At 42.6% G+C, this 121,409-nt stretch overlaps 6 protein-coding genes and 1 long non-coding RNA gene across 12 annotated transcripts; 5 read left to right on the plus strand and 2 right to left on the minus strand.

The window, feature by feature from the left end:
- The first annotated feature begins 5,745 nt into the window (after positions 1 to 5,745).
- On the plus strand, positions 5,746 to 23,913 carry LOC135501353 (uncharacterized). Of its 3 annotated transcripts, none has more exons than XM_064793421.1 (10): positions 5,746 to 5,861; positions 11,805 to 11,847; positions 12,188 to 12,362; positions 13,028 to 13,188; positions 13,605 to 13,716; positions 15,047 to 15,174; positions 16,910 to 17,066; positions 17,384 to 17,547; positions 17,861 to 17,996; positions 21,079 to 23,913. In XM_064793421.1, exons 2-10 carry the CDS (start codon positions 11,817 to 11,819, stop codon positions 21,305 to 21,307), a joined length of 1,293 nt encoding a protein of 430 aa, XP_064649491.1. In that variant the 5' UTR covers positions 5,746 to 5,861; positions 11,805 to 11,816; the 3' UTR covers positions 21,308 to 23,913. The 3 variants fall into 3 exon arrangements, with proteins under 3 accessions (XP_064649491.1, XP_064649492.1, XP_064649493.1); XM_064793422.1 differs by lacking the exon at positions 5,746 to 5,861 and adding an exon at positions 5,939 to 5,957; XM_064793423.1 differs by lacking the exon at positions 5,746 to 5,861 and adding an exon at positions 6,328 to 6,346.
- Positions 23,914 to 25,043: 1,130 nt separating this feature from the next.
- Positions 25,044 to 37,785, plus strand: LOC135501574 (uncharacterized). 2 transcript variants are annotated; one of them, XM_064793743.1, is made up of 10 exons: positions 25,044 to 25,173; positions 31,278 to 31,333; positions 31,497 to 31,653; positions 31,911 to 32,062; positions 32,399 to 32,531; positions 32,882 to 33,009; positions 33,267 to 33,423; positions 33,566 to 33,720; positions 33,999 to 34,125; positions 34,564 to 37,785. In XM_064793743.1, exons 1-10 carry the CDS (start codon positions 25,145 to 25,147, stop codon positions 34,787 to 34,789), a joined length of 1,320 nt encoding a protein of 439 aa, XP_064649813.1. In that variant the 5' UTR covers positions 25,044 to 25,144; the 3' UTR covers positions 34,790 to 37,785. The 2 variants fall into 2 exon arrangements, with proteins under 2 accessions (XP_064649813.1, XP_064649814.1); XM_064793744.1 differs by lacking the exon at positions 25,044 to 25,173 and adding an exon at positions 25,806 to 25,865.
- A 658-nt stretch (positions 37,786 to 38,443) lies between these two features.
- LOC135501467 (uncharacterized) lies at positions 38,444 to 56,218 on the plus strand. The gene is made up of 7 exons (XM_064793598.1): positions 38,444 to 38,584; positions 50,743 to 50,867; positions 51,155 to 51,269; positions 52,674 to 52,884; positions 53,106 to 54,071; positions 54,795 to 55,000; positions 55,495 to 56,218. Exons 2-7 carry the CDS (start codon positions 50,818 to 50,820, stop codon positions 55,831 to 55,833), a joined length of 1,887 nt encoding a protein of 628 aa, XP_064649668.1. The 5' UTR covers positions 38,444 to 38,584; positions 50,743 to 50,817; the 3' UTR covers positions 55,834 to 56,218.
- On the minus strand, positions 41,971 to 48,384 carry LOC135501044 (uncharacterized). The gene has a single exon (XM_064792764.1). The coding sequence runs from the start codon at positions 48,382 to 48,384 to the stop codon at positions 41,971 to 41,973; it is 6,414 nt and encodes a 2,137-aa protein (XP_064648834.1).
- Positions 56,219 to 56,237: 19 nt separating the features above from the next.
- On the minus strand, positions 56,238 to 60,196 carry LOC135501468 (uncharacterized). Its single transcript, XM_064793599.1, has 5 exons — positions 60,020 to 60,196; positions 59,378 to 59,580; positions 58,764 to 58,891; positions 58,363 to 58,472; positions 56,238 to 57,001 (listed from the first exon to the last, which is right to left on the minus strand). The coding sequence occupies exons 1-5, from the start codon at positions 60,078 to 60,080 to the stop codon at positions 56,775 to 56,777; spliced, it is 729 nt and encodes a 242-aa protein (XP_064649669.1). The 5' UTR covers positions 60,081 to 60,196; the 3' UTR covers positions 56,238 to 56,774.
- Positions 60,197 to 60,831: 635 nt separating this feature from the next.
- LOC135501659 (uncharacterized) lies at positions 60,832 to 66,339 on the plus strand. 3 transcript variants are annotated; one of them, XM_064793895.1, is made up of 8 exons: positions 60,832 to 60,921; positions 61,695 to 61,768; positions 62,195 to 62,283; positions 62,586 to 62,871; positions 63,137 to 63,261; positions 63,519 to 63,569; positions 64,123 to 64,344; positions 64,475 to 66,337. In XM_064793895.1, exons 3-8 carry the CDS (start codon positions 62,247 to 62,249, stop codon positions 64,549 to 64,551), a joined length of 798 nt encoding a protein of 265 aa, XP_064649965.1. In that variant the 5' UTR covers positions 60,832 to 60,921; positions 61,695 to 61,768; positions 62,195 to 62,246; the 3' UTR covers positions 64,552 to 66,337. The 3 variants fall into 3 exon arrangements, with proteins under 3 accessions (XP_064649965.1, XP_064649966.1, XP_064649964.1); XM_064793896.1 differs by lacking the exon at positions 60,832 to 60,921 and adding an exon at positions 60,984 to 61,157 and having other exon boundaries at positions 62,242 to 62,283; positions 64,475 to 66,339; XM_064793894.1 differs by lacking the exon at positions 60,832 to 60,921 and adding an exon at positions 60,988 to 61,157.
- A 5,543-nt stretch (positions 66,340 to 71,882) lies between these two features.
- On the plus strand, positions 71,883 to 115,324 carry LOC135501349 (uncharacterized). The gene is made up of 2 exons (XR_010449583.1): positions 71,883 to 72,118; positions 113,889 to 115,324. It is a non-coding gene; the product is annotated as an uncharacterized LOC135501349 (long non-coding RNA).
- Positions 115,325 to 121,409: the final 6,085 nt, after the last annotated feature.

Genomic DNA, 121,409 nt, shown 5'->3' on the forward strand with positions numbered 1-121,409 from the left:
ACTAGTCCAGGAGCGTGGCAGATTTGAGGAGATGGAGCATTTTTATCATAATGTTACTGGACTCAAACCTTTGACCCGCCATTCTGCTGGGTCCGAGGTTCAATACTGTGTTTTCCCTCTGTCTCAGCGGGCGGAGCTGGTCATAGCGTATTACCCAGAAGTCACTGTCGGCTCGCTCAAAAACTCCTCTGTCTACATCCAGGTGTCTGACGTGAAGCATATCCAGGGAATCATAAAAATCAGTGCGGACCATTGGCACATCAATGACCCAGAAGGGAACAAGGTCGTACTTTTCATGCCTCTGAAATAAGAGAGCATTTTCGTACTTGTCAATGTGTCCCTTATTGATTGCTATCAATTTTGGAAATCTTAACTTTTAGTAGTTACAGTGGGGTGGTGGTGAAATGTGACTAACATTAAGAATCGAAAGGATCACATGTTTTGTGCTAATGTTATTGCTGTCTCAAGTGCTAAGTCATGTAGGTGGCAACCTACACAGGTCGGGCTTCGTCCTCTCCTTAATGTGTAATTATCAGGGTATGCTAATACACCGGACCTGTGCTAAAGTGAGATGAGATCATTGGCAAGACACTGTTTGTGTATCATGACTTCGCTTCCAAGTGTCAGTAGATGAGAAGCATGTGTAGAACTTGTGAATCAAATGCTGAAGATTTCCTCTTGAACTTTGGTTAAAGTATTATTTTAAAGAGCCAGTAAATAGCATTTTTAATTGTTCAAATACCGTTTACCTGCATATTGAGCTTGAATTTCGGTAAATTGAACGTGGAAACCTCTATGGCGCCCCTCTTGACGGGGTCAGGAAATGTTAGTAAGCGTTGGAAGAACCAGAAATGAGAGTTTTTCTCTTGGTGAGCTGTGGAGGTTGATCGTGTCATAACCTAGCCATGATTTTATCATTCATCATCTAATTGTTGTTGATTTTGTTACTGAAGAACAGTTGTAACCCGTTAAGACTTTTGTTAATGGTACTTGGTTTAGTTCTGTTCCTTGCTACTTTTAAAACTTGATGACAAGGTATTTGAGGACCAACTGAATGTATTTATTCAAGAATGTTTGAAAAATGTTCAATAAGGCTATATATATTGACAAGCCAAGAATGTACCTTTGTATTTCCTGCCTACTCTTTGCAAAACCATTTGACCTGATGCCACAAATTGGCGTGCTTCTCAAGAAGGCTACTGAACAATTGGTCTTCTCAAAGCTACATGCACATAACCAACAAAATGGTGATGAAAACGAAAAATGTTTTCAGCGTCAGCCCCCACTTGTCAGACAGGGACTAAATCATGTGCCAAAGTAGCTGAAAACAAACTGAACATTTGGAAAATAGTGGAAAATACGCCTGAGAGTGGCTCTAGAGTAATATACCGTCTTACTTCTTTGCTTATGAAGACCTATTGTTGAGGGCTACTACACCATTTGTGGCACAGGACATATTGAATTTGTCTTTGCTTCATACATGTACTGTTCAGTGATGTTCTTACCTCCAACCAAGGCATACATGTAGTTCATTGTGTATCAAAACCAACTATTCAAGCACATACTGTGTCACAAAAACAAGATTATCTACTTATGAGTTTGAATAACTCACATCAATTAAGGTGAAACAGTGCTTTTTGTTTCCTGTTTGTTTACACTTATAACAGGCAGTTCACTCAAGTATATGTTAGTGGACAACATGGTGGTAGTGTACATTTCATTATTCAACCAAGGCTATGGAATCGCCTATTGAAATCGATTCATTGTGGTTATAATTTGTATCATTTTCCCCAGCAGCAATGCTCTTGTAACACAGTCGTAATACATTTCAGTTGACTTTAAACCAAAAATAGATAATCTTTTCTTACTAAATGTATCATTGTGTTCGTGTTCTTTTCTCCGTGGAATTCTGATGCAGAAAGAGAGTGCCGAAGACTAGCAAAAAAGTAGGAGGTGAACTTGAGCCCCCCTCAGTTACACAGGGATGGCCCCCCAAAGTTACCTTAGTCTGGCCCCCCAAAGTTGCACAGATCCGACCCCTTATGTAATATAACTCAGACGAGAGTGAGGAGACAGTCACAACCAGATCCAATCAAACCTGCTCACACCTTGCGATGCCATCTTGAAATACCAGGGTCTGTTGCATGTTCCTCCAATCGGACACAGCATAAGCTTGGTAAGTGCCGAGTGAAGGGGCCTGAAGGTCGGCACTGAATGGGACCCTTGAGCACAACCATGCACAATCTGACAGTCACAGTCAACTAATCTGACAGCTCCATGCCCTTCGCCAGGTTTCCTTATCCTCTTCTGATACACCCTGTATATAGCAAGAAAGACAAGTATGGTCATTTGGATCGACATTATACAGGGTGTGACGATGTCTCAACGACCTTGAGGTTTTACAGATCCTCTTCTGAACCATCCTGCGTAGATAACACAAATGATTGCAATAGCATGGGCATTTGGAGCAACTGATACAGGTTGTGACAATGTCTTCATGCCCTTAAGTCTGGTTGTGAGAATCGCATCTCTCTCACTGTATTGGCAAGACAGCGGAGAAGCCAGGCCGATTCGTCATGGTCTCTCACTGTGTTAGCCCCACGGAGGAGCTGTCTCTCCCCACTCACTATGTGAGCAAGACAGCGGAGAAGCCAGGCCGATTCGTCGTGGTCTCTCACTGTGTTAGCCCCACGGAGGAGCTGTATCTCCCCACTCACTATGTGCGCAAGACGGCGGAGAAGCCAGGCCGATTCGTCGTGGTCTCTCACTGTGTTAGCCCCACGGAGGTGCTGTCTCTCCCCACTCACTATGTGAGCAAGACGGTGGAGAAGCCAGGTCGATTCGTCATGGTCTCTCACTGTGTTAGCCACACGGTGGAGCTGTCTCTCCCCACTCACTATATGAGCAAGACAGCGGAGAAGCCAGGTCGATTCGTCGTGGTCTCTCACTGTGTTAGCCCCACGGAGGAGCTGTCTCTCCCCACTCACTATGTGCGCAAGACGGTGGAGAAGCCAGGCCGATTCGTCATGGTCTCTCACTGTGATAGCCCCACGGAGGAGCTGTCTCTCCCCACTCACTATGTGCGCAAGACGGTGGAGAAGCCAGGTCGATTCGTCATGGTCTCTCACTGTGATAGCCCCACGGAGGAGCTGTCTCTCCCCACTCACTATGTGCGCAAGACAGCGGAGAAGCCAGGTCGATTCGTCGTGGTCTCTTACTGTGTTGCCACACGGTAGAGCTGGTATATTATGTCTGATTCGGTCTGGTGGTGACTGTCACAACTCACTATACGGGTTAGACGGTGGAGCAGTCAGATCGATTCGTCATGGTCTCTCACTGTGATGGCCACACGGTAGAGCTGGTATACTATGTCTGATTCGGTCTGGTGGTGACTGTCACAACTCACTATACGGGTGAGACGGTGGAGGAGCCAGGCCGACTCGTCATGGTCTCTCACTGTGATGGCCACACGGTAGAGCTGGTATACTCGGTCTTGACTGTCACAACTCACTATACGGGCTAGACGGTGGAGCAGCCAGGCCGACTGGGTATGGTCTCTCACTCTGTGAGCAACAGATCAATGGAGCTGGTATACTACGTCTTATTCATGCCGATTCCGTCTAATTTTGTCTGTATCATCTTGATTTGTCGCCGCGATGGCGGCACGATCGGGACAAAGACGACGACCACAAGCCAGACTGAATCGGACCTGGATGCCGCATAGTTCATGACAACATGGTCTGGTTGTGACCGTCTCAGGTTTACGACATGGCTTACTTATTGGTCAGACAGCGCGACCGTCTTCACGGTGATAGAGAGATAGGAGAGTGACAACTAGACCGAATGGGACCTGGCGGCCTCAACGCGTTGCCAACATGTTGAGGGAGTCGAGACTACAATAGAGACCTCTCATGCAAGCGGCTTGATAGCACAACCGCTTACAAACACGGTGAGATAGTTGAGAGAGTCACACCCAGACCGAATTGGACGTGGCTGCTCCGCCGTCTCACGATGCGCCGAGATAGTTCACAACGTTGCAACCAGACTGAATTTAAACATGGCTACATCCCCGTATTGCCATCTCGGTTGAGACAATCACAATCAGACCGAGTCAACTTGCAGCTCCACCGTGTTGGAGTTAATATTGTCATAAACAAACCGAACGGACCCAGCGCTAAAACGGCGAGAGAGTTGAGACAGTCACAACGAGACCAAATCGGACCTGACAGAACCACCGTCTCACCCAAACCGTCGGTCTCTCTCACCTCTCTCACACAGTGTTTGCAAGACGGTGGAGCAGCCAAGTCTGATTCGGACACGTTGTGACTGTCACAACTGTATGTCCACCGTATGGGAAAGACGGCGGAGCTGCCAGCTTTGACTCGGGTTAGGTAAGCCATTCGAACTGTTGTTGTGACTGTCACATCTTTTTCAACGTATCATGTCCCATTCGATTTGCTCGTTGCTGTCCCATCTGCATCACCGTGTCGCTGTTGAGTCGAGATATAGGACGGCCACATCTTTACCTCATGACTTGGTCTGGCTGTCTCGTCTTTCCCATCGTCCCAACACGGTGAGACAGCCAATTCGGTCTGATTGTGACTACATGTCTCATCTCTCCAAATTGTTACTCTCACAGCCTGAGCCAGACAGAAGCGTAGAGGAAACAGAGACAGTCGCAACCAGGCCGAATTGCACCTGTCTCCACTTTGTTACCATTGCAGCCTGTGCTCATAATGATATCTAAGATTCAGCATATGAAAAGAGAAATACATGTTCATGAAAATATAATTTGATACTATACAGCAATCTGAGCTGCATCTTAAAGCAGTACGAAGTTCTGGGTTTGAGATCTCCATGCAAACATCTCTCACAACATTTTCATTCCTAAACCATGACAAGAATGCATGTCTTTTCATATGTGTTGTCATTCCCAGCTGTATCGTTTCATGTCTTCACTGCTCAGCGTAGTTGCTACGAGTCAGTTGACACTGAATGAGATGGTTCCGCCGACATGACCAAGTTGGAACGTCTCTGCTCCTCAGGAGGCAAGCCGTCGCTATGCCAGGTGATACGTTGGTCAAATAGGGGCGAGTGTGTACGCACTAAGCGATGTGGTCCATTGGCTTCATTAAATACACACTGTTCAGATAAGACCTCTATTAATCCAGCGACACGGAACGTTTGAATATATAGGTCCTTCTCAAAACTGATTTCGTAGAAGTGTATCTCCACTGTCGCATGCAGAAAGCCGGGTCGGCTCCTGACCGATTAACAGTATTCGTACAGTAGCAGTAGCTTCGTACTCCAATCAATGCAAAACGACTTTAACCTGCGTGGTGATGTCTTTAATTAACATTAAAGACATCAATAGGTAAATACCGGTCATGGGCCGATCATGAGGTGTCGTTCGTCCTGTTGTTTGAGATAGTCCCATGGTCATCGAGGCGGATGATTATCACTGACGGCGGGCGAGGTATCAAATGTTGCGAATCAAGTCATGTGGTTCTTCCCAAAACGTCTGTAATAACAGCAACACGCAGCTGATGTTGAGATACAGTCTATGAATTCTGTTATCACATACGTTTCAGTGTCCATGCTGAAATAAGTCTTGAAAAATGATCCCATCAGCAGTCGATCGTGGTTGAGAGGCTCCGTACAACAAGAATCGTGATGTGAGAATACGATCATCGTAGTAATGCTACAAGGTTTCAAGGTGGAGACATCTGGCTGTTGTGTTTGGAACTACCCATGACGCCCAGCAGCCCTGGGCGCGGCAAGGTTGTTGATGTTGTCATCACTGTCTCCGCCTGGATAACCATCAGGATTCACTTGGATATAGCATCTCTTTGGAGACCTGAGTAAGTTGTTTTGTCTTTATATCGGCATGATATCAGCTGCATGTAGTAAGCATTATCGGGAAAATACTGAGGTAGACTTGGTTTTGGATGTGCAAGGTTTGTCCTGACCGCGATCCTACCAATGGCATTCACATTCTCTCAATGTTCTTTTATGCTCGTCCATTATATCACATTGCATTGCTTCTTTTTTGATGACCACTCAAACAGGGTCGATCTGCTCCGTGTTATTACTTCCCACATCTTCATTGGTGCGATTACGGGAGCAAATGTTCCATCTATTCTTTCATAGGATACTTGATATGCAGTGTAGAAACTTCTCATCACTGCAAGTAATCACTCTTCGTGGTCGTCGTTGGCCATTGCTGGTTGCTTTGGGTGACCTTGGAGGCAGTAACAGGGAGTAGTATGCCATGTAAAAACTTAATATATATGTGTTATAGCGCTTTATATCGGATAATAATCTGAATTCTCAGCAAGATTCTCAGGTAAGGTCGTTAGTTACGATATTAGATAATAAGAATCTTACAAGAATCCTCCAAGAATCTTATAAAGATTCTACGTGTACCTAAACTTGCACTAGATCTGGGTAAGTTCCCGAATATCGGCCTTAACATACCCTTGGATTGGGCAGATGTCGCTGGAATTGGCAACCTTTCTATTCGTGGTTGACGGTGAAGGCTCTCGTGGAACCAATAAGAAGTTATATCAGTATATAACAACAGTCGGTTGACCTCTTCAAAAATCACCACCAGGTCACCTTGGATGTTGCAGTATGCTGTGGTTTGAAGTGTGGGTATATCGGAGGAGGAATTTCTCATTAACGGTATGGCTGATCTCTCAAGTAAAACCTCAGGTCATGAAGTGTTTGTAAACACTGCCACTCATTCGTCATCTGAAGCTCGAATGAAAGAGATAACATCGGAAACATTTCTTTCCATTAACCTCGGATGACGGCTGACAATGCGAGTTACAAATTGATATGTAGTGCGCTGGTGTCAGTAATTCTATTAGCATATTTATCTGACCCGGGTGGCAAGCAATATTGCGTGGTATTGTGATTGACCACGCCAGAGTTGCAGCTCATCATACTAAAAGTGGTGTTATATGCATTTTTCAAATATGTTTGCTGAAGGAGGGAAATACGAATGCAACAGCGTGGATAGATGAAGGTGAAGTCTGCCTCAGTGATAGGTACCCCTGGTCACTCATCCACCAGTGGCCGACTAACCGCTCGCAGCGTCGCAACCATCTTTGGAGATGGGGCTGTGCACGTCAACCATAAGTCCATAAAAGCTATTCCATCGTCTGGTTGAATTACGATACTGTGACAAAATACCAAAGAACCTGTGAATGCAGAAAGGAATAGGCGCCTCGCCGAAAAATTGCCACCTCTATCAGTTGCGTATGCGTATTGAATGTGCATCATTCTAGCTCACTGTATCCTCCGGCCGAATCCCCCAAGAGCGAACGTGCATCATTCTAGCTCACTGTATCCTCCGGCCGAATCCCCCAAGAGCGAACGTGCATCATTCTAGCTCACTGACTCCTCCGGCCGAATCCCCCAAGAGCAAACGTGCATCATTCTAGCTCACTGACTCCTCCGGCCGAATCCCCCAAGAGCGAACGTGCATCATTCTAGCTCACTGTATCCTCCGGCCGAATCCCCCAAGAGCGAACGTGCATCATTCTAGCTCACTGACTCCTCCGGCCGAATCCCCCAAGAGCAAACGTGCATCATTCTAGCTCACTGACTCCTCCGGCCGAATCCCCCAAGAGCGAACGTGCATCATTCTAGCTCACTGTATCCTCCGGCCGAATCCCCCAAGAGCGAACGTGCATCATTCTAGCTCACTGACTCCTCCGGCCGAATCCCCCAAGAGCAAACGTGCATCATTCTAGCTCACTGTATCCTCCGGCCGAATCCCCCAAGAGCGAACGTGCATCATTCTAGCTCACTGACTCCTCCGGCCGAATCCCCCAAGAGCGAACGTGCATCATTCTAGCTCACTGTATCCTCGGCCCGAATCCCCCAAGAGCGAACGTGCATCATTCTAGCTCACTGACTCCTCCGGCCGAATCCCCCAAGAGCAAACGTGCATCATTCTAGCTCACTGTATCCTCCGGCCGAATCCCCCAAGAGCGAACGTGCATCATTCTAGCTCACTGACTCCTCCGGCCGAATCCCCCAAGAGCGAACGTGCATCATTCTAGCTCACTGACTCCTCCGGCCGAATCCCCCAAGAGCAAACGTGCATCATTCTAGCTCACTGACTCCTCCGGCCGAATCCCCCAAGAGCGAACGTGCATCATTCTAGCTCACTGACTCCTCCGGCCGAATCCCCCAAGAGCGAACGTGCATCATTCTAGCTCACTGACTCCTCCGGCCGAATCCCCCAAGAGCAAACGTGCATCATTCTAGCTCACTGTATCCTCCGGCCGGATCCCCCAAGAGCGAACGTGCATCATTCTAGCTCACTGTATCCTCCGGACGAATCCCCCAAGAGCGAACGTGCATTATTCTAGCTCACTGTATCCTCCGGCCGAATCCACCAAGAGCGAACGTGCATCATTTTAGCTCACATGACTCCTCCGGCCGGATCCCCCAAGAGCGACAGACATAGCAAAATAAGCCATGAAGGTTTATTTCACAAAATATCATTAGTATTCGAGGTCTTTCGCCATCGATTTTTCAACGTCGTAATCTGAAACATCCACTAGTGCTAGCAACGACATGCAGCACGATGATAGAGAAGTCAGTGGGTCTTGAGAGATTTCCAGCGATTTTAAGATGACTAGGTTGATGGTCTACAAACACTGCACTCTGTGGATGCCGCATAAACTCTAGCTGTGTCACAGCCATTCAAAACCTTAGATCTCACAGCGGCCTTATGCCCCGATTTGTGACATGAATATCAAAATATCCACGGCAGTGCAGTGTGTACGGCGGCCATGAAAATGTCTAAATTGTGACACGGCGGCCGTAAATCATCTTGATAGTATCACGGTAGCCATGAAATACTACGTTCCTTGTCACGGTAACCATAGAAATGTCTAAAATGCCCGGCCAGGCAACGCCATAGAATGTCTGCTTTTGTCACGCGCGCGGTTGCCATGAAATGTCCTAGGTGTGGCCGACAAAGCGATACAGGATAAAGCGGAGGGTGGCGTTGGTGGCAACATGCTGGCGTATTTCTATACTCCTTCAGTTACCCGTTGGTCCACGACCACGACTAGCTTTTTTGAATAGCCAGCCCTGGATAGCATTTGTCAACGACAATGCCATTAACGAATGTAAACACTGAAATACGAATGGTAATTACGAAAATACGAATGTAATTAAACATGCATGACATGTCATGTTAACTGCTCAAACCTGCAAGAGACGAAAGAAAGCGATCAAAGCCAATGTGAACTGAGTAGTTAGAAGTCTATTTCTGTGGCTGACCTGGATATGTGTTATTATACTTAACTGATTATGATATAACACTGAATGATAGAGACTCAACATAGACTATTAATCATCATTACGGGAGCAAATGACACATATAAATCGAATACCATTACAAGGTATTAAGCCGAAATGATAAATGTGATCTGCAATGGGGATGGTTTTTTAGATTTGACGATGATTTGAGTGTTATCGACACCTCATTATTACCAAATCATGTTATCGCTGTGATGGGAACTGGTCATGGGCGAAATTGGTTGCTGTATGGTGCTGTTCGTGCATTTCACACAAATACATGTATCGTTGTGTCAACGCATGTGAGGAAAGCAGGGGCAGTGCAGCATAGAAAGTTAGTGCTTTGTTCAACCTAATGTTTACATTTTTCTGTCGGTATTTCACGCGGCTAAAGCAGTGACGCTGCATCATTTCCATGGCCCTGCCCTACACTAGGCAGTGATTTTAAACCATCAGAAGAATACTTCAAACAAGACCTTGATTTCGCAAAGCAATATCGTGACAAGCCTCCGGAAATGTTCTAATGTTTTTATGTTTAGTGTATGGTAGATACAAAATGAGAAATATCGACAGTAATAAAGCAAGTTGAAAGAAGCTGGAAGATCAGCGTCAACATTTATACGCATCATCTCCACGCAACATCACTATTTTGAAGTACTCTCAATAAAAATCCAACGGAAACGCACTTATTTCGCTACTTGTTCAAGCTACTTCACATCAAAGAGTCCTACTTTTGATGACAGAGTAATGTTACATTAAACATGGAATCTTGATAGCTGAATTTGCATAAAAGCTTACATATTTTGAAAGTTATGAATTTTTGAATGAATCATGTTAGCACCTGGTACAGGCCCTTTATTTTGTTTACGTTAAAATGTATATCACATGTACATATAAATGTCATATTGTATTCCTCGTTATACATTATTCATCAAATCTTGCTTGTAACGTAACAAAGGCCAGGTGTGTCTCTTTTTAAAGAAATTAAAAAAAGTTGAATTTTGACTGTGAAAATTACAAGCATGAAGCGGATATCACTAAATAGACATGCATACTCCATTTCATTTTACCAGATTTGCTGTGAAATCTTTATGGACACTTCAATAAAAACCGGGGGTTTCTTTGGCCGTTTAACGACGAACTTCTTCTATCTGAGCCAACACACGGAGAAAGCCGTCACAGTAAAACCTTCCAAAAGAGGCCATGGAATCGAGCACATGTGCTTACAATGGGGTGATACTTCTCCATCTGTATCACGAACTGTATCAAATGAACGGCTTTGCCAATATCAATGACTAGATAGCCGCGGCCTTAGCCAGGGAATATTGTGATTAATGTGAATATACAATGTAGTTATAATGTAGGGGAAAAAAAGGAATTAAACAGTAGAGAGTGATGCCAATGAATATTGCATACAAATGAACATCCTTGCTGAAATCTATTAAGGCAATTAGTACTTGTACGCTTCGTAGATGGAAGTCATTACTCCAGTTGCGTACCTCGATCAGCAGCAATATGGGTCACGCCACCCCGAATTAACCAGTCATTAATGAGAATAGGAGGGCTCCGTTTAATGTTGACTCCAGTTTTCATCTATCATAGCTTGGGCTATAGTTGGACAGCTGTATCAAGGCCACCTACATTTGTATTTGATTGGTGTTACCAGAGACAGCTTGAAACAGAGGGATATAGATGATTCCACCGAGTAGATAATCTGTACTTGGTACTATGTTCTCGGAGCATTTACATGGTGTCGACGCTAGCCTCCTGATTTCATAGCTCAAGTAGCCTACAGATGCCACTGTACAATGCATCAAAACTGCGGCGAACAGTTTGCATCCAGGTTTTTCCTTAATGTCAAATCAGCATGGCCACAAAACGGTTGCCCCATTACTGGAAACGTCACCATCATACTTATTATTGTTTCAGAAGGAATGGAGTGATATTTCAGGACTGCTGTTCAGTTTTTGCGTTATTAGCGTGTACATCTGGGAGTGTGCCTGCCAGTATCTGACGGCTTTTATCCATTAACTGGATGCCGAGGCTGCTAAGCCATCAGATATAAATGTTTAAGGGGCGAGCCCCAGGGGAGTCTGTTGTTGAGATGGCCCGGACAATTACACATGGCCTGTATGTCACTTTAGAATGTACCAGACTAACGTATTACTGATAACTCCCTCATTAATACAGATCAAGTGACCAAAAAAGCATGGTTTTTGAGGTTTTTTTGGTAAATTACTGGTGAAGTTGTTCAGTAATGACAAATAATGCCATTATTCGGGTCAGACGTGTTTATTAGCATTTAATTGTAAATGCCTATCATACTTGTTCCAAAATGGAATAATTATTCATACATTTATACGTTTTGCCCATCAGGTAGGCATTTGCCTCTTCCAAATCTTGCAGGGCCTACTTCTGAAAATATCTGATCAGAAGCCTTACTTCTTGATAAATGACATGTTGTTTTTCCCTATTTTCAGTAGTTGAGCAAAATGTGGTCCATCACATTAGCAGCAGTGTTAGGTAAGCGAAGCTATGACATCTCTCCTTTTTTTATTGAAAGTGCTGAATTTAAGTCTACTATCATGTATTCAGTAGGGAAACTGTTCTACATGCTAAGTGCAATGACTTGTCCTACTATCATGTCAAAAATATCTGTAAATGTCTTTGTCACTGGTGATCAAATGACGACCAACTTGAATTACCGCTCCTCCTAGTGTGTTGCCAGTAGCGTAGCTAAGCTGGCGAGGTGAATGAATACCCCTCATCCTGGCCAACCCGTGGCCGTCAATGAATAACCCAGGCAGATACCCAACCAGCCATCTTTGTCATTTATACACCCCCATTCCATCTTATCCAACAGTGTTGTGTGTTCCTGGAAGCAAAGCTGCCGAGGAGACTGAATGCCCCTTCCTGGCGGGCCCGTGGCAGAATGAGATAGCCCAGGCAGAGGAAAACCTCGGCATCTCGATCACTGACCTGGCCGATGGGAACATATTCGAGACCCTCAATGCCTCCACCATTGTGGAGAAATGCAAGTACGTTTCAACATACCAATTTGTGCATAGCAGACAGAGGTAGAAGAAGTCGAAGGTCCATGAGAAGGCACATAAAAAAGAAAATACGATATTCAACAACACAATAATCCTGAGACTGAGCTTATTGCATTGCCAGAAATGGTTTCAAATGCAGAATGAATAATGGCAAGATGAAGGGCTGGATCAGCCACGGGATGCCTTTCCTAATCCTTGTCGTCAGCTAACGCGGGTACGCCAGCCAGTCGTAAATCCGGTATTCTCATCTAAGATTCAGCAGATGGGTGGACTTGTCTCGTTTGAATTAATTCTGTTTTGGCATAAGGCATATGTAGGATAAGAATCTCTCTGTAGAATGTATTGATGGTCGTGCTAGGATACACTTGGTCCACTGGTTTATCTACATGTGCGAGCTGAAATGCATGGACCTAGACTCCCCGGGCAGCGCATCGCGTCATTCTAATTTGGTCTCCTTATGAACTGCCGCAAATCGACTAGCGGGAATTAGTGGGGCTGGACGATTAGCCAATGGGCATTGCTGTAACGAAACTGTAAGATACATTTCTTGTCATCGCGGTATATTCATGCACTCGGCAGACCAGATTAGTTTCCATGATGCCTGGCCTGTCCCCGACCCTGAGGCTATTTCATTCCTTTCTTCCTTTCAGACAGGAGAACAACGCCGACATCTTCAAATGGCTACAGATCATCGGCGAACACATCAACCGTTGTCGCTATGACGACACGAAACCGAGGCTGGACGCTTTCAACATCAAAGGCTTGAAGAAGGCTTTTGAGTTTATTTGCAAGAACGCGACCAACCTCAAGGGTAGGTGCAAGTGAGAAGTGTGTTTGGTCGACATCTGGAACCTAACGCGAGGGGCACTCTTCAACAACATCCTGTCTATTGGTAGACATTACTTACCTTCGCCATTGACGTCTAACAGGCCGAGTTCGGCAGTCAAGAGCGTAAGCATTGGCGGATTATTCTGCCATCGCGAGCTCACCTTCCAACAACATAATTCGCGCGAATTGCGTTTTCTTAAAACAAACACAGAATTTAAAAGAGCCTTTCTGACAGTCATGTAAGCATACTGCAAAAGGTATTTGTGGCCAATTCTCACCAATTCGCCTCGTTCCTGACAGTGCCCCCTGTGTTGGAGCAATGTTGGGAGGAAACGGAATGGCCAACTTGGAAAAAGGAAAAAGGATCAAGGTTTTGATTGATTAATGCCACCGTTTCAGTTATTGAAGACAAGAGCACGTGCGTAGAGGAGAACAGGGACGCCATCATGAAATGCCACAAGGATGGTATGGCGAAGGCCACAGACAAGGACATAATGTATCAGAAATGCAGGTAAGAGGCTCTTGGACTTGATTTCGCGCTTGGACTGTATTGTTACGTATAGTCACATTGCAAAAGGAGAACGTACATCTATATACTATATAAACCTAGTCATGTACTCATTTTGTATCATCTTTCAGGTCACCTCATCTTCCAATGAATTAAAGCAACAATATTCGTAATGAAATTTGAACACTTTGCCTTCATGAAAGTGTGATAGATTGTACTCGGGGGTTGGCAAGGCTGTTTGTTAAGTACCTCAACGCACCCAGTTGTATTTGATTCAATAAGTTTGTATTTCCCTGGGCGAATTCGGCGGCAGATGCAACACATCATGTTCGCCTATTTGAAAATGCGTTAACTATACAGCAACGTATGGGAAAATGCTGAATATGGTTCAAGCTTTTAGTATAACCACGAGATTTCTCTATCTGATTGTTTTAATAACCTCATCAGCTGACACGAAAATGAATAGGAATGCACTGTTTTTTCGGGGATGTAAATTAGCTAAAGAATAGATATTTGGTTGTATTGGGTCCAGGTATTGTGTTGAGAAACATTTTCTATTGTCCTGGCCCAGGTCCAACTGTTACCCCATTGATCATTTCCCTCGAATTCTGATTACCCGATGTTTACGAGCCTGTAGATGCAGCATAGGAACCTTGTAAACGCTCTTCATGCTATAAACCATCAACAAGTTGCCCCCAAGGTTGAAATCCAAACGTAGTTATCGCGATCATTTCTGCATTGTTTACATAACCTTATCAACTAATACCAATTCGCAATTACTTTTTGTAATTGACAGATACAGCATCGGTATTTTCTAACAAGAGACTGACCCAATAACTCAATTTCGCTCCATGATGTCAAAACATGGCCCTGTGAGGACGATCCTCAATATCTAATGGCAAACCTTATTAACCCGCCACAGCACAGCTCACTCAACTGTTCAGGCATTTCTTTTAGATCAGATTGACTGTGCAATGTTCTCTGAGTATCAATCTCGTCGTGTTAAGCAATCTAGAGCGTTTACTACCAGAAACGGGAAGCATAAACCACTATCACACATTTTTTCATTGGTCTGTTTTGTATATTTGCCTTGATCACGAAGCGTTGAACCGATTTAATCCACTTCAGGCATCTAAATATTGTCAATTTGATCCTCCCTCAGTGTACTGTCCGCCATCTTGGTTGCCTGGGTACATCTGGTAGAATTTAACAATAATGCGTACATTTTCCTGTACATCTCCGTGGACATCAGCCTCAACTGTTTCTATAAAGATTGGTGCTCAGTTTTCATGGTTGTGAAAAGAATGCTCACAATTCTTGCCTTCCATTGCAGTATCCACCGCATGCATGCCTACTGTGCCAAGAAGGTTCTCAAGGAAAAGTGTGGCAAGAAAATCGCATTCATCAAGGAAAAGGCAGCAAAGCTTGCGTTCCCTCCAACGTGCGACTGCAAATTTGACAGTAAGAACATATTTTCATCTATTTACGGTGAAAAAGCATTTTCACAATGCATTAGTCAATACATTTTTTAAATGAGGATATTCATCAACTTTTAGCTACGCGAAATGTCCATCGCGAGACAGTGATTGTGCAATGTTGATAACCAGACCGATAGATTTAGACTGGTCCTCCTTCAGACTGCCAATGAATGATTCAGGTATAACGTGCACGACCTATCCTGAGATCTCCTTCAACCACTTGTTTCTGTCAGCCATGTTTATTACCGATTTGTTAATGCCGTTTCGCAAAATATTCACGAGTGGTTCGTTATTGGATTCTTGCTACTTGGGTTAAATTCGTTGCCAATTAAATTAATTAGGTTGCCAATGTTCCACTCCTTACCATAACAGCAGAGTATGCGTAGCTACACGAGGGCGGAGTCCTGACAGTGTTAACCTTAACGTAGTCGTTAGACTCAACGTGAACATTTTTAATTGTGGAATTACTTAGATAACTTAAAGAGAAACAACTAACGCCGTTATGCTACCTAACGTCACCGTACATTCTGTGCTTATGAACAACATGGCCCAAGGACAAGACATGTATCCTTGGAGACACGGGATTCTATGCTGTCTATGTGATTTCAGGCATTTGAATATACCATCCTCTCCTGTTTCCCAGCAGATACAGCTCCTTTGCATTATTGATCCTTCTAATTACAGGCAGTCAATAGTAGTCAATGAAGTACATATTCCGAACAACTAATATGCTTCATTGTGGTGGTACATTTCAGTTAAACTACCACCAAAATATGCTGCTCATGCCCCATCCTTATGCACTATCAGCTGAGAGACATCCTGCGGGATTTGAGGAAGGGAAGGGGCAGAAATGAGGTTGGCCTACGCGGAGTTTAAAGGTCGCACGAGCTCGCCTCAAACAAGACATGACTGCCAATACAGGCCGCTATTAACCATGTCGACTTAAAGCAATTCCTGTCAGTCAAACAAACTCTTCTCGTTTCTAACAGTCATGTTGAATGCGGTTTATAAATCAATTTCTCCTTCCTTCCGCCGTCCCGAACCACAACATCCCAGTTCACTCAACATAAACGAGACAGTCTACTGGCCGTGTAGCAGTATATAACCATGGCAACGATCAATAACAATGTCCAGAGACGAGGCTTATGAGATTGCTAATCACAACCCTGCCAAATGGCAGCTGAATCCATCGTCGTACCATTCCATGGAGCGATAATCCCAGTACCATATTTCACTCCCTTTATGAAAGGATTTACATCGTCATGGCTTGCAGTTGAGTTAACCCTTCAAAGTGAGATTCTATGTACATATTAGGGCAGGACGGGATATTAGGCTGAGGAAAGCAATCGTTCTAGGCGGGGAAAGCCACGCAGAAGAAAAAAAACAGCGGTAGTAGTGGCGCTAGTATTAAGAAGGCAAACTCCCTCACTCGCTTTCTGACGAAGTGCTATCTCCCCACCCCAAAGTTATCCAATCATGTTACAGAAGCGACTAAAGGATTCATCCTGTTTGCTGTAACCTTTTACGTCCTCAGGCGGTTTCAGTCAGCTTCTCTCCCCCCCCCACGCCCGCAACCTATTTTGGCCATCATTCTCCTATGTGTTAGCTACAAAGTACATGTTGTTGCTTCATATTCTGACCATCTAGAACATGTGATTTGCAAAAAAGCAAGGTTTTGCAGAGACAAGGCATCCATTGTTTACCTTTTCCTCTTGCAGCCAAGCGCAAGACCTTTACAGTCGCCCGTGACAAGGACTGTGTGAAGGACAAGGACTGCTGGTCTCACCCCGTGGAAGGCCGTCTCCTCGAGTCACAGATGCAAAATGATATCTTGTTCGGAGCCAGAAACATCAAAATGTTGGAGGATTTATGCGCGTGAGTATCCCACAATGGGAGGACTTGTTCTCATTTACTGTGGGGCAGTCGCGATTCAAACCAAGCATTGGTTCTATACACGCACCAATAGCAGATGTTTGTGCCACTTTGCACTTGCTGTTTCAAGGCCGATAAACATGACTCCTGACTCGCCGCCAAGTTCTCTGTACATTTCTACATGCATGTTTCAATCACGATTCTTCCTGATCGATTTAAAGTTATTCCTAACAGAACGATCATCTCGAGTTTGAATTTCAAGCTTGATGTCAAGTCAGGTGAAGAAATCCCTAAAGTTAAAACTTCCTTTCTCTTTGTAGGAAAGGTGAATCACAAGATGCCAAGCCCAAAATTGTCGGCCTCCTCGGCACATGCTTCGATAGGGGGAGCCTCTGTACTTACCCAGTCCAGAAGTACAAATTGATGCTCATCAACTTTGAAGGATTGAAAACGGCAGCTGGAATGATGTGTGAAAAAATCGATGGTAAGGATCTGAACAGGGTCGTTCTACATAAAATTATTCTTTTTTCATAAAAGTTCTGAAAAATGTTCAAAGTCAAAATATGTTTGGGGCTGATGATGTTTCTTCAATCTGAGTGGAAAAAACAAGTGAAAAATTATTTGGACTTGAAAATGTGCGAGAACTTATAGCTTCGGTCCAGGAAAGAGGGAGTCTCATTATCCAAATGGCGAGTGGAAGTAAAAAAAACAAACTGGTTAGGCAAAGTTGCGGATGTTGATTAAAGAAATGAACCAAAACAATATTATGTTAAAACGATTCTCTCCATATCTTTCAGTCTTCAAGAACGACAAGGAGTGTGTGGAGAAAGAGATAGAGAAGACAAAGATTTGCATCGACAACGCGGTGAAAAACATCACAGCTGACTTGACGGCAGCTGGCGAGCAGGATAACATGAAACAAGTCATATGCAGGTATGTAAACGTTCAAATGGCGCCTGCGGTGACAGTCATGCAGTTACCCTATGTAGTAGCAGTAGGAAGATGAGCTCTTGAGGTTACAGTCAGATCGTCGAAATGCCTGAGAGTCAGCGCGGAAGAAGGCGCCTGCAGTGACAGTCATGCAGTTACCCTATGTAGTAGCAGTAGGAAGATGAGCTCTTGAGGTTACAGTCAGATCGTCGAAATGCCCGAGAGTCAACGCGGAAGAAGGCGCCTGCGGTGACAGTCATGCAGTTACCCTATGTAGTAGCAGTAGGAAGATGAGCTCTTGAGGTTACAGTCAGATCGTCGGAATGCCTGAGAGTCAACGCGGAAGAAGGCGCCTGCGATGACAGTCATGCAGTTACCCTATGTAGTAGCAGTAGGAAGATGAGCTCTTGAGGTTACAGTCAGATCGTCGGAATGCCTGAGAGTCAACGCGGAAGAAGGCGCCTGCGGTGACAGTCATGCAGTTACCCTATGTAGTAGCAGTAGGAAGATGAGCTCTTGAGGTTACAGTCAGATCGTCGGAATGCCTGAGAGTCAACGCGGAAGAAGGCGCCTGCGGTGACAGTCATGCAGTTACCCTATGTAGTAGCAGTAGGAAGATGAGCTCTTGAGGTTACAGTCAGATCGTCGAAATGCCTGAGAGTCAACGCGGAAGAAGGGGCCTGCGGTGACAGTCATGCAGTTACCCTATGTAGTAGCAGTAGGAAGATGAGCTCTTGAGGTTACAGTCAGATCGTCGAAATGCCTGAGAGTCAACGCGGAAGAAGGCGCCTGCGGTGACGGTCATACAGTTACCCTAAGTAGTAGCAGTAGGAAGATGAGCTCTTGAGGTTACAGTCAGATCGTCGAAATGCCTGAGAGTCAACGCGGAAGAAGGCGCCTGCGGTGACGGTCATGCAGTTACCCTATGTAGTAGCAGTAGGAAGATGAGCTCTTGAGGTTACAGTCAGATCGTCGAAATGCCTGAGAGTCAACGCGGAAGAAGGCGCCTGCGGTGACGGTCATACAGTTACCCTAAGTAGTAGCAGTAGGAAGATGAGCTCTTGAGGTTACAGTCAGATCGTCGAAATGCCTGAGAGTCAACACGGAAGAAGGCGCCTGCGGTGACAGTCATGCAGTTACCCTATGTAGTAGCAGTAGGAAGATGAGCCCTTGAGGTTACAGTCAGATCGTCGAAATGCTTGAGAGTCATCGCGGAAGAAGGCGCCTGCGGTGACGGTCATGCAGTTACCCTATGTAGTAGCAGTAGGAAGATGAGCTCTTGAGGTTACAGTCAGATCGTCGAAATGCCTGAGAGTCAACGCGGAAGAAGGCGCCTGTGGTGACGGTCATGCAGTTACCCTATGTAGTAGCAGTAGGAAGATGAGCTCTTGAGGTTAAAGTCAGATCTTCGAAATGCCCGAGAGTCAACGTGGAAGAAGGCGCCTGCGGTGACGGTCAAACAGTTACCCTAAGTAGTAGCAGTAGGAAGATGAGCTCTTGAGGTTACAGTCAGATCGTCGAAATGCTTGAGAGTCATTGCGGAAGAAGGCGCCTGCGGTGACGGTCATGCAGTTACCCTATGTAGTAGCAGTAGGAAGATGAGCTCTTGAGGTTACAGTCAGATCGTCGAAATGCCTGAGAGTCAACGCGGAAGAAGGCGCCTGCGGTGACGGTCATGCAGTTACCCTATGTAGTAGCAGTAGGAAGATGAGCTCTTGAGGTTACAGTCAGATCGTCGAAATGTCTGAGAGTCAACGCGGAAGAAGGCGCCTGCGGTGACGGTCATGCAGTTACCCTATGTAGTAGCAGTAGGAAGATGAGCTCTTGAGGTTACAGTCAGATCGTCGAAATGCCTGAGAGTCAACGCGGAAGAAGGCGCCTGCGGTGACGGTCATGCAGTTACCCTATGTAGTAGCAGTAGGAAGATGAGCTCTTGAGGTTACAGTCAGATCGTCGAAATGCCTGAGAGTCAACGCGGAAGAAGGCGCCTGCGGTGACGGTCATGCAGTTACCCTATGTAGTAGCAGTAGGAAGATGAGCTCTTGAGGTTACAGTCAGATCGTCGAAATGCCTGAGAGTCAACGCGGAAGAAGGCGCCTGCGGTGAGGGTCATGCAGTTACCATATGTAGTAGCAGTAGGAAGATGAACTCTTGAGGTTACAGTCAGATCGTCGAAATGCCTGAGAGTCAACGCGGAAGAAGGTGCCTGCGGTGACGGTCATGCAGTTACCCTATGTAGTAGCAGTAGGAAGATGAGCTCTTGAGGTTACAGTCAGATCGTCGAAATGCCTGAGAGTCAACGCGGAAGAAGGCGCCTGCGGTGACGGTCATGCAGTTACCCTATTTAGTAGCAGTAGGAAGATGAGCTCTTGAGGTTACAGTCAGATCGTCGAAATGTCTGAGAGTCAACGCGGAAGAAGGCGCCTGCAGTGACGGTCATGCAGTTACCCTATGTAGTAGCAGTAGGAAGATGAGCTCTTGAGGTTACAGTCAGATCGTCGAAATGTCTGAGAGTCAACGCGGAAGAAGGCGCCTGCAGTGACGGTCATGCAGTTACCCTATGTAGTAGCAGTAGGAAGATGAGCTCTTGAGGTTACAGTCAGATCGTCGAAATGTCTGAGAGTCAACGCGGAAGAAGGCGCCTGCAGTGACGGTCATGCAGTTACCCTATGTAGTAGCAGTAGGAAGATGAGCTCTTGAGGTTACAGTCAGATCGTCGAAATGTCTGAGAGTCAACGCGGAAGAAGGCGCCTGCGGTGACAGTCATGCAGTTACCCTATGTAGTAGCAGTAGGAAGATGAGCTCTTGAGGTTACAGTCAGATCGTCGAAATGCCTGAGAGTCAACGCGGAAGAAGAAGAAGTTGAAAACCCCACAAAATAATATATACATTTTGTAGTTTGAATGCTTGGGCACTTTTACAAAAGTGTCATTGCTGTATTTTAGAATTTATAACATGCCTTTGGCTTATTATGACACAATGATTGTAAATAAATCAGACGCTTTCTGATTATCTTACTGTCCGTTTGTTAAGTATTAGGACTTTTGCAGAATTACTTCATATTCCATTCGTCTACGTATTTCAGGAAACACAAGGAATTCGTTGACTGTGCCCAACAGCATTTCGGCAAGTGCTCCTCATCAGTTTTGGACATCGTCAAAAAGATTGTTGCCGAGCGAGAGCCCCGGATGTGTAACTGTGAGAATGTTGGTTACGACCCTGCAAGCGGCGGAAGCGACGTCATTAGATCTTCTTCTATCATGAGTGGAGTTTTGATAATACTCGGTTTCCTTCTGACCAAATATTTATCATAATGTGTGAATTTATGGAGAAAAAACGATGGTCCTGTTTCATTCGTCAAGTCAAAAAGTTTACTCGGCTTCGTGTACATTAAGCACATGTACACCCTTAACAGGATTCTTGTAAGTTTCTTAGTGATAACGAAGAATCTTCCAAGAATCTTTATAATATCTTTAAAATAACTAACATATTGTCCATGCACACTTGATATACCCTTAACTATGAATAATCTAAAGTCAATATCACAATTGTAACTATCTGGTTTGTGAGACTCGTAGCTATTGCGATATGTACAGAAGAGACCGCTAAGCAACACCGTCAGTAATGTTTTGGGTGATATAGAAATATATTGTATCGTCTTGACTATTATTACAAGTAATAACATTAACAGTTTTGAACCTCAGGTATTACCGATGTTTGATTTATACGATCATTCTGAGGGAAAGAGGCATCCTCTCATTACTTGTAGCATAGAACATCATGACCATACCTTACAAGTTAGCAGAAGGAGACATTACTGCTATTACAATCAGGGATATTTGAAGCTTGTGGTAAGTTGGAATATGTAACTAGCAGATTCATCTCTAGATGTGTGGCATTTGAGTTTTGGATTGTGAGACAGGAAAGGTACCCGTCACGATCGTTAATGGCCCCTCTGAATTTAAGAGTTCATGTATGCATCACATTTCATCGTGCATGCCTATTTTCAGGGTTGCCATTCGGCTGGTGAAACCGTTAGATGACTTAAGCCCGTGACGTTATATACGTATACAAAATCAGTTTTTCATGTTATCGTGACATTGATATCTAGGGATTAGGAGTCGTTAATAGCTTCGTATTAGAGTAAGAACGCTGATCCTACTGATCGATTAACTGCATGTTGTGTATTTCGTAGTCTTGTCATATGAGACTGATGAGGGCGCTAAAGAGTTTGAACCCTCGTCGTCAGTGACGCCTTTGGGGCATTTGTCATTGGCCCTTTCATTCCGCTACAGTCCCATAGGGAAGGTTAAAATCGATGTTGTTAGAAAACGAATATTGCTTGCAATGCAGGCTAATGTGAACACGAGCTGACAGGGAGATATACCCAGAAGATAGCTATGATCTATCATATTTGGAACATAAAAGTGGGTTGTGACGTCTCGAATGCACATAACCGGGTATTTTTTCTTTTATCATCCTTCTATATATATTGTCGTACGGACCTCATAGCGTCATATTGGCAAATTGAGCGCCGTTTTCCTATTTTGGATTTCTATATTGGTATAAACATTAGATATATGCACCATAAATATGTTGTCAGAATTTTAAAAAGTACTGTTATTAATTGTTCTATTATTGCTATGTTAATGAGTTGGTCAGGGACGCACCTTTGTTGTCATGAACTCAGGATGTTGATGATGAACAGTACTAGCAGTTAGAGTACATTCCGCTAAGTTATACTACAATGCTGGGCAAACTCCAAGCATCCACACTGAACACATGCAGTGGCTCCTGTCGGTACCTAGATAATGTTGAACGGGTGGAAAATGGAAGCTAGTTCACCCCGGAGACACTAGTAGGCCATCATAGGCAATTGGTCACAATGTACTTCTGTGTTGGGAAGGGTCTCTTAACACAGTATGAGCCACAGTGCCAGTAACACGCACGGCCCGGTTGTTCAAAACAAAACTTGACACTAACGCTGGGGTCAGCTTAACTTGGTGTTATATCCTTCCGTTAAGCCCGAGTTAAGTTAACGCCAGCGTTGGTGACAGAACTTGTAAGTTGAACAATCAGGCCCTAGTGGCAGGCAAAGTTTGTAACTCTCCGACGATCAAGCTGTGTCTCTGCGATGTAATTCAGCTGACGTACCACCACAACAAAGGTGTTCCTTGACCTACTCGGACAAAATCAATTTAAGTCTAAAGACAAATAAATGTCGTAAATTGTAACTGTGAGTATTAGTACACATATAGGACAGTTAGTAGTCAAAGTAGGCAAAGTTTGTAGTTCCTTCAAGAAGGAAGACACTTTTGGACTTAGAAATATTAAGTTTGCGTATAATTGACATGATTTGTTAACCAAGTTCCTTCGTGTTTACCGGAAGTGGACTACAGTGCCATGTGAATCTAGTGCCATAATTTATAGCGGGTATGTTCGTATAATCACATTGTCAGTTGTCCTAGCGCCCCTAGCAGGATCGTAGAGACGGTGGACATTCACTGGGTCGATGTGAAGTTCAACGGTAATGTAAATTGCTGCAATAAGAGCGACAATGATACTGAAAATGCTTTATATATCGTCTTCCAAGTGTCGACGGACATTTAACGAGAGCCTTAGGAAAATTTTACGCGGAATATCGCATACAAATATGTTCTAACTCACTATCTCCCAGGAAACGTAGCGATAGTATCGGCACGTCCCGCACGGTATCGCTGATATGCAGCGTTCGATCACCCCGAATAACCCATAGTTCTTCCATTGTTGACCCAGATCCATGGTCATCCCAGCGTTGTCTTTACCTTATTACCGTAAACTTTATAACCATTCGCTTCCTGTATCCATGGCAGCTGTGTAATATTTGCAAGTTACATTTCGAAATATATGTGTCGTCCATTAAAAGTATTTAGTTTTTAAATTGCGTGTTGAATTCTTTCATTTACCGTCTTGAAGAATCGACTTTGGTAACTGACACAAGCGGACGATCGCGTGGTGCTAATCTCAGAATAGTTGTATTATCCCTTCAACGACTCTGGATCAGCACGACTGACAGAAGTTAGAACCCTGGTGGTCACCCATAAGTTTACAGGATTCAATGTCAACAAGGACACTGTCATTTTTCTCCACTCAGCGCCTGATCATACTGTGCCTTCAGTTCTTTGATAAAATGGAATCACAACCTACGTCACCATGGATACGGCAATATTAAGAATATAAGGGTGTCCTCGGATACTTTGATGTTGTAATATTATACTAAGTAGTTCTGAATCACTTGTTAATGCGAAACGAAACAGCTTGTGATCGTTTAAAGAAACAGAAGGGTTTTGTCAAAGGAAGCCTTTCGGATGTAAGTACTAGGATGAGGAATGCCCAGACTGGGCCGAGATCTACTGCGCTCATGACGAATGGGGACAATTTATGTCAACTTTCTGCAAGAGATCATGTAATGCTTGCGGCAACTAAGTTAACCCGACTTGTTTTCGTTTTCAACATGTTGGATACAGCATCTTGATCTTTGCTGTTGACATACAGGAGGTAACTTTCTTCTTCTTCTTCAGCGTTCAACCTGCCAAGTAAAACTATAACCTCAGTCCTGTGGCGGAGATGAAGCGGCTTGTCGCCCGAAGGTCCGGCTGTGTTCCCCACAGCTTTTCTTCGACCTTCGTGTCATTAGGCCAGAATCTATCTCGTAAATCCTGGTACAGGAGGTAACTTTGAAATGCCTCACATTCGAGATCTACAATGCATGTGTACAATAATGCATTGTCCTTGCATACGCAACACAACGAATGTTTGAACAAGTTTCATTTAGTAAAAGAGTACACCACCTGACTGGCAGACTTTCTGTTGCCGGGTAGTTTAAACAGACTGTTTCCTGTGTGGTGCAAAGGATGGAAATGAACAACAAGTCTATCACTGAAAGAATTCACCAACGAAGAGCAACAAGTTTCGTTTCATTTGATTGCAACGCGTTCACCCAACCAACCTCGTGGAAACCAAGATCATTAATTATACATGATATCACCAGACCGCCAGCAGCGGTTACCGAGCGTTCAATAGCGTGGGGATGGTGCATATCACCTTGGCAACGGAGTAGACTAGTCTCGATAGCTAAGGCCTGCTACGTGCAGCTACCAGGTTCGTCCATAATGGCTACTATCCTGTACAATCTCAGAAGGTTGGTATGATTTCATCTTCGATGTTCTGTGGTAACTGTTTTTCTCTTCCTGTTGGGTTCACGCATGATCAGGTTCCTTTCACTCTACCGTTTATTGACACCAGCATATCGTGTGAATGCGGCTCATTCAGCATTGGGTTGGATCACCACTCCCAGTCCTTGACATTGCTTTCCGTCACCAGTATCAGCATTGCTACGTACAGTACAATCATGGCAGTACGTTCTAGCACTAGCTATCATAAAACATCAGCAGTGATGTTAATACGACATATAAAAGTGAAAGTTGGGTTGGGTACTGTCCATCAATACAAATTACCATATTACAGATACACATGTACACATTTCCCACTTGACCATTTTTGGTGAAAATCGCACATGCCTCTGACTCAGTCAACAATATCGTGATCGTAATAACGGGTAACTGCTGCAAAATTGATAGCAGTAAAAAACAACAGTTGAGTGCATATATAGTTATATTGTATGAGTCACTGGTGGAGAGCATGTGATGCAGCATGTTGCAAAACCGTGCCGCTTTACATTATTAATTCGTTTCAACTCTTATTTCCCGGAATAGCTAGTGTTTCTTTCTCATGTGGCGGCCAGTTTTACCACACGAGATATACAATCTACGCGAATATCACTTGAACACTTCTGAAGGGTATGATATGATAACGTACTCCCGTTACTTTCCGGTAGGTGTCTCATTCATTCCAGAGCCAGCCAACCGCCATTTTTAATGTAGATCGGAAAGTGGGTATTTGATAATTGATATGCTTCTTTTTTACATGTTTATGTTTTATGGGTTCCAAAGGCTCGAACAATACAATCGGAGATAACCGATACACTTCATTTCGAGAACTAATCGACTAATAGGTTTGTTACTAGGTTAATGACACAGTGATAACATGCAAAATCATGTTTTTGTCAAAAGGAAGTAATACGTTCTGCGATTGTTGGTATAATAAGTGTAACATCGCCACGAGATGCCAATTAGACGGGCTCATTACATGCTCGACATGCTGGCGGGAAAATAAAATGTAAGGCATGGTTATATCATGTGCCTGCCGGTGAACTTCCTATCTCTGTCATGTCAGCAGCATTGAATGATGTGTTATTGTGGGTAGATGCAGCTGCGATATATTGTCTCCCAGCTACTATAAAGATCAAAGAATTTCCTAAGTAATGAAGTGTGGGCCTGACTGGGCAGGAATTTGAAATACTGTATGACAAGAAGTGCGCGCCGTAAGTCACTGAGGTACGGTGAAAAGTTGCTCTGCAATGTCTCGACCGCCGTGATGGCATTAGATCATGAGATCACACTCTGATCATGGTACAGCATTATCGAAGCTGATTGATGTATACTAACGAATTCCAAGCCACAACATGGTAAAGTCATTTAGTCGTGGTCACTTGTAAATGAACAAAACGAGAGAGCTGAAAAAATTAAATGCCTCGAGAAACAAGAATGTTATTAGCATTCCGTAGCAATGACTAACAATGAGCCAGATATCTATGCACTGCACAACAAACATGTACCCGACTCAATTGCCCAGAGAGAATCTACAATTGTGTAGAATAATGAAGTATCTCCTATGGCCAACACAACAACAAGACACAGATCAATAGACTGAACCAAATGAAATGCGGATTCGCTTTCATCTTGGCTGCTATCTTTTAATGAAGTGACCTCAGCGACGAATGGGTAGCCGCGTTCTCTTGGCAGGAAAATCAATTTGATGATGATCCTTTCACGCTCATATGCTTACTTATAAACACCATATGAATAATGAACAACCGTAGTTGACAATAAGTACCCAGAAACAGGATCTAAACACAAATTGCGAACATCCGGGCCCTTTTTACATCTCTGCCTTGATTCCGAATGCCATGGAGCTCTGCCATGTCAGTGGCCATGCCACAAAGAAGGAATGTTTTCCATTGGTTGTCTCTTGCCTTGTCAATCGGGCCAACAATCAGTGGTTAGAACAGTGCATCTTGCACATCAGTCATACACTGATTTACACTGTCTACGAGAGATGTGTTAGGGTAGATTAATGCACATCAGTCATACACTGATTTACACTGTCTACGAGACATGTGTTAGGGTAGATTAATGCACATCAGTCATACACAGATTTACACTGTCTACGAGAGATGTGTTAGGGTAGATTAATGCACATCAGTCATGCACTGATTTACACTGTCTACGAGACATGTGTTAGGGTAGATTAATGCACATGAGTCATACACTGATTTACACTGTCTACGAGAGATGTGTTAGGGTAGATTAATGCATATAGATTTTACCCAAATTAGATTAATGTCAACCCAACAATCGAAAGCACTAGTTCTGTTAAACTGAAAATTGAGGATGAGCGAATTAATTTCTCCTGGTGCTGATAACTTGGGTGTTCTGATTCTTATCCTAGTGTCGACTTATTAATTTTGATGGAGAATCTGGACCATAGAAGTGATCTATCAGCAATAAATTCTGTGATTGATTACCAGTATTGTAGCTCGTGTCCCGGGAGGTCAATATCATAGCAGCCTCCTCTATCATGTCCGTATAGATCTTGGCAAGCAAGAATAACCAGATACCATGGTTTGTAAACAATGAATATCAGTGGACTTATTTTCAGTGTTTCTGTACGTTTGGCCATACACGCAGCCCGACTCGCAGCTCAGTCGGTAGAGCACCATACCAGTACTTCAACGCAGGGTGGTGGGTTTCACTGCTGGCTTAATCTTAACTTGCTGGAATTGAGTGTAAATGTTGTTGTTTGTTTGCAGTGGACTAGCAACTTCAGTAAGAGCCCATGTTGCTTAGGTTCTGATTATTGAAGTTGTACAAGTCTCAGTCAATGATCGGTAATTGAGTCATCATTACCCTGCTACTATTGTGCGGGAATAGTTAGACCAATTATGATCAAATTACGTCTATAATCCCAGTCGAACGGTGATCACTGGCCCGTCTCGAACCCGCTATTGTTAGGGTGAACACTAACAACTGCGCTGGACAAATCTGCTGATCTGATGTTTTGATGATGTTTCAGTTTATAGCCATTATTACCACTAGGGCAGATATTACCATAATTCGATAATTAGACGATGAGCTTGGAGATGCCGCTCGCAATTCAATTACATCATTCGACTATAACTAAATTTTCATCTGTGTGTGTCACCTGTGGTGTATGTGGTCCATCTGACATTGGTGCAGCGTTTGAGTAAGCCAACGAATGTTACCATTAGCATAGAGATAGAAAACGATTTGTGCTCACCATGCCTTGGCGGTCCTCAGTAGCTGTCCTCAGTGAACAACTAGTGTTATGGCAACACTGATTATACAAACCACTGGCGTCCAACTACCGACATCTTTTACATTAATTGCCTTTACCAAAATAGACGAGCAGTATAGAGCCACAGACTAGACAGTTAATCGATCAAGTATTTATTGCTCACAAGTATTTCATCTTCCTCCTCAGAGGAAAGCCTCTGACCTCAATATGTCCACGTCCTTCCTTAGGTTACTGAACAAAACAGCCATCAGCATGAAAGGCGTGTTTTGAGCATTTGGGGCATTCACTCTCTATAGCGATGATATTAGAAAGATGAGGACGAGTTGCTGATTCACCAGGAGGTACTTTGGCTATCAACATCCGAATCCCCGTGCTCTTCTTCCCTGAGGGCACTGAACCTGAAGAGATCGTCAAAGTAGGGAGCAGCGAGGAAGGTCGCTGTTTTCGGCATTCAGCTGAGGCATAACACCATTTGGTATGTCAAGGATACAGGAAATATTTTTACTGATGATTTTGGTATGAATGGCTGAACAATCCCCAGCCTTGAATGGCTAGACAATCAACTATCGGAAGAGAACATCAAATCTTTCAGTTCTTCAAGGAAGCTGTCACTTTCTCATCAGTAAATCACATGGGAACTGCCCTAATTCGTGGAACGAGACAAATATCTGGGCCGACAATGCCGCGAGGACTGTCATTCATGATGGAGTGAGAATAAGTTAGCCTATCGATCTCCTACACATCGATTGGATTCACAAGGCCACTGGCACCTTGAATGTTATTGACCAGGAACTTCCTATGGTCACTGCCTCCCAAGGTGCCCTTCAAACATATTAACAAGCGAAAGGACATAGCAAACGCCACTAAATAATAGTATTGGCCTTCTCGTGGCACAGGAAATAAGTTGATTACTACAACCATTCCTCATAGTGAAATAGATGGTCGAAAATGGGCGTAATCAAGACAGTCAACATGTACGTATCTACATGCTAGTAAGGGTAGATATCGTTAGAGCATTTTCAGTCGCAGATACTGATTGCCACCAGAATGATATATTGGAAAGATACCCCCAGGGACCCTTGCTGCTTTTCAGTCTAATTGCAGGGCTGTGGCATATCTATCACGAGCTGATCACAAGGTTGGCATAGAGTCAGGGCCAGTGATGATGATTTGAATACTGTACGATAATCATGCTAGATCGTATCAGGGGAGGGTGCGTGTTAGTCGAAGTACATGTAATTGCGGCCTTGACTCTACGATGGTGCTTCGAGTGACGAAGTTAATACTATTACCACAGCTCTGATATGTCTTCAAACACATAACTAGGATCATCTACACATGCATACAAAATGATTCTTTATAGTCACGTCTCTATAAAGAGAAGTTTGTCAGCACTCACTTCAAAGATGCACAGCTCATTTCTTTGGTGTGGGGTGGATTCTGGGGCGGGATTCTGCGGAAGGATTCTGGATGCTCGAACAGCGCATTTAAGATAGCAACGCCAGTGCCTGATTCAACTGAATCTACTGTATCCCAGTTTCATCTAGAATATTATGGTCTACATTTCCAACCGAATACTGAAGCACCAAGCGTATCCAGGGACGGCTGATAGAGTTGTCCGTTGATAATAGGCAACGTCAGAAGTAATCAATGGTTGCCTATCAACTCTTATTTCCCATGTTTACGACATAACATTTCTCACATGTACAGCATAGAGCAAATGATACGTGCCAATATATTTTTTACAGTAGTTTTGTGATGTTCTCCGACATCGTTTTTATTTGATGGAAGGAAGTGCTGACTTCTTGATGAACGAGCACTGGCTGGATATCTCCAGCAACCTGATTGTATGCCCGCCACTCGACCAATGCCCAATGAAAACCGAAATCCTCTACTATCTCGTCATTGGACTACGAACCTGATAGAAATGCCCAGACAATTCAGAATGTGGTAGTAAGAAGGCTTGACAAAACCCACACGGGCGATCCCAAAATCGCAAAACCAGCTGTGCTAAATATCGACGAACAGTTTTCAAACAACAGAGAATATCCAATGAGCCGTTACCCACACGTATCATAATAGTGTTGGGTGAATCGTGGGTACAGTTCCGTAGTAGAGTCACCACCAAGCCATCTCGCCTCTTCTCTCTGATGAGCATGATTAACGGAATCTCGACCATGAAAGCTACAGAGCTAATGCACTGGGTTTGCGCTGGGAGAGAATTGTCACTCATAATTACTTTCACATACGATGTACGATGTGGGAGTTAACAAGAGCAAACATTGGCAGTCATGTTCGCGTACGACGGACCGGCTAATGTTGTCGACTACACATCATGTTCATAACAACAGTTGGATGAATGTGCAATCCGTAGCGTTACCACTGCCAAGAAGAAACCAATCAACGAAATCAAAGTCCAAAGCTATGTGGTGCTCGCCATACATCAGTCGAAGCCTCAAGTGTATTGATCAGCACAATGATGTCGTTAAGCATCCATACACACCCTCGAGTAGATGCGCACCAAACAATCAATTTCTTTACAGAAATCATGGCAGCATTCGTCTTTTCCGGCGATTACGCCCTGTGGTCGGGTTAGAGCGGTGAATTTGGTCATTGGGGCCGCCCAATCCAGTGTTCGTGGTCTGGGTACCGGGGTGGTCGTGTTACTGGGGGCCTTGTTATGGTAATTAGAGAGGAAACCACTCGGGACCGGCGATTCTTGGTCGGTCGCGTTACCGGGTTGGTCGTTGACCGGCGTTCCACTGTATTGGTAAGTTGGTATCATGTGTTCTTATTCATGCATTACAGGTTCAAGATGGTGACCAATCAATTAGGCGTACTGCTACTCTCCTGTGGATTCCTCAGTAAGTACTCTTTAGATAGACGATTCGAAAATGGCATCCAACAAAAGCGACGGTTTGAATACTCCCAGTATCCCAGCACGTAGGGGCCTAAGTTCAGCCTGAATAAGGTCAGAGAGGTAGCGAAACAAGGTATTGTTAAAATTCTTGATTTTATCCTTTGCAGTGTTTGCTGCTGTCGAGGGTTACGGCCCCTGTCCGAAAACCGAGCCAGGTCGAAATCTAGCCAGGGGAGCGAAGAACCTTCTACATACACCAGAGGAGCTTTTCAATGGAAAACTGGTTGAGGGAAAGAAGTTTGAAGAATTAGATAAACTTTGCAAGTAAGTCAAACTGTAATATTTGATCTGCTGACATCAGCTCTCATTAAGTATTATGTAAACGTACTCGGGATACGTCCTAAACTGGTGAGCATTATACACTTCTTTTGCACTGATTACTGAATATCACCGCAATCTCGAGGCCATGTTTGTCAGGTCGTAGTCCTGTATCAGTGGCCCTGGTTCGGGTCCCCCTCAAACTACTCAACTCTTTGCTTTAATTGGAATCCTATTTGAAAACTGTCATCCTACTTTTTCAGTTCTACCGATAGTATTGAAGATGGCATGTCGAGAGTGGAGAATGCAGTGAAATATTGTATATACAAGGACCGACTTAAAGTACTCGATTCCTTTGACATTACTGGGCTGAATGAGACATTTTTATACATGTGCGACATGGAACGACGAAACGGTGAGTAGAGGGCCCAAGGTACGAAGCTTTGAGGAAGCAATTCTGCGATCTACGTGTTCCTGTTTGGGAACTACGATTTGACCGACGAAGGGATGTGACTGGTGCGATGGCTTCACTGCGGGGATCGGGAACTTCGAAGAGAATCTGAAATTTTCGACCGACGTCTGCACTTGCCCTTAGTACAAGTACATTTTTTAGGATGTTGAGTTTGGAAGTTTGGAAGGTCATTCTCTCAAAAGCCAAGAACTTGATATATGAATACTAGGAATGTTTATGAGAAAGTCGAGGTACATATTTTGTTGAACAACTATAATTTTGTTTTTGTTCTATTTATAGCTTTACAAAGTCTCACTGAATGTCTCAATTCGAAGGAAAATACAGATTCGATGGCCAAATGTCGAAAACAATACTACGACGATAGGGTGAAAAATGCTACTACTCCTAAAACAGAAGTGCAAAACAAATGCACGTGAGTATCAAAATGATTTTGTGTTGGAATTCTGCTTGCCACTCTGTCAGCAAGACAGAATTGGGATGAATTGAAAATATCCACATCGTCAGGTCGTTTCTATCCAAGTAGGAATGTTCCATGAATTGCCAGTATCGTGCCACAGTATCGACAGGAATTTGTTTCTTTGCAAGACTTCAGCCAAGGTTCAGGCGATATTCTGGGCCAACGTTTGGCCAAGATCGGGCCGTTTCGCTGCCGTAATCAGAAAATATTAGAAGCATTAAAAAAAAAAAAAATTCTAAAATTTCCGCCCCGATTGCACTGGACACTGCAAACCATTTTGATTATTAAATGAATTCATATTGCAGATGGTTCAGGGCCATTGTTTATTGTGCGGAAACGGCCGCGATGAATCCGAAGTGTGAAAAAGATGCGCTTGATCTGTATAAAGAAATGTCCAAACTACAACTTCCTGCATGTGACTGCAATGCTAATGGTAAGGTCCATCGTTATCATCATCGTCATGGCATTCGAATAACGGAACCGTTAACCTTTGGCCTGCTTGTCAAAGATAGATGCCAGATGCTAGGAATCTCATACTGTTTGCATCGTTTTGAGACACTAGCCAATACGGCTGTAGCAAGTGCACAAATGGATTCAACAATAAAGCGATACTGTTATTCCTGACACCTCAAAAATTCAGTGCTCAAAGTGGTATTCGGAACAAAAATGACTGAGTCTGTTTGCTTACAGTGAGACACCCTGATGACATGAAGGCCTGGAGCGGGTCCTACAAGTGTAAAGCGACTCGGTGCGTGAGCTTCATGGGGAAAGAAGTGAACGAAGCAACAGTACAGAGCAACCTACTCTTCGGAGCGGATCACATGGATCAGATAGAGTGGATGTGCAAGTAAGAACACTTTAGAGAGAGGATTGGCTTAGAGGTCAATTTTATGACACGGTTAAAATGCTCCTGCCTTAGCAAATTCATTTCGTAACAATTTAACTATCGTCAGAGATAGATTTACCAGAATCCTTTTTTTTCACTTTAGGCTAATACCGGGGAAGTCCTCCCATATTGCACATGAACTGACGAAGTGTATCGTCAAACCAGATTGCTTCTACCTCACCAAGCTTAACAAGTTCAAACTCATCAACGTAGATGGAATGATTAAGGCAGCAGAACGCATTTGCAATACTTCGGAATGTAAGTTCATTGCTTCGTCACCTACTCCGTTGTGATAATCAGTAAGCTTAGCTGGTAATGGTTTTAAGAAACAAGAATATGTCTTGCCTCGCCCATGACCAAAACTCTCGTTGCCACACAGCCGGTATATAATTGGAGAAGCTAAAGGTTCGTCAATACTTCTTCTAATTTAAAAAGTGATATTTGTAATGACCAATCTGAAGGTTTTAAATCGATGAAACACCTTTGGACAATCCTATCAGCAAACCTCCTTAATTGCCTTCCATTTCTATTTCAAGTAATCAAAAACGACACGGAGAACTTTATGGACAGCTTGAACGCTTTTACCATTTGCCAGGGTAAGATGCATGCCATCGTTGAGGACGAGTACCGCGTCAAGAAAGATATGAAGGACACCGTGTGCAGGTGAGGGCTGCTGGGCTCGGATAACGGTTACTCTGATTGGAGCAAACTTTAGGGCATTGGTTCGACAGTTTACACTATTGATCAGCACTTTTATGCAGATTCGAGAATGTTGTTTCGACGCCTCAGCCGTTTGGCTTTTAGATATTGCAGCTAAGAGCGTTAGGGTCTGATGTTAAATGTACTACAAAGATCGATCGCGTCAGATACGCTCCCGGATGCCGTTAGGATCCGTGTTGTTACACATTAAGCAATAGTCTGTGGGAATGATACGACGAACGAGACGGCGTTTCTCACATACTTGACCCTGTCAAGAGCCTGGCTGCTCCACAGCAACTTGGGTCATGAGATGATACGAGAGGCTACCATTTGACAATGTTTTGGGAGTTATGTGGTCGATCAAAATAATCAACAATTTGTAAATATATTTGTATCTTTTAGGAAACACGCAGCGAACACCGATTGTCTCAGGGAATCGTTCAACACGACGAGTAGGGCGATCTACAATGCTCTTGAAGATAGTCTGAAGATGCGACTCCCAGACATTTGTGACTGTAAGCCTTTAGGAATCGACCCCAGAGCAGTAGTCGGAGGAGCAGAACGATTCTACTTGTCTTCCATATTAGCAATATTGATACCATTCGCAGTCCATCGAATTATATTGTAATAAGCTACGAGATGATTCTACAGTTGGGTAGGGCTTGATACAACTAGAATGAGTTTTAAATGAGGTCCTAGTGACTTCCATATAATAGTTCTTCTTGATGGAATTATGAGGGCTGTATTTGGTTGGACTTAGAACCTTGAGGAGTCGTATTTGACAGTGTTTACGTAGATGACCTGGATCACAGCGAATCTTGTATGTCTTGGTACAAGCTGACTGAGCATCTTCAAAACCATGCAGCAGCACAGTTACTGTCATAACGAATCCTACCTCTGCAACCGTATGCAATAATCAGTGGGTCTACAGTGCAGGTTTTTGAGAATACTGTTCTTGGCACGTGGTTTTTGAGAGAAACTGTTCTTGGCCATTGGGTCAAAAGTGCAGATATTTGAGAGCACTGCCCTTTGCCAAACAAAAGTCCACACAGCTTTAAGATTCGACCTTGCTCAACTGAAGAACCATCATCTTGAGCTAGCACTAATGATGATAGATATAAGAAGACCAACGTCTGTTCTCCTACAGCAAGTGAAGACACAATTATTAAGCAAGGTCTTGGAGCCAGACGCAGTTTGCCTTAGCTTTGTTAACTTAAAGAAATGGTATTTGACCATCATGAATTCAATTTCGAATTCGATTTTGATATGATATGACGAGAGTGGGATCAGGAGAATGAACAAAAAGATGTCCATTCATTCCTAGAAGAGCCATGTCTTGGTAAATCTGGTACCGATGTCACATACGCAAAAGTGTAACATGAGGGAAAGAGGTACGAATAACAATGACCATGACTTATTTCTGGCAGCGTCATGCTCCAAATATGGCAGCGTCATGCTCCAAATATGGCAGCGTCATGCTCCAAATATGGCAGCGTCATGCTCCAAATATGGCAACGTCATGCTCCAAATATGGTAGCGTCATGCTCCAAATATGGCAGCGTCATGCTCCAAATATGGCAGCGTCATGCTCCAACCATGACATCTCTGTGCCATAAATATCATCAACTTTTATCATGCCGTGCTGTCCTCTATAGTGTTCATAGAGTTGGTGTTGTTCTTAGTTGGAGTAAATTGATAGAGGAGACTATTTGTAGTTTTACAGGAGATCAAATCCTATATCTTTATGTGAACCATATATAGGCTACTCAAGACAATGCTAAAGAATGTGCCATAATATGTTGTCCATGTTATTTCACAGTATCATTTCATAGCTGTTTTATATTGTCTGAGTGTACTGTCTGTATGCTCTCACGCTAAACAGAAGCTTCAACAAGATATCATGATTTTGTACACAACAACGAAAGCGTAAGAAGTAATGATTTGGTGGCAGTCGAAGATTAGATTTCATTTATTTATTTTGAGGCCACGCTTGGTGAATGATTGGCCTTCATGATACATGTACTAGTTTTTGTCATACCAACCCTATCAGTGTTCATGAAAACGAATTATGTCTTATTATATGACTGTGTTTGTGTATACATGTACTTATCGACTACTTGGAAGACAACTTCATTGTTTATACGATTGCACCACTGTACTAAGACTTGACAACATGACAGGTTCCTTTTTGCATGCACGGTAGTTGTGATCGGCTTTATTGTAAAAAATAGAATTATTCAGCAATGCGCAATGAGCAATGAGTCCTATTGTGGCAAAAACGACCACATCCTGTCTCATCAGACTCAACAACCGGTGTATTTTGGTGGAATATGTCATCAGTGATTGTTCTTGTTCCTACCTGTGCCTACATTGATGTTGTATGTGAATGTCTACCGTCCTGGGTGCACAATGTCTCAGGACAGTTCGAAATCAGGTCTTGTTATGCTATGTTGATTATGTGTCGACTTTCATGATAGTCATATGTGATAGTTGTTGTCATCTGTTTTGCGTTGGATGAGTTGTCACATCTATACCAAATGAGATGCCATTGACCTTGGGAAAATGATAGTCTATTAGGTTGTTAAATTGATGAAAACTGTCATACACTATGTTGTGGGTCTACAAAATGTATCAGGGCCCGGTTGGTCGAAACAGGTTTTGTCCCTAACGCTGGCGTTCACTTAACTTGACGTTACGTCTAAGGGCTTAAGTGAAGGAGATAACTAACGCCGACATTAGTGACAAAATCTGTTATGAAAAACCAGACACATGATGTTACTGATGAAGTTTTGGCAAAAGTTGATGAGAGATACCAGAAAGAGATGCAATATATAATTTTGTGATGTAACGATTAGTAGCTGATAATTTACAGTAGATGGCAGGTCTGCTACTCTGATACAGCGAGTAGTTTTGAAAGGATTCAAGTTGTGTGATGTACGGCGGAGAAAGACAGCAAGGAACAACAAGCACATAGACACATAGGCCTGTTACTCTGATACAGCCAGTAGTTTTGAATGGATTCAAGTTGTGTGATGTACGGCGGAGAAAGAAAGCAAGGAACAACGAGCACATAGACGGTTGGCACCCTTTAAAGAGATTGTGACGCACTGCTTATAGATCCACAGAGTCGATAGTCTAGTATTTACCATTTGAGATAAACAACATTGAAAAGGCACCCAGAGTAGATAGATAGATTCAGTGATACTTCGAATTCTCTGGTTGGAACGTTGCCTGATCGAGGGTGTTTGCCCCATACATTTACATGTAATACTGGCTAGGTAGTCAGAAAACAGTAAACAGTCATCGACGAAAGCTTCTTTCTTCAAACTTCGACAGTGTACGTGTATGACGGCTTAGTTTATGCCGTCTACCTTTTCGGTCTAGACTAGACTATCTATAGCAAAGGGGAAACCACGAAGATTTGAAAACTGTAAGTAGTAATCGATGTTACAGGGGGAATATCTCCACCTTGTAGTCGGCAATATTTGTACATATTTGAAGACTATCTCGTCCTCCTTAGTGAGTCAAATGTCAAAACAACCTATGATCCCCTGGCGCTATTCTTAATCAGTTGTATTCTCTACACTGTATTGAATGTTGTCTTCATTAAACCATCATATCTGTTTACTACCTTCACGTGTTGTTCAGATATTCTTGTACAAATAAGACGATGTCGTCATCACCTCCATGTTCACATTAGAGTATCAGTTACTTTCTACCGCGAGACATGTTTTAGCCTTTTTTGTCACATGATCACATACAGGACAGTTTGATGAGGACGATGTTGATGCTGTATTCAACGCCTCCAAGCGGTGCGAACCCGTAACATCCCTAAAGAAACAAAGTGACATTCGGAAGTTGGCTTATGAACAAGTAAAAAATGAACAATCTTTATGCGAATACTAAATTTTCCCTGGCAACTCATTCATCATCTCCAAAAATAAGGACCTCGTCTGATTGAATACATAATTTTTCAAAAGCTGACACTATAATAGGTGCATTGTGAGAGAATTCGGGAAGATTTTGCCCTGCCGGGAATGAACAAAATGCGAATGTTACTGAAAGAGATTTTGCTCCTCAAAGGACGATAATGTCCCCGCAGTCTCAGCTTTCACGATGTCAGTAATCTGGTAGAAACACCAATACTCCAAGTATTTTACCCTCTGTCCCGGCGTCTGGTAGGTGCCTTGTCTTACTCAGACGATAGATGGATATACTATTCTCAGGAAAGCTCCAAGCAGGTAATAACATTGATTGATTCACATCTCAAGACCCATGACATTCGATCTGCATGGAGATTGCCTGGTTGTAAATAAGCCATTCTGTTTGTTCGTGCAACTCGGGAGAAGAAATACTGCTGTCCTATTGATGTTTGTTGGCAAGTTGAAGGATAACCTACGTCTTTGGGTGATTATATTTGAAGGTTAGTCCAATTAGACTATTGCTTTGCAGATTCTCCGGCGCTCATCGCGAGAAAGGGTGACGGTGTCCAATGTTGGCACGCCTGAATTTGAAAGCAATCAGTGGCTTACACTGCTGGTTATTTATGTGTGATGACTACGCTAACATAAACCAAACACACCTTTTTTACAACTTAACCCCACGACTGTCACTCGCTCCCGGGCTCGACTGACAAATTGCCCATACTTTCGCATTAGGGGCGAAATTACATTGTAAGTTATCCAGCTATTGATCACCGAATTTGGACAGTTAGTATAAACCAAGATCACCAGCTCTTACCTCACAACAGACGCGATCGCGTCAGACCCTGCACAGTTCCGGCACGGACAGGCATTTCCTGAGAGACCCTCGCCATGGGTCGACAGGAAAATGCATGATTCTCACAGGTCCTCACTTCAAACATCAATCAAGTGACATAGGTTTGAAGATGAGTAGGAACTCTTCCCAACCGCGTGTAGTTGTCCTGCAGTTGTCCTGGTCGAACTTTGAACAAAATCTCATTAGTTTCGCGTCGTGTTCCCTCGAACTCCACACGCGCGCCAAAAACACCCACTTTGAGTAGAATTTCAGTAGTGGTTTTATATATTTTTAATTGTAGGCAGTCGTTGTTCATGTAAGCCTACTTGATTTCAAGGCTGTGATTGATGCGGATAATTGATGGCACGCGAGTTCGGGGAATTAGCTCCATCAAGGCAAATCAAGGCTTGATCGAGTTCGGGGAACTAGCTCCATCAAGACATATCAAGGCTTGTTTCAAGAACTCGGCCAGACGCATCCTCGTAGCCTGTAATATTATACAAGCAATCACTTTTATGAGCCTATTCACTTCCTTTCATTGCTGTTAGCAGTTGACCATGATAAATCTGAATATCAAAAAGCCTATTGACTCTAGCAGTCGAACCCTAACCCATTTCGTGATGGTCGGGGCAGCATAATTATCATTTAACAACAAATTATCAGCTCATTCGTCCACTGGAGTGGTAGTCGGTCGACACGTTTCGACATTGCAAAAGACGATTTTCGCTTTAAGATGAGCATCTGAACGTATGCAGATTGTTGACTTGGACGGTTATTGCAAATGCAAGCTTATTATTGTGTGTTTAGGGGTTAGTCGATATTGCACGAATATATCTAATGACAATGCCTATTCATGAGTGACCTAATTTTTTACAAAACGATTGTCAACAACATACTATTTTTAATAGAACGCGTGTATAGAAATGTTTCTCCATGTTGTTAGATGAAAATACAGCAAGGAAATGAGATTGTCGAGTGCCTGGAAATAGATGTTTTGTGGCTTAGAAGGATAAGAAATGTGGTTAAGTGGCAAGTTTCGGTCTGGTCGCGATATTTACAGGACAGCAAAGAGGCTTATGATTCAATCGATAGACCTTTCAACTAAAGTCTGTCTCCTCGAAGTCGGCAGTTAGCTTCAATGTGTCATCGGTTGATGAGGGCAAGATTGCATGGAGAGGTTGATGACATAAACGTTTGCCGCAGACCTTGGGACCAACCATTACAAGGCCCTCTTAAGGGTTATGATCCTCAGGTAGTGGACAAGTGTGCAGACGGAAAAATCATTTTTGATGTCAGCACCCCATGTTTAAGAATAGCAGTGTCATTTGAAGAACACCAGTGCTGTGTAGAGTCAGCAAATGCCGCCAGCCTAAAACAAAGGCTACCGGACATTGCCCATCCAAAAAAGCACGATTGCCAGCCAGGATGACCTTCCAATGTCTCCTGGCAATATTTCGAGAGTTCTGATCAGCAGGCCTATGCTTTCCATTTTTTCTCTTTCTTGATTGCTCCCACTATCTGACCTCAGCACAGGTCAAGGTCATGCCAATGCCAGGTAGACCAAATACCACGAAACGCTTAGTCTATTTAAAGATATGAAATCATGTCCCATGAATGTTGTAAATAATTTTTGCCACTGTCTCTTCGGCGCTGTGTCCCGGAACTGTGGCCCTCTTGGAACTGAGCCGTCTTGTCTCTTAACTTGAAAACAAGTTTAATTTCAGTCGCCTTATTGAAATATAGAGTTGCTCCTTGGGGCATGTAGATTCTGCCATGGACTCTGTACGGAATCAAGCCGCCCCAGGTGGTGGACCAATCGTTCTGATGAATAAACACTCTTTATATGATATACGGGCATCTTTATTGATAAATCTTTCTTCGTTCTCTGTCTTACAAATATTTCTAACTCCTTATGTATGTCGTTGATGCCGTAAAAGACTGAAAGAAGATGCAACACTTATTTTGAGTTCACAGATCAGAATGAAAGGAAAGAAATCCTAAAGCTAAAGCTAAACCTATCTCCAGAGACAAGGTATAAGAAACTAGCGTCCTAAAGATATAAAATCATCTATATAACACCAAAGGTGTGATATACTTGTATCAAGCTCAAGAATGGTCTTATAGTAACCAGTTAAGCCACTTGTCAAAGGTTATACTAATGAATTAAGATATGAAGTACATATGTGGTGGAGAACAAAGACTCCACATGGCTCATTTTGATGCTCACTTTACATGTCCAAAATATCTATCTATGAATAACCAGAAGACGGAAATATCACTTCCATGATATTAATAAAGGCATAGCTTATTACATACCGTGTTTGCCGCATTCTGGGGTCTAGGATTCCGCTGATATATGTTAGATTGAAATTGGCATAAATGTTTCTGATCTATCCAAGACAAGAGCATGTATGAGAAAGGATGGGAGGAAGTTGACTATCCCAAATCCTGGACATATAACCAAATAAATACTCCGTAAATCACAGCTAATAATCAAGGAATAAACGAAAGGAAACATCCTGAAATCTAACATGAAAACTATTTAAACCCAAACGATGATGTGTTAAACTTAAACCATCATGAAATATACTAAATCAAAAATTGGACTAAATCTTGAAAGGTGTAAGAATCAAGTATTTCTTAACAGGAAGTGAAGTGGTCCATAGTGCCTACAACCTTGGTGTACCACTCATGCCAGAGTTTGACCCGTCCAAAGTGCTTTCTAAGAGATGCTAACTGTGAGTCATCTTCAGCCACACAAAATAGAAAACATCTCACATTGCCTGCTGTCACACTCCCACCCAAATCACCTAAGTGATTTCCACAAAAAAACCTAAACTAATCAATCACCAAAGGTAATCCGAGGAATTCCATAACCTTATACTATGTACGTATCCAAAACTGTAATATCTACAAAAACATATAATTGTCGTATGAAAGAAAAAAAAACTTAAATCTAAACGCAATCTGGAAGGTAATGTGTAAAAGGACACAAAAAAATGAGAATGAGAAGAACTCCCACCCATTGAAGACCAGGAAGCTATAGGAAAATTAATCAGGCTGATCTGGGGACTTTTCCAGCAACATAATCAACTTGTGGATGGGTCTCTCCAGGAATCGGACCTTGCCCTTGCGCTTCCCGTCAGCCGTTAGCTCAGCACTAGCCATCCGGAGCTTCACTGTTCTTGTTAGATCATCCTTTCCTTTCTCAGTCGTCTCTACCATTGCCAGCTTCCAGTCGCATCTTGGTAGGTCTGCGTCATTTAGGATCACTATGTCTCCCACTTCAACGTTTCTTCTTTGCTTCTGCCATTTCTGGCGCTGTTGGAGATTCTGGAGATATTCTTTTCTCCATCTTTGCCAAAACTCATTGGCAAGATACTGAACCCTGCGCCATCTCTTCCGGGCATACAGATCCTCCTTGGGGAATACCCCAGGGGGTGGCATCAAGATGTCTGATTTCATCGTCAGCAACTGATTTGGAGTGATTGGCAGGGGTGCAGTAGGGTCGTTGAGGTTTTCTACAGTCAATGGACGGCTGTTGATTATCGCCATTACCTCATAGAACAATGTCCTGAGTGAGGAGGTGTCTAGACGGGAATGTGACAATCCTAGGACTACTCTCAGCACGCTGCGGATGGTTCGGATCTGTCGTTCCCATACGCCTCCTTTGTGGCTTGATTCTGGGGAGTTCATGACGAATTCGCAATCGCCCTGGAAGTGGGCTTGAATGGTTGCATCATCGATCTCTTTCATAGCCTCTTTCAGTTCTTGTCTTGCTCCTACAAAATTAGAACCCCGGTCACACCGGATTAGGCGTACTTTGCCCCTGAGGGCGACAAAGCATCGCAGGGCATTCAAAAAGACATCCGTTGTCATGTCATCCAATAACTCTATGTGTATGGCTCTGGAAGCCATACAGGTGAACAGAAGTCCATACCTTTTGATGGTCTTGCGCCTTTCTGTCACTTCAAATGGCCCAAAGACATCAATTCCGCAGTATGTGAATGGGGGAGAGGCGTCTAATCTATCTTTAGGTAGGTCAGCCATCTTCTGGACTTGAGTGGTACCCCTGAAACGTCTGCAAACAACACACTTGAAAATGTGTGAGGAGACCTGGGCAGAGCAACCTGGTATCCAAAATCCTCTGGCTCTCAACTCATTCATGGTCATTCCTCTGCCCTGATGTGCAGTCTTTTCATGATGATGCTTTATCAGCAGCTCAGCTACGGCAGTCTTCTTGGGGATGATAGCTGGATGTTTGGCTCTATAATTCAGGTTCGAATGTTTGAGCCTGCCTCCAACTCTCAGGATTCCATCTTCATCTGGGAAGGGGTCCAAGTTATAGAGCTGGTTGCCCTTCTTCAGATGTTCTCCTCTTTGCAGTTCGTCTATCTCGTCTGCAAAGGCTTCTCTTTGTATGCATAGGATGATGAACGTCTCTGAAGCTCTTCTTATCTCTGTCAAATCGGGTATACCTTTACCTAGCTTGCGTAAACAACGCTCACGAAGTGTAGATATGGCTGAGAGTAATCTTGACCAATCAGAAAACTTCTCAAACCTCTTCAGCATCGCTGTTCTCTCTGTGGCTTTAGTGGCTAGGGCTGTGACCTTCTTGACCTCGGGATCATCGTTTGAGATTTCATCATGATCAGGTGTTGAGTCGCTTACCTCAGGGAGTTGCTTTTCCCACAGGAATGCAGGCCCATTGAACCATCTGGAGGTTTCCAGTTCTTCTGCCTCCAGTCCTCTGGATGCATGGTCCGCTGGGTTGATATCTGTGGCTATGTGGCGCCACTGTCCTGGCTCTGACGACTCTCTTATTCTTTGAACTCTGTTGGCAACAAAGATTTTGAAGCGGCGTGCTTCATTTTGGATATACCCAAGAACAACCCTGGAGTCTGTCCAATAATAATTCTTCATTTCTTTGATCTTCAACTCTTTGTTGAGAAAGTCACTGATCTTTACAGACACTACAGCAGCCTGCAGCTCCAATCTGGGGACTGTTACAGGCTTCAGGGGGGCCACCCTTGCTTTAGACATTGCCAATGAGCAGTGAACCCTTTCAATCTCATCCACTAATCTCAGATAGCTGCATTGTCCGTACCCTGTGAGCGATGCGTCCGAGAAATGATGCAATTCCATCTGTTTGATGGGTCCAAAATCGGTCGGTTTGAAGCACCTAGGTATTTTTATGGTGGCCAGGCTTACCAGCCCCCGTCTCCATCCCTCCCACTTTGGGCGAAGCTCATTTGGAAGAGGCTGGTCCCAGTCTGTGCTCTCTCTACAAAGGTGTTGGAGTATCTGCTTACCAGTCAGCAGAAATGGTGCAAGGAAGCCAAGTGGGTCAAAAACCGAAGATACCATGGACAGGATGCCTCGTCGGGTGAGGGGTTGGTCTTGGATCGTCAGACGGAACTGGAAGACATCAGACTCAATACACCACTGAATGCCAAGGGCTCTCTCTATGGGGAGGTCATCAAGTGACAGATCAAGTTCCATGATATCCTTAGCTCTTTCGGACGGCGGGATGGACTCAAGCACTTCCCTGCTGTTTGACGCCAGTTTGTGGAGTCTCACGTTTCCTTTCTGGCAGATTGATCTCGCTCCTTTGATGACCTTGATTGCCTCTTCTACTTCGTCTGTGCTCCCTAAACCATCGTCCATGTAGAAGTTTTCAGCTATGAATGCGGAGGCTTCTGGGCTAAGGTCCTTGAACTGCTCCGCCATATGCCGTAGTCCATAGATGGCGCACCCTGGTGATGAAACTGCGCCAAAGAGGTGGACCTTCAGACGATAGCTCACTGGTTCTGTCTCAAGGTTTCCACCTTCCCACCACAGGAATCTTATGTAATCTTGATGGTCATCTCTGACTCGGAAGCGATGGAACATGCGCTCTATGTCACACATGAATGCGACCTTCCCAAGACGGAAGCGGCATAGTACACCCAGGAGCCCATTCAATTGATCTGGGCCCTGTAAGAGATGGTCATTTAGGCTTGTTCCCTGGAATTTAGCTCCACAATCAAAAACTACTCTGATCTTCTGTGGTTTTTTGGGATGATACACCCCATGGTGAGGAATATACCAGATTTGTCCCTTTCTATCGCTGTCCTCTGTCGCCCTTTCGGCATCTCCTTGCTTGATAATGTCTTCCATAAAGGCTGTGTAATCGGCAAAGTATTTGCTGTCTCTTCTAAATCTGCGCTTCAAGTGTTCCAGCCGGACCTTTGCCATGAAGATATTATAAGGGAGGGTTGGTTTCTTTTCTTTGAAAGGGAGTGGCATGTTGAAGAAGCCGTCCTTTTGCTGGTGGATGCCTTCACTCAGGATCCGAAGGAACTGGATGTCTTCTTGAGATACGGTGTTTTCTTGTGGTCCATCTTGTTTGAAATCAGCCTCTAATATCTCGGCTAGGTGGAGTGGTCTTAGTGTTGTTTCCTTGATGCTCGTCTTGAGCACAAACTTTACCGTATTTGGTGTTTCCGGTAGCTGGAGTGTCTCCGGGACCTTGGTTGATACAGCCATGCAAGATAGTCCTACACTGTCCCCCGAGGGCTGCAGGCAGTCCCCTCCAACAAGGCTCCAGCCAAGGGACGTCTCTATCGCAAAGGGTTCATTACCCTGCCCAAGGATGCTGGACCTCGGAGCCAGTGCCTGGGGGCAGTCAAAGCCAATCAGCAGCCCCACGTCGATGTCTTGGAGGGGTTGAAGCCTTGTGGCGACCTCTCTGAGGTGGGGCCACCTTTTGGCCACCTTTGGTGTGGGTATGTTGTCTTCATTCGCTGGTATAAACTCTCTTGAGTAAGCCACCGGGATGGGGATCTTTTCCTTGCTGTCAAAACCTCTGACCACGAGATGACGGTATTTCTGGCAATTTATTACTCTATCCTTCGTGGTCATCGTGGACAAACTCAACTGGGCTTGTGTGGAATGTGTCCCCAGCCGGCCTGCAGTGTGACTGAGTATGAAGGAAGTGTCTGATTGTGTGTCCAGTAGAGCATAAACCAATTGCTCTTTGTCAGGATTGTCTGAGCTGGACACCCAAACTGGCACTATCATGGCACAATTCTGTTTAGCAGTGGGACAGGCTGTCCTCTTGCAGGAAGCTTTCTCTCTCACTGTCTCTGTCGCTTCTTTTCCATCCTTCATAGGGTCGGGGTTCTTAATTGCTCTCTCTCCCCTTTCCTCATGGAGACTGGTCGGATGTTTCCCATTACAACGCTTGCAAGTGCCGCGTTTGGGGCACTCCTTCACCATGTGGCCCTTTTTCAGACACCCATAGCAAAAACCTCCGTTCTTGACAATCTCCTGCTTCTCTTGTCTTGATTTTGCGGCAAGTGAGCGACATTCTTGAATGTAATGTCCCTTTTTTCCGCAGAAGCTGCACACGCTGGTCTGTCCCTGAGCAGCGTAGGTAGTTGTAGTGTTCTTGTTGTCACCGGTCGTTTTAGTAAGAAGGGTCTTTGCTCCTGGTCCCTTGGTACCCTTCGCCGCGTCTTTGGGGTTAGGCTCCACCGCTGTCTCTGGGGACTTCAGCGATCCTATGGAAACAACTGGGTCACACGCGATCTCGGCCTCTTCCAGGAGAAAGGTCCTGAAATCTTTGAATGTAGGGTACTCTCTTCTGGTCTTTTTGATCTTGTTGACGGTGCGGCCCCACCTGGAAACTATCCAATCTGGAAGCTTTTGGAGTAATTTCCTATTCTCCCAGATATCATTCAACATGTTGAGGCCCTTCACCTCCTCCTGAGCAATTGCGCACTGCTCTAGGAAATCGGATAATTTCCTGAGTCCTTTGCTGTCTTTTCCAGACAGCTTGGGCCAGGAGTCCAACTTCTTTCTGAATGCATCAGATACGGCAAAGTCACTGCCGTACCTGTCTTCTAAGATCTCTTTTGCCTTCTCGTAGGCGTTCTCTGAACGAAGAAGAGAGCAGCCTGCAACCGCTTCTCTTGCCGGGCCTCCTAAATATTTTTTAAGATAGTGTATTCTCTCATGAGATGGTACACCTCGACTCTCTATCAGGCTCTTGAATGAGGCCATCCAGTCTGGGAAGAGGAGGGGGTCTCCACTGAAGATGGGCGGCTCTGGCACCGGAAGGCGTCCCAGGTTAATTGATGCTGCCAGGGTGTTAGCGATAAAGGCCAGATCGCTAACCGTCTCTTGCTTTGGGGCAGGTGTCTCCGGTTGGGGAGACCATACTGAGGCTTCAGGCCTCAGGGACGACCCAGGCAATCTCTTTGGGTTTTCTGTCTTCGGAGCTCTCCCGCTTGGAGGGTGGAACAAGACTTGAGCCGACTGTTGGACTTGTGCCTGTTTCCTCTGTGTCTCTGTTACTGTCACGTGTGGCAAAGGTGACTGCAGCGAGGGTGTTGTCCTTAACTCTCTGAGTGGCTCCATCCGGGTAGCAAGCATGGTCATGGGGTTGACTGGTAGCCTCTCTGGTTCCCGGGTTGGTTCCATCGGAGTCTGCTGTGCCGACATAGGAGGAACTTGAAACTGCCTGATCTCCGACACGGATGGGGCCTCTTCTTCTTCGTAGGCCTGAAGACGAGCTTCCTCCATCTTCAGCTCCTTTACCAACTTCTGGCGCTCAAGGGCTCTTTTCAACACGGCCTGCTGAGATTCAGCTTCCGCCTTTCTCTTTGTTTCATTTAGTTGTAGCTGGAGAATCTGATCCTCGATCATATCCTCCTCATCCTGGACCAACAAAGCCGCTCTTAACGATGCAGTCTTCGCTGCAGCCTCTCTCCTGGCAAGGGACGCGCTGGATACTGAGGAACTTGACCTCCTTGACCTGATGGACCTGCATGACCTTGATGATCTGGAGTGGGATGATGAGCGACCATCTTCGCTGTTCCGATGCTGAGGACTTTCGTTCAGGAATTGGATTAAACCCCTGGCATGTGAGGTGGCCTGATCAACCCCTCTGCGGATCTCTGAGGGAGGTGAGCTGAAAGTGGCCCGCACCTCATCGTAATCTCCGGCAATTCTGTCGGAAATTCTGTTTAAATCTGCTACCAGCGTGTCCCGGTAATCTGGGATCAAGCTGAAGTCATAATTGGAGCAGGTGTCATGCGCATACGCTCCAAATTTCTCTAGTTCTCTGAAGGTGTGCCAGAATTTCTGACACACCTCTTGCCTCTGATTTTCTCTGGCCTTCTCTGTAGGTCGCCGCGTGCGCAAGGATCTGCGCGGACCTTGCGTCGGTTCGCCGGTCCTCCTTTCTGGCTCTCTTTCTGGTGCTTGTTTCTCATCGGCGTCCTTCTCTACGTCAATCAGCGTGTCAGTGGGCTGTCGGCTCTGCTCTCTGTCAGCTTCATGCTTATGGAATAGGGCGGGCAAGTCAAAGCTATCTGACTGTTGCTCAAGAGGTCTCTCTTGGGTTCTCTCTTCTGAGGTTTGGGTCTGGGTTCGGTCTCCTTCCTGGGTACTAGTCTCTGTTGCTGGCAAAGTTTCCATATTGTAGCGCCCCAATTAACCTAAAGCTTCTGAAAGGGATAGATTTGACCAAGTTCACTTAACTCTGAAACTAAAAACCTTTTTTTTTGCAAAGGGGTAAAAAAACCAACTCTACTCTGTGTTTGTTTTCCCTTTTACCCAAAAATAAAGGCTTATAAACTCTACTCTGAGGTGAAAATGGATCCGACAAAATCAATAACTCCCAAAAGTAAATAGCTAAATGGCAAAAAGGTAACACGCAGGCAATATGAAAATACCAATGGACATCATAACACAATCAGGCATGAGTCAATGAAGTACCAAGATCGTAAACACTTACCCCAATCCGTCCTCAGTTCAGGTCACATGAGATGAGTTACATCAACATGGCAACAGAATGCAAATGACACATGGTAATGAAACGCCACTCCAAGAATAGGCCTGAGGTTAACTCTAGCATTGATCCTATAATCCTAAGATCCTGGAAGTCCATAATAGTCCGTGAATGTTGACAGTAGAGATTTATCCTCACAGTCCCAGTTCTTTTGGTTGGTTTGTTCTTGTTTGTTCTTGTTCCTTTATTTTTATTTACTAAATGCGATATCCAATTGATAGAAGTTATTCCATCTGTCCTCACTCACTGCACTGTAGGTCATGGGTTTAGTTGAGTTCAGCATATGAAAGTCAAATGTTTCTGTACAAGATCGTATGGCCATCAGAGTCAGCTGTGACACACTGACCTGTTGACAAACAAACAAAACAAACTGCCAGGAGATCCTGGAATAAAGTTTATGTCATCTGACATCGACTGCCTGACTTCTTGGAAGTTCTTGGAAGTTTCTCTGGAACTCTTTCTTTTTTTCCTAAGGAGTTGACTGGTGCACATGGGTATGCACACGTCTTTTACTGTAGATTCTGCCATGGACTCTGTACGGAATCAAGCCGCCCCAGGTGGTGGACCAATCGTTCTGATGAATAAACACTCTTTATATGATATACGGGCATCTTTATTGATAAATCTTTCTTCGTTCTCTGTCTTACAAATATTTCTAACTCCTTATGTATGTCGTTGATGCCGTAAAAGACTGAAAGAAGATGCAACACTTATCTTGAGTTCACAGATCAGAATGAAAGGAAAGAAATCCTAAAGCTAAAGCTAAACCTATCTCCAGAGACAAGGTATAAGAAACTAGCGTCCTAAAGATATAAAATCATCTATATAACACCAAAGGTGTGATATACTTGTATCAAGCTCAAGAATGGTCTTATAGTAACCAGTTAAGCCACTTGTCAAAGGTTATACTAATGAATTAAGATATGAAGTACATATGTGGTGGAGAACAAAGACTCCACATGGCTCATTTTGATGCTCACTTTACATGTCCAAAATATCTATCTATGAATAACCAGAAGACGGAAATATCACTTCCATGATATTAATAAAGGCATAGCTTATTACATACCGTGTTTGCCGCATTCTGGGGTCTAGGATTCCGCTGATATATGTTAGATTGAAATTGGCATAAATGTTTCTGATCTATCCAAGACAAGAGCATGTATGAGAAAGGATGGGAGGAAGTTGACTATCCCAAATCCTGGACATATAACCAAATAAATACTCCGTAAATCACAGCTAATAATCAAGGAATAAACGAAAGGAAACATCCTGAAATCTAACATGAAAACTATTTAAACCCAAACGATGATGTGTTAAACTTAAACCATCATGAAATATACTAAATCAAAAATTGGACTAAATCTTGAAAGGTGTAAGAATCAAGTATTTCTTAACAGGAAGTGAAGTGGTCCATAGTGCCTACAACCTTGGTGTACCACTCATGCCAGAGTTTGACCCGTCCAAAGTGCTTTCTAAGAGATGCTAACTGTGAGTCATCTTCAGCCACACAAAATAGAAAACATCTCACATTGCCTGCTGTCACAGGGCATCAAAGGGATGAATAGATGAATGACTGAGTGCCTGAATATGAATGACAGACCACCATACCATATATCAGGCGTGGTGAGGATTCATGCCTGCTGCTTCTGCTGATTCAGGATGAACAACTATCGGTGGATTTAAATAGCTCCTCTGTAATTCTGTATCAAATAGGCATTTGACAGCAGTACCGGGCCTACCGTATACCCCCAAAACTACTTCATTACCAAGACTTGATTTTCCCTTTGCCGTGGATCGAGTTTGTTTACAATATGCAGCGCCATCTTGGAAAAGCCGTGACGTCACCGCGGTATCCTCCTTGCTTCATTACTGTACAGCAGTAAAGGTTCTTTCAAATTAACCGCGGGACACATCCAAACACGAAAGACTCATGCCTTTAAATGGAAAGAACTCAATGAGGACCTCTATCTTATACTTGACAGAATGACCTCCGTAATGAAGTCCACCGAGACATAAGAACTACTGATTTAGTGAAACAAAAGGAAGAAGGACTGTGAATGCGGATGTCTCGCAGGATTTATGACACAAACAGGGATGTACCGTTCAGGTAAGTGTAGGGATTGCTACTTTAGTTGAACTGGTATGCCTTTCTGAAGTTGGTTTGGGCTACTTTATTTTCATTCCAATTGGTGCAATGATACTAGTATGACAACAATACACTACGGTCTCGTGTGTTTTGATATGACGAGTCGTAATGATCCAACCCTCTTCCCAGTAATATCAAACTTTTTAGCACAGTATAACCTTATAGAAATCAACCTTCTGCTATCAAAACTGAGGCGAAGTAAAGCTGTGCTTGAGCGAAGTGACCTGATCTTGTTATTTACCTTTCAGGTACCTTCCCAGGCCAACCTTCGACGAGTGTGCTCGCCTCCTCAATCCAAAAACCACCAAGTACAGTTGGCAGGAATTGGCGCAAAAACTAAAAGTCCCCCCAGAAGATATATCGGTAGGTAGAACGTCGGTCTACTCATGCTATCATGAGGATACTCTCCAGGTCGAAATGCCCGATAAGATTCTTAGAGATGCAGAATCTTGCAAAGATTCAACAGTTCATGTCTTCAAAACTGAATGAAATCCTAACCAAATAATCTTACAAAAATCTTCTTGTATTGCACGTAACATGTACTTATACGAAGCGAAGAAGATCTTCACCAAAGAATCAAGAAGATCTTCACTAAAGAATCCAACAATAATATTTTACGAAGAGAGCTGTCCATGGGTTAGGATGAGTATGACTTGGCCTAATGGGGCTAAAACTTGCACATTTATGAAAATTTTATCTCTTATCACTCCAACGCATGAAATTGTGGTCCAAGTGTATATATTTTTGATGACCATTGCAGTACATTATCTGTCATACAATAACGGCTTACACAAAATCACTCAAGACATATTTTTCTTTTGCAATGCCTACATGTGTTGAAATATGAAGGCATTCAAATATTCCATCTTGTTTACCGCTCAGCCACCTCAGTGTTAAAACTTGAGGTATGACCTGGCGAAGTTGACTTTGGGAGATTGCGGTGTTTGTTTGGGCGAAGGTTGGCCGGTACGATCATACACCATGCCCAACTGTACAGTGTGCACAAATAACAAATGACTAATCTATTGGCCATTATACTGTCATGACTTTGACACATGGCAGTTAATGAATGATCGATACTGGAATTAAAAAATCCTCTAAAACTCGCAAGTCATTCAATCATATACTAATTATCCAAGAGGGGGTAGGGGTGTAAGAAAAAACACTGAAACACCCAGAGATATGCTTTCCAGCTTGAATTCGTTTTAAAAATCGGCTACGAATCGCCACAATATGATGTTGAACCCCCCCCCCCCCCCGAAATCTTATCTATGTGGACATAAAGGCCGTAATTGGAAATTTGAGCTGTATTTCACAGGCCGACTCTGATCGTTATATTTTTTGTATCAATATACATATATATCACCGTATTTTGGGTCAATCGAGGAATGGCCTACATCGAATTCGGATCATGACGTTCATAACAAATAGACCGGTATGCCAATCTTTGAAAACAGATTGAATACCTTAAGGTGCGCCGGGCAAATTCTCAAAATTACACATCAATATTAGACCGACAGCCTTGGCAGAATATCTACAAATAATGTTCATTCGCTGTGGTAGAAATGTTCTTCCCGGTATTTCAAGTCCCAATATAAACACCGTTTCATAGAGTTATCATAGCGTCTCTTGAAGTTTATATCCACAACAATTAAGAGTACGTTTGGAATTAATTATCTACTTGATTTATATCGACACTATTTCAGTTATCACCCTCAATACATATTTTTAGTTGCGAAGCCCTTTTTACCAGTTTCTTAATTCCAGTTTATTGGATCCCCTGGCGTTACCAACGCGGATCTACCACCAGCTGCCCTCACTCTTCAGTGGTTCCAGTACGGTGGGTTCAGAGAAAATGGAAAGTTACCCAAGAACTACAAGGAGAAGGGTGGGACCCTGGCCATCATCATTGAGAAGCTCGGAGAATTCCCGAGAACTGATGTCATACAGTTGTTAGAGGATGAGACAATTCTCAGAGGTAATGAATACTGGTTGACACTTCAAGTGAATACATACGTGCGGCAAGTGTCACGTCTAATATTTTAATCATATGTTTGAATGGAGATTATCTCATCAAATTTCTTTCAAGCGCAAACACCTGCCACAGTCCATATCTCCTTCACCATCATACATGTCAAAGCCGTGGTCGCAACCCCTTCCTAGGTCTCGATAAACAAACCCGATAACCTTTTTTTTCAGTCATGCACGATGAGTTCAACAAGGATAAGGACAGGGACAGTGATGACAATGAACGAAAGGCACCGGTAGAAGACTCCGACCCTGTAGATGGGTTTCTCAGGGGAACTACGGCAAACACAGACGACAATCAAGGTGACTCGGACAATGTGAATATTACGATACACAGTGCTAATATTACCATCGATGGAACGGCACAATTAATAATTAATGTAAGCAATGAAAATGATAGTGTTAGAGGACTTGCAAATGACAATGGGGAAACATGGGAAAAATGGGCTCGCCGAACTCAAGAACAGAAGGTTGTTGCCAGCAGATTTGGTGGGAGCGACACCTCGGGTAGTGGGACCCCATCTCCAGGAGAGTCTCCACCCTCAAACGGCGCGAGGCCAAAGGACCGAAGAGGAGGCAAATCTAGGAGACCATCCTGTGGGTCACCTGGACAGAGTGGCCCCATTAACGGAAATAATCATGAATTGAGGCCATGTCGGCATATGTTAGATGCTTCGTCGCCAGACGCCTCACCGCCAAGAAACGGAGACACAAAAGATGGAGGAGAATTGGACTTGAAGAAAGGGTCTCTACGCCAGGATGGACAACAAAGATCGAACAGACATTCCAAGTCGTTCAACCGTCAGGTTAGCAACACTTCAGTCAGCAGTTGCGAAATGTTGCTCCCTGAATCGCTGCCTCTCAATGGCCCTATCACAGACACTGACAGTGAAGCGAGCTCTCTGAACAGTGTAGAGCTTTTGGCGCTCACCGAGCAGCTACAGCCGCACACGGTACGGACCCCTCCGTGGGGTATGAAGCAATGCTCCTGCGTGTCAGGCATGTGTAAACGTAAACATGGCCCGATGGTGGGTTCTAACCGACCTGTACAATTGCAGACCCAAAGGAGTGAGTATGGTACATCGGGAACGAGAGGCAGGAACAACTCGGAGCCGAATGTTCTCCAGAATATTGATGGTAAGATTCGTTTATGATGTCCGAAAGAGACCGAAAGGTCCCTCTAGCTACATGCAGGACTAGTGTAAAGAATAGTGGAACACCCAGATGACATAGCTTAGTAGCATGCATGAAGGATGACAGTGCAATAGAGGAATGCTACCTGTATGTGCTCATGGCAAGGGTTAACAGTTTTGAGGCGGCGACACCCGACTCGTCACTTAAACCAATCAAAAGGTTTTCAAGTCAAACGATTGTGAAACCCAAGGTCGCATCGATAGCAGTGCTGTCTAACGTCATTTCGTTGAATTATTGATAGCTTGCCATATAGTATGTGGATAGTTTAATGCAGATACATTGGAACCCCGGTATCACGACCACTCATTGGACCGAGGTTGAAGTTGAAAATCTGGTCATTGTGCCCGCCCAATCCAGTGGCCGTGGTCTGGGTACCAGGGTGGTCGTGTAACCAGGGGCCTTGTAATGGTAATTAGAGAGGAAACCATTCCGGACCGGTGATTCTTGGTCGTCATAGTGGGATGGTCGTGTTGTCGGGGTGTTCGCCGACCGGGGTTCCACTGTAGTAAATCATCCACTTCAAGCCCACTTGTGTGACACCAGTGTCATTCACAGCTGTAATGATACATGTATCTTAGGTTTTCCGACACCCCAACACAAATTGAGAGGTCAAATGAGTTAGGCTTTGATTCATGAAACCAATATATCTGCTTCGTCTCATTTTAGGCCCCGTCCTCCTCCTATGCGACACAACCTTGATGAAACAAGAAACCTCCCGAGCTGTCTTGACTACCATTGGCGGAGCTATACGCAACCGCTTCAAAACAACTGATGGCTCAGATCCGGTCCAGTTTAGCTTGTGGGGTGCGGCGCGATGCCGGTATTCTAAGGATGGGAATATTCGTCAGGAAATAGCCCTGTCATTAGAGAAGGTAATCCGTTTGCTGCAGTATGAAACATATTTTGACGACTTGTTGTATCATCCCGGAGCATATGGACAAGTGTAAAAAGTACCCACGACTTCATTATAAGAAAAAAGCCGACAAGACCATGATATTTTATAATCTTAAAACAGATGTGTCAGATGTGGGTTGACGGAGGAGCCACTGTCAAACAATATACCTTGCTGTGTTTATTCTCAATACACTAGCTCGCACAATGGCAATACAGATGGTGACGTCACCTTAATGTCTATCTAGTTTATGATCACTTGAGTGTACTTCGAATATTGTAATCTCTTGTAACCATTCCCAAAATGTGAACAATATTAAAGAATGAAATAGAATCGATAGAACTTTGTGCGCACCACATTGGCCCAATGGTCTGGGACAGTTTTCAGTTGCCACTTAAACTTTCTCTCAAACTTCACTACTTTTTAAATATTTTCGGTTGATTTCCAATCTACTTTTGGTTCTGTCTATTTCAGAGCGCCTTGATTGTGATATTCGCCAATAGGCAGTACCTGAAGGCAATCGCGGCAGTGGAAAACGACAACTTCGTCCCAAAAGTGGATGAAGAAAAGACGAAGTGTAACGTGCATTACATCTATCATCTGATGCGAACAAACCATCAGCAGCAGTTGAGTATGAATAAGATGGTTATATTTTGTCAAGGAGACCAGAAAAAGGCTCTGCCACCTTGGCTCATGAATTCCCACATTGTGGCGCCCTGGCCAGTAAGTATTGACGATGTAACGAACGTACTGCTTCAAGTCTTTCCTCCACAGGCCAGGCTGATATCAAGGGCGCTTTCATACTCTTCATAGACTCAATGCCCGAAAGACATGCGAGAAGACTGTCAGGATGCAGTTCAGCGCATAGGACCTACAATACGCAAACATCGCCAAATAAAATATAAGCTAGAGAAGAGAAGTGATTGCGTCCGTCATTGAACATTTCCGGAGCCATTGCTAAATCTCGGGTGTTCTTCTGGTACATTTAACCAAGAATTCTTAAAGACTTTATGAATTCTCATTTGGCATCTTTTGGCAAGCGACAATACTTCATTCTGACAACACTAAAAGTACACGTGCTATGTTGTATACAGATTACATGTAAATAATTATATATATGTATTTAGCATTCGGATGGAATGTGAAAGAAGTTCTAAAAACTGTAAAAATCACTATGTAAAGATGATTATACATAATAGAACATGTCTTCCCGAAATAAAAACAATCAACTTATCAGGAGCAAAGCGCGTTATTATTATTGTCAGTTTTGATGGAGACGATACTGATGAACACAGAAATATGATAGCCTCGTCCATGCTTTATGTTAGAACAGGAATAGCCTCAACTCCGTGTCTGTTTAATGACGATAGACAAACAAACAAATGCAGTAACTGGGATAAAAAATGATGCTCTATAAACGTAGAGACCTGTTTAGTGTGCATCTCAAACATTCAGGAAGCAGAAGTGGATGTCTATTTTTGCAGGATCAGACGGTGTTGATGATTACGGCACTGTTCATTCAGTTGCCTTGAAGGCGTATGTGTGTTTCGCGCCAAGTTCATACATCATTCAGGAGGTGACATGCCTATTTCACCTTCAAATTATGTTTGATATTATTTATCACAACCGAGATCAAATATCGTCAATCGGAGAAAGTCACACCGTGACAGGTTCATGCAACATTGATCGCTGGCTCTTTCCCCATTAATATGTTAGGCAAGTTCCATCACAACCATCGATCATGGTGTCTGTATTCAACTTGCATAAATATGACATATCCCAACTGTAGTCAGATGAATGATGTAATCACACTTTGCAAACGAAAGACACTCTTTACAGCACTTGAAGGTAGTTGTGGTCGTGAAGGTGTTGACCACCTTGAGTGTGAAAGGAATTGGTCCAAAGACGGGCTTCATTGTGTACGTTTTCACCCTGGCATCCGAGCCAGCAGTGCGAATGGCTTTTTTGACAACACCTCCTTCTGGAAGAAAAGGTATGCATGTTACAGCAGCACGTGCCAATGTCATCAAAGCGATAAAAACAAGTCTCATTAATTCCATGGCAAATAGGAGAAGAGGACACAATGGTCTTGCGTGATGTGGATGGGGATACCACCGGATTTCATTTGTATTATCGTGAATTGCCCAATAACAGTGTCAGGCAAACATAAACATGCCACCAACATAACGTGCAGCAACCACCATCTACTAAACATGCCGCAACCACCATCTACTAAACATGCCGCAACCACCATCTACTAAACATGCAGCAACCACTGACATTACATCAGAAATGAATAAGCGAGCCTTTGATAACATAAAGGTAGTGGTGTCGAATTCTGATGAGTGGTCGTGCCTGTTGTAGCCCTTCCCCTCCCCCCTCCCCAAGGCCTATACCTCTGTAACATCGGAGTCATACGAGGTCCTCAAAAAGGAGAGCCGTACAGAGAGAGGTGTAACTGCCGAGTGACTAGGCTATCACCTGAACCTACAAAGACAGCCGTACAGAGAGAGGTGTAACTGCCGAGTGACTAGGCTATCACCTGAACCTACAAAGACAGCCGTACAGAGAGAGGTGTAACTGCCGATTGACTAGGCTATCACCTGAACCTGAGAGAGGTGTAACTGCCGAGTGACTAGGCTATCACCTGAACCTACAAAGACAGCCGTACAGAGAGAGGTGTAACTGCCGAGTGACTAGGCTATCACCTGAACCTACAAAGACAGCCGTACAGAGAGAGGTGCAACTGTATGCCGAGTGACTAGGCTATCACCTGAACCTACAAAGACAGCGGTACAGAGAGAGGTGTAACTGCCGAGTGACTAGGCTATCACTTGAAACTACAAAGACAGCCTTACAGAGAGAGGTGTAACTGCCGAGTAACTAGGCTATCACCTGAACCTACAAAGACAGCCTTACAGAGAGAGGTGTAACTGCCGAGTGACTAGGCTATCACCTGAACCTACAAAGACAGCCGTACGGAGAGAGGTGTAACTGCCGAGTAACTAGGCTATCACCTGAACCTACAAAGACAGCCGTACAGAGAGAGGTGTAACTGCCGAATTACTAGGCTATCACCTGAACCTACAAAGACAGCCGTACAGAGAGAGGTGTAACTGCCGAGTTACTAGGCTATCACCTGAACCTACAAAGACAGCCGTACAGAGAGAGGTGTAACTGCCGAGTTACTAGGCTATCACCTGAACCTACAAAGACAGCCTTACAGAGAGAGGTGTAACTGCCGAGTTACTAGGCTATCACTGGAACCTACAAAGACAGCCGTACAGAGAGAGGTGTAACTGCCGAGTGACTATTACTGAAGACGAACGAATTAGGAATTACCTATACAGTGCAACTGGAGTCGACATCTGGCACATTTAGGTATTCTGCACCCCTGGAGGCCATCTGGCTGGAGAAAGGGAATCACCTTGCTTTTGTAGGACTCGCCCCAGCTGAAAGAAAGGGGTTGAAGATACAAGCATTGGTACATTCCAGTGTGGATCAGAGGAAACTGGTTCATTCATTAAGCAAAAAATGAATACAAGTGCAATGTTATGGCAACATGTGGATCGATATTTTGGTGATTGTCACTTCAGGTGGTCGCAGATCATACTCAAACAAAATTATCAACCGGCTGCCTTGAAGTATTTGCACTCTTGAGAACGATCTTGTTGGGGGTATAAGTTATGCTAGATCAACCCACCGCCACTGGAGGAAGCGAATACGTCTATGTGTATACTCACAAGCTGTGATCGTTGCATCCAAACATGTAATACCCTGCAGGACACACGAAGGAAGGATTTGCTGTGTATTTCTGGCTTGTCACCAGTTCCTTGACCACATTCTTCCCATACATGCACACGTTGACAGCCTGTAAAGTACTAAAGCTAAAGGAGCAGGGGCAAATGCTGTGTTTTTCAGGCTGTAAGGGGCCTGCGGGCATTTACATGGAAGACCAAAACTGAAATAGTGCTTTTCATTGACCTGGGTTGTTTAAAAGTGCTTTGCAGTAACTTTACTCCATCGAGGACTTTTAATCAATGGATCGCCACGAGTTCGAAACCAATTTCCAGGCTTTGCGTCCAGTTATGCATACGCTAGGATAAGTACACCTTGGTTACCTCCGGTAATTTTGTTTCGACTTCTGGCGATCGCGATGTTGATTCCAAGGCCCCCAATGAGTCTTACAGGTCTATACAGAGAAACTTCAAACATCACATTGATCGACTTGACCAATCTTTTATCTGAACTTGATGGGATGTACGTGGAACTTATAGCTAGGCCCATCATGCCTTTCGTATAGTCTTACAAGTTTTTGAAGGGTTTAAAAAGAGTTCTTAAAAAAGAGAATCCATACCTTAACTGAGCCAACGGTGCCTCTCGAGTATGCAGAGCACTCTTTCGAGGTCGAATTCCTGATTTTGGAACCATCGGCTCTGGCACGAATATCAACCTCACACCTAATCATGACATAATCAGCCGGACATGCAGCCGATGTTGATTCACCATCATCCACGCGTGGAGAAGAGGGGCCGTATTCAACAACAAACCCCCATGCACCTAAAAATGGAACAAATTGGATGATTACTGATTTGTCGGCTACACTTCTCCATGCTTTGACTTAATTATGTATACCGGTGTAACGTGTTTGTTGCTCTTCATCAGTTTTTCAATACAATAGACTGCTAGACTGACCAGGACTTTTCAGTGGGGGGAAAGACCAAAAAAAAACATTACATCAGCGCACCCAAACAATCCAAGAAACAAACAGAAGTGAAACTGTCAAAAACATTACACCATCCCTAGTCAAGGATAATCGTCAATCAATCGATAATCATTTGCAGGATTAATAATTGGATTATTACAATGAATATAATGAAATTGTGTCGACTTTTAGACTAAAAAGGCAGCAACCTCATATTTTACCGGAAGTGGAATAGAAAAAATAATTGTGAGATTTCAAAAAATCAAAACGCCCAATGTAAAAATTAGTACTTACACAAAATATGATAGAGTAGAACAAACAGGCAAGTCAAAATAGCTCCTCGTCCTCCCGCCATTGTTGTCCGAAAGTACGTAAATCTCTTCCAGGTCTGACTGCATGCATGTCCAATATTGACTACGACGCAGATACCCCCTCCCCAAACTCGTTAATATGTAATTCAGCAGCCACACTGGGAACTCATCGGCCCTATTGATCAGGATTGGTAAGTGGAATGTGGTAATATACATAGTGTGCGTCTAATATTTTATCAATTAACGAGCGTGAAATCTACACCCGCCATTCCGGACAAAATGGCCAGAACTACTGTAGTTCACTTTTGATACGAGTTCTGGCCATCTGAAACTGATCTGTATCAAGGTTCAGAAGGGAAGGCAAAAAGGGTGAATTATCGTAGTCGGCATAAGTGTGAAAGCAACAGCCATAAGGAAAGTGTCTTTACTGAACTAGAGGCCCAAGAGAGAAGTTCTCGCCATTCGTAATCTGTATCAAGGGCCTGATTTTGAGATGACCAAAACGAAGTGAGACAGGCGAAAGCATTCCTCACCACAGCAGGAGTCCATCTCGAATTCAGAAGAAGCAAAAGTAACATAATGTGTTGCCGAAAGCCATACGACTAAGTGAAATTCATTAGGCCCAAACAAACGATAACACCATGGAAATTTTGTCATCTTTTAGAGTTGATTTTTTTTTAATTGGGTCCTACGCGCTACGTCCATTGACTTTACCTGGTATTTTATTATCTTTATTGACATGATAACATTTTGATATCGGCCAATGATTGAATCAGGAAAAATAAGTTTACATGGAAAAAGTCAGATGACGACATTATACATGCTTGCCTTCATGCCATACATCATGTATACTAGGTGATGCACTGACAAGACTAGCTCTTGGGCGTAAGTTTTATATCGGGAATATATCACTCGTCAATGGATGCATTATTTGCATTTTTCGACGATACAAAGGCATACTGACGATTTGGCCCACTTCTGGTTATGAGCGCAAATATAAGAATACGTACCGCGATCTGAGTATCGGAGATATAAGCCTTATATGTAATACAGGATAATGTAGGCTGGGTGAAGCGTGCTGTGTATTCCAATTTTTTAGAGACTTTCACTTCAGGACGGGGGTAAGTTCCAGTACATTGTTGACAATGTCAGAACGAAAGTTTGAAGGAAGGACACCAGGACGTTATTGAACAATAGGAAATATGTTCTTCAGCAGTTCAATGTAGCTTCAAAAAAGTCAATGTTTTTTTTGATTTTTTTGGTGGTTTAATGTGGCAGAGAGAACATGCTTATATCCTGTCTGCTTCGGAGAATGACCACCCTTATGCCGTGTTACCACCTTTAAAGTATGTCAAATTCGATGCGGGTCTCAAATTTCGTATATTACAGTATATAGATACTGATAGAAGTGATAGTACGGAATGAGAACAAGGAGTGACCTCCAGGAAGTCAATACTTCCTTGTAGGGTCTCTGTGCATGAACACACGGGGAAATAACAACTCGAGACATAGCATTCTTTGGAGTGTTTCCCGTTTTTAGATCTGTATTTCCTATCCCGTGTTCTAGTATCAGGTTGTCTGACGTTGTTACATATAGCTTTGGTCGTCGATGCTCAGTTATGACAGTAGTAACGAATCCGTCGTGTTGTTTTCTTTAGTTCAAGCCACCAGAAATGCGGACAACCCTCGCGAGCACACCAAGGGCGACTTCAAGTAGCGTAAGCACTGGCATGTGAGTATGAATAAGAACACCATCAGCTAACAGTGGCAGCAAGTGACGTGACATTTCTGACACAGCCATAGTTGGGAGCCATTTTTTGAGACGACATGCTTCAAAAGGGCTATGATGGAAAAATGGGATTTAGTACACAAAATGGCCGTATAATTTGCGAGAGATCGAAATATTATTGAGAAATGTTCAAAGTCATAAAAGTTTTGGGACTGATGATATTGGTGATGTTAGTTCATTTTGAGCGAAAAGAGCACTCTCTTAAACAAAGAGCAGAGTTAATATCGTCAAATGTCATGCAAGTTGCAGCACTTACGAAAGTATTTTCAAACAATATCTTGTACAAAAGTGATCGGATGAAATAGTCCTCGGCAAGCTGTTGGTGATTTCTTATGATGACCTATATAATAGTACTCGTTTAATATCCAGATAACAGTAAAGTGACGAACACTTCTGCCTTTTTGACTCCTTGACAGAAAACATGGCTGCGATTACCCCGACCACCCAACCAACGACAGGTAAGGTCATAACTGAGATATGCAAGTTTGAAATAAATATCTTAATTTTCAAATCTTAACAAAGTGGAAATCCCATTAAAGGCTAGCTTGAAGTCAAGGGTGAGCGTTTAGTGACAACTTTGGTCTACCATAATATTGATCAACGTTTTGATGCCGAAAAAATCAAATAGACGTGTCCAAATACACGAGTTTAGAAAGAATGGTATGACGAGTAACCAGGACGTAATGTATACACCACTAGCAGCTGGTGTATAATTGATATTTGAAGACACCCATTATCCATGGCAGTGTTAATGTTTCAGCATACACATCAACATCAACTGTCCAGAGCAGCACCAGCACACCGAGCAGCAGTACCAGCACACCGAGCAGCAGCACCAGCACACCGAGCAGCACCACCAGCATACCGAGCAGCAGCACCAGCACACCGAGCAGCAGCCCCCACGCAGCCGAGACCATTCTTATCATTGCTGCTGCAGTGCCTTCATGTATTGCCTTTATACTGGCCATCGCTCTCATCACTGTCATAGCATGTTGGTGCCGCAGTCGTCGACGTGCTAAGTTGAAGAAGAAACGAAAGAAGAAAACGTAAATAGTACACTCTTATTTATTATGTTTAACCTCGATAACTTCCTGTAAAGTCAAGACATCAAACTATAAATGTCTCATGATACTTAAGTTGAAAATGACAGATACGCTACCTGATTTCCATCTGCCAATAACATAGAACTGGTCCTTAGGAGCTGATAATTGCTTACCTACAGTTCAATGTTGATTAAGGAAATATCAACATGTGACCACTGGTCGCAATCAACTGATCGATTACTAATACCGAGTACTTTCATTCCTTAAGGAGTGTTGCAGTCAGCCTTGAAACGTTAGAGGATGCACGGTCGAGAAGTTTGCGGGAAGCCCAAGCAAGTAGATTACAGATGCTACAAGATGGAGCAAAACAACTAGGATATACAAACCCTCTAGGTATGACAATGAAAGTCCCGGGTGACAATGAAAGAGCTAGTAAACACAATTTTGTTAAAGGTTACTCATTGGCATATCACATTCTGCTACAGTACCCAGACATATCCATCCATAAACAGATACAACATCTGATAAAATCATCACTAAGACAAGTCCAAAAAGATGTTTTGAATGTAATTTCACTAGGTTTAGAACAGTCAAAAGTTGATTGACAAACGGCCGAGACGAATAAGACGAAATCATATGATATTTTTCAGACATACAGAATGATGAGTTCTATCAAAACATCGCAGAAGACGAGGTTAAAGGTAAGAAAGAGAGCTGTCCTGATTGAGGCCAAAATAAATAACACTGACGCCTCTTGAATTTTTTAAACATGGTGTCTTCAATAGAGAGGGATTTGTCGACTAAGGGAGGTTCCAAAATCAAAAATGTGTCTGCCAAAAGAGAATATGCAAGAGTTAGGATGTACAAACACCCAAGGCATGTAGAATCAAACGAAAGGCCGGAACGAAAATGAAAGACCTAAAAGACAAGGCTGAGACTGAAACAGCCATAAATATAGGTAGCATAAACCCCCTAGGGAGTATCATGTTCTCCTTTTATGTGATAGCATATTAGACATTCTCTACACAGGCCAAGCGTTCCGTCATAGATGCTATGATGGCCCATGTTAGATTCTATGATGGGAATTCTGTCATATATCATGTTGCTGTCGACCCCCTCATAGAGCGCTTAACATTGAAGGATAAACCCAAACAACAGAAATTTGGAATTAAGAATAGTTCACGAATTCCAAATTTGTACAGTTTGTACCCCTCCGTTAGTCTGACTACTAACCGTATTTCACGTCGGTTTCAGCGAGATTCCACGAGATGGAACAAGATGCTGGGGGATATGTAAATGTTGAACGGAATGAATTATTACGTGGAGCAGTACCAGTACAAGATGATGGGGAGGACTACGAACATTTCGAAACTAAAGGACAGGTCTCTGCACCGATACAGGTCCCGGTACAGAACAAAAGTGAAAACTCAGATGACGAAAAAGATGAACATGACTATGTAAACGTGCCGAAAGGAGGTAAGTTGTTTACATTATTCACGGTTATCATTGGAAATGGCAATCCACTCCGGTGATGTTAAGATGCTCAGACACAAGATTTATATACGATATATGATTTATATACTTGATACGATTGTTTTTGTTTCAGTAAAACCAGGACAAAGCGTAGTAAAAAAACCTGTACTCGCCAGGGTGCTCCATATGCTGGCGGATAAGGCTGAATGAGATAGCCAGAGGAATCCACGACAGAAACGAGAGACTTTAAGGCCAAGATGTATCCGAAAATGTAGCCTTTTTAGTACCTGCAAAGCCATCTACTGAAGAAAAAAGCAACCAACATGGATATTTTCGCTATGATAGTTCATCTTCTACTTTTTAGCAAGCTCCTATCCCCTGGTATTATCTCGAGACGATTATGTTGAATCAAATGATAGGTGCACCTTTTCCAAAGGTGGTTCTTCGTGTGTAGCGGTATGTTTGGTTGGGGCACGCAGTTACTAGCTTTTGACAAAGCCACTTGACAAAAACATAACGCCCTAGAGGTTTTTCTAAGGTCGGTTGGGGCACGCATTTTCTAGTTTTCAACAAAGTCACTGAAAAACTATGACCCTCCAGAGCGTTTTCTAAGGTTGGCTTACCATGTATAGAGCGCCTTGGGATGGTTTGGGCTCGCAATCCTCGTACCAGACGTAACTTCGACACTACCCTACATGGGAACTGAAACCTGAATATTACTCCAGTCGACGCACAAGTCCAAACGGTGGAACGTGTGACATTTTGAATTCTTATGTTGTAGCATCCGTGGGGCCTGATGTTTATTATGTTTATTATTATTATATTATGCCCTGCAAAAACCCTGTGATATGAGAAATATCCATTTATTAATACTAGTATATTATTGCACATCCCACGAATCTCATAGTATTATCGCGTGAAGTGTGAAATATTCTAGACAAAGCGAACTACATGTATAACAATTTTCAAGCAAGTTTTTGTTTTCTTACATGTATTAACCTCGGGCAGATTCTGGAGACTGTATTGTACAGTATATCCTTTTCGACAAGATACCGCTCTGTTGAGAAGTGGTCTGGGGTTACACCAGGAGACATCTGTATTAGCACAACACTTGGCCACATGAAGAGGACATTTACCATCCACCAGGCTGACATACTGCCGGGACTTCCGTGATGCATTCCGAACAAAACTAGAACAGCCGACAACGGCAAGGCACTTTTTCCAATTTCAGCATCTATCTTTGCATGCACTGGTGCTTGATCAGACAGTTGGTAACTGCCGCTGCTCTCCCCGCATGCTGGCCACGGATTCGACTATTGTTAATCAGAACGAGCAAAAACATTCAAACTTTACCAGAAGATAGTGCACAGATTTGGTGACCGTAACATTATTCTTAGGAAATTGAAGTTCCTTATTGAGCCATGTGGAGATAACTAACCGGTAGCAAGCGACCCTTCGCTGCGGTTATCGTGACTTCAGGAGATAATGCGCCGCTTAAGGTGCGATATACGCGGTTGATGATGACGCTGTCTCCGGTACAAAACGTGGCGAGAATCAGTGATCTTCAGCCGGAGTCGCCGCGGTATCTCACACGCTAATCACGGCGTCTGTCCTCACAGCCCGTAGGATGATTGCGAGGAGGCTTTCTGATGTCTCGTCAGGCGCCATCTTCACGATTTCATCAGTCTATTTGGCATGCCTTTTTCGACCTTTTTCAGCGGAATTCATTAAAACAAGTAAAACCATATGCCAATGCATGGATGCTGATACGCTTCAAGATTGTTTGAAGTCATAAACTGGTATATGAGGATATCGATCATCTTAACTGTACACATTGCAAGGTGTATAGTACCATAAATACAGGATAATATAACGAGATATAGAATAAGGACACCCTTAAGATAAGAATACTTGGTGTAAATGAAAAAGTTGTCTATCGCATGACCTGTGACATACTGTAATCTTCGACAACTATCATACTAGAGTTTGATTCAGTATATATCACGAGATAATTCGTCTGGGTCAAAATGACCTGTCGTCTCCGTTTGTACCAAATTGTCCAAAATAACTGCGGTCAGTTCCAGCAACTCACGCGTTTAACCAGCTCAAACATACAATGCAATAGGCGGAACAAAGCTCCATCAATCGCATACGATTTCCCATTTAACCAGCAGACTTCAGCTTTGTTATTTCCCAAGCTTGATACGCTGTTCCTCTTTATTCTCATTCTTTCCAAGAATTGATTAACCGATGGGATTCAAACATGCTTCCTAGCGACCGCGGTTAGTAATTCGCAGTCGGGATAACAACCCGATTATAGTTCTGTGCTTTCAACGTCACTCGTGTCAATTGGGAAGGGATTGTGTCCGTGTTCGTCGTCAGCTAGGCCAGATTAGGAATCACTGACTTGCAAATGAGGTGTGGCTGAGTCGAGTTGTTCATTGTGCAATTTCCTTGTCACCTTCGACGTTGGAATAATTTTCAAATCGGAAGATTGAGTTTCAAATTCACAATATCGAGAGACAGAAACATAATTCTTAAAAAGAATCAGACCAGTTCGAAATAAACGGCGCCCCTCCTTCGCAATCTTGCCGTTTCTACATGCAGTTTCTGCACCAGTGTTTTTCCATATAGAGTAGTTATATCCCTTTTTAGTTCTGTTACAATGATGGTCTGCCATTCAAGGTGAAAGTTTCCCCGATTGATTTCGACTGATAAAGCACAACCAATCACAGTGAAACAAAAAACAGCAACATATTACCTTCCTGCTTGAACCGACCCCCCATACACCACAGCAAGCAAATGCTGACGACTTTTTCAGTTGGAATCATGCAAAAGCCACCAACTCGATGATTAGCCGCTGGTTATCCTTGATAGGATGCCAATCCCCCCTTAGAAGGTGCACGTTCGGCTCGTTCCTCACCCGGTGTCTTCCGCTAAGACTCTTGTTCGCGGTGGCAACCTTGTTAGAAGCCAATTGTTTTTTTCCGATCCGGTGTTTCCTAAAGCGATCGCAGGGACGTGACCAAGCAAAGGCGGAGTTCAGGTGCGCTGCAGTAAGCGACGATATAACAGGAAAAGTCACTTTTTTCAATTTGAATTTGATTTCAATTCTGACTGATTTGAAGACATTTTTCAAGTGATTTTCTCAAACATTTGTCTCTTTCTATTTGATACGCTATACTGCTCGTAGTCAAACACTAAAGTACTGGGCGCGATTAGCTGTCCGACTGTCACGGTTTACATTCAAATTATTGCTCGTAAACTGTTTTAAAATACCTCAATTTGATAAGGTGAGCTATGTGAGCAACACCGTAATTGGATGGTTCACGTACAACTTGTTTTCCCTTCAGTATCTTCAGTCAATAGATGAGTTTGCGGAGTCAACCTTGTTGTCAATCGTCAACTGTTTTCTTTCTTCGCATTTCCTATCATGATCACTTGGACGTGATTATTCAGAGGGAGGGTGACGGCACCCAGGAACAGGGTGTAGAACTCTTTGAATCCCTTTTATTAATTTGAATTCATAATCTGAAAAAATTGACATGTTTCCAGTGATTTCAGTATCAAATGTTTTGCAAACTTCTATAACACGTCAAACAACTGGCCCGATCTTGGTGTCCACAGAAGCGTTCCTGGATAAGCCTGGGGGAATAACGTTAAGCGCTTTGCTTGTTTCATTTATTGCTCTTTATCTCACAACTAAAACAGTGAAATATTTGGAAGGCACGGTCTTTCTATTAACGGAGTCTTTTAGGAAGGAATATCGCGTGTAGGCTAAATCTTCCTTGCCCTTTATAATGTGCGACACCTACTCAAACGAACTTTACGTTTTACTTTTTTTCACAATGACAAGACCAAGTCAGTGATGACTACACAAGTAACATAAAAACCACTATGAAAAATTCTTTTTACGGCGTGACGACGGGATTTTAATTTGGTATATCGGTTTTTGAAATGCTACCCATGCCTTCCGTTGGCACATGTAAAAGGTTAAGAAAGGCACTTCGTCAATATGCCAAATCCTAACCTTTGCTCTGATATTAAGGTTATTTAGGAAAGAGAAATGATGAAGCAGTAATAAGGCGGTTAAGGTGGTCTTGAACGGCAAGATACTGTGGTCAATTGCTGATGCTGGTGGAGTATTGACGTTGTTTTTTAGCTCGAACAGACCAAGAGGTTCAACAGTATTGATGGAGAAGTTGTGAAAAATACCAATTTTTTGTCAGGTCAAAGGTACTAGACGAAACAAACAATATTGATATATTAGCAAGAGGTGTTTGACCTTTACATCGTGTCAGCACATTGAATAGCTCACTGAAAATATATCATAGGTTTAACACCCCGGGCTTCACGACTATATATTTCCTGCCCGACTGGAAGTCGGTGGCTCCGATACCTTCCTGCTCCCGATCATCAAAGCTGCTTCTTCCAATACGAAACAAATGAGGCACTGAATCATCGATTCCTTTAGAGCACGATGTGGCAGCCTTTTCTTTAGATGAGATATGATAGCCTAAAGATATGTGTCATTTCGGGGCTGTTCTGTAGCTCAGCTAACTGGTGATATCAGGCTTCTAATGAGATGGTGAAGGAAACCCGCCATACACCAGGCCTCACTATCGTTCCCATCTAACTCAGGACAAGTCCGTGTCTGGCATTTAGAGAACAGCATCCTCACTGTTTCACTAACCCGCGAATGTGGTTTTGACCATCAGTCAGTCATGCAGGGAACGAGTTTCCCATTTCCATAAAGGAATTTAACTGGGTTCATTAGCTCCCCATCTGGATTACACAGTTGACCTTACTGGACACTCACTCCCCTGTTGGACCTTAGTGTCAACCATCAAGGACCGGATTACAGCAGGGTCGCCAACCCATAGTCTATCCGAAATGAACTTTTTGAATGGCATCAAACGTGTGTATATTGACCATCACGAACTGATCGAATCTAGGCCACATGTATGTATCTTAGCCTATTCCATTTTTTCTGAGTCCGGGGAACATAGTTTGATGGAATCAACAAGTACAAGGTAGTATAGTAAGGGAGAACAATAGTAGACCATAAATTCAGTTTGAGTCTGACCATTTGTGTCATGGAGGTCCTTCAGAAATGCTGCAGGCATTACATACTTAGTTTACGACAAACTTAACTCGTTTTGAGAGTTTTCATCCGAAAAAGTCTAATCCAATATGAATACGGTCGTTTAGAGGCGACCTAGTCGAACTGTCGGGATCGTTACTGAGCAGTAAAGATACGCCCTTGTATCATAAAACATGACCATAACACAGCACTGCAACCTGTCACTCCTGTTGGTAAGAAGCTCTCACGGGAATCTTGAACGCTGCACAATGTTTCCTTGATGGGATCTCTGATTGTCAATTAAGACAAATCACACGCAATATTATCCTGGTGATTAGTTGTCTGTCTAGCTGCTCATCATGTTGATAAAACACATTGTTGGTCAATCACGTGACACAGGAAAACATATTGTCTTCTCTTGGTGGTCCGGAAATATTTGCTTTGGTGTTCAGAGAACGCAAGAAAAACAGTTTTACTTATTAATCGTGTTTGTCCTACTTGATGTAGAATCCCCTCAACGCTATCATAGATTGGTTGCAAGTCGATATTTTTTCGGCGGTTTTGCCTTTTTTGGTTACCCGTCGCCATAATTTGTTTTCTGATTCTGAGTTCGAGGGCTGATATTAGCCACACTAACATTTCCAGTAACCTCGATCAGTGCTTCTGGTGCCAAATAGTACATATAACATGATTACCGGTGAATGTTCGTTTGTTACTGATATTTACGGGTGCCAAAAGTAACTCTTACCCCGAATTTGACTTGGCATGTAACCCCACTCTAATCCAAGTCCACGTGATCTGCCTCCTACACATTTCTTAACCACGAGCCAATAATAGTGACCTAAGATGCGTCAATGATTAGCCTTCTACGTGATGATACGAGTTCTGGACGTACCCGGAGCTGATCCAAGCATTTCTATTCAAATGTCCATAACCCCGGCAATCACTGGCAGCGTTCTGTTTACTGACCTCTCTCGCCGGGAAAAACTAAGCGGTTATGAGGTGATAAAGTTAAGACGAGATGTGCGGGAAATGGGTCAACGGCTGTCATATCTAAGAGTGAGCTGATGTTGGAGGGAGTCCGAGCTTACAGGTTCATGGACATTATCATAGATTTATAAACAAGCCAAGGGAAAGTGAGAAATTCTGAGGCAATGTGTCAAGGAACCCAAGAATAAAGCTTCCAATATTTCAATTCATTATCGCGATAAAGTGATTTTGATTGGGCTGGGCCGAATAGTCAATAGACATTTGTACTGTTTTATGCTAGTTGGGCAAGGACCACAGACACGCAATAACACATTAAGGCTGGACACTTAATGAAATATGCCAGTAAGCTACTCGGAGAAGAAAGGAGAAGGGTCATTTACAACGATGTGTTGTAAACGGATGGTCGCGATCCCTTTTACTGTGAGAAAGTGCCCCTTCTTTGAGTGCCATTTCTATGTACCCTTTCGTGCCGTAAGTAGACTTGCATGATACAGTGGCTTAACCTAATAGGACAGCAGTGTTGTCTGGAGCTTGAATTATAACTTAAGAAGCGCCTCTGATGACAGGAGGGTCAACATTCAAAATATCAATCACCGAACTCAAACCTGGTGTGGTCAATCACTGTCGATACCATCCGTTTTTTCTACTATTGACATATTGATGGGAATATCCTAGGTCAGGGTCCCTATCCGCTTCTTATGGCACCACAAGGCTGACCTCATATTACACCATACTAATTGATGCTGATAGAACCACTAATTAATCGTGACTTGCTATGTCACGTAACACCAGAGAACGATAAGAAGAAACACTTCGACCTCGTAAATAAGACGATAAAGCAAATAGTACTTTTCCTTAAACCACGTTCCTCTTTCACACGTAAAAATTTGGACTTCATTTTGAGGAGAAAAAAAAAAAGAAAAAAATTTTGGGACTCAGAAATTTTTTTTCATCTGCAGCATGACAAATTTGCCGCACTCAATTTCTTGACAGAAATCATGTCAGCATTCGTCTTTTCATGGCAATCACGCCCTTAGGTCAGGTTAGAGGGATGAATTTGATCATTGGGACCGCCCAATCCAGTGGTCGTGGTCTGGGTACCGGGGTGGTCGTGTTACCGGGGGCCTTGTAATCAGTGGCAATTAGAGAGGAAGCTATTCGGGACCGGCGAGTCTTGGTCGACATAGCTGTACGCAGATCATGTCCGAGTTCGTCATCTTCGATTCTATCTATTATTTCATTTACCATAGTTTAAGCAGTATTGACTTTGTCAGCAGTTGGCAAGTGAATTAGATAACAACACACCTAACTGATCCCGAAGAAACTTGATATCTAAAAAGTGTTCTTACTCGCTTACTTCCTGTGGTACTTTATGGTGCTAACCCACTCAGTAAAAACGTCGTCATTATAAATGTGCCGACGAACTACAGTGCCTCTGCTTAAAACGGCAAACAGCAGAACCAAACGAACTTATAAGATAAGCATCCTCAGCATCGCCGTTCTCTCCCGTTAGCGCGCAAGCTTCACTCGGCATAATTGCAAGCCAACCAATCACAGTATAAAAGAAGGCGCACGAGACAGTCACTTAGGAAGGTTATACAGATTTCGTTGCGATACACCAGCGAAAGGTCTTGACAACTGTTTCATAAGGACCCTAACACACAGCACCGGATACTTTCAGAAGAACACCAACGCCGAAAAAAGGTAGGGGAATTCAGATTGATATTTTTTATCACTAATGATTGATTGGCGTCTTACTTTTTTCTTTTAGTTTTTAACACATACTAAACAGCAAAAAAAGTTACCACAAGCAAAAACCATCAAAGACTCTTTTCCTTGATGTCTTCGGAGGGCAGTTGCTGAGAGTATAATTAATCAGTTAGAAAACTGTCACCAAAATATGTCCGAATAGATATCGATTTATTGAAAACTGAACTGTTATAATTTCTGTCTTATGTTACTTTGCCCCGTTTGACAGAACTACCGTCACTTTCTTTCGCTCCCAGTTTACTTTTTGTCACCAAATGGTCAGTTGGTAGCCCACATCGCATTTGTCGCTTTGGATGCTTCATTCTCTTGTCTCACCAGAAAAAAACAGTCTACGAAAGTTTCTCACAAACCAAAATTAATAAATTTAGAGTTTTGCTGATGTTTACGACCATGAGGCATTTACATCAGAGAATAGTTCAATTATTTTGTTGTTTTTTCTCTGGTTCTGGTGCATGTTACAAGATTCTTGTAAGATTCTAAATCCGAAGGAACTGTAAACCTTTATCAGTTAACAGTTTTTTGTGTATTTCTCCTTATCGTCTGTGACTGCGGTTAAACTGGCATGAACCTATTCGATCCCGTTTCATGTTACACTTGCCGAGAGTACAAAAGGCAAAAAGCAGATTCTATGATTGTTCGGTCGAGGGATATGCTTTACCTTTGTTAGCGGAACTTTGACAATGATAGTTCTGCGGCGCTGAAGCCATTCCTTAAAAAACGAAACGAAAAATCGTTTTGGTATTAAGCTTCGTTGCTTCATGCTCAAGAGGGAGTTTACAAAGCACCGGGCGCATCCGGTATCAAGTTTACCAATAGCGACGGCAGCAAATCCATTGGAGAAACTCGCTGTCGAGGAGAGCACAGACCACAGAACAGATTCATTATTTGTACAATACTTTTCATCGAACTGCCTTTCGAAAGGTACCATGTCTACCATTGAGGTAAAGTAACTCTCAAGTACCATCTAAAGGTAGCGAATGAATGAACGAACTCGCATCATGCATTGACCTATGAGACTGAGATTTGTTAAGACAAACGTAAGTTGTGAGATAGACACAACCGTGCCAATGATATGAGTTTCCTATCATTTGATGTGGCGGATTTCAGGAAGTTTTCAATCGTCATCAACATTTAAGAAATGGAAGGACAAAAGTGTCATTGGATAATGAAAAGCAATTAGTGGGCTTGTGTATTATTTTTTGCTTAGATTGGCCAGATTTTACTCTATGAAATAGATGATGGTCGCTCATGAGGGCGAATTGTCAAATAAAACAATCCGCTAATGTGTTTCCAACGCTGGACACACTTCCTGTGTGGTACTTTCTTCTTTTGCCCGGATGCTCACAAAACATAAATCACCTGGCGTTGTCTTCTGCTATGCTGGATGTTTTAACCTAATACACATGACCGTTTTACCATCTACTTAAAACCTCATTTTGAGCTACATTTCATCTCCCTGACCCTCAAATGAGTCAAAAACGCCATTTTCGATTTTTTTTAACAGCCAAATTCAAAAGTCGTTCTGTCGTATTGATTTACGACAGAAAAAAAAGTTTAATTTTCTAATCTGATGAATTCTACAAGGCGTTTCAAAATGGTAATGGTGAATACTAGCACGTGGGGTATGGGAAACTGGCAATATACTGGCCTAACAACGGGCATCATAAACCACGCGAAACTGTGAGGTCCGATAATATCAATAACATGACGATGATGCATGGCAATTGGGGGGCAATTTATCATTGACTGTAGTTGTAGTGATTTGGGTTGATTGCTTAATTACACAAGGGCCCAACTTCATTAGTTAATCCACCGCCACTGGCATTTGGGAATAAAGACGCCATGAAATTTCTTTTACCTGCGTTGCAGTCTAGAAATCCCATGGCAACATACACAATTCTAAGCTTTAAGTCTAAGTTCGAATGTGATCGGAGTAACAGAAAACACCTAGAGACCTGTCATCCCCGCTGATGCCTTTTTGTAAGAGCCTGTTTGCATCGTTTAATACCAATTAGGTTTCAAGTAACATATGCCATGAGGAATCCTATACCGTGATGCTGGCATAAAAACGCTACTTCCAACACGGTCTTGTCATGATCACGATCGCATCCCAATTGTTTCTGAATGTCAACCAAAGCCCATGAAGGGACCACCCGTCTTAGATTCCCATTCAATTATTACGCGATGAGCTTACAGTCTCGTATTAACCTTTCCCAACTTCTTCGCTCGTACTTAACGAAATGTTGTTGGATCCCTCGATAGTTAGCTAGTGTCAGTCGAAGGCGTAACATACTTCAACACGTCTCTGAAGGAACATAAAGTATTATATTCATGTGCCCAGGGATGAAGACCCGCATTATCACGCAACCAGACTTTCTTAGGAAATATTAAGATGAACTGAAGTCTCTTCCTGTTATCGCAAGGGGTTTTACGGAGGTGACAGCGTGACTTATATAACACTAGCTAAAGAAACAAAGTGACGCGTCATTTTACGCACTGGCACGAAGTAGAAATGGCTTGATTATGATTCAGAGCAAAATTTCATCAAATTTCAAAGTTCAATGATCCATTTATTAGCGTTGTCATGATGTTTCTGTGTCGTAATTTCAAAATTATGATTTGAAATTTCGTGTTTTTCCTTCTTCTGTTGATGTCCAAGCAAGCAATGGTTCGATGAAGTGATAATGATTTGAATGGACTATTCCAAAGGGGAAAATTGAAAGTAACTAATGCCAGAAATGTCGCTTGAGGTTGGATAAGGTTGGATTGAGATACCACGCTTAACTAAACTCTTGGTCGCATTCCACTGAAATAGACTCTGCTCGACCTGAAATATCATGGTGGAAGAAAACGATTCATATCGTTTGTGCCAACCGACGCATTCCAATGCGATTACGCCTGTTACATCATCGCATTAACAGTAACAAATCTAAAGCATGAATTGGAATCCACTGAGTTACGAAGCAATTCACCTCATCAGTGGATTTAAGGCATTTTAAAAAGAAAACCGCAGGAACTCGTGCGTTTGTCATCAATATAAGCAAAAAGCATTTTAATGTCGAGGAACTACACTAAACGGTTTATCTAATTGAATAGTAAATATCGAATCAAGTTTGTGGATAGTGTGATGGGTGTAATTTTCCTGTCACGGTGGTTTACCCGGGTGACATGATAGAGCATTTAGTCGAACTGCTTTTTTTCCCGACCTCGAATAGATGGTGACATCGCAAGGACGTATTTCGCGGAATACGCTGCTGTTAGTTGGATGAGTCCTTGGGTAGAGGGTCGGGGGGGGGGGATTTCATTATGCGTTCAAATGTGCTTTTATAACAAGATATTTAAGCTTCTCGCTAGATATTGGGCAAGAGAGAACGTTGGGTTCTAGAAGTCTAACGAATGAGCTATATTATATTGAAATACAATAAGCTATCACATGTACCCCGCCGTTACCATCCCAGCGTAACTGTGGTGGAAAATTCTTAATCGATGCGGCAAAGACAGATGATGGACCATCAGGTCGGGAGTGCGATCAAAGCTGACACCATTGTTAGAGAGGTCACTCCACTGTGAATAGGAGGTGAGTTGACCAAACGGGAGACTGGAGATGCCATTCAAGAATCGATCACCATGAACATTTAGTGGCGTAATAAGCAGAGAGCAGAAATTCATGGATCTCAAATGTTCTGTGCTGAGAAGTAGCCAAGAGTTGAGCCGATGATAAGTCAAAGCACATGAAGAAGCATGGGAGTTTAAATTCCGGTCACTTTGATTTTTAGAGACAAGAAATGACTGCTAGTTACGGAAAACAGACGTCTTGACTTCTGTTAGTGAAAGAATCCTATAGCCAATTTTAGACGACCATCACTCCCAATTTGTTGCAGAGACGTCGGCAACTGGTCGCCGGCGACAAACTTACAAATCTTCAGTTATGATCGCCCATCGGACACCGCTGATAGTCGCAATACAGAGTACAAAAGCTTTAACCCTGTTACTGCCAATAGAGAAATACCATTTGATCACATGTCAATGCTTTCCTTCAAGAATACAACATGCGCCCACGTTTACAAAGAATTACACGCTGATGATAAGCCATCCTGTGATGATACACCGGCCGAACAACAAGCGCAGATTCACAATTACCTTCATTGCGTCGATTGCATACTTGGTCTAACACTGATGGCACTGTAATGAAATGCACGATGGTCGCCTCTGAAGCGGTGCTAATTGGAGTATTGGTAAATGAATTGGCAAACAGAGGCATCGGTCATTGTATATAAGAAGGTGGACACATTTCCGCATTTCGCTGCACCTCAGAGAGGAACTAAAACTGGCATGCGTACACAATCTGGAAGCTAATAAACCTATAAACACGATAATAGAGAACTGCTTCAGTCTATCACATACGGCAATGTGGAAATGGTCCACAAAGGTTTATCAGAAAGAACGTCCTTCAACAATGTCTTTAACTCAACAAGATGTTAGGATGTTAGAAATGCGTTTAACAGGAAGAGAACAAGGTTATCTCCGGAATGGGCATGCGACGTCGCCAAGACAAGGCTATGACCAGAAGGCGGCCGTCGATTTCTTAAATCGCAATCACAACCGCCAATTGTCATGTAGTCATGGTCTGCCAAAACCAACTTCTCTGGTTTATGGAGAGCTTTGTACAGTCTTTATTTCAGTCAGAGGGGGTTTAAAGTCTCTCGCTCGAATTAATTGGTTGTTGGTTGATCAAAATTCATTAGATGATGGGTATGTTTCGACCGGACAGCAGAAATAACAGAGGCGTTTGATTGATCACCAAGACCTTTCAAATGACTATCGAGTTTTGGTTGGAGTGGTTATCACAGTAAAAGAGACTCTCGCGACCAGAAATGACCGGAGGTGTGATGAGTGTCGGGAGAATAGAAGTCCGAATTTTTAGTTTGACAAATCATAGTCTTCTAAAGTGCCACGGTGGAATTATTGATTGGACTTGTCCATGGTATATGAGTCTGATAAGTTCTGTGGAGGTAGAAATGAATTATGTATGAGACTGAGTAGCTGAGCTGACAACTGTCACTAGTAGAGATGATATGCTCGCCTTACCTGGATACGGAATGATGCATTTGAAGCCTATGTACTACAAGTAAACGTAAACCGATAAGGATCCGTAACTGCATATACACTGCTGGTCTCAAAGTCTCTACTCGGCCTACAGACTACCCTCTAGTTAACACATCATGGTTTCATGAATGTAATGGCTTTTAAAATGACTCGGATTGCTAGTATCAAAATATCATTGGCGTCATTTCGAAACATTTGCTGTCAAAGACCTAAGATTTGCCCCTAAATCTACATAAAACCACGGTCTAGTTGGCCTATCTACGGGCCTCCTTCCCCCACATGAATCTAAAACATCTCTGATTAATATCGAGATCGTCAGCGCGAACCAGACACAAAACAATGTCCGTCTACTTCAAGATAACATTGCTATCCGAAGTTATAAAGCTCCGCTTTTTACCTCCTTGGGTCGATAATAAACAAATCTACACCAGAGTCCAAAAAGGAGACGAAGCTTTGGATGGTCATTGTAGACATATCATATGTACTTTGTTATTTCCCATAGCTGGTATAAAAAACAGGCTACCGTTTCCAACAGTATCATATACTCTATCCAGGTGTATTAACTGTGTTTTTGTTTGATGCTAAATGGACACAATTTGTCAGGCATCATTTTGATGCGGAGGTACGTAATCCCTTATCTGGGCAGGCCTTCCCCTCTCGAACAGAACAGAGGGCTTGTTAATTGCGGAATAAAGTGTCTGCTATTTTGATATCTGATCCATGACCAAAAGATTGTCGGTGAAGGCGGAATATTCATTTTGTCTGAAGAATTTCGCCATCTGTTCTGTCCATTCGCCCATTGTTATCGTAGAGTATATAATTGTGTCTTAAACTGAAAAACCCGTCATCTAACGGGATGAATACATTTCTATCCAGAAGTATTAAGGTAGCAGGAAGGGTTGGGCGTTTGTGGTTTCTGAGTCTGAGGGGATTGGTGTCTGTTGACTGTGCTTTAAGAGAGACTAGGCATGGCGCCCGTCTCTCTTAAAGCACAGTCAACAGGCATTTGGTCTCAGTATTTGGGTTTTGATTGCCATGACTGTACCCCTGTAAAAGTCAGAGGAGGAGAAGTTTGGAATGATGAAAGCATTGAAGAAGAAGAAATGTTATTATTGAGGAAAGCAAAATTTATTATGAGACTAGAAGGCAGTGTCCTGACTTGATTATTTTGAAAATGGCGGTCTGAACACATTAAAAGGTGGAACATGGCATTTTATCGACTTTGAAGTGTTCCGCAGTTAAAGGGAGACTATAGGCAGCAGCTAGGTAGGCAAGATAAAGTCATACAAATTTGCCAATAGGGGTCAGTCATATCTCTAGGCATGGCGCCAGTCTCTCTTAAAGCACAGTCAACAGGCATTTGGTCTTAGTATTTGGGTAAGTACAGAATCAAGGCAGCTCAGAGAGCAATGATTGAACGATGCTGTGGACAAGTCCAAGGATACTGCATCAGTCACGACCAACTTCTCATCAGAAAGCGTCACCACCAGCATATTCAATGTTCAGTTCCAACCTGTACCAGTCCAATGCACGCTTGTCATGGTCAGCAGTGGTCAGCTTAGCGCGATATGGAACATTCTTCCGAAACTCAAGCGAGGGAAGTCTGCTCATTAGCCTATCTCGCGCACTGCTCCTTCTTGTCAAACATCGTAGTGAAATCGTGGTACAGTGGGGCGTCCTCGAGGATTGCAGCTGGTCGGACAGACGTGAGGTGGAATGTGGGCGGCTGCACTTCTTCGTTGATGTGCGATGGCAGATAGCACAGTTGTTGCGTTGCATGACAGCTGAAAGTGAATGTGATATCATAGAACTGAGGCGTTTGCAATGAGACTATAGGTGAAGTAGAAGCAAGGAGTGAAATGGGCCATCTTCCAGTGACTAATATACAGAGTAAGGGCACTGGGTGTTGTTAGATTCAGCATTGAATGTATTCCTCGTACAAGCGTGAATAGTGTGGACATACAGGAGAGGTGAGAGACCCCTATTGACTACTTCTTGTAACTTTATCTTGGATATTATATGAGTATTGAACTTCTAGCCATGGAATATGAAGAAATTGAAGTTGTAGGCATGGAATATGAAAAATTATTCAACGGTGAAAGACATTATTCCATGAGGCTTTGCCGTGATCGCAAAGGACGCGACGCGATTGGTTCACATGCTAATGAGGTATGATAATGATAATTACCTCTATAATGCTACTTGGATAGCGACTGTGTCGTTGATTGCAACAGTGGTCTATGTCAATGTGTGCCTGTAATGTCAATGAAGTATGATGAGGTGATGACGATAGTGCAATTATTAAATATTGGCAAGAGATCATACTACAACATAGGTCTTGTTTTTGACAGATGACTGTGCGACATTCCCATTGGGTCTTGTTAGAGTCAGCACTGCATGTATTCCTTGTACAAGCTTGAATGGTTGTGACGGACTTTGAGGGGTGAGAGACCCCCATCGGCTACTTCGGCTAACTTTATCTTGCCTACCTAGCTGCTAGCAATAGTGCCCCTTTATCAAGACTGACCCACTGTGCGGGGCTAAGAAATTACCTTTATAATCCTAGTTGGATAACCACTGTGTAGATGATTTGAAGAGTGCTCTGTGGATGTGTGCCTGTAATGTCAATGAAAGTATGATGAGGTGATGACGATAGTGGAATGACGAAATATTGGAAAGAGATCTATTCCTAGAAGAACATATGTCCTGTTTTGACTAGGTGGCGCATTTTAGAATCAGCAGTGAGCACTGTGTGTAACATGGTGGAGGCAGCGGAGATAATAACTGTGTCGAAAGTATTGTTATAGGGCCTTCCCTAGGCCCATGGGGTTAAATTTACAATCCACGATTGAAAAGACGTAGTTTGATCGCATTCAACTATAAATCCATTGAACAGTTGTGTTCCTTTAGTCAACCGATGACCTTTTGTTGGGGATTGTAAACTGTAAATGTATTATGGACTGGGAGACGGGGGAAACACAAGTGAAATAGACCAAAACAAGTGATTTTGGGGCTTTGGTTTAGACGCATGCCCCACATGCGCCATGCGGGATTAGGCCTATACGGTTCATGTGAACTTGTTGACATCTACATGATCTAGTGCTGTTATTGAATGGTCATGGTACATGGTAGGCCTAATCATCATGGCTATATGTTTCAGGAAAAGCTCGGAGTAAAATGAACTGCCGATGAATAATGATGTTGTTCATGTTTACCATGTTTACTAGTACATAGCCATAGGGTATGCACTGGCCAGTGCACTTTCTGCACGTCGTCATGGTCATGTACGTGATACCTTGCATTTTGTTTTTTGAATGCGCATGCTTTTTGGGCAAAATCACTTGTACCAACACTAATGAATAATGTCTTCTTATCCCTATGACTCCATACACAGTGAGGGCATTGTCCCATTCCCATCAAATGGTAACTTATTGTACCGTATTAGGGTGGAAGTTGGGGAGCAGATACCTACCGTTGCACGCCTGTCATAATCAGCAGTGATGAGCTTAGCGCGATATGGAACATTCTTCAGAAACTCAAGCGAGGGAAGTCTGCTCATTAGCATATCTCGCGCACTGCTCCTTCTTGTCAAACATCGTAGTGAAATCGTAATGGAAAACGTCTGGCTTTGCGCCAGACGTTGAGACTAATAAGTGAAGAACTAATAGGTAAAGAACTTCTACTTGCGCGAGACTGCTCTGATAAAATTATCATTGCAGAGACTACGGTGACGTACACATATATTTTTTACAATCAAAAATGCCCTCAAAAGACGACATGGAATGATTATTTTATTGATATTTCCTACTATATACCTTCCAATTATCACTTTATACAAATAGATCGGCGTTAGGTCGCATGCTTTTCTTTCCTGGTGACACTATAAAGCAAAATAGTTGCAACCCCGTAAATGCGCTATAAGTCCAATAATAAGTGACGGTGACCCGTTATAAATGTTTCGCCAGCTTCGCTTTTTTGCCGCTACGCGGCGCGTTGGGCCCTTGCGTCTAGTGGTATAAATGAAATAACCATGTATGCATTGAGAACAATTTGACGATGAAGTGCGGACGTAAGGCTGTGAAACAGACGGGTGCATCTGCTCCTGAACTAACTCACTGTCTCTCGCACTCTCGCCCGATCACTTCCTTTGGCGGGATCATATAGATGTTTCATATACAGTACACTTCCTGCCAAGATATCAGCAGCTTCTGCCCTTATGGGATATTCAACAGAATAACCAAAAAGACATAACCCAGGAATTATAGATGGGACTTAAACTGCCGCAACTATTCAGACATCGGGTCAAACACTTGTCAGGTTTACTGAGAAACTTACTCTTTTTTCTACCTCGATAACTGGTCAACATAAAAACATTTTGCCCTTTCAACAGCGTCTGATGATATTCACCAGTCGAGACGGATTACTGGTTAAGTAAGGGCATACAAGCGCTTTCAGATCCGGAACATTATGTTGAATCATATTCCAAAGGCTGTAAGCATGACATGGGAAACCATAACCATCTAGATCGACATGAAAAACATGTCGTACAATTTCGTTGTTCACAGCATTACCGAAATGCCAGGCCAAGGCGCTTACATGTATCTCGACGTTTAAGTGCCAACTTTTCGCTGAATATTTTTTCATTGTATTAATCCCACATTTGGAGAAGGGAGAGTACGATATTTGAGCCGAGACTCCCAGACGGACAAAATATGTCAAACCAAATAAGTATCGACATCAGTTCAATCTGATTTTACAATCAAATCTCTTTCCTTCTTTATCAATTACGACAAAGACCTCTTAAGGGCTCCTTAAGGTCGGAGGAGTTTAATGTCAAAAATAGTCTCTAAAATCGTTTGGCAAGTTCTCTTTTACATGTAATTATGTGAAATTGAGATGTGACAGAAAATCCTTATTTTAGGAAAGTCAGAAAGACTTATCATTTCGCGTGCCGATCGCCGTGAAAAGACGAATGCTGCCATGTTTTCTGTTGAGAAATTGATTGCGGCAATTTATCATGCTACAGATGGCAAAAGTCCAAATATTTTTTTCACTTGTTTTTTTTCTGCAGAGAATGAAGAAACATATTAGTAAAAAAAAAACAACAAAACAACAAAAAAAACAAAAAAAAATTTTGGCTTCAGAATTTTTCACTTTCTGTTACCCTTTGAAACCATAGAAATTATCTCGGGAACCATATTTTGCGTACATGTACTTGTTTATCACACTGTGTCTTATTTGGTAGAACATTTCGGAATTTACTTATTTATGTTAAAGCTGGAGGAACCTTTATGAAAAAGAACACACTCGCCATAACGTTGCTTTGTTAAACTTCAAAAAGTATCGAAATCGGTGTTCGACTAATAAAGGATGATGTCGAATCAACATACCATAAGCACGCATTGTTGCCATTGTTGTGGATAAATGGCCACGATGATATAATGCGCTTAGACTGAGAAGCGAATGGTTTTATATAAGCACAATAAAAGCTTCATTATAACTCTTGTTACTCACAACTGCGATTCATTTCCATCATATAAAAGAGACCGACAACACATGTCTTCTCTGTACGTATACTGGGCAATCTATAGGCCTAATTTCTATTCGACACTATATGAGAGTCTAATTGGAGACTGTTTCATTTCGATGCAACCTTGTACATCTATCAAATTACATCAAAGGTTTCGAGAAGCCCTTAATGTCTTTTTCATATGAAATTCAATAATGTGTTAAGTACCAACATGAAAGGGTAGTTAGTGATAAGATTAAAATCACATGCAATCGGGTTGGATAAGAAGATTGTAAGCACGCTCAGTCTAGACCTGGATTTGGGAGGCAAATAAAGGTGGTTCCCCTTCAGAAAACAACTTGATATTTTAGTTTTACGTTATTCGTGGAAGGAAAAAGGCTAACATGTTCTTTCTCAATGGGTACCACTGGTCAAAGCTGAGTTACATTTCCAGCTGTGGTTGTTGCAAACTTTAACTTTGTTAAAGTAGTTGTAGAGTCGTCTGCCACCTGAGCTAGTCTCATTGACACAAAGTTGCCTTTGACACCTACTTTCTTCGGAAAACAAGAATATTAACCGAACCATGTTAGAATATGTATTACGGCTGTTGAAACAACGTGAATGATCAATGGGTGAAAGTGGCAAGAAACATCTCAAACACTGTTTACTTTGAATACTCTCAACCATGGACCAATTGCCAAACCAGAAGAAGTGTTATCCAATACCATAAAACAATGTTCACAGCCACTACAACTAAAGTCAACTGACTTAAACGATCTGATAAGTGAAAATGTCAAATTCGACCTTTGCTAATCCCGGACGCAAGATCACTGGAAGCCATTAGTACCAATTACTGGATAGGATGTGGTATGGAAAGGCTAAAGCATGGTTGATAACAACAAATGGATATGTGGTGGCGAATAGCTAAGGAGCAAATTGCTTTCCTGCGAACTTCTACACTTAGAGTGCCGGAACTAGGCCTCGTATGTAGGCTTGAACAACGGAATTCGGCGCAAATAATACTTTCTATTGACGGGCGGGTCTTATCGATACCACACTCTAGTTTTAAGGGTATGTCTACTTAGATCCTTCTGTTGGCATCCGAAAGGGGAGACATTTAAGTATGCTCGATTATAGTCAGAGGAAGCCTTATGTACTGTTATATTGGTTATTTAAGATGATAATAGCATGCTTTCTGAGGTGTAAGGAATTAAAAAATATCTTGGGTGACGAATAGGCAAATTTCCTTTATTCGGAACAATAGGAGTCCTTTCAAACATAGTGTCCTAGTTTGAGAGTCCTGCCAAACATATTTGAGATATACAGGCCGTGTATGTTACAGTACACGTCAGCAACCTTTGAGATATACAGGCCGTGTATGTTACAGTACACGTCAGCAAGGATAACCTTTGAGATATACAGGCCGTGTATGTTACAGTACACGTCAGCAAGGATAACCTTTGAGATATACAGGCCGTGTATGTTACAGTACACGTCAGCAAGGATAACCTTTGAGATATACAGGCCGTGTATGTTACAGTACACGTCAGCAAGGATAACCTTTGAGATATACAGGCCGTGTATGTTACAGTACACGTCAGCAAGGATAACCTTTGAGCGTCATTTTCTTTTTAACGTCTGCAGCAGTTTCTATCAAGGGAAACCATCGGTTAAAAGCACATCACACCGAGCTAAACAGGGTTATATACTTCCGCAGTTATATGTCGCCAGTTGACTCATATTAAGAGAGATTCTACTACATATTGCACCATCAGTAACGCATCATTATCAATAATCGATACTAACTATTACCCAGATAGTAGTCCGTTTAAAGGAAAAGGAATTAACGTCAAATGTGCAGTTTTTCTGGAAAGCAATATATACATACTGTATTAGGTTAACGATCATAGACACCATACTACTCGTCACGCCACTTCGGACAAATGATAAGCTTCGTCTCTGTGTTAGAAATTCATTTGATGAGTGCTGTGGCCGAGGGAGGTTTCTGCATATCAAATTTTCCAGAAATGTCATCACCAAAAAGTCGACCATCAGTAGCGCTCTTCACTCACAACACCAACTGCACTGTCACACTAAAAAGGCATCTTAGACCAAACGTAACAAAACATTATCATGGTAAAGTAAAACGTTTCAGTGGTCTGATCAAGAAAAAAGCGATTGATGACTAAAGAATTTTTAGCGAATGCGTTTTTCCATGAAATCACTTTATATTGCAACCATTCTATATCTCATTCTGAATTCCAAACGGCGGCTACTACGACTTTCAAGATGCCTTTAAGTTTTTAAGCTCCGATCCTAATGGTACTACCACATTCTTAGTAACAGCACTTAAATAATCACCATGCAGTAGAACTGAAAGGCAGTAAGAAATACTAATTGGGACTTGCAGAGGATTTTACCACCCGCAGTAATTTTCTACTTCAGCCCCCGGGATATGGCATGTGGATCTGTCACAAAATCCTTATTTCTATCTGCAAGTCAGAAAAATCAGGAAAACGTTGTGATCGCATTCGAAACAGAGTAAAAACCCAGATCTCCAGATCCAGTCATAAGTGATCTTGACAAGCACGGGTAATCGCAGTAACTTATTGTGAGAGACTTCAACATGGCACTCCAATTGAGAGGTGTCGATTCAAATGGATTTCTAATGTCAGAATGCAGTTATGAGTAGAGCGTTAATGCTGTCAAACACTGAGACCCAATTAAAGGTAAAGGGCCAATAGTGATGTGTTGGTCCCAATTTCCACCTAATGACAAAGTTAATCTGATGATTTTTCCTCCCCGCCTTGCAATGAATCACTCACCCGCAAAAGGGTACCACTCAATATTATGAAGAGTCAGGGTGGGGCAAGATACCATGAAATATGATTGTGTGTTTCCTATTCTAAATGGACAATCGCCAACCATTCTCCATATGGGGTATCTGATTGTGTAGTGTTTGTGAAATACAGCAGAAATACCGATAATGAGGTTCAAGAATGTGAAAAGCTGGAAAACCAATAAGACATAGTGATATGGATGCGAGGGTTCCTGCGAAATCAAGAGGTGTTGATGATTCAATAACTTTAATGTATATTTGCTTACGTGTTGGTGCCTATCCATGCACATCACTGCCTCGCCTATTCAAAGCCGATTCAGAGGCACATGAAACTGGAACCACTCTGTCGTGTAGATAAAGATAAGATAAGATAAGATAAGATAAACTTTATTTTCATCGGTATGAGATAAAATTACAAACATGAGCTCCAAAGCTCTTGGACCGATATCAAACAAAGACACGAGTAAAACACAACGAAGGTAGAAAAAGTTTAACAGGAATTTAACATTTATACATTACAAGTTTACGGATAAGAAGATTTAGAAGATTTAGAAGAGAAAAAGAGAAACTGACGGCTTGAAGAAAAACAATGATGTTGATTTCTAAGACCACCCAGTCCCTATATGAAATACACCTACCATCCATATATGACCACACTTAGCACCATCGGTGTCTCATCTAACACAACCAAGTCAGACCAAACACCACCCATAGAAGATTCCGCCCAAACCTTCAAACAAAGTCCTGATCGTTCTCTCGGTTCCTGCACTCGCTACGGTAATAACCTTTATCAAGCGTAAATCGGCTAATACTAGGATTGCGTGTCTATGAGCCAGACGATCCTAGAGAAAATAACATCAAAGGCGTGGTGTTATCCGTGGTTATCCGTGTGTTTTGAGTTATTATGATAGTCTCCTCAATCAATACTGGAATTGCGTGTTGCATACTTGGAAAAAAATGCTGAGGTATTCCTATATGTGCCACTTCGTTGATGAGTGGTTACAGGGTTTTGAAGAAGTCGTATTTTGACAATCTGCGCTTATAACATGTGAAAAACTTACAGTTTGAGTGATCGGTTCTGTTATTAGCATGTATTAGTAGGCAAAGTTAGAACTTCTACTTTGGATTCGATCTCGAATATTAACACTCGGTAAATCATATTGATTTCTAAAAGAAACTTGCTACTTTGCCAGTTGAATTTCCAACTTTCTTCAAGGAAGATTTCGGAACTAGTTCGGTATGATCAGCGTTTATTTGCTTCGAGATGAGCCATTGTACTAGTTCTTATCAATAGCACCATGTAAGGAAAAGGAGGAGCGGGTTAGTTTTACCTTCATTTGAGAAAATACATCAAACCGCTCCGATTACACCGAACATTTTCAGGAAAATGTCCATTCTAGTTGGTAATAGGGCATGTTTTTAATACGGAAATGATGCAGCTTGTAGTATAGCGTGTAATGAGAGTTGTTAAGTGGCGTTTATACAAGATGATGATCGTTTTTGATCCATGCTCACAGGAGATCTATCAAAGAATCCGTCAGGACCAAAGTTTGAAGTATCACAGGCACGTTTAACAATAAAATGCTTCCACAGTTTTCAATCTCGATATCACAGCGAAATAGCAGCACAACCCTTCATAATGAATTACTGATTTAAATGACGAACGATGAGAGGATGTTGTTTTCAACGCGTGCCATCAAAATAATGAGTTTATTTCATTCCTGGCATAATGCTGAGTGAGGATAAACACTGCCAACTCTGATAGAAAGTTGTGATATCTCCTTCATTCAAGCACAGCGACAAAACATGGCATTGAGAAAGTTTGTCGACAGTTTTTTAAAGTAATCTTATCTCGGCATTCAAGCTGTGGTTTCCGTTCTGAAGCGATTGATTTGAAATAAATGCAAACTCTCCCCCCACTCTCCAACCTGTATATAACAATAGAGGAAGTTTGTTTATCTTTCTGAAAACAAGTCAACCCAATGCAACAATTGTGTAATATCAAAAACACATTTGAAGTAATGTATTTTTGGTGATATTGATATTTGTAATGCTTGTAAAGCGGCTGCCATTGGCATTGTCAAAATGCTGCTCTTTTTTAAACTGGTAAATATGATCAACAGCAGTCTTATCAACATTGTCGAACAAAAATAATAATACAACGCTTGTTGTTGGTTGTAAATAGTATTTGTTAATAATGCATTGCAAAATAGTTGATGACATTTGGTAGCTGTGATAATTGAACTGTATGCATGTTCCTACGTTAAAGCTGACACGCATGCATAAAAACCCTAACGGCCAAGTCAGAAAACACTAACACCCGTCCGCCATGTTTTGAACGACCGGTCAACCGTGTTTCAAACGTCATCAGATATGATAGACTACCAGCAGGCCGCAGGAGCGTTACCGTATTCACCAACAGATCACTTGATGCGGAGCACAGATAACTTACTATAAGTGGCCAGTGCGTCCAAGGTCTGAAATCGAATGCCACCTCATCAGACAGTTCTTCAATACACGCATGGTTTTAATACTAGCAAAGCGGGAAATTGTCTTGCATCTTTAAAACTCGAAAAATAGCTGCGTGCTCCTATAATCATCACAGGGTGTCATGTTCATCTCCTGATTATGTATCTTATGAATTCACTTTGCCAATATTGTAAAAGGGCAAATTTTAAAGGCCACTTTGAAACTGAAAATGGTACAGATGGCACCAAAGACGCTATTCTGTCAAGCTTGTGCGTGAAATATGTACACTTACAACAACGGCTCCATGGCATGGTGAGTAAGACGGTTAGGATCAAGTGGCGAGGCTTCTGGGTTCGAACCCGCTCGAGAAATATTTTTCATTTTTTCTTTTCACGAGAGCGTCTCTGTGACCTGTCTCGTCAATGAACTTGTTGTTTGTGCGGTCAAGTGAGACCAGTCGCTCTTTGCGACGAGTAAGATGGTATCCTTGGCTAACAGGCCATCCTGTTTCTCCGCTTGTTGACGATCTTACCCTTCAAATATTTAAAACTATATAGTTCATGTGGTTTCATCGTGTTTATCCTGGTTATTGGCCAATACTACGGTGTACACAGGTTCAAAGGACGAATATGCAAAAGACCCTACAGTGTCTTCGATGCGTAAGCTACGCGATTACACATGGGAACAGCTATTTCTTATCACTTTTAAGATTCTAGCCTCAGAACCGCGACTGGAAAGAAAAACGTACAGGAGTTGGCGTAACAGACCAAAAACAAATTAGCACGATGCTAATTTGTAGTCGATTCAATCATTTTGAATTAAGGATATGTTAGGACAGGGATGTGTTTTCATTTTGTGAACAAGAGCCCAATACCTGAGGAGTATATGCTCTGAGTATGCACCAATATGGCCGAGTTGCAATGCATATTATCACATTTGAAAGCCTCTTATCGAGACAATGGTACTGGCATGATTCTGGCCTCTGCTAAAAGTGACACCCCACTATGACCTGAATGAAGTAGAGTGTGTATGTACTTCATCAAACCAATATCATGGCTATATCAAATGGAAAATGTCCATTTATTATCCCCTGCTGGAGTGTTTAGAAAATAAAGCAAATGATATTGACATAGGTGCGGTTTAAGGTCATTGCCATTAGCTGCCCTCTCAGAAACACATGGACCGACCATTGCTTCGCTGAGTATCGAATTGTGACTACTATGATTGTTGTTCACAGTTGGGGCCGTATTGGATATTTTACGGTATAGAATACGCGTACTGGTTCCCAGAAGTGATCAGCTTCCTACGGTATGAATAACTCCCAGCACCTTTCTCCCTTCGAGAGGCCACGTGTGTTTTTTTCTTCAGCATGAAGTTTATCAGGTCGTTAACTAAAAGACAGTAGGTCTTTTCCCAAAGTTGAGAAATATGTGAACTGAGAACTGCGATTGAGAAGTGCCTCCCAGAGAACATAGGGTCGTATAAATCCGGCATCGATTATCTGTACGTCCTCCTAACATGTGAGACCACAGTTCATATATCTACACAATCATGCTTTCATAAAGCAACGTCCATATGAAACAAGTAACCAGTTTTATGATCAAAGGATATATGAAAAATGCCAACACCGCAATTGTAAAATGAACCTGTCATATGGTCCTGTCGCGCCCCATGTTGATCATGATGATTGTAGTTGTTATCATCTCCATTGGCGCTTGTTGCAGACAGAAAATGGCCGCCACTTCCGACGACATGGTTCAAAATTGTGTCGCGCGTATGCAAGACATGAGTTTGACATGGGTCTTGGCGACTGACTCGATGTTCGTCATAAAAGCTGTGTCTAATAGGTTCACCAGTGTTATTGATGCCGATGTTGCTTTTAAAATTTCATCAAAAATAAATTGAATAGCTGGAAGGCAATCTTCAATTTAACGATTTCTTTTGCTATCAAAAATTTCGAATTATTACCTTTTTTCTTCATTTGTCTTTAGATGAACTTTATTCAGTGTTCTTTAATAATCCCACTTAACAGCTTCGAAAAAAGCAAGCAGATAGATGGCAAAGGAGAAAACAAATGTATAAAATGATTTTCTTTTAAAAACGAGTTTTTACACAATTACATTAAAAACGCAACTTTTATCATTTCCTCAACACATTTAAATTGCATGCGTCGATAAAGCATCAATAGAAATGTATCGATTTCATTGTTGAAATATCATTAGTTAAAAGGTTTCAAAGTTACGGTTTCTTTCGATGATTGTTTATTGGCTTCGTTGATAGAGAACATTGTTGTGTCCTGTCAGAGTACCGACAGTAGAGTTGTTAGCTATTCATGATAGTGAGGACCCAAACTATCAGTGATGCTATATTTCACCCTGACAGCTGGGAATCGTACCGTCTGGAATAGTCAATAACACTGTAAATATCCGATACAAGCTTTTCTTTAATTCAAGGTCGCACTTCTGTATTCTCCTACAAAAATTGGATGTTAAACCCAAATATATTTGAAAGTCTGAGACCTTAATCAATAAGCCATAGCAAAGATTGTCTTAATCATATTACCAGATCTGCACCAAAGGCATACCCCACCACTGATGTTGATAACATCGTGTTGGTGAAAATATGTCTTCTCACAAGACAATGTTTAGCAGTATTAGTATTTCAAGACACCGCCGAGTGGGAGATTTTGGTCTCATGTTCCTCGACAACGGGGCTGGGTGTCTGTAATATCATACCTGCGTTCATTTGTCTAGAATGTTGTTATGCTCAAAGTGTTACCGTCCAAGGTTGGTGTCAATCAAGAAACTAAGAATTAAAAACTGCTTCTAACTTTAGTGTGACCGGTGACTGTAGAGAGCCGAAAGCTTGATAAATAACTCCCTTGATACTTCAACTATTAGAAATTACCAAGATACGTCAAGTCCGATCGTCTCTAAATTAGTGGGATACGTCTGTGTGTTAGCTTCTACAAATATCTCTTCAAACCACCCAGCGAAAATTACCACGGGTCGGTTTCGAAGTATTGAGGTGGCTGACGAATCTCGACTTAGTGTGACTGATCCCTCTCAGCCGCAAGCCATGTTCCTGATGTTACCTTTGGGTAAATACGCTAAACAGCTTTATAAATACGAAAGAATCAGGTTTTTACTTGATGGGCATGCACGTTTCATCAGAGGTGTTATCGATATCTCTTGCGGCTGCTCTGTTAATGTTGTCAGCTGCATTTGTGATGATCTGTTTGTGTCAATTCGACACAGCTTATCCGCATCTGATCTTCTTAATCTATATGATGTGTGGTCAGTTGTTAATATAGCTTCTAGTCGTGAGACAGAAAACAAGTATAGTAGAACCCCATTGGAACCCCAGTGGAACCCCATGGGAACCCGCAAAACAAATGAAAGTCAGAAATTTCACAAGAACGGTTTACCAGTAGATTATATGGAGCCCAGACACAGCAACAAGCAACTCCTTGCCGGTTAGGCCTTCGATATGGACCACAAAAAGAACATGTATACAAAAGACTGAGAATAAAAACTATCGACTCGGACAAACGGGACCCTATGTCCAGATGAACTAACCCACATGGGAGGTTTCCATCCATTTGGTGCATATTCGGATGAGAGTAACACAAGTTCTGTCCAAATAGGATTGATGACCCTTGTCAAGGATCGGGGGAACTGTGTTTCAATCAACGTCAACTGTCACATGTATCAAACAGCTATAATTCACTCAGATTAAACTCAAAGCGACATCTCAGTAAGTTTTTCTAGCATTTCTTTGAAATATACACCTTGACCCTGAGCAAAAAATCAACCAAAAGTATTTACCTTTGATATAAGGTTGGTAAAGACGTTTTTCTACGGCTTTTTTCGTTTGTCTCATTACAGTTACCCCAAGATCACATTTCTTGCATTGGCTTCTTTGATGGGTCTCCTCCTTTTGAGATTAATAGCTCTGAGGCCGCTTTTAACACCGCAGGCAGCATTTGATCAGTTCGATATCCGTGCTCTTCAAGCTAAGTTCCTTCGTTCGTTCGTACTCAATTGCGATAGAAGCGTTTTTAGCGATTTTGATGTGTCGGAAGTAGGGTTATCTAGTTGAATCCGCATTCTGGTCAAGACATATCTGACTGTCTTGTAGAATATCACCAATGAGCTTTAATTTCAACAGTGAATCTTGTTCTTTACCCTTTACCTCTCCCAAAAACAACCCCACTTCTATTTTTTTAATCTTCAAATATAGTTTTATAGTTTTATAGTTGTCAGAAGTGCACTATTATCAGACACAACTAGTTTATGACGGATATGACTGTCCCTTCCGTCATACATTCGCAGGCTGGTGATTTCAACATCCCACATGTCTTCACGCTCCGGCACAGTGATAGCGTGTCCAGCATGTATGATTGGAAGGCCGTGGGCTCGGTCAGTGCCACTCGATACTTTCAACCAGCATGGAATGGCAAAGTCTGGCGAAGAATGTGCGCTCTCTGGTTTCTATAGAAAGATATCTGGATTAGGCTGGGAAATGTATGTAAAGCTTTTTGAGACAGTACGCTGTAGGGAATAAAGCACTACTTTCAATTTCAATTTCATTTTTCATTTCTTCACCTTGGTTTTCTGCTCGACATTGGGATTGTCAACCAATGCGATTTCTTTTCAGCGGTGTTACATCCGATTCACCTTCTTCTATTGATCAAGTTCATAGTCAAAAAGGTTAGAAAACAACGTGGTGATGTTGTAGAATGCCTGTCTTAGAGGAAGAAGAATATTAACACTGGCTGCTTCTGTTACGAAAGAGAATAATATCGGTTATACCTTGAAATGCCGATATGACGACAGGCCTTAACGAATATCAAACATAATTACAAAGACATGGTTTATTGTTACATGCCCTTCCCTCAAAGCACCGCAAGTAATCCTATGTACAACAACAGTTTCGATGTTCTCAATATCAGCACTTTCTTAGTTTTTACTGAAATCCACAGGGCCTTCTCGATACTTCTACAAATAACAACCAGCGCTACAACGGGTGAAGTTATTGGTGATGAGGGATTAGATTTCTTTCGTCACCACATGTCCGGATTTTCTTCTTCATTACATGTTAATGGTAAGTGGAACACCACCAAACCTTCAGCGAACTAAAGGTGTTCCAGTGATCATTATGGCAGCTGCGAGACATTTATCAAGCACTGATGAAATGTTTTAGCCAACAACTCCGCTTTGAGTGCAGTATTTGATATTATATGAAATATTATTTACTGCTCACGTTACTCATGGTAGTCTTTTAACAAGCTCACTTACATAGATATCTAACAAAATGCGTCCACGTGCAACACAGGCTCGGAACATGATCCTCCTCATAGCAAAATGTCCTTAAAAGGACAACATGGAGTTAAGTATATAATCACATATCTACAACATCATACATATTGCCAAGTACCCTGAGCTGCCATACCTCTTGCTATTAATGACGGATGGGTTCGTCTTTATCGATAGAAAGGTTAATGCACACAAAATACCTCAGTCAGTAAATATTGACTCTGTCATGGCCTGGTTGGTGACTAATGTCATCCTCATCGATATGTCAGTGCTTTGAGGTCAATGATATCCAAACACCAACTAACTAATGCCATCGGCCACAGCAAGCTCTAGCCCATGGCGAAGTTCACAGTCATACACTTTACAAGGTCAATGCAGCTTTAGGCATGGACTGGTGCTTTCGGAATCGCTGAACCAATTCATGCAAACACCCTGCAAAGGCTGTGAGAAGCCTAAGAAACTGCTAGAGAATCCTTCTTCACTTCGAAGGAGAAGTACAGCTCAAACTTTGCCAATGCAAAATATCACTGATGTGCACTTCTAAGTTGACTTCACAATGATGAAAGTCTTTGAAATTCTTGCTAGCATAATGAAAAAAAAACAGCCGTTAAAACTCTCCTGTCGCTGACAAGAGCCTTTTAGACGGCAACGAGAGGTTTGCTTTTAAGAAGAGATTCTCGAAAAAAGCACTTTTTATGGTGATAAGGCTCATCCTGTCTCCCAGACTAACTGTTTAGAACTAGTGGTCAATCACTGGGCCGAGAGAAACGGTATCGTTCCTACGTGGTTAGCGGTAGCAAAGTCTATCAAGTCCACGCAGGGACTTCTATCATCATGATTAAAATGGCACAGGCAAGCCCTCCATTCATTATCTCAAGAGGAAGATACCAGCGCACTCGGCGCTTCGGGTAAGTGCGCTTGAGGCAGCGGCTTCAGGGAGGATGGACTCTAGGCAATTCGAAAGAAAATTACAACTTTATTGAGGCTTTGATCCCAGATTTTATCTGTATCCATCGAAATCGTCTTGATATTGGAATAATTGGAGCGGCAAGTTGTGATAACTCCGATTTATTTTGATAGCCTAAAGATGGAAGCATCACGACAGTTGGAATCTGATTACTGAAATTAAATGAAATTGTATGATTTCCTCGATTTTCGAAAGAGACTGATATCGGGGGTGGCAAATGGTACTGCAGGGAAGTCGACTTTGTTGTCATCAAGATATCCGTCTCGGGGCAACAGAAACTTGAATACGGTGGAACCCCGGTCGGCGCCCACCCCGCTTTGACGACCATGAATCGCCGGTCCCGAATAGCTTCCTCTCTAATTACCATTACAAGGCCCCTGGTAACACGACCACCCCGGTACCCAGACCACGACCAATGGATTGGGCGGTCCCAATGACCAAATTCACCCCTCTGACCTGACCTAAGGGCCTAATTGCCGTGAATAGACGAATGCTGACATGATTTCTGTTAAGAAATTGATTGCGGCAAAGTTGTCATGCTACAAATGAACAAAAAATTTAAGTCCAAACATTTTTCACCTGTTTTTTTCTGCTCAAAATGAAGAAACGTCATCAGCCCCAAAAAAAATTGGCTTTGAAAATTTTTCAGAATTTTGAACTTATGAAAAAGTTCAACAATTTGGCAGCATTAGGCAGAGAACTCTGCCTTATGCTGAGTTAGGAATAGAAATCATTAGGCAGAGAACTCTGCCTTATGCTGAGTTAGGAATATAAATCGTTAGGCAGAGAACTCTGCCTTATGCTGAGTTAGGAATATAAATCATTAGGCAGAGAACTCTGCCTTATGCTGAGTTAGGAATAGAAATCATTAGGCAGAGAACTCTGCCTTATGCTGAGTTAGGAATAGAAATCATTAGGCAGAGAACTCTGCCTTATGCTGAGTTAGGAATATAAATCATTAGGCAGAGAACTCTGCCTTATGCTGAGTTAGGAATATAAATCATTAGGCAGAGAACTCTGCCTTATGCTGAGTTAGGAATAGAAATCATTAGGCAGAGAACTCTGCCTTATGCTGAGTTAGGAATATAAATCATTAGGCAGAGAACTCTGCCTTATGCTGAGTTAGGAATATAAATCATTAGGCAGAGAACTCTGCCTTATGCTGAGTTAGGAATATAAATCATTAGGCAGAGAACTCTGCCTTATGCTGAGTTAGGAATAGAAATCAGATGCTGAGTTAGGAATATAAATCATTAGCCAGAGAACTCTATCGCTTCACAAAATATTTGTTGTAACTCTTTGATATATTTTGCTTTCTGTGGTGGAGCTAACACGGTCAGTGACCGAGGAGCAGTGACCAGCAAGACCAGCGCCTTTGCGTGGGTGATGACTTGGACCGAGGAGCAGTGACCAGCAAGACCAGCGCCTTTGCGTGGGTGATGACTTGGCGAATAGAACGCATCATTGTATGACACGTTTTGCAAGTTAACACCCATCTCTTAATTAGGGGTATGGAAACACCGCTGGGAAACATTTCAAAATCTTATTCGTTTCATCGTTTATCCATTAAGTTATAACTTACACGAAGTTTCCTCCCGTTGGCCGTGCCGACAATAGCAAGGGACATCGGGTATTTTAAGCATTGAGGGCAGCCACCAACAACGATTTTTGCATTAGATATTAGTTCGGTTACCATTAATCCTAGCATGTCCGGTCACCATTCTGCCGAGCAAAGTCCATTAACAAGAAGTACCCCAGCTTTTTTGTATTACATTTATCTATATTACAGCGGCGTTGCCAAAACAAAGCCCACGGCGGATGTGTAACTCTATAGGTTGGAAATGTCGCCATTCTAATTATACTCGCTGTATTCATTTGTAAAAGAAAAAATCGTATCCTTCACTCAACAGGAACACATCGAGGAGGTGTTTCTTATACATGTCATATATCAAATAACATGAGAGGAGAACCATATTTTAGACAAAGACAATATCATTGCAGCTTCTTTTCGTATAATAAGGCAGAACCTCCGTCGGAAGTGTATTAAGATGAGGATTTTTCCTATCTGTTGTGTAAATGCGATGTCTGATTCTCGCCTTAGGATATTTCCTAGCTACCATGTTGACATTAATGGCTAGGGTGGGTTTTGATTTGCTGATTTTGTTAATTAATGGAAAGAAATCATGCATTAGGTTTTACCACTTTGAGCAAACGACAATAGCCCTGAGACACTACTCTCTAACTTAAATGTGAAAAGTTGCGGAACTCCAAGGCAAGTCATATGGTAATTCCAACCATTCTACCTTGTCATCAACAGGCATTTCATTAATATCACTAATTATAATAGTCAATCAAATCTCTTATTCATTCGTACATTTCTTCTGGGCGTTAATTAATCTCTTTCGACGCTTCTAAGTGGATTTCAATTACGTTTTCAATTAAACCTGTCGTCGAATTGATGACTTTATTAGTTACTAAGAACTGTTCGTCAGTTTGATAACCCATTCGAATTAAACAAACAGCCTCTTAAGGCATATATTACTGATTTTTGACAAGCAGCTGGGCAGGTCCATGGGTATTGCAAATGCTATATGCCCATGGCCCGAGATCAGTCTGCCCCCAAGCAAACCATTGGCATTGAAGCAATAGAGGTTTGTCAGTGATCGTTCTACAGAAGCCTATTAAAGGCTTTTAGATCAGTATAAAACCGGAACTGGTGTGAATGCGGATACGAACTGCCATCTCATATATATGACTATCGATGGGCTTGTTTTGATTGACTATGCATGTGAAAAAAGAGCACATCGTTTTTCCGTGTTTGTGTCTGGATTTTCTTCAAGGACAAAAGTGACTGTGATATTTTAGGGGACTGGAGACGAACAGATTTATGATTTTTGAATGATTCGGTTATATACTTAGTTGCTTTTTATACGTTGGTTCGAGTGGCAGTTAGATTTCAATGATTCATCAAATACACATCGAGAATGACTTTATATAGGGCGTTGCAGAGAAATTGTAAAACATTCGAGGTTTAAGCTGCCACACCAGAAAACTAGCCACAGCCCTCAAGCTTTGCGGTAGATTGTTCTCCAATGACTTTTCTTCCTTTGGAGTCAGAAGGAGGTCAAACATTAGACATGCTAGAAAATACGGTGGAAGACTGTTTATTTAATGTTATCTATTTGAGAAAGATCAAAGTTTTCCTCGTGGTGAAGTGGTCCGTGGCATCTCTGACAACTGCTTTGATGAACGAGCACGCAGTAGCTAAAATCCGATTTGTTAACTTCACCATGATCTCATCTCAGTCTAAGTTTGCCAGTAGAGATAACGTAGCCTATATTGTACAAAGCATTGACAAGAATGTCTGTAAATATTTGTTCAACCATATCTGGAAAAGACTCCAGGCAGTTGTAACCACGCGTGCCGTTGCCTCAATTAATTTTTGACCAGTAGGCGTCCGCGGTTCCCTTCTTCCATGACGATCTAAATTTGTCAACGTTCCTGTCTGGTTTCTCATTAATATCAAGTGTGACACACGAGGAAGTAAAAGGAGTGTACACGAGATATGATAAAGTGACCAGCATATGTCCGTAGTTTGTTTACTTGTGGGCGCCAAGGATTGTGGAACAGTCACGAAGGCTGGAATCGTGCACAATTTTTGCTGTATCAAACTTGTGGGTGGGTATGGAAGTAGTATTGATGAGTATAATACGATTTGGTGGGAAATGGTTGAAGGAATGAACGTGGCGATTCCAGGCAACCGATTTTTCTATGAATCGTTCACTGCCAACACTGAACAAAACACTTCGTCCTAGCCTCTCCGAGATAAGGGCTGACAACACACCAGCTGCAGTAGAAAAAGACAACTGTCCACAAGACGATTTATCACTTCCTGGTGTTTTCGCCTTGGATCGTCACAGCCGTGTAACAGTCATCATTTCGTCCGTCCCTTAAGTGTAACGACTTTCTCACGGTCATTGTATTTTCTGCTGTAGTGTGGTAGTCAGCAATGAACCTCACACTTCTTCACACTCTCCCCAGATCCAATCACCCAAAGCTCTTTCTGCGCAAGGGCAAATTATCCAATTGTCTCCAATTGTGTCATAATCGCTTTGCGTTCGCCGAAGTAACACGACTACGTAATTCACTTTTGACTTAGTCGTCGCCTTCATTGTCCAGTTTTTAACCTTCATGCAAACCCTGTTTACTGTTCAGCTCTGACCGAACGCGTCAGGTATCAACCTTTAAGATCTAACATTGAGTTGAAGGATAAAGTGGGATAAGCAGCACACTGAAAATGCTACAGCAGTGGAATTCTTTATAGTTTTATAGCTAGTCCCAAGAACCTGAACAACTTCATGCAATCACCAAGGCCAACAATCCAATATATATCAGCCTTACGAGTTAGGCGTAGTTTATATTATTTCCAAATCTGTCTAAAAAGCCTCTAAGTGAGCATACCCACATGAAATATTCATTGGATCGTTCTACATGATAAATAACAAAAAAGGTAAACAACAAAAAAGGATAACGACGAATAAATACATCCTACACAAGGTCCCACAAGAGTTGAAAATAGTCTATGATTCCCTTATGAGTTAGCGGCAGACCCTCGTCAAGACCACATTTCCCTCGTGACGTGCACAGCGGCTTCAAATGTCTTCTTATATTATCTAACTGAACACGATATGGAATTTTATTGAACACACGAAACTCTACATGTACTTGTATTTACAACCATACATCATTTAAATCTCGACATCAGTCTGATTAAGGCCCGAAACCTTGTCAATGACTTGAAATGATGTCAATAATTCAATGATTGGAGAGTAAACGGATGATGTACGTAGGTGGTATACCTTTTTTCAGTTCACAGCCTCCAAGCAGCGAACCAGTCCAAGCAACATCGTTTCGTCATTTTGTTTCATCTTTTTTTCTTTTGTGAAGCTTGCTGCGATGTGCTAAACTTCTGTTAACATTATGGTATCCGCCTTTCCATCAAGTTACACGGCACAAAGATCCATCATCAATAAATGTCGGAGAAAAATAACGATGTTAATGTATTAAAGTTCTAACATAAGTTTCAACAAGCAACCCTTTCTTTACAAGAACACAACTACTTTTTTTAAATGTCATATAAATCACGTTTCGTCTCGACAAGGGCATTAAATTTTGGCTGGGAATATACTGATTTTTTAGTTTTATCTGTTTTTTCAATAATTTTTTTTTATCAGATTTAACCGAGGTTCTTACTTTTTACAGCAGGCTGAAGAAGAAAAAGAGACACGTTTGAAAACTAATACAATGTTATTGCAGTATGAATCTTCGATAACATTTGTTATGGAAATTATACCCACAACGACTTTTCAGACACAAATGCATATCACACCAGTGTGACGACATGGTAGAAAACATGGGCCTGTTCACAGCCAGAGATGTGATTTTCAAAACTTTATTTCGATCGATTGTAAACATGACGCACGCGATATCGGAGAAAAAACCCAGCCTTGTAAGAAGCGAGATAAATTGCCGGCGACTGATCATGTATTCACAAATCGCCCAATATGGTGTATTTACAGCTGGTACAAGACACATTTCAGTGAATTTGCAACTATTTATGGCGTCCTCGTCCACGCATAAGAACGCAGCAAATAACCACCCATTATGGACAATATTGACAATGTCTGCAGAGACAATTGTTTGCATTAGGACAACGCTTATCTCCCAATTCATCGGACGGGAATGTCAATATAGATGCTTGTTATTCCTTTAAAGACGTTTGTTAAGGCAATATTGCCATAGGCGACTCAAGGTTGACTCAACTGGTCTAGCCATAGGTCTCGTGTATTTGAGAACCTTTTGGACAAGGCCCCTCTGCCAGTGATGGTGTTCCTAACGACATTCTTGAGACGTTTGTATGCCAAAGCTGACTCAGTTGACTCGCAACTAGTCGGGTTATAGGTCTCATTCACTTTGTCAAAAGTTTTCACAGCCAACCGTGGCATTCCTAAGCAGCTATGATTGTGAAGAGGATGGTTGAGGCCATTAACTGAAGGCGAAACGAAGTTCACATGGCACTGGTCACGTGATAGGTCTCATACACATTTTCGACAAGTGCTCCTTGGCCAAATAAGATGCTCCCCGGATTGTGGGGTCTTCATTGAGCAAATACATCCGCAAATTATTTTCATGTACATCATCATGCCATTCAATGACACCGCTCAAATTACGGTAGCATTTGCATAACCTCCAGTGGTTATCATGCCCACGGTCTGTGCTGAAGTAGTATAAAACCTATATCAGTAACGACACTAACAACATGCCAATGGACATCCCGCATCCATGTAAATAGCCAAAGAAGACAAGGATTTTTGCTATAATGCTAGGTCTCATATGATGCCATTCTTAGAGGATGGCTTAATTTTTAACAAGACGAAGTTTCTCAGATCAGAATGACATGTCCTCCCTTGTTACTTTGGCAAACTTCTCCGATTATGGCAGCGTAATGAGCTCTTATTGGAACGAGAGTGAGCGTTCTCAATGATGTAATGCAATCAGAACTCTTCGAGGACGACAAGTACACAATAGCAGGAAAATGAAATGCTCTAAACCTCACTAGAGTGTCCGTCTTGGCAAGATTCTCTGATCGCTTATTGATGAACTGACAGTTTTAACCGTTTTGAGTGTATTCAATGATAGTAAGGAGCCGCGGTGGCGTAGTGGCTCGGGTCACCGACTAGCGGTCAAGAGGTCCCTGGTCCGATCCTAACAGTCGGCTTGAGACTCTAGGTGGCTAACTCCACCGAGGTCATTAAATGGGTACCGGTCGAAAATGCTCTGGTTGAAGTGCTGGTAGAGCAGCTCATCTGTGTTGTACAGCATGATGCATGAAGTTCGAGATCATTCACTGATGATAACCAGGTTGTCTAGTTTAAGACAAAATAGTCACACTAGCTCTGGCATCGTTATAGTTAAGCGACAAGATGGTGATATTGAGGGAGAAATGATACACAGCGTCGCGATCAAAAGAGTTGTTAATAGGCTTTTATCTAAAATCAATGTGTCCCTGGAAACTTCCAAGTCAGCAAAGACAGACTTCGCCGCAACACGTAACCTTATACCTTTTGTTTAATGTTTTATATTTTCCGTTGTGATGTCGACTAGCTTTAAAGAAAAACTACCTTTAATTCAGCCGTGCCTCACAACTCCCTATCAACAACTGCTCACTAACCACGCTAAATGCGACGCAGATTTATCTTTATCCGACGTTGTCTGGCTCAACGTTAAGACTAATTTCCAAATGGACGTATTATGTACTTTCTCACAAAATGAAAACTGACTTTCTCAAATTACTATGGAGCACAAGTTGATGAACAAACTGCTTAAGGGAAAACGGGTGTCGAAAACCATCGGGCTGTGTATCAGTTCTTCCGTGGCTTCTTGTGTGATGCATAATGCTATACGGTTGTGCAAGGTCTTGTGTGAGGTCTTAACTTCAGTGGAAGTTGGAGCATTGGGGACAAAATAGGGCGATCGTTCTGCATGCGACAGGACGATTATCGAATCTCATGGTCCTCAAGCAAGGCACTCAAAAAAGACAAGACTATGTCCATGTATGATCAATGACCAGCCACGGGCTAGTAGCATGCTACTGCAATATACAGTGGAACCCCGGTAACACTACCACTCATGGACCGAGGTTGAATAGTCGCGTTACCGAGATGGTCGCGTTAGTGAAGTTGAAAATCAGGGGACAAAATGCATGATTTGGTTTCCCGCCGAAACTGTTGAACTTTAACTTCAAAATTCTGAAAAATTTTCAAAGCCAAAGACTGCTGAATGTTTATTAATCAAGAGCTCCCGTGCATTCTATACATACATCATAGACTCAAGTTGAGGCAGAGCTCCCGTGCATTCTATACATACATCATAGACTTAAGTTGAGGCAGAGCTCCCGTGCATTCTATACATACATCATAGACTTAAGCTGAGGCAGAGCTCCCGTGCATTATATACATACATCATAGACTCAAGTTGAGGCAGAGCTCCCGTGCATTCTATACATACATCATAGACTCAAGTTGAGGCAGAGCTCCCGTGCATTCTATACATACATCATAGACTCAAGTTGAGGCAGAGCTCCCGTGCATTCTATACATACATCATAGACTCAAGTTGAGGCAGAGCTCCCGTGCATTCTATACATACATCATAGACTTAAGTTGAGGCAGAGCTCCCGTGCATTCTATACATACATCATAGACTTAAGTTGAGGCAGAGCTCCCGTGCATTCTATACATACATCATAGACTTAAGTTGAGGCAGAGCTCCCGTGCATTCTATACATACATCATAGACTTAAGTTGAGGCAGAGCTCCCGTGCATTCTATACATACATCATAGACTTAAGTTGAGGCAGAGCTCCCGTGCATTCTATACATACATCATAGACTTAAGTTGAGGCAGAGTCAAAACCTTCAGATTAAGAGTTCGGTTGATTCGACCATAAAACATGATTAGCAATGCGGTTCTGGTACTTTGCCCACCTTTGTAATCGCGTATGGAAGTAGCTTACCAGGACCATTGGTTAGATATATCAATGATACTGTTTGTTTCACAGGCAAACAATGTGCTTAAGCACGCTTTGCGAGTTTAAATAACAAGTAGCGGTTTATCTAAGACATGCCTTCTCTCAGGGGGTCCATCTCAACTGGTAGACACAATTGTCGCTAAATGAATAGTTACTGTTGTCGGGAACTCACCTGGGGTTCACGAACTGAAGGAGAACACTTGCACAGATCTCAACAAATCTCACAATAAACAAAAGAAAAATCTGAAAAGAGCAAGCGATATAGGAAATTATGTTTACCAACCGATAAAACGATAATATCCATTTTCCTTTCTTAAAAAACAAAGCATGGTCTAGACTAAAGGGTATCTACAGTTCCTCACAACAACATAAACATTCAGCAATAATATCGAATCCAACATGATATTTACTGCTCATTCGATGTTTACGCAAACCTTTCCTTTGTCTAATATGTCGACCAAACTTTCTTTTGAGACTAGGCTTTTGTTTATGACTAAATCCTCCTGAAAAATGCAACAGAACAAGTCTGCACCCGCGTTTTTTATGATCGAACTATCTAATGTCAAAAGGGGTTGATGTTTTTTTCTGTTTACCGTGCAGTGTTTATTTACAAGTTACAAAGCCGATATTACCAATATAATCGTTGGTTCTTCGTCAAAAACACGATACTAAGTTCACGGAAGATATCTGTTTCTATTGTATCGAAAGATGAGGTCCAGTATGCTGGTCCACCAGTCATAGAGGAAAGCCTGGCGACGAGGTTTACTTGTCATACTTTCAGAAATACAGAGAGTCCCCGTAATACCCTACTAAGGCTGAAGCAGTAAGGAGCAGTTTTTGTCAAAATGATATCAAGATCAAGAGTTGTACGTTTGATTTCTCCGATTAATTCTATCTAACACAAAACACAACCCTCGCCGTTTGTCGGAGCACTTGCTGCAAGGCTTTAGTTAGGCTTTGTGAGATACACGGTTATCACACTGCAGAACAGATCGTAAATGATACCAGGGCCATGAACTCAGCATGTACCACGTTGGAGAGAGGGTGTACTTCGAAGACAACAAGGGTCTAATAACACAACCTTGAAGTAAGTTGTGCGTGACCCCCGTCGATCCTTGGACAGTGCGAAACAAACGACACCAGTCCAACCTTGAATTGGACACGCTTGTACCCCGGTTCACCGTTGAACTCCCCTGTGCACACGATACCGCCCAGAGGCAATACACCACGTTTACCTCGGGTAAAAAATGAAATTCTTCCTGATGTTTCACTTTTACCTGAGACGGGGAGGTAAAGGTTAGCACTTTGTTTCGTGTCCCCAAATGCTGTGAAGGTGGACTCGCTCTTCGGTGGCAGACCACATTGACGACGAATGTTATGTAAGACTTTAGAAGTCAGATGCTGAGAAAGAATATTTGATATTATTGCCTTGTGCACCAACTACATGTGTCTATTATCCTAACTGATCTTTGCGTGAGTGGAAAATCGATTCTGCACAGGCTGATCTCCCGGCTTCTGCAAGGTTATCACACAAGCTTAACTATTCATACCACGCAATCTGAATCTTTCCTGGAACTACTTATATCTTTCTGTGCTGCATTTATCAAATTGGGTAATTGTTGACAAAGTAATACTCTGAGGACTTTGAATCAGCACACGACTGCCAGATGTAAGTAGAAACTTTCAAATGTTTGTGAGCGGTTAAGCATTTAAGCGAGAACGCCAATGAACTGATTCATGCGTATGAATTCGGAATTTTTATTTCAGCTTCTACCGATCGTAGTGCTGATTGAGAATAGAGGAGGCCTACTTCCAGTTTCAAGAAAGCTGACGACCAGTTACAAGTTACTTTTGAAAGATAAAGCTTATATATCCGATAAAAAGTAGATTAGACCAGGCCAACCAGGCAGACAGGTCAGAATCACATGAATCCCACTGACAGTCTGCAAGTCCAGCTATTACAACATTCTAGCCTCTTGACTTACACAAAACAAACTTGGAGATTGGCGCTGCGCAAGTTGACATCGAGCAGGATGCGCTGACTGTCGCGTAGTAAACCGAGTGCATTACTTTCATGCCTGGCATCACACCTTCTACAAGGTCTGAACAGCTTTGGGCTAATCCCACACTGAATCCAAATACATTACATCAATACTGAACGAAGCTTTTTATATTTTTATTGGTTAGTCGCAATCTTGACGGACATGTTCACTCTCGGGATGAGGCAGCTTCAACCATTGAATGACAATCGCGGGAAAAAACACACCAAGTCTTGCCAACAGTGTTTGACCAGACCACTTTATCATATAGCTTACTGTTTGTCGATGTGGCAGTCCGCTTCTGACATTTTGCTAATTTCTTTAAAAAATGTCTGCTTTGGTACAACAATAAAGCACCAACTCTAGCCTAAACAACTTTACAAAGTGGTAACTTTGCAATATTTTCGTGAGTGCCGTTAGGACTAAATCATCATTCAACGTACTGTACTGTGTTGGACTATCATGTCAGCCACATCCGACAATCGATTTCCCGCTATAAGTATGTCTGGTAGGATTCACCGTCTCTCCATCACATCTAATAGAATACGTTTTAGATGGAACAGGCACTTATCTTTAAATCGAATTTCATTATCTGCGTCTAACCCCAGGCGAAGACATTTCGTCAAATCGTGCTGGGCTAAAATTGAACGAAGCTGTAGTAAAACTCAATTCATATGGTGACGGGACATGCCGAAAGAAACTAGCATTCGTCGATGGTGTGCAAAGCTACTCATCCAACTTAGCCATGTCATGCGTCATACAGTTCTTATTAAGATAACTTTTTCAGTCGATCCACGTTGCAACCTGCACAACCATCATGAATGTGTAATCGGGAGCATTTTCCAGTAAAATCACCTTGACACCACGGCTAATGAGTGTCATCTAAACTAGCGGGTGTTTTAAATCATAGTCTGTAATTCATAAACACTTTGACCGATAGGTCGATAAGCGGCATTTCCCATCAACCCTGAGGTCACCATAAAAAAATCACACACGCCTGGTGCTAAACACTGTATCAGTAAAGAACGCTTGGATAACACAATCTTTACAATAACTATTAATGGCTTATTTTGAAAATCTATCGGAAAATTATGGTAAGATCTTCTCAGGCAGCGGAGTGTTTTCAGTTAAATTGCTTGTTTGCCGTGGGCGTATTTCGAAATCGATTTCTTAAATTTGATATTTTTGTGATATTAGGGGTAAAAGCGATGTTTTTACGGAGATTTTCTTATCGATGATTTCTACATTTCAATTACTCTATGTATAAGGATGCAGAATAGGTGTTGTGAGAGGTCGAGGTCGGATAATTTGGCGTTATTGAATTTTGAAGTTACTTATATGTAAGTACCTCTACGTTAACTTGGCGAGAAAAACTGGGAAAAAACTTTTTCTTTTCTTGTCAGGCCTGGTGAAAGGACCTGTCAGATTTGGCTCTGGGGACCCCGATTCCAGTCTTTAATGTCCCGCGCCTCATGTAGAAAAGGCAGACTGTACCCCACATTTACTCTGTTTAAAACTGACATGCATGCATAAAAAATAAAAGGTTAGAAAACACAAACGCCCGTCACCAAACGACCAATTGCACTTGAAACATGATAGACACCAAGCGATTTGTCTCACTTGACTGCACAAACAACAAGTTCATTGACGAAACTGGTCACAGAGACGCTCTCGTGAAAAAAATGAAAAATATTCCTCGAGCGGGTTCGAACTCAGAACCCTCACCACTTGATCCTTACCGTCCTACCCACTATGCCATGAGGCCGTTGTTGTAAATGCACATATTTTTCAGTTTTTCATTTCACGTAGAAGCTTGACAGAATGGCGTCTTTTGTGCCATCTGCACCATTTTCTGTTTCAAAGTGGCCTTTAAAATTTGCCCTTTCACAATATTGGCAAAGTGAATTCATAAGACACATAATCAGGAGATGAACATGACACCCTTTGATGAATTTAGGAGCAAGCAGCTATTTTTCGAGTTTTAAAGTTGCAAAAAAATGTCCCGCTTTGTTAGTATCAAAACCATGAGAGTATTGAGGAACTGTCTGATGAGGTGGCATTCGATTTCATAACAAGATCCATGACGGGCCCCACATCCAGTGCTCTGTTGGTGAATACGGCAGCGCCACTGCGGCCTGCTGGTAGTCTATCATATCTGAAGGCATTTGAAACACTGCTGACCGGTCGTTCAAAACATGGCGGACGGGTGTTAGTGTTTTCTAACTTGGCCGCTAGGGTTTTTATGCATGCTTGTCAGCTTTAACTCACAAAACAGCGGACAACTTGCCTTCACTTGCAGGTTTGACAAAGAGACATGTCTCTGGTCTCCAATCAATCCAGCATCGTTGTCTTCTACGTCAACGACCTTGGTATAAAATGTATGCAGGTCAAAAAAAATGGTGATATGTCTACAAATATGTCAGCTTGTCTTTGAGTGCACCATGACACACTATCACTCGTATGTCATATCCATTAGGACTTATCAAAGGCATCGAAAGTGGATTCCTTAATTACTGAACTGTGCTTTTAGCTCTTAAAAATTATAAACCATTAGATTTGCTGCCAATATATTGCATTACAAGTTTGGAATATCAGTACATTGCGTCATATTCCTAATGCAAGTTGACTTCGGTGCAGGCACGTGTTGGTTTTTTGTAGGAAAACTTTAACGTCTCTAAGTATCTAAGCTGACTTTAAACCTACAAGTTCTTCAGTAGAGTTAAAACGGAATAGTTTTCCTTCGAGCGGCAATTGACGTGAAAAAGATTCTCTAGGACCTGCTTTTGCTGCCAACATAAATGGAAGGTGGCCTGCATCCTACCTCACAACTTGTTTTCTCAGCTTCGCGACCAAACATGCATTTGAGGGTTCGCTGCAACAGTGGAACAACGTAGAAGAAAGGTGCTTTCAGTGTCAGTATAAATCAACGTCTCCTCCATTAATACTGACTGACAGCTGCCAGAAGCGAAACTCAGATCATATTAAGAGCCTGTGAACTTGCGATCCAAGTGACAATGAAACAAGCTACGGAATGTCGGAGTGCCGAACTAAAGAGTTGCACGCGGTCAAGGAGCGGTTCTTTATGGACAGAACCGGTCGGAATTTGGCAAGGTCACTCTTGACTCTATGACTGGCCCCTCTTTCAATGCACACTGCCACCATGAGAACTCTTAAGCGTCACTCTCACCCAGCGCCTGAGGATCTCATTGGCAGATCTTAAAAGCCGTCAAATCGTATTAAATCTTAGTTTCGTTTAAATGCCTTTATTTTAGTGAATTATCTGTTGGATTCGCGACAGCGTGCGCCCTTGAAGGCTCTGGGACTCCATTTGATGGAGACTTAATGAGAATCGGATGGTTCCGGGCTATACTTTGGCACCAGATTTTTATTTCTCGTAATCGTAGGAGGATCATCAATGTGGGCATTTTCCAAGATTTCACATTCTTTCACTAGCGAAGACCATCTTACAGGGCACATTGGAGGGTATCCGCCGACGCGGCCGTCCACAGAGAATTTGGATGGATGGCGTGATGTACTTGACTGGAAGAAAGTCCAGTGACCTGATCCGCCTCGCCGGGGACAGAACCGTGTGGTATCGCATTGTTAACAGCTTAGGGTCGCCTCAAAGGCCGCATGGCTGCGGGACATGATGATGATGATGATGATAACAATGAATACGAGCATTGTGTTTTTTGGTGTTATCCAAGCAATGAGGCACGTATGTCTACTCTGTGCTGTAAAATCGGAGAGTTGCGCTGGTAGGACGGCGTGGCTTGGACCACAGAAACAACCGGATGCAAAGATATCCATGGTAGAGGGTCACACCTTTGAACTTGAACTCATTACCATCAAACTTAATTACCGCCGCTGCTTGCAAGGTCAGTTCAATGAAGACGATAATTACAACCCGCCAGTGGAGAACCCTGTGAGTTAAAGGCCATTAAGGTAAACCCTGCCGCTATCATGGCTATTGCAGCAGACTTTTCGACCACTGCGGCGACATCCTCTAGCTTTCTTAAAGAGATACAGACAATGAATCAAAACAAGGTATTATTCATTCTCGGGGGTTCTAAATGATTTCCCATAGTACCTGGCCAACTGTAATTATGACGTAGATAAAATCATCTCCAACAGCGAGCGGTTACTTGGTAAGTAATTTAGTGGAAGTATCTTTGTAAAATGATGGTTGTTGACGACATTTTACCGTATCATTAATTGTCAGAAAGGTGAGGGGCGTAAAGTAAGGAGCGTGACCAGGCATCTGATAATCATCGTCCTACACCAGATGTGATGTATACTTAACTACCTTCAGTTAATTCAAACCCGTCAGGGATTTCGGACTAAGGCAATCTCATCAAGTAAAGTTTACCCCAAAGGCAGTGAGGATACGCCACCACTACCGTTTTCACAGGCATTGCTAAACACTCAAATGAACGAGTCAGTAGTCGTCAGTGTTTAATCAATGGTACTCATAAGAAAGTCCAGCTTGTGGTGTGGCAACCAGCTGTTTAGAAGTTAGGTAGTTATCGCTATTTTCACTGGAGAGAAGTCTTAAGTTACAAGCAAAGATAAAAGAAGTAGGGTTTATCCATAACCTTCAGAATAGGACGTTTCTTTCGAAAGTCGTTAAGAGCGCGAACTAGGAAGAGGGAATATTTGCTCAGGTCATTTTTCTTCTAAACACAGCTCTAACTAAAACCATCGCATTTTGTTCTGGTTTAGGCCAAGGTGTTTCGACGGTTTCAGAATACTAGATAGGGCGATGATAAATCCTTAAAGAGAAGAAAGGTAGTTTCAAACAAAACAAGCATCTATCTCTTCTACACTATCCTCATGCAAATGATCATCTGGTATTACTTTTGATAAAACTTTCATGGGACCAAACAATGGTGAAAACATTCACTCAAACTATCTTCGGATCTGATCACATGAAGTCGGAGCACGCGTGCATTGATTTGAAGGGTAACAGCTGTGTTTCTACAGACAACACTCCAAATTCTCTTCTCGATCGTGGTATCAATGATATGAGGTTTTTTTCTCTCAAGTTAATGTGCCCCAAAGCCACGATAGGCTACAGCGATCACTGACACTCTGCCAGAGACGTCTCATGAATAATAATGATATATTATTTACGTCACTGGGTGAGTATATGTCACGATAAGCCCAAAATCAGCTTCAATGTCCCACAAAACCACACGCCAGGCAATTTAATAGCCGGGGTGGATGTGTAAGGGACAAGACTATAGGTGGCCATTTGGTATCCAAGGTAGATCTTTGATGTCCGATATTCAGACCTGAATTCACACAATAAGTTGTAATTTTGATGTCACTCTACTAACTCGTGTTATCCTTTCTTCAGTTCGACATCATGAAAGCGCACTAGAGGGCTTTTCATTAAGATAACGCCCTTACACGTGTTACAACGAGCACCTGGAAACTAAGCTTAGGCCTAAGAAGATCTCAGAGTTGTTACCGTTCATATCTTTATTGTTACAAGCTGAAACTGACAAGATTAATACTGGAGGTGCGCAATCGTTGACACCGGAATTATCGAACCTAGGTTGGTGTGCGTATAGTCCTTAGTTTTACGATTTTAAAAAAAATCTTAATTCAAAGTAGCTTACGATGTGATGTTTGGGTGGGAGAAAGTTTATTCTTTTTATTCTATAGTCTACCTCACAAACAAGTCTAACATCCTCAACTTTCCTCTAGTACACCATTCACCACTTTACGAAGCTTCATTTAAAAATTGTCTGTCGTAATCGGCAACAATAACCCCCCAATCTTACGTTTCTTCTTCGGTACAGGGTTAGAAATGTCACAATCCCAACCAAGTGCTCAGTAAAGGTATTCTCAGAAACATCCAGTCATCCATCCTCGGCAAGTTCTGATCGTTGATACCAGCCAACAATGCTTTTAGCTACACATCACAACGGTGACGGAGTCGGCTAGCTTCTTGAAACAGAACCGATTCTACTGCTGAAATGATACCGTGCCGGATGTCATCTTTCAAACAATCATAGCGTTGTTATTCCTTAATAGCAATGATCCTAGAAGATGAGCTAGCATGAAGTGGTTCCATAATCCGCAAGAAGTTATTGTTTAAACTGATGCAAGAGTTTTTAATGTGTCTTTCTCTTTCTCAGGTGTTATCTGTCGTACGGCCCACATCAACATCATACTCCATATGATGAGGGTTCGATGTAGAATGGCCTTTGGCTGCAATGGTTCGTTTCATCATTTGACCTTCACAGGGCCTGATAGAGGCTTCAGTCACCTACATCTCAACCCGGATCACGATCAGTCACAAGACTATCATGTTAACCTTTTGAGTATTTTGATAACACCAATAGTTTGGACGAATTCCCTTGATCTAAACCAACCACTCCATGCTCAAGCTCAGGGCAAACGCTTTTCGATATTGTGGTACTGATTATCCACTTTGTGAGAGAGAAAAGTCAATCATTTGATACCCTTCACTGATGTCATGGAGGCCCGGGTAGCGAGGGAGGAGTGAAACTTGGAAGATAACAGGACCATTACAGACTGTGACACTTTCACGAACGATTGACGAAGGAGAAGGACATATATACGAAAAGGCCAGCAATTGCCACCGAAAGGGCAACGTGAGACTGGAACATCGGTTAAAATCCTTGATTCTGGATAACAAACTTTAGGCAACCGAAGCAATGAACTGCCTTTAGGTTTTATTCATCCTTTCGTGCATCGTATTATGCTGGTTTTGTAACAAGGCGCAGAATTGTGTCGAGGCATGAGGACATGACCACTCTTAACCTCTCAATTCAAACTTCTTTTGTTCCAAGATTACTGTCTTCCCTTGCTAAATTGAAAGGCAGAACCATTAGCATTCAGTGAAGGACTCCTCATGCCAGAAAATACGATACAGCAACTCGGGAAAGCTTTTTAGCTAAGATTTTTAGATTTTGCAGTTGACTCTGCAACAATAAAACCACGACATCATACGACGACCCAAGAAGTCAGCTATCGTTATAAAAAAAAACTTAATGGAAACTCTTTCCTCTTTTCCTTTTCCTGGGGACTTAAGTTCTATTAACGGTAAGAACATCTTTTGAATGAAAGCGACTGAAATAATAGTCCCCAAACGGAATACAGTTAGATGCCTCTCAAGCTCTATTCATTGAAGGAGGCATCGCAGAATGCATCTAAGAAACCTAATTGGAGACTGTTCCCGTTCTCCGTAGATTCTGTCGGTAATGGGCACATTGACGGTATTGTCTTTCCGCGCTGAGCTTGTCGGAAGGATGCCATAATGGTGAAACACGTCGTAAGGATCTCGAGACGGTGATAAGGATACGAAAGATGCTGCTTCGAGTAAGGTATGCTAGAGCTGCCCTAACGGAGGCGAGGGTTGGAACTGGTTATCACTTCTGGTCACGTGCGAGGCGTGTTGTGAAAGCATAGCAGGGGATGTTTAGGCGAGCACGTCTGGTGATGTTCGACACTCACTGCGGGAGGGAGAGCATGCATGGATTTGATTAGCAGTTTTGGTCATGTTCGCGGCGCATTGTAGAAGGGAAGGCTGAGATTTGATGAGCCTTTCTTGAACGAGTTTTGTGCGTTGTGTTAGTGGTAAGCCTATTTGTTTTTGGTGGGTCAGTGTCCAAGGAAGTTTAGGGGGAAAAGGTTGGGTTCGAGGCACCAGGCGCCATGGCTTCATAAGCAGAGAGGTTGGTGGCTTAAGGCCGGATTGGTAAGGTTCTCGGCATTGTTTTCTGCCAAGGAGCGAATGTCAATGACGACTGTATCTGTCCGCATCATTGGACTTCTTCAAATCAATGACAACGTAACTTCAAGGGGAGCAATCTTCTTGGCCACTTCTTGTTAACTTCGTCAGTTAACGCATTGGAGAAGGGCTCGTCCACATGGACTCATGTTCACGAAAGATTGCAACAAACCGAAAATAATTGAATTCTACTTTTGATGATCACACTGCCCACCGGGATTAGGAAAACAGTGTTCACATCAAACACATTACGACAGCAAGAAAATCATTTGCGGACACTTTTTCTGGAACCAGACCAAAAACGACGATCAACCAGGATGCCTTAATTGAGTTAAAAGCTCTCACAGATATGTAGAGACTACATATGAGAATATTGTGCACATGAGGCCATCATTCTTCACTCAGATACGTTACAAATTTTGGATGATGGATTAAAGGATTAAATTAGAAAATAATATTTTGGGAGAGGGGATTTGTTTGAAGAAAATAAAAAATTACAGGAAAGGTATTTAACACAGAGCACCACAATACGTCAACAGACACGGATCTCTTTTTGATAGAAACGTGCTGGATCAATGAACAAACTTGGTTTTCTCTGCTGGTTTCAAATTTCAAACCTCAAATCGGAACTGACACACAATAAAGCACGTTTCTTTACCATGCAATTGAAACGTGTTGCTTTGAACTTCTACACTTCTAAAAATTTCCAGAAAAGTTTTGAAAATGTTTCTGCGGAGGCAGCGAAATGAATAATCTCAACACTTTTTTCTAAAGCCTTCATTCTGGACTTCTTTTGAACAGCTGGCGAATAAAGTCTAGGTGGTGAAAATGCTGGCGGAAAGATCTGATTTCTGTATTCAAAGCGACTCATATGGCAACGACTTATAACTTGTTTGTTGGGTTTTCCTCATTATTATGTTATTTTTCTGAAGATGTGAGTATACCCTGCCGTCATCAACATCACGTTTCTGATGTACACAGATCCCCCTTTCTCCCACTGAACTGCTGGCAATCTACAAAGATTTCCTTTCGTCGATCCCTCAGGACTACTAATGATCACCCATACATCCGTCTCATACGTCTTCTCCTCTTCTCTTTTCAGAACCACCCCAACCCAAAACATGAATAAGTACATCTGCGGCTGCGCATTCCTAGTTGTTCTGTCCATATGTTACGTCAACAGTGAAAACGTCGACGATCTGCACAAATTTCTCATACGTAGGCGGCGATCTGCACACAATGGTCTCAGGCAGGAATCGGAGCTCAAAAATCTCGTGCGAGAACTTATGGACAAACTTCAAAATATAATCGACACAGACCGGGCCCTTTCGTCAGCTCTTGAAGAAGAAAGCAATGAAGTTCGACACAAGAAGACCGGCTTTTGGCCCTCCATGGGACCCCTCCCAGTGGAAACACGACTTTCGTCCTTCGGTAGCCAGATAGGTGGCGCTACGAACGAGCAGGCCTCGCACAAACCATTCCGATATGGCCGCAAGTAAACACCTGCTACCGTGTTTTTTTGTGATAGAAATACTGTTGGCCGGCAAACACACTGTAAATTATGATTGTAAATTTCACCCCGACGAGCATTCTTGCTTGAGGAGCTAAGCTAGGGTTGTTGGCTTCTCCAAGACATTCCGAAGACGCATTTCAAGACCAGAACGCGACAGAAAAAAAAAACAAAATCAATTTGACTTTGTGTGACAAGAACTGCGGGATCAAAGACAATGCATTCTATTATATGTTAACAACTTTATTTTTATTGAATAATACTCCATTAAGTACTACAAACGCCAAGTCGTATTCTAGTTTCCCCTACTAGCTGCAGTGAGGAGACGCAGATCTTGCCTAGATACACCTTGATCTAACTCTATGTCTCACAAAACACGAAGAGACAGTTGACTCTTTTACTCATTCAGTCAACTATTTCCTGTTAATCTAAGTCTACTCCTTCGCAAGTTAAGTTCTTAACACCATGTCCACATGAAGTCAATCAATAAGGCGATGATGTTTGTTTTGGGTGAATGGTGCTTATTCTAGAAACTCACCCACGAGTGTGTTATCAGTAGCGAATCATCGCATCATCCTGACTCCCGATAGTTTGATTGGTGTTTCTTCAGAATAACAGAACTTCTTTGATTAAACGACTCACGCGATTATTTCAGAGCTTTTCCTTATGGTTCACACTATCTCCGCATTGAGTCTTATTTTCCTTGGGTGGTATCAGAAGAGATAGAAAATGTTCTCTTTAGATAACAGTGATTTTCAATCATGATGCTCATGTCATCTGACACCATTGTATAGTCTATGATAATGTGGTTATGTCAACGTACACTGAGAGTTAGGCGATGAAGAGGCCAAAAGCGATCTCTCTAACGATGGTTGTCAGTACTGAAGAGACATCTCCATGATCAAAAAAGCGCTTAATAAGCAAACTTACATCAAGTCTATATCTGTCTCGTTAAACTCCAGACCTGCTTCTGTGAAATTGTTTGAGCTTGAGACGGCTGGTCAACATAGTAAAGGATTTTAAGAAAAGTATAGTGTTGTTTCTTTCTTTGTTCATTAGCAGCATGAGTCATATAAAGGACAACTATCTTGGTCATTATGTACCAAAGGAAGAAGTAAGGGCAGTCGGACGGCTGGCATGACTATAGCCCTAAGGTTAAGATGCCTTAAGGATCAATGAAAGACGATAGCAAACCTTTCTCAGCACCAAACATCATGTTCGACTCACTTCAGTCTTACTGGGTTACCCCAGGGTCACTGACTTAGCACTACATACTTTATTTTAGGGCCACCCCTTCGAATATCTATAATTGCTCCTTCTAAACAGTCCTGCAATTCATCCCAAACATTTGACCTGAGGGATATAACGTGGCACTGTAAAGGCGAGGATTTTACTCGGATTTATGAATCGACAAATCAAACAAGAACACCAGGCTTAAACGAACGAACGTAAGCTTAAAACCATTTACAGATCCGCCGATTGAGAGGAATCGATGCCGTAATTCTTGATGCAAAGCTCTCATTTAGTGATTCAAAAATCATGTATTCCTTTTGCTGAGATTGAGATTCGTTAAAACTTATCAATGCGATGTGCATTTTGGTTGAAAATCAGCCGATAATTAGAAAACCGTGTTTGGGTCGACTTTTCCGGTGAATTAGTTTAAGCAGCAAAATTGTCTCGGGGACATACGTTTGATAGTATAACGATCTGAGCAGCCTAACTACAACGGTTATTTCCCATAAAGACAATTTTGCACACAAATCTGTTCGACTTTCACATTCATTGGATTACATTTCGAGATTTGTTTTTTGTCGTTTTTTTTTGTTGTTTTTTTTTGGTTCGCCAATCGCTACCGACCTCAAAGCCTATATGAAAACGGCATAACCACGTTTGGAAAGAACGATGCTTGAAGGATGGTTTGTTTCGTCTTTTCGATATGACACGAATCCTTTTTAGGACGTGCCACAGGAAGTGCTTCCTATATGGCTTTACGACTTCCCGCCGACTATATATTGTCTACGGAAGGGTTTCTCCGCCGAAGGAAAGTTGGGAAAAAGGCAAGTAGGGGGAAGACAAATCACTGTAAGCAGCTGGTAGGACACGCCGCGGACGACATGGAAACAGAATGGATCGCCGCAGAGTAGAGATGCAACATAGAACTACTCCATCTTAACAAAACCCAAAGAACCACAGAGTAAGGCTGGTGCCTCATCACAAGAATACCACGCGCAGCATCAGCATTATGTCAACCCAAGAGTTGTAATTCATTATACAGCAGATACAATATTCTGTTCACGCTGTTGGTGTAACTTGAAATGAAGGACCTGATGTTCTTCATGTTATCACAATTGCATCAGGCTGATTATGAGACAATCGTGACAACTTGAACAATAAAACGGTGTATTTAACAGTAGATAAGAGCGTGTCATAATCGGGCGGCAAACCTCCCAGGGAATGTGGTTGTTCACGCTAACGTTGTGTTTTCGATGTGTTACAAATAGAGAGAAATACTCACGAAAGTGAATCGAACGCTTATATGAGCGCCTTGCAATAGTAAGGACTGCTCATGTGATGTCTGCAATTAACCTGTCACAAACACCCTGTAATATGATGATGGAAACTAGGAGTGTGCCTGTAAACAACTTGTGAAACATCTCAAGGCCACATTACACGTGTTCTTCCCGCTATTATTGCAAGATTGGTTCATATAAGTGTCTGAGCCCACGTGCCAGTCTCAGCAAATCAGCAGGCAACATCTTATACTTACTCAACGGCACGTTCTATAAGAATATGACTTCCGGTACTCAGGTAAACTTCTCCCTTTCATAAGGATAGGCCCATGTCTCAGAGATCACAGAGGAAAACTTTGGATCCGACCAAGGTAAGCCATTTCTCTTAAAATGTTAAGTTTATTGCATGATGGACTTTTGAAGGAGCAACTAGCAAGGACTTTGGTCATTTGATAACTATCCAAACCAATATTTCTTTCAATTCCTTGCAAAATCCAGCCTAATACCTTTTGAAGTTTGAAGTTTATGGTGTCTCCATTTATGGAGATAACCCGACCATGGTTTGAGTTTAGTCAAATGTTTGTCATGCGAATGGTAGGGCCTACAAGCCAAAACGAAAGATCACCGATGATTCGGTTACTGACTCTGGTGCACCACGGGATTTCTAGCCGAACAACTGACACATGTAGAGCTTGCGCTCCAGGTAAGCCAGAGGTGATAATGAAATATCATCGATATCATACGGACGCAATTAGCGGGGTTAAATACTGACCGGTCAAGACGAACGCGTTTAACATTTTTACAAACTTTTATTGCAGTCATAACCTTCTAAACCAGACGCTTAAAGAGTGCGGAGGCTATAAGGAAACGATCGTTGAGCTTTGCAGTCCAAAGATATCAACAAACGCCATGGATAGAACCGCTGTCTTCGCAATCACAATGCTGGTGTCAACGTGTTTTCACCAGATGTATACAGCTAAAGAGGAGATACCGAGTGAAGGACTGAACACAGACATGGAATGCGAGTGCCCTACTGGTTGGACTAATCACGGATGTATGTGCTACTACATGGGTAAGTTGAAAAATTAGATGATTAAGCTTATAGAGGTAACAGATTCGACGTCTTGTCTTGTTGACAATGGTTTCTCAGAGTGGAAAATGAATGCTGGATATTACGTGTGCTCACGCTGTGATTTGCTGAGTTCACAGGAGATTTTCCTGTCAACATCTTCACCGAAGAGTGTATCTGGTTCGGTACTTTTCTATGATATAAAGGTCGTGTGTAGACTTTCTTTAAAATTCAGGTTGATCTCTATGTTATGGTTTGTGTTTATTTGAATCCAGATTACAAGCCACTGCTGACTTGGGAGACCGCAGAATCCATTTGCAAGTCCCTCCACCGAGGAGCTCACTTGCTGAGTGTCGTTAACAAAGAGGAAATGGCCGAAATAAAACGTGATCTTCAGACTACACGGACGGAGTTCGATCACCAAGAGAGATTCGTCTCAATTTTCATTGGGATTAGACTAAAGAGAGATGTAAGTCACATTAGCTGTTCCTCAATCGCCCAGCGTAACTTTTGAATCTTCCCCGTCAAGGCCATGGGTCATTCGTGAAAGCTTCTTTCAAAGGAAGCTGTTATCTTTTAGACTGCACATACGTTAGACCATTATCGCAAAAACTCGAATCAGTTGATTGAATGCTGAGTCTTATTATTCGCTAGGTAACTCGTGACGTCTTCAGTCTTCACAGGAGGCTAATCAGAGTCAGGTTCATGCACATCATAATTGGCCCACGTTATCGTAATGATTATCATCATAATTATCGCCGATGCCATTCAAAGAAAGAAGGGCTTATTTGCAACCGGTGTTTTAAAAACATCAATCATTTTACCCTCTTTCATTTCTCTCCTAATTGTTTCACCAATTTCATATGACTGATGATTGATTCCGTCCTCAGTCATGTCAGTTAACTGCTGAATACCCGAAGGTCCTTCAAACATTACCAACCACCTAGGACTGCCGGTACACGGTGAAACACTTTATGTACCTGAAAGATTGCTAGGATTCTGATGTTTGACACTCCCCCAGCCCTCTGGTCGTGTCGACCTAAGCGGATTGCACCGCTTGCAAGCGGTCTGAATATCTCTACGATTAAAGGATGCTTTGAAGAGCGGTCTACGCTTCTCATCACCTGAAGGTCATTCAGACAAATGTAACTTCTCTTTTACAGAATGATCGAATGCAATGGACAGATGGGAACTCAGTAGTCTTCTCCGAGTGGTACCATCCAGCCTTCACAGACTGGGTGCCGGACAACAGGACCTACATCAAGCTAAAAGATCACCCACAGCCAATCAACACCAGAGAATCAAAATGCGGCATGATGATAGTCGACCGCAATCATAACCTTGAGTGGACCAATTGGTTTCTTATACCTTGTGATGTGGAGGTGAAACAAACAGGGTTCATTTGCAAAGTTCCCGCTGCCGAGGTTCAGGAACAGCAACGTACACCTCATCTGAAGCCACACTTAGAGATGGCAGACTCAGAAATCGATGCAGATTATCAGCTTGGAAAGGCTGAGGTGAACTTGTGTCCAAGTGGTTGGACGTTGTTTTCTGGCAAATGCGTTAAAATGATCAAGATTGCAACGGCTGATACGGAAATGCCTGACTACGATTCAGAGGTGTCTTGCTCTCGGTTTGATGCGGACACTTCTTCCGCAGATGAAGTACTTGAATTGTTGAAAATTTGGAAACGATCTGACGAGGATGGCCGCATCTTCGTCAGAGAAGGTGATGGTTACGAGCTGTTGTACCCTACTGTTGACGAACACATGTATTCGTTGGTCACAAAGATGCAGGACTATTTCATTCGAAAAGTGATTTTTGATTCAAACAAGAATTCCTATGGATCCAGTCTCGATAATCTGACCTATGGTTTTCAATCGATTCCGGGGGTTTTCTCAGTCGTGTGCAAGAGACTGCCAGTTACTATGACGGCGGTGCCATCTTGTGAAGAGCTAGAGTTTCGCTGTTCTGACGGCACTTGCATTTCTAATGCTTTCATCTGTGATGGGAAGAGCGATTGTAACGACGGCTCGGATGAAGTTGCCAACTTATGTAAGGTTGAACATTTCCCAAAGTTTGTTTGTGAGAACAGGGGGCAGATTCCTTATTCAAATTATTGCGATTTTGTCAGCCATTGTTCAGACAGTTCAGATGAGCAGGACTGTGTGAAATCGCCATGTACGACTGATGAATTTCGTTGTACGAACGGACAGTGTATCGCGATTTCTAAAATGTGCGACCTTTTTCCTCACTGTCTTGATGGAAGTGATGAAGCAGGCGTGACGTGCCTCTGTCATTATAAACCTGAGATAACCAATATCACAAGTCAGATCAAAATAGAAAGTGAATTCCAGGGTCGTGGAAATTGCGATGCTATTGAAAAGACGGATTTGAATGGACTGATCATGGGAACACTGGAGTACTCCTTCCAATATTTAAGGCAAAATGAAACCAAGGCACAAATATTTAAGTCAATTGGTTTTTTCACTGAACCACTCTGTTCAGATCCGAATTCCCAGCGATGTCTTCCGACTCTGAACCAATGCTACCCACAACACAAGGCGTGCATCTACGATCGTGATGCACTTGGTGGCCTGGCGTTTTGCAGCGATGGCAGCCATCTTCAGAACTGCGCTGATGTAGAATGCCAAGGGTTGTTCAAGTGTCGCCATTCGTACTGCATCCCTACCCGGTTTGTCTGTGACGGCAATTGGGATTGCCCCTACGGAGAGGAAGAGAAGTACTGCCCAAGAATACGGAGCTGCCCCGGACATTTTCGTTGTCGAGGGTCCAATATCTGTCTTGACAGAAGTGATGTATGTGACGGTGTGCCGCATTGTCCAGAAGGAGACGATGAAGCGGTCTGCAGTCAATCACGCTGCCCCTTCGGCTGCTCTTGCAGGGGAACGACGGTGTTGTGCTCAAATGTGGATCTTGAGGACTTCGCCCAATTCGACAAACAAACCCGTCTGTTGAACATCACAGACTCCAAACTCAGACTTTCCAATTCAACTTTATTTGGATTTTCGGTTTTAGGCTGGTTAAGTTTGTCAAGGAATGAGCTCGCTGATCTACCAGTAGGATTGTTTCGAGGCCTTCAAAATCTCATTCGTTTGGACCTAAGTATGAATAAGCTTGTCTCTATTAGACCAGCGACATTCCAAGGCCTACAGAGACTACAAACACTCAGTCTCTCAGGAAATAAAATCTCCAGAATCGCAGATGATACATTCAGAGGTCAAGCTCAGCTTACTTTCCTTTCCCTCCGAGAGAACGCCATGCAGGTAGTAGAACCCCGTGCATTTCTTGGGTTGAGGAAACTCGACGTTCTCGAATTGGATGGAAATCAATTCGCCTTATTGCAACCAGAATCATTCGAAACGCTGGAGATAGAATGGCTGATAACTGACGAACACAGATTTTGTTGTTCTGCTAATTTATCTGGGCCACCAGTGAAGAACTGTTTTCCACAAGCAGATGAATTTTCTAGTTGCGGTGACCTGCTTTCGAAGATTCCTCTGCGGATTATCG

Source organism: Lineus longissimus, chromosome 17 (genome assembly GCF_910592395.1).
Source record: "Lineus longissimus chromosome 17, tnLinLong1.2, whole genome shotgun sequence".
In the NCBI taxonomy this organism is placed as follows: Eukaryota; Metazoa; Nemertea; class Pilidiophora; order Heteronemertea; family Lineidae; genus Lineus; species Lineus longissimus.

What these genes read in the sequence shown, in the direction of transcription:
- LOC135501468 (XM_064793599.1), bottom strand. Translation starts at nt 60,080, where the DNA reads ATGGCGGGAGGACGAGGAGCTATTTTGACTTGCCTGTTTGTTCTACTC. An exon ending in TCTACTCTATCATATTTTGT is followed by an intron (nt 59,581 to 60,019) that starts GTAAGTACTAAT and finishes TTCCATTTTTAG; the next exon opens with GTGCATGGGGGTTTGTTGTT. An exon ending in GGATGCAACGATCACAGCTT is followed by an intron (nt 58,473 to 58,763) that starts GTGAGTATACAC and finishes CCTTTCTTTCAG; the next exon opens with CTGGGGCGAGTCCTACAAAA.
- LOC135501467 (XM_064793598.1), top strand. Translation starts at nt 50,818, where the DNA reads ATGCGGATGTCTCGCAGGATTTATGACACAAACAGGGATGTACCGTTC. An exon ending in GGATGAGACAATTCTCAGAG is followed by an intron (nt 52,885 to 53,105) that starts GTAATGAATACT and finishes CTTTTTTTTCAG; the next exon opens with TCATGCACGATGAGTTCAAC. An exon ending in TGTTCTCCAGAATATTGATG is followed by an intron (nt 54,072 to 54,794) that starts GTAAGATTCGTT and finishes GTCTCATTTTAG; the next exon opens with GCCCCGTCCTCCTCCTATGC.
- LOC135501044 (XM_064792764.1), bottom strand. Translation starts at nt 48,384, where the DNA reads ATGGAAACTTTGCCAGCAACAGAGACTAGTACCCAGGAAGGAGACCGA.
- LOC135501353 (XM_064793421.1), top strand. Translation starts at nt 11,817, where the DNA reads ATGTGGTCCATCACATTAGCAGCAGTGTTAG. An exon ending in ACCATTGTGGAGAAATGCAA is followed by an intron (nt 12,363 to 13,027) that starts GTACGTTTCAAC and finishes TCTTCCTTTCAG; the next exon opens with ACAGGAGAACAACGCCGACA. An exon ending in ATGTTGGAGGATTTATGCGC is followed by an intron (nt 17,067 to 17,383) that starts GTGAGTATCCCA and finishes TTCTCTTTGTAG; the next exon opens with GAAAGGTGAATCACAAGATG.
- LOC135501574 (XM_064793743.1), top strand. Translation starts at nt 25,145, where the DNA reads ATGGCTACTATCCTGTACAATCTCAGAAG. An exon ending in GAAGTGCAAAACAAATGCAC is followed by an intron (nt 32,532 to 32,881) that starts GTGAGTATCAAA and finishes TTCATATTGCAG; the next exon opens with ATGGTTCAGGGCCATTGTTT. An exon ending in CATTTGCAATACTTCGGAAT is followed by an intron (nt 33,721 to 33,998) that starts GTAAGTTCATTG and finishes TTCTATTTCAAG; the next exon opens with TAATCAAAAACGACACGGAG.
- LOC135501659 (XM_064793895.1), top strand. Translation starts at nt 62,247, where the DNA reads ATGGCTGCGATTACCCCGACCACCCAACCAACGACAG. An exon ending in GACCACCCAACCAACGACAG is followed by an intron (nt 62,284 to 62,585) that starts GTAAGGTCATAA and finishes TTAATGTTTCAG; the next exon opens with CATACACATCAACATCAACT. An exon ending in TGTAAACGTGCCGAAAGGAG is followed by an intron (nt 64,345 to 64,474) that starts GTAAGTTGTTTA and finishes TTTTTGTTTCAG; the next exon opens with TAAAACCAGGACAAAGCGTA.